General features: G+C 39.4%; 4 protein-coding genes across 7 annotated transcripts in view; 1 reads left to right on the top strand and 3 right to left on the bottom strand.

Annotated features, from left to right (window-relative positions):
- The window catches only part of ncs1a (neuronal calcium sensor 1a), a 41,211-nt gene extending 23,430 nt beyond the window's left edge, over positions 1 to 17,781 (bottom strand). Inside the window, exon 1 of one of the 2 annotated variants that reach the window (XM_034300715.2) lies at positions 17,021 to 17,781. In XM_034300715.2, the coding sequence (XP_034156606.1) occupies positions 17,021 to 17,084 (64 nt within the window). In that variant the 5' untranslated portion in view covers positions 17,085 to 17,781. The remainder of the gene's footprint in view (positions 1 to 17,020) is intronic. The other variant, XM_026922103.3, reaches the window with a different exon arrangement.
- Positions 17,782 to 29,024: 11,243 nt separating this feature from the next.
- Positions 29,025 to 67,114, bottom strand: gpr107 (G protein-coupled receptor 107). Its single transcript, XM_026922347.3, has 18 exons — positions 66,958 to 67,114; positions 66,497 to 66,619; positions 61,738 to 61,788; positions 61,438 to 61,526; positions 60,107 to 60,216; positions 58,910 to 58,941; positions 58,732 to 58,788; positions 58,013 to 58,138; positions 55,918 to 56,051; positions 55,717 to 55,792; positions 54,715 to 54,788; positions 54,500 to 54,617; positions 52,122 to 52,252; positions 51,792 to 51,835; positions 43,429 to 43,478; positions 38,688 to 38,771; positions 35,533 to 35,657; positions 29,025 to 30,628 (listed from the first exon to the last, which is right to left on the bottom strand). The coding sequence occupies exons 1-18, from the start codon at positions 67,054 to 67,056 to the stop codon at positions 30,538 to 30,540; spliced, it is 1,614 nt and encodes a 537-aa protein (XP_026778148.1). The 5' UTR covers positions 67,057 to 67,114; the 3' UTR covers positions 29,025 to 30,537.
- A 489-nt stretch (positions 67,115 to 67,603) lies between these two features.
- On the top strand, positions 67,604 to 81,551 carry ndor1 (NADPH dependent diflavin oxidoreductase 1). Its single transcript, XM_026921532.3, has 15 exons — positions 67,604 to 67,733; positions 68,837 to 68,990; positions 69,693 to 69,770; positions 70,484 to 70,581; positions 71,281 to 71,379; positions 72,855 to 72,956; positions 73,254 to 73,457; positions 73,629 to 73,756; positions 74,056 to 74,273; positions 76,420 to 76,527; positions 77,488 to 77,602; positions 78,675 to 78,821; positions 78,942 to 79,060; positions 80,697 to 80,791; positions 80,977 to 81,551. The coding sequence occupies exons 2-15, from the start codon at positions 68,856 to 68,858 to the stop codon at positions 81,119 to 81,121; spliced, it is 1,791 nt and encodes a 596-aa protein (XP_026777333.3). The 5' UTR covers positions 67,604 to 67,733; positions 68,837 to 68,855; the 3' UTR covers positions 81,122 to 81,551.
- A 1,026-nt stretch (positions 81,552 to 82,577) lies between these two features.
- On the bottom strand, positions 82,578 to 90,093 carry ntmt1 (N-terminal Xaa-Pro-Lys N-methyltransferase 1). 3 transcript variants are annotated; one of them, XM_026921570.3, is made up of 4 exons: positions 89,949 to 90,077; positions 85,893 to 86,064; positions 83,966 to 84,218; positions 82,578 to 83,869 (listed from the first exon to the last, which is right to left on the bottom strand). In XM_026921570.3, exons 1-4 carry the CDS (start codon positions 89,972 to 89,974, stop codon positions 83,613 to 83,615), a joined length of 708 nt encoding a protein of 235 aa, XP_026777371.3. In that variant the 5' UTR covers positions 89,975 to 90,077; the 3' UTR covers positions 82,578 to 83,612. The 3 variants fall into 3 exon arrangements, with proteins under 3 accessions (XP_026777371.3, XP_026777372.3, XP_026777370.3); XM_026921571.3 differs by lacking the exon at positions 89,949 to 90,077 and adding an exon at positions 86,152 to 86,752 and having other exon boundaries at positions 85,893 to 86,067; XM_026921569.3 differs by having other exon boundaries at positions 82,592 to 83,869; positions 85,893 to 86,067; positions 89,949 to 90,093.
- Between the last annotated feature and the right edge of the window lie 54,086 nt (positions 90,094 to 144,179).

Below are 144,179 nucleotides of genomic sequence, written 5' to 3'. Positions count from 1 at the left end.
TATGCTTAGGACTTTCTAAATGCGTGCCCTGAAAAAAAATTGTGCTTAGCCAACATTCTTTGCTAGGTCACTCATCCTCATTTGCCACAACAATTCTAGGCATTTTTCCCCCATTATTTCCCCCCATTATTAAGGGCATGGTTGTCTAAATTCATTCAGTTATTGTTGGGTATTTATGACAATGTGATATTTACATCAGTGACTGAGAAAGATTAATTTCATATCATGCACACTTTCCATATCCAGGTGACTCTCTTCTTACTGAGGCCCAGGATGTAGCTATAGTGCATGTCAAATCATATTAATGGAAGAAGGTGTTCGAGTATGCTTGTGCAGTCACTTCTTTAACTCAATGGGCTAACCTGTCTTAAAACAACCTGCCTCAAGCCCTTTTATGGTGCTCCTCAAAGCTCACACACAGCTGGTCAGTGTCCTTCCAGCTAGCAAACATTTGAACATAATGCTTGAGAGCCTTCAGTGGACACACAGCTAGCCTGGGCACATACTCATCTGCAAGAGTAGACAGGTTGATAGGATTGCTGATATTGTGAGGAGTCAGTATCTTTGGCAGGAATGCTGGGTTCAGCCTCAGCGTGACATATTTGATATATCTAGTCCCCAAAGCAGACACTGTGTGAAACCAGTGAAACTGCTAACACAGCAATTTGCTTATTCACACACTGGAACATAGGTTGTTTGTCAGTTCACAACTCCCACTCTTCTCTAGGCGTTTTCATTTTAGATTAACTATTTACTTATAAGTTTGCTGCCAAGTTGTTTTTTTTTCACACACTCCCCTTACTTGCTAGGATGCATCTGTCGTTACAGTTTCCCTCTTTGCAGGGAAAAACATGCACCAAAACAACTCCTTAGGGCACAATACTAGTGATACATGCCTTTGTGATTTGGCTGACAGGCATTGAGCATTCAGCCGATATCACAAAGATATGCAGCAGAAAAACACCCAGTTTTAGCACCGGTGTTGGCTAAACACCTGCTGCTGGGACTGTATGCCCAGGAGCAAACTGTCCAGATGAAGAAACACGCACAGACCCTGCTGCTGCAACGGCCCTAATACAAACACACTTTGTGAACATGCTGAGTGACAAAGCTAACCCAAAAGAAAGAGTATGTCACTACACTAATGTGAAAGCAGAGCGATCTCCTGTATCCCAGAGCAACTAAATGTTTAAATTCATCTTTCAGATCTACAGTCAGAACCAAATATTCATCGCTCTCATTACATCTGACGTGTATAGGATAGAACCGCAGCTGTACTAAGAGGACTTTATTTAAAAGGTAGGCAGACAAATCCAAAACGTGACACAAAACATAGTCAAAAACAGGTACAGGGTCAGGTGATCAGCAGGCAAAACAGGGCAGAAACCAGAATCACAAAACCAGGAAGAAGAACAGGCTCAAAAACTAGGAAAGCATGCTCAGAAACCAAAGACTCTAGCAAATAAACACAGCACGATACTTTGCAGTGAGTGTGTGAGTGTGTGAGTGTGTGTGAGCATGCCTGTGTGATTGCTCTCAGGGGTGCATGATCAGTAATCAGGTGACTGTGAAAGTGACAATGGGTGTGAGTGAAGGAAATTGTAGTCCACATTGGCCCTGTTTGTATGCCGTGGTGTACTCTGGGAAACTGAGTCCGATGCCGCTTCCGGCGTTGACATAACACTATTGTGGTAATGAGATTTTTGACAAACATTATTTAAAACATGTTTATAAAAATATGAAATATTGTTTCTATAATAGTCTATGAAATCTATAAAGTCTCTATAATAAAGCTCACTTTAATTTCAAACACAATTCAAGAAATAAATGATTTCGAAATATCTCAGTAAAATTCCAAATTCATGAGAATTAAAAAAAAAAAAAAAAAGCTGAATGCAGAGATGTGGATCAATTGTGTGTGATTGTAGTTAAAACCTGTCCGTGACAAATGCAGTATGACTGTAACAGTGTGAAGCTTAAGCCAATTTTTGGCCAGCCAACATGCAGAGAATCATGGGCACTTCGACTTACTGATTGTTGCTTAACATTACAAAATGGAAGAAGGCTGCATGGTCTGTCACGTTCACCTGGCAACATATCACCAGCCATATTAATAATTTCTCATGCTCCAGATGTGTCTGTGAGTCTGAGGCGGTGTACCCTACCACCCCATGCTAAACATTCAGCAGATTACAATGAAGTAGGGCTATTCAAAGTGGAAAGTTTTAAGGGAAAATGTGGTCGATAAAAGGCTTGGAGAACGTGTTGAATAACTTCCTGTAACTGCACGACTCTGGCAGTATTTCAGGCTGCAAGGCAAATCACAGGTTTATAATGAGCTCATTAGATTAATATTTTATCATTTCTATAGTAACAGCTAATTCACTAGGACTTGTATTGTGAACACTCCACATACTCTCAGCCTGATAATAAATGGATTTAGAAATGTCTTATTATTAAAACAAAGAACACTGTATAATTGTTGGTACTGTGAAGGTTTCTGTATGGAGATTTTTATTCAACATTTTTGGAAGGCGTCTCGAGTGTCAGGGCTTTGCATCTGTCAGAAGTGAAGCTGTTCTTTTAAGCTTTCCACTACAGGAACATCTAAGAAAGGAGGATTTTGTGTTTTGTGGTTTCTCATTAACATGAGAAAATGCTTTGTTTTGTGTTATTACCTTCAAGAAAGAGAAAGAGAAAAAAAGAGAAAAGCTGGCCAGGGTAATGGTCATGGGTTCGGGGTAACAATAAGTCTGCTTTGTGTCGGCTGCATCACACCTCTCCATTGTTGATTATTTTACTATAGCCAAATACCCTGTTGTGTTTTATTCCTTACGTGTTACACCTGTTACTACATGAAGCTAGTATGGGGTTGCTATAAGCAAAATACTCATGTCAGATAATCATAATATTTATTCAAGTACTATAGTTTTACAAATTACATGCTTTAGCTTATGCTCATTTCCATATTAAGGTCAGAACCAATTATATATTCATATTTATTGTGTGTGTGTGTGTATGTTTTAAATAATAGTATTTTTTTGTATTTCTGCTTAAAATTGCATTTTCGATCTTCGAGGCTAGCTACACCTTTTCCTAATATTGCAGTAAAACCTACAACATATACAACAGAACGATTATAAATACTCCATTATTGAATAAATTAACTGTTTATTAATCACTGGAAATATATTTGTAAATAAGGTTTTATATCATGAATAAAGTTCACTTCCATGTTACAAGGTCAGAGGTGAGCATTTAAGATTATTAACCAACCAGCGAAAGGGACAAAAGACCCCTTCATCAGCGTGTGCTCAGATATTTTTGTTTTTGTATTTGTATTGTATTGTTTTGTACATAAGTCAATATTGCACATAGAGATATACTTCATATGCACAAGTCAACATTGCACACTCACACATACAGATGTACATAGTCTATATTTCTATATATATAATCTATATTTCTACTTCTGTAACATAGTCTTCACTTTATTATGTTTGTTTGTATGTATGTGCATGTCTGTTTTTAGTTTTTATTTCTATATAGTTTCTGTTATCTTAGCATTCAATGTGGACAGCAAAGGAAGAATTTCATTGTTCAGGGAAACTTGGTTTCCTCACTGTGCACATGACAATAAACGCTTTGAATCTTGAATCTTTGAATAATGTACTAACACACATCCACTGAACCTCGATGTGCTCTACTGTGTTGTATTCGGAGTTGGTCCACTTTTAGGTTTAAGCGCTAGATAACACACTCTTTTCTAGATGAATCTGTGGTGTTTAGTTTGCTGCCTGCATGAGAACGGATATAAAGATTCTATATAATATAACATACTATCTCAGGCTGGCTCTCTCAAACAGATTCTCATTTGTGCACTCTTAAGCTGATATTCAACCTGATTTTGCTGTCACAGGCACAATCACATGTCGTGAAGGATAGTCTTTGGTTCAGGAGTTGAGATCGGTGGTCTTAGAACGTATAATGTGACATGCTCATCGGCAGCTAAAATCCACCAATAAGAGGACGGCATAGGATTACACAAAACTCATGGGACAAATAGGGTAGTGGCAATGGCGAAACGTAAACGAAACATATGGAATTTAAAAAACGAGCAGTTTGTTTACTTGCGAAAGCAGAAAGAATGTCTCTCTCAGTTACACAATGACAGGACAAGCAACGTGACATGGAAATATATAAAGGAAGAATTACAGCTTCCAGGTGTATAGCTAGCGCATTAGCACACAAACACCCTGTTCATCGAGTTTATTTCTCTTATGATAACAGAATAGATGTGCTTTTGTTGCCCAATAAACACACACTGGTGTCATGTTGAGATTAAATTGTTCGCATTTCATCAGAAAAATGTTTTTTCACTGATTTTCTTGTACACTCTCAAGCCAAATTAGGTGCTAAGGAGATAAACTGTACCTTATCACCCAGAACACATGAATCTTTTATATCCTTCATATGTATTTTACTGGGGAAAGTGAACATATTGTACCTGATATTGAAATCGCATATATAATTGGACCGTAATGACCACTACTGTACTTGTGTATGTTGGGGAAAATGTATGTGTATGTTACTTTTCTGTCAGGGCTTTAGAGCAGATATAAATATTACTTTACAGACAATGATGTATGAATCGTTAATATATCAGCTGAATGAGCTTGATATAAAGCACTGACCATAATGCCATGTCCTTTACAATTACAAACCAGATAGCACACAAACTTTGGCACGACTCAACAGTGTTGCATGAAGCGTGTTTGATAATCGTGGGAAAACAGTGGCACAATGTTGTTTTTTGATCATGCGCTCCTTCCAGCCACCTCAGAGTCTGATAAGAGATTTAAACCCGACAGCACCCCCTCTTGGTGGTGAGTTATCTAAACTCCACTCTCTCACCAAGCTTATTGAGCTGATTGAGCTGATATTCAGCCCAAGTTCCCATCATGCAACTTTTCTCCCATGATTAACTGACATAACTGACGTTCCTGGGGGTGTTGTTTAGCCAGTAACACACAACTGAATACAATCAGTCACTGAATAAATATTCCAACTTGTCTAAAGCTAAAAGAGGAATAGTAAGAACATGCATCAACATCTTTCCAATTAGCAAACGCTGTTGTTGAGACATTATTTGTGCATGTTGTGTCGATGTAGGCTAGATGTGTGTGCGCAATCTGGGAACACTGTGTATGTAACGTGGACTGGTATCGTTCGTTTGCATAAATGAACTGATGCTCCTTCCATGAAGACTAAGCGTGAGTCTGTCCTCCACAGTAAATGTGTACTGTCTGCTGTTATCTAATTGTTTTGCATTGCTACAGGAGCTAGCAATGTGTTTCCAGCTGAGTCCATGGTAACACACACACATACACGCACACACACCAAGCTTTTTGTCCAGACAGCAGCGTAGTCATTACAAAGGTCAGTGAAGTGTATCCAAGCGGACAGGAATGAGCATGGGGAGATAGGGGCAGAAGTGAAGGAGAGTTATATGTAGTGGGCTCTGAAAAGTGTAGTGGCCGAGAAGTGGAGAACAGTAGGAGAGAAAAAAGAAACAGACAGCAAAGAAGGATAACACTGATATCTTTTTGATAGGGGTGTGCAAAAGCACCTATTTTCAAAATCAGCTGCTCAGTCGGTTGTCTGAATGACTAGTCAACTAATCGAGAAAGCCTTGTGTAACTGCGCTGGCTTAGGGCCACTTCCACCCGACACCAGTCTCTTAGTGATGTGTGGACACCACACGCAGTCCTTTAATAAACAGCATGCATAGGCCTGTTCATCATTTAACCCTGATCAAATAATATGCAATGAATAATGCATTGCCGCCTCACAGCTCCAGGGTCCCCGGTTCGACACTGAGCTTGGGGTATTGTTTGTTTCACATTTTCTCCCAGTGCGAGTGTGGGGTGTCCTGGTTCTCCGGTTTCCTCCCACCTCCCAAAAACATGCCCTTAGGTGTGAATGAGAATGAATGAGTCAGTGTTCCTGGGATCCACCGCCACGCCTACCAGGATAAAGCGCTTACTCAATATGAATAAATCAGGATCCATCCTGTATGTACCTAAATACACACCTGACTGTTGTTACCTCTGATTCACTTTCCCTGCTGCCATCTTAAACTTTTCTGGTTTTCCTGGCGCTCAGGTATCTCACTCCAGGAGCATCTTCTGCAGAAGTCAAGGTCAAGTGCAAATAAATACAGCATGTATACATTTTGTATGGGGTTTGAGATGTTCTTGAGAACATCTCTGTAAATAAATTTTATTCTGCACAGTATTCTGCCTTTTTATTTATGGCGGTAGATTTCAGACATCTAAATGTAAGAATCACTATAACCTTTTATTGCCCCAAACACACTGCTGTCACAAAGGGAGACTGTGATGGATTACGCGCAATAACTGGAGCTCACAGCACATCAAGTCCTACAAGAATTGCCTTGAAAAGTTATTGTTACAAGGGCAGCAGTGGCCATGCTTCTGTGGTAGTGGTGCTTTAATGTGAATGGCTATCATTTACAGCCATAATTTCTCCACCACAAATAGCCTAGTTAACAAATGGCCAATAATTAATAGACAGTAATAGTGGCATAATTTACCGTGGCCACAGCTCATTCTCAGCTACACTGTTTTGCAATTAGTGTTGACATTCTCTCAATTTGTGTTGTGTTGTTGTTATGTCTGCCAAGCATAGCACAAAAGCTTAGCCCTTTATAGGATTGCTGGCCATGGATGCTTTCTGTGACATGTCAGTATAACGGTTGTTAAACTGTGACAGTCTGCTGTCAGTGTCCAAGTGTTGCATTGTAAGAGATTTACAAAAAAGAAACCATGCATAATTTGCTTTTCACGATATACTCAGAAATTTTGGACTTACTGACAGGTGCGGTGTTTGTAACCGGCTGGTGAAACAAAACGTGAAACAAAACCCAAGAGATGAACATAATAATATTCATAACATTATGATACAATAAAATTACTACTTATAGTAATCACACACACACACACATACACCCTGACAAATGTTTGACTTTGTTGTGCTCCAGTAAGCACCATCTCGCAATCAGCATCAGTCTAGCTGGCTCTCAGCATGATGCAGAGGGAGGACTCTGATTAGGCTTATTTTGTGCAAATAATGTCAATTGGATCGCAATGAAGAAAGGAGAAAACTGGTTTATGGCTCATAACGGAGTTGCATAAGAGAAGTCGTCCTCTGAATCACAGTAATCCTAACATATCTCAGAGCAGCAGACGCAGGCTGACACTGACTACACACTCCAAGCTGGAGCTCTGGCCAGTAAATCCAAATGGTAACGCCTCCTCCTGCATCTTCACGCTTCTAAACACAAGCCCACATAAACACAAACATAAAGCTACTTGATGTGGGTGAGAAATGCATTAGCAGGAGGAGAGCATGAATTCTGCAAAGCTCAAGATGAAATCTGTCAAAACACAGGGAAATGTAAGCTTATGTTTGATGAGAAACCCATCCAAAACATCATAAAAAAGGCAATTATTATTAATAATAAAATAAAGAATGCTTTTTACTTTCATGATAGTCATGTTTTACAGTGTGTTGCCCCAATTCATGAACGTAGAAATCCTGGTGAACTGGTTTTTATTTCACTTTTCAACCATATGGATTAAAAACAAAGTGCAAAAATATATCAGCCTCAGATTAGTGTATGTTATTATTACACAAGATTGATCATTTATTTTTCTTTAAACAGGCCACTGTTGTGGATTTTCTATGTGCGTTCCATAAATGTAGATGTAGATGTAGGCCTAAAAAAATAGCTTCCAAAAAATTTAATTTCCATATTTTTTTACCACTATCCCAAATAGTTGATCAGCGAGATATCACAGACTTCCAGGTTGCCTTACTGTTCCCATAGCAACAAATGTGATTTGCTTTTGTTTATGTTTTGCCTTGTGCCTTTGTTTTGCTTTTTGTCCGATCTCCATCCCTGTCATGTCATTCGTCTGTTCCCCATTATGTTCACTTATTTTGTATTAGCCCTGATTAGTTTGTCTATTTATACCCCAGCATGACTTTGACTTATCATGTTTTATGTCATTAAGTCCGACCTTAGTTTCTTATTGTTCCTGTGTTTCTAGTTTCTCTTTGTTTTGACTCCTGCCTGTTTGTACAGAGTGCTATTATGGATTACCCCATTATACTCTGTCAGCCTGTGTGTTGACAGCCACCACAAACTATGACCATGATTTCTGGATTTGCCCAAATAAAGCACACGCTGAGTTTTTACGCACAAATCAACTTGTACCTTACACATGTGTAGTGTCTGACATTTGCTTTTTTTCTTTTTCAGTTTCGCTCTGAGGCTAATGTACCTAATCAATATTTTGCATAGCCCAAATCTTTATTTATATATATATATATATATATATATATATATATATATATATATATATGTGTATTACTTTCTTCAAATGATATTGTTAAATTGCATACTCTCATATGTCAAATAGTTCATATATACAAATTTAAGATTAGAGTACAACCATATATCATCTGTGTTACTTCCTGTGTTACTATCTGCCACAATCCTGCCCTCAAATTTTGAAGGTGTGGCCTAATTATACCAAAATGTGCTGAGAATTTCATTTGTCCAAGATGGCTGCCCCCATATTGTTAATACTGACTTTAGCTACATTGTAAAATTTTCATCAGGTTTGTAAATTATGGTAAGTCATATTCTGTCCTGAACCACATATTTTATGTGATAATACTGCAAAACAGCTTATAGTTTGAGGTAACGTTCATGACTTCATTTGTTACTCCAAGCTATCTCCATGTGCCCTGCAACACACAAGCATGTGTTTGAGATATGTAAGAACATGAGCTAGAGAACGTGAGAGAAAGTAACCAGGTAAGATAATGGAACTCCAAGTGTACAGGCTTTAATACTAATGCCTTCCAGCTCTCTCCTTTTCCATTTGTCTTTACCTCATAAACATACAGCACACTTCCTTACACACTCCATAGTTACTTTTATACTCTACAACAAAACATTAAAATATCTAATATAGAAATCAGCATCGCAATAAGTTCTGTCAGCTTGGATTTGTGGAAATCACATGACACACATCATATCAATGTTGCCAAAAAATGATGTTTTCCCCTAACCATACTACTACTATTACTACTACTACTACTAATAATAATAATAATAATAATAAAAAGTAGTAGTAGTAGTAGTAGATTATGTAGCACCTTTCTCATACCTAAGGTCACTGTATAAACCACACAACAAACACAAAACCACACAAAATACACAATCCAAGGACAGAAGGAGAATTTTGGGATGGCTAAAAGTCCAGTACCCGCAGACCTGAGAGTGCAGGGAGCATGGGTAAGGACCCTACACTACCACATGAAGACACTACAGTATGAAAACCTTTTTTTTTTTTTGAGATTTAATCACTATGAACGCAGATTCGTGGACAAATGTTTCAGTGGATAAAAACACTGTTTTAGTGTGGATGAAAGGCAAACATGGATAAGAAATGATGCATTATTAAATGTACCTGTGTTAGTGTGGATTAGGCCAGAGAGAGAGCATGAGATAAAGATAGGGCAGGAGAGCTACACAGTGGGAGTAGATAGGGTGCAAGCCTGGGAGATAACTAAGGATGAGAACAAGGAGGAGTGAGGAAGAAGGGAGAATAATACCAAGTGACTGAAAGAGGAATCAGAATGAAAGAAAAGGTAAACAGCACAGACAGGTGTGTAGTACTGAACCGCTGGTTACATCTTTGTGAGTGCTACCTTAATACAGCACACACTGGATGCCTCCATTTTTTCCAGGGTGTCTTCGTAATAAAGTGAGTGTGTGTTGCTTACGCTAATGACTGGAGGGCCGGGAGGTCCTTGGAGCAATGGCAGTCTCAAACTAATTATAGGCCACTCTATCCAGTGGCCCATCAGCAGTAATTACATAGCCAGGGCTAAGCTAGAGGCCAAGAGAGGAAGCTACACATGTAATAATGTTCTAAATATCATCCTACACCACAAAGAGGAAGCACCTTCCCACACTGGTCCTTCCCAAGTCCACAAGATCCATTTCAAGATCTGGAACAATGGCTGTGTTCAAAATGAATTAGCATTAGCATTTGTTATACTACACAGCCGTGTGCCTATAACGATACTTGTGGATGCAATTCTCTGATGTTCTCAGAAAAACTATGTTTTATTTTTATGCAGAGGATTTTCACAGTTACAACCAAAATGTGTGAGTTTTTGGTGATAACATTTAATATTTAATATTAAATGATTAACTTTTAATATTGATAAAAAAAGATCTATATTAAATGTACATATGCATTCATTCATTCACCCATCCATCTTCAGTAACTGCCTGGGTAGAGATGAATCTGGAGCCTGTCCTGGGATCACTGGGCACAAGACAGGAACACACCCTAGCTGGGACAGCAGTCCATCACAGGCCACACACACACACACACACACACACACACACACACACACACACACCTAGGGGCAGTAAATAGGACACACCTATTTAGAGTCACCACTCTACCAATCTGCCTGTTTTGGAGGTGAGTGGAAACAAGAGGAAACCCACACAGACACTGGGAGAACATGCGAAACAGACAGTAACCCGAGCTTAGGACTGAACCAGGAACCCTGGAGTTGTGAAGCAGAAAGTCTTCAAAACAGAACTTGAGTATGTTTAAGACTTTCATGCATTTATATGAACCATGTTTATGACAAGAATGTTATAGCTTCACGTCTCCATAAGGCAGATAATGGGAAAAAATGACAGGCTAAGTTAGCTGGCTATGAAGCGAACCTCATGGAGCATGATCATATCACCACATGACACAAACAGTCCGGGTTAGTAGAAAATACAACTCACTAGAAACTTGCTCCTCCTGTGGTTATTTTATTGCTGTCCAGATGCCAGAGCTTATCACTGAGGAGACGTGTGAAAAACTTATTACGGACGTCCCTCTGATAAACTAATCCAATCCAAACAGAGCTTTACTCTGCAATCAACTGTCCACTAGGACCAACTGACAACTCAAGGATTGTCCTTCTTGATTTTTAACATGGTTTCTAATCTTTTATGCCACACAGGACAGATCCAATAACAGAATACTCTCCAACGGCAGAGAGAGAAAATGTGCCTAACTCCATCTTATTTCAATCCTACTGTTAAAATGATTCACTCTTCAAACAGACCACCTCAGCCATGAAAAATAATTACATGTGCTGGAAGCAGCCATCTCACATACTGTAGAATATTAACTATTAAAGGCAAGCAATAAAAGGATGGTGACCGAGTGCAGCCTTTGAAGTCTGTTAAAGGAGAACACACTCATGCTGAGTGAACCTTTTGGCGTGAAAGTGGTAATTTAGACTCCTGACATCTGCAGTCACCACCTCCAACATAGGCACAACCTTGAAGTTCGGCATAATAAGTGGTGAGTATTCTGAAGTCCATGCTTCCCAGGATACACAAATATCAGTGGATGGCACTCCAGATATATATTCTAAAATTATATATATATATATATATATATATATATATATATATATATATATATTATCTTAGAATATTTCAGAAATGATCATGCTGTTCAAATGATTTACACCGAAAAAAAAAAATATTCTTAACTCAATATATTTAAATTAAGGGCAGAATTTCCACTTATGTAAATTCAACAAAAAGTAAATAGATAAATAATGCCATCTTTATGTTAAATAGAAATACATAAACTTACTAACTTAATTTATTAGGTGTAACATGGACATAATCTGAATATGTATAAGGCCATAATCACTTTTTAGAGTGTACAGAACTTGACTGTTATAATCCTGCTGAACAAGGAATGTACCATAATATAATTAGCCAATAATAATCTTCAGATATGAGATTCAGCTCTGCATCCTACTTCCATTTCATTTATACGATCTGATAGGATCATGATGTGCTAATGTGCTAGAGCTAACTGAACAGACAAGGCAGACAAATCTGATAACGTAATTAACTAATGATTTAACATAATATAACAATTTCAACAATATATCATGTGTTGGCTTAGATTCTACATTTGGCATCATTTCATTTATAAAATTAGAAATAATCATGATGCTCAAATGATGTGCCAGAACTAACTGACTCCAGTAATCGGGTGTAATCATCACATGCTGACAAATTATAATAATCTCATAATAGCTGGCCCATGATTGAACTTTTAGGTGTTAATTTCAGCCCCATCCCAGATTTTGAGCTACTTAGATTTCATTTAATTGAATGATTTCATTTATGTTAAATAACACTTGCTAGAATACAGTACAGTACAAAACTAGATGCTAAAAGGTTTATTTCTATGACATCTATGACAACAGATAAGATGTGATATAAATCCAAAATGCTGACTGAAACATAATGCATACTGATCTACTGAATGTCAGATCTCAGAGGACATGTGTACCAGTCTGATGGAGCTAGGGAACAAATGTCAGATGGTAGCCAAGTAGTCTAATATGGCCTATAGTCAGGGCCGGGCTTATGCATGGGCTAAACTGGGCTGTAGGGCCCTGGGGAAAGGGGCTCACCCAATTAAAAAAATACAAAACTGAATAAATATTTAAGTTTTCCAATCAAGGATCGTAATCGTTTTAAAGAAATACTACCGCTGCCTCCTCCAGGTTCAGCCTTTGTTGAAATTGATGTGTTTACTTGTATGTCAGTCATATTTGGCTAGTAGGTTTGACATTGAAAGGGAACGCAGATGCAGCCACATGAGCTTTTGATGTTTTTCCACAAAACCTTTGGAGGTTAGAGTTTACTGAGGTGGATTTTTGGTGGAAGACTTTACTAAGATACTAATATATCCTGATGACATAACGTCTACAAGTTAAAGACCTACCTTAGTATGATATTTTAGGGATTTTGTTTGGGCTAGCTTTATCATGGCTTTTGTGCGATGGGGCATGTTGCTGTCTGATAACAGTCCATATTAGAGTGTGTGTTTTCTGTTTGGAGCAGTAGCAGATTCATGTAGTTGTAGAGGGCAGTGGTGGCTCAGTGGTTCTGACACTGGCCTTCTGATCAGAAGATTTACTTGTGCACCAGTTACGGTATATCGAGTCAGATCCTTTAAGTACACTATGTTTGTGGACACCTGACCAATCAAATCCATATGTATTTGTTGAACATCCCATTCCAGATTTAGTTTCCCTTTGCCATTATAATAACCGCCACTCTTCTGGGAAGGCTTTCCACTACATATTGGAGTATGACTATGGGGATTTGTGCTCATTCAGCTACAACAGCATTAGTGAGGTCAGGCACTGATGATGGGCGAGGAGGCCTGGGGTGTTCCAGTTCATCCCAAAGGTGTTCAGTCACTCTAGTTCATCCACTCCATCCTTGGCACACCATGACCTCATGGAGCTCGCTTTGTGCCCAGGGGCATTGTCATGCTGGAACAGGTTTGGGCCTCTTAGTTCCAGTGAAGGGAAATTGTAATGCTACAGCACACAAAGACAATCTATACAATTGTGTGCTTCCAGCTTTATGGCAACAGTTTGGGGAAAAACCACATATGGCTGTGATGGTCAGGTGTCCACATACTTTTGACTGCATAGTGTAAGATCCCATTGTTATGGTACTGTTAAACTGTGATCCTCTCAGAGCTCCATGTAAAAAGTGATTTTCTGAGGTTATGGATATATAGGTTGAAGACTTGAGTGCTTTCCTTTTACACTGTTCAGTCAAGCTGCTTACAGAATATCTGTTCATAGAGTGTCTGTCTAGTTCTGAAGGATTGCTGCTTTTTCCATATTACTTAGTACAGGGGACAATCTATAGGTCCTCATGTTTCTATCTATGCCAAGATTAAAAATGATTGTTTTATATCCTGATTTAAATCTGTAACCTACATCATGGGTCTTATATGCCAACGAACAGTGTGGCTGCAGGATTTCATATTAGAAGGCACATCTAATTCCACTTTTTAATTGTTTAATTACATCTTGGTCTTCAAACAATAATTGGTGATCTATATTCAGTGGCTTTGGAAAGTATTCAGACCCCTTCAGTTTTTAGCAAATTTTATTGTATTATAGTTTATGTAATACAATATAATAACATAGAATTTTAAATGGATGAAATGTACTTTTGGCCATTATTGTATACACAATAATCCAATTTGTTGTTTGTTTTTTTTTTTTTTTTTTTTTTTTACAAATTTATTAAGATTCCAAAACTGAAATAGCTCATTTAGATAAGTATTCAGACCCTTGGCTAAAGCACTCCAAATTGAACAAAGTGCATCCTGTTTGCATGAGATGGAACTCAAGGAACTCACCGTAGACGTCTGCGATCAAATTGTGTCGAGACATAGATCTGGGCGAGGGTATAAAACAATTTCTAAAGCTTTGAATGTTCCCACTTAGCATAGTGGGCTCCATCATTGTGATACGGAAGATGTTTAGAACCACCAGGACTCTTCTTAGAGCTGGCTGTCTGGCCAAACTGAGTAAGCAAGTTAGAATGGCCTTAATCAGGGTGGAGACCAGGAACCAGTGGTCTCTCAGTCAGAGCTTCAGAAGTCCTCCACAGAGATGGGAGAAGCTGCCGAAAAGAGAACCATCTCAGAAATACTCCATCAATCAGGCCTTTATGGTAGAGTGGCTATGCCTCTGAAAGCATGAGGAAAAAGATTCTCTGGACTGATGAGACAAAAACTGATGATACCCGACCTCACACTGGGGTGAAGGTTCACCTTTCAGCATGACAATGACCTGAAGCATACAGCAGACAGTGCTGGGGTAGCTTTGGGACAAGTCTCAGAATCTCTTCGAATGTCCTCGAGTGGCCAAAGCCCAGACTTATAGAACATCCATGGAGAGACCTGAAGGAGAGACATGTGGCCCACATCCACATGTGCAAAGCTTGGAGGGAATTACCCAATAACACTCAAAGCTGTAACTGCTGCCAAAGGTACTCCTACAAAGTACTGAATGAAGCATCTAAATACTTATCTAAATGAGAGATTTCAGTTTTTTTTTTATTATGTTTAATACATTTGCAAAAAAAATCTAAAAATTTGTTTTTGCTTTGTCATAATGGGTCATTGGGTGAAGACTTTTAGCCATAAAAGTATCTTTTTAATCAATTTTAAATTAAATCTATAATACAGTAAAGTGTGCAAACTCTGAAGGGGTCTGAATACTTTCCAAACCCATCATACATTATGACTGCTTTTACAAATCTGATCTCATGAAAAAAATAAAAAATCATCCGTTGGTGCTGTGGTGGAATTGTGTCATTTCATACAAATGAAGTTTCTATACAAATAAAACACATAAGCCTATGTAAAAGTCTGAGTATGATGTTATATTAATTGATGCCAAATCTTAAAACAACAAAGTCCATCGGTCTTGATCTTTATCTGTTACTGAGGTCTAAACCTGGTCAGTGTGTCTCTCTATGTCACCTGTTATTAACTGACACAACTACAACTGGCCAAAAAGGTTATCCCAATACATTTTCCTATATTGATCTCAATATTTATCACCATATAGATTTTCATAAAATAGTCACAGTTTTTAAAGACTATCCTCATAAATAATGCAGCCCAAAGAAACCACATGCATTACTGTTTAAAATACTGAAATATTTTATTAAATATTTATTATCAGAACATAATATACATACACCCAGTATACAGGATATAATACAACTACACTTACGACGACTTTGTTTTGCCAGAAACCTACAACGCAATGTAATAATGCTGGAACTAGTTGGCTTATTAAGTGTATTAATACAAACTAAGGGAAAGAAACGAGTATATGAAGTCCTGGGGATGAAATGCTGCACACCATTGAGCAGCAGAGTGTTATTTGTTGAAATCATTGAACTGTGGTGGCACAAATAGGTCCAGTGTCATGTGATTTCAAAATAAATGCAGTCCAAATAAAAAGGTTAACGATTAGAGAGCTGTTAATAACTGAGCTCGGTGAAACGCAGCAGAGATCCTAGTAAGAGTATTCTGTATGGAGCCTTAAATAAGGACACATTCAGGTTAACACACATCACACACGGACATCACACAACAACACACTCCCTTCTCAAAACATGTGCAGCAATGTATGCATTTTCACAGGGATAATGCTCAATCGTAGATAGTGACCTAGCTTTTCAGACTAGCGTCAATTACCTTCCTAGAGATGAGTCTGTATAGAAAATCTCCATTTCTAGTAAATCTTTTTAGAGAACCTACAGGACGATTATAATATCTTTAAAGGAGCAGTGTGTCATTGTTAGAGTCCTCTCCTGCCTGTGGAGTGAATTACATTTGCAATAAAAACACTGAAAAGTCGTCCACCTCCCTCAACCGAGCCCATCCTCTACGCTGAAACTACATACGCCTCGCGAGTTGCATTGTAAGAAAAATGGGCGTGGGGGGTCAGTCAGCTGTGTTCTGCGCTTCGGGCTCAGGGCTGAGCTGATAGTCTGATCAGAAGAAGATAACCAGAAGCCTGAAATGAAGAAACTACCCAGCCATTGTACAGCAATGGTATTTTAAAAAAAAAGATAGAAAAAGATCACTATTATTATAGCTGTTTTAAATATTACACATGGCATATTTGATAGTCTATGCTTAATATAGTATCATTAGTAGTTCAAGTTCATTTCAATGCCAATTTTAATCAGTTTAATGACATCTACATCTACATCCACATCCGGACTGCAGTTTTTCAGAGAAAATCGCAGAAATAAATATTTAAGTACTATACAGTTTAGTACTATATCTACTAGTACTAATATATCTGCTCATTCAAAAGGCTTATGGGATTTTATTTGTAATTTACAGTCCACATTGTCACAGAGCAGCACAAGGAATATTACAAACCTAAAAGTTAAACTGTTTATTTTTAGGATACTGCTCCCACATGATTGCTACCTAACACACGTGTGTGTGTGTGTGTGTGTGTTACTCACAGTAGGTTTTCCTGGTCAGCTCCTCCACCACCTCTGGCTTGAGTTTGCTGTTGGATTTGCCCATCTCTCTCTCTCTCTCTCTCTCTCTCTCTCTACGTGTCCACTCGCTCCCTATAACCGCAGCACACACTTCCCGTTTACTTCACATTTACGACAGCATTACGTTTCTCCTCTTTTCTTCCACACAGGCACAGAGGAAGGAAAAGCGATGCAAATGAGACAGAGGGAATAAATCAGTGTAGAGAGCACACTACTACTACTACTACTGCTGCTGCTGCTGCTGCTGGAGACAGAAAGAGAAGAAAAAATCTTAATCCCGTGTCTCTTCTTCCTTCTCCTCTCCTTTCACGTTTACAGGAGGAAGTGTGTGAGAGCTGGAGCCTGAGCAGGAGAAGATCCTGTGCCCGAGTGAGTTCCTCAGCTGTGTGTGGAGAAAGCGTTCACTCGCAGTGTGGCCACAAAGCGCGCGCCCGCTCACTGCCTTCCTCCTGAGCGTGCCAGTGTGTTGACGCCGTCGTCCCTGACAACCAACAGCTCCGCCCCCTTTCATATGCAAGCTAGCTAACTCTCTCTCTCTCTTTCTCTCTTTCTCTCTCTCTTTCCCTCTACGTTTGAGGAAGTCTGTTTTTTTTTTATTTCATTCTGTAGGAATACACTTCGCTTAAAGACTACCTTTCGTCGTTGCGCCTCATTTCCTTTAAATGTGCTCATAAAAAGTCTTCTGTTGGAGGCGAGAACAAAAGCTCAGAGCTAAGGATTTGATTTCCTGTGCATGACGCTTTGATATTGTTGCCCCTGACAACGGTGGCCCCGCCCCTTTTGCTTCTTTTCTTAAAATGTTTTAAAATGGAAGACAGCTTTATAGGTACAAATGCCAAATATAAATATAAATATAATGCCAAAGCATAGTAAATACCGTTTAAAAATGCAAGCCCTATTTAGTATGTACTTTATATAAAACCCTTTTTTAAAAGTTTTATTTGCTTAAATGAAATCTGTACAAAAAAGTGTCATTTCATCATTTGACGATTTGATGCTAATGATTGTTTTATATAATCATTTAAACATGTACAGATCTACTCTGTGTCCTAAACTATCCTCTGCTCCCTACGAAACTGCAAAGTGCATTATGGGTGATGTGTATTCTCTAGCTTGCACACTAACCTGGTAAAGTGCATTATGGGTGATGTGTATTCTCTAGCTTGGAGACTAACCTGGTAAAGTGCATTATGGATGATGTGTATTCTCTGCTTTGCAGACTAACCTGGTAAAGTGCATTATGGGTGATGTGTATTCTCTAGCTTGGAGACTAACCTGGTAAAGTGCATTATGGGTGATGTGTATTCTCTGCTTTGGAGACTAACCTGGTAAAGTGCATTATGGGTGATGTGTATTCTCTAGCTTGCACACTAACCTGGTAAAGTGCATTATGGGTGATGTGTATTCTCTGCTTTGCAGACTAACCTGGTAAAGTGCATTATGGGTGATGTGTATTCTCTAGCTTGGAGACTAACCTGGTAAAGTGCATTATGGGTGATGTGTATTCTCTAGCTTGGAGACTAACCTGGTAAAGTGCATTATGGGTGATGTGTATTCTCTAGCTTGGAGACTAACCTGGTAAAGTGCATTATGGGTGATGTGTATTCTCTAGCTTGGAGACTAACCTGTTAAAGTGCATTATGGGAGATGTGTATTCTCTGGTTTGGAGACTAACCTGGTAAAGTGCATTATGGGTGATGTGTATTCTCTGCTTTGGAGACTAACCTGGTAAAGTGCATTATGGGTGATGTGTATTCTGTAGTTTGGAGACTAACCTGGTAAAGTGCATTATGGGTGATGTGTATTCTCTGCTTTGGAGACTAACCTGGTAAAGTGCATTATGGGTGATGTGTATTCTCTGCTTTGGAGACTAACCTGGTAAAGTGCATTATGGGTGATGTGTATTCTCTGCTTTGGAGACTAACCTGGTAAAGTGCATTATGGGTGATGTGTATTCTCTGGTTTGGAGACTAACCTGGTAAAGTGCATTATGGGTGATGTGTATTCTCAAGCTTGGAGACTAACCTGGTAAAGTGCATTATGGGTGATGCATATTCTCTAGTTTGGAGATTAACCTGGTAAAGTGCATTATGGGTGATGTGTATTCTCTGGTTTGGAGACTAACCTGGTAAAGTGCATTATGGGTGATGTGTATTCTGTAGTTTGGAGACTAACCTGGTAAAGTGCATTATGGGTGATGTGTATTCTCTAGCTTGGAGACTAACCTGGTAAAGTGCATTATGGGTGATGTGTATTCTCTGCTTTGCAGACTAACCTGGTAAAGTGCATTATGGGTGATGTGTATTCTCTAGCTTGGAGACTAACCTGGTAAAGTGCATTATGGGAGGTGTGTATTCTCTAGCTTGGAGACTAACCTGGTAAAGTGCATTATGGGTGATGCGTATTCTCTAGCTTGGAGACTAACCTGGTAAAGTGCATTATGGGTGATGTGTATTCTCTGCTTTGGAGACTAACCTGGTAAAGTGCATTATGGGTGATGTGTATTCTCTGCTTTGCAGACTAACCTGGTAAAGTGCATTATGGGTGATGTGTATTCTCTAGCTTGGAGACTAACCTGGTAAAGTGCATTATGGGTGATGTGTATTCTCTGCTTTGGAGACTAACCTGGTAAAGTGCATTATGGGTGATGTGTATTCTCTAGCTTGGAGACTAACCTGGTAAAGTGCATTATGGGTGATGTGTATTCTGTAGTTTGGAGACTAACCTGGTAAAGTGCATTATAGGTGATGTGTATTCTCTGCTTTGGAGACTAACCTGGTAAAGTGCATTATGGGTGATGTGTATTCTCTGCTTTGGAGACTAACCTGGTAAAGTGCATTATGGGTGATGTGTATTCTCAAGCTTGGAGACTAACCTGGTAAAGTGCATTATGGGTGATGCATATTCTCTAGTTTGGAGATTAACCTGGTAAAGTGCATTATGGGTGATGTGTATTCTCTGGTTTGGAGACTAACCTGGTAAAGTGCATTATGGGTGATGTGTATTCTCTGCTTTGGAGACTAACCTGGTAAAGTGCATTATGGGTGATGTGTATTCTCTAGCTTGGAGACTAACCTGGTAAAGTGCATTATGGGTGATGTGTATTCTGTAGTTTGGAGACTAACCTGGTAAAGTGCATTATGGGTGATGTGTATTCTGTAGTTTGGAGACTAACCTGGTAAAGTGCATTATGGGTGATGTGTATTCTCTGCTTTGGAGACTAACCTGGTAAAGTGCATTATGGGTGATGTGTATTCTCAAGCTTGGAGACTAACCTGGTAAAGTGCATTATGGGTGATGCATATTCTCTAGTTTGGAGATTAACCTGGTAAAGTGCATTATGGGTGATGTGTATTCTGTAGTTTGGAGACTAACCTGGTAAAGTGCATTATGGGTGATGTGTATTCTCTAGCTTGGAGACTAACCTGGTAAAGTGCATTATGGGTGATGTGTATTCTCTGCTTTGCAGACTAACCTGGTAAAGTGCATTATGGGTGATGTGTATTCTCTAGCTTGGAGATTAACCTGGTAAAGTGCATTATGGGTGATGTGTATTCTCTAGCTTGGAGATTAACCTGGTAAAGTGCATTATGGGTGATGTGTATTCTCTAGCTTGGAGACTAACCTGGTAAAGTGCATTATGGGTGATGCGTATTCTCTAGCTTGGAGACTAACCTGGTAAAGTGCATTATGGGAGATGTGTATTCTCTAGCTTGGAGACTAACCTGGTAAAGTGCATTATGGGAGATGTGTATTCTCTGGTTTGGAGACTAACCTGGTAAAGTGCATTATGGGTGATGCGTATTCTCTAGCTTGGAGACTAACCTGGTAAAGTGCATTATGGGAGATGTGTATTCTCTGGTTTGGAGACTAACCTGTTAAAGTGCATTGTTGGATTTAACGAGTTCACTAGATAGTCTACTGTCAAAATTCCCTCGCTTGTACAGTGAATTGAGTGGTTTCAGGTTTCTGACATGTGGCTAAATGCAGACAAATCTCAGGGGAGATGCAGACAAATTTCCAGGATCTTTCCAGATATGTCCAGACAGAATATTCCAGTCATAAAGTAGTAGTTAGGATAGAGTGCCAATCGTATGCTTTCCTAAATACTGCAGAAATAAAGGGTTTTTACAATTTTTAAACATGACAAGTAAATAGGAAATTTAAATCTGTGACTGGGGCTTTAAGAGAGGAAAAGATTTGGAATAATGCCATTAAAAAAACTATACACATTAAGGTTAATTGCTGATAATCTCTTTCAGAATTTGAGAGTAGAATTTAAAGATTGATTACCAGAGCTTATAATAATGTAAAAGTCTGGAGGTCCAGAACAGTTAAAACATACAGTATGTTCCACTTTTGTAGGTTCACCACACTTTCTGTTATTAATCTTACTCAGAATTCTTTCTCAGTCTGGTTTTAACAGTCAGAATATCCATATATAGTTAAAAGTATGACTGTTACAGCCTATCCATGTGACTAATGCTCTTTATCTGTCTTTATCTGAGGCAGAAAGCGACCCCAGACTTTCAGTGTATCACACATTCCATAGAAGCCTGGATGATGTCAGAGCTTTCCCTCGCTAATGATGTCATGGCAAAACGCCTCAAGCTATGTCGGCCCATCTGACCCCTCGGTGCAGCATAATGAATTTGTGCTCTGCTAAAGATGTCAAGGAGAGACAGAGAGAGAGGGAGCGAGACAAAGAGAGAGAGAGAGATGCTCACAAAAGATGCTAAAAGTTGGCAGAAACAAGTAAACAAGTGAGCAAGAGTGCTGAGTCAGTGCTATGCTGTCCTATAAACATCACCTGCAGTGTCACTGTCCACCCTCCCTTCAGAGAACACACCATATTGACTTGGCAGACATCGCATACCCTAGATTAGAACAGCTCTTGCACAGGCCATTTTTTTAAAAGTAGGCTACATCTCCTGATATGGCCTCTTTTCCCTCTAAGGGAACAATTTCTCTTTTTTTCTTCCTCTATCCTTCTATCAGCTCCAAGTGTGCCACATGAGACTTCACACAGGTGGCAGTGCCAAGACATTTGCATGCAGTTAGAGTGGCGTTAGATTTTGCTGCCTGTAGGTAGTGTTAAAAAAAAAAGAAATAACATTATATGCTTTCACTTTTCAGCAGCTTGGGAGCAGAGAGCGTGCTGAGCTCATACGTGCCAGCACCATCTGGGCGTGAATAACGAAATATCGCCAGAACAAACAACACACCAGTGAAACAGCAATGACAGTACCATAATGGAGCTTACCTGCACAGCAGGCCTGCTCAGCGGAGACCGTTTCAATTTGCTCAAAGGCTCCAGTTTGGCTTTGACAAGACAAATGGCAAAATGTGAGCACAGACATTCTACATTCTAACATCTCTGTGAATGAATACAAACAGAACAAGCAAGCACAAACCGTAGATAAAATTTTGCAACACCATCCCACTGCTCCAAAGCTGGTTTTATTTATCCCAATAAATCTGATCAAAACTGGATGTAAAAAACGAATCAGATCAGGATGTCTGCAGTCCAAATATTACATCAAAAAAAGGGGTTATGACATGTATGCACAATCTTTTCACATTATAGTTTCTTCTTCTGATAAAATATGCGTCGCCATACATAACAGGACAAGTAAGAATTTTCTTTTTGTCATTCTCTTTTGCAGATTGCAGATCTTTTGCAGCTATAGATTGTCTCAAAGGCACTATACAGATATCAGTGCCTTTTGGCAGAGAGCAAGCAGATCTCCAAAGATGTTCCCTTTGCCCCAACACAACGGTGCAGAGTAATCCATCTCTGTCTCGGTACTCCCCAAAATTATCCTCCCTATAAAAAGAGGCCATCCCAGATGTGAAAGCAACATCGCACCCTCTCCGATCAAACTCACAGAAGGGTCAGCTTCTGACCAATCCAGGGCTTTAAAAGTTTAAGGATAGAAAGAAACATAGGCTATTATATGAAGGTCAGTACAGGTTAAGTTATCAAAAAACAGAGATGAGCTTTTCCAGGGACTAAATGAGTGTCCTTGTAAAGAGGGCAATGAAACATAATCATGACTAATATATTTCTGCAGCTGTTTCCTTGAGACAATACAGAATGAAACATTATTGCTCATCAGGGAAAAGTCTGTTGAACATTAGCGTCTCAATCTGCAGCGTTAACCTAAATCTATTACCTCCCTTACCTTAAGTTCACCTTCACAGACATTCAAACAGGGGCTTTGCTCTGTACGTCTATAAGCAAAACCATCATTAAAACCATCATTGCCTATATGAGCTACAAATATATCAGTGACCATATACTAGCAGCAAATTTAGTTCTTCCTAATTATTCATTAGTGAATTCATTAAGGAATGCATGTAATTTGACATGAATTATTGATACAGTACATGAAAGATCACACGCTAGATCATAGAATAAGAAAAGAAAAACTGTCCGGGTTCAAAAAATATTTTCACTCACATGAGAGGACTCAAAGTCACAAAAGGGCTTAACATAACCCAGTGTAAAATATCACATGTCCAAAATGGGTGGATCAAGTGAAAGCCAGCTGGAAACACAAAGCTTTGCATCTTGAAGGCTATAACATTAAAGCAGGTCATTTTTCACACTGGGAGACAGCTAATGTGGCTTATGTCTAATCTTTACTCCCCAAAAGACAGAGGAAGGTTGCATTGAGTGCCAGCAGAATCACACGGCCCCCACTGCTAATGGTAAACGACCGTGGAGATAAATGCTACGTGTCAACACAATAGACATCAAAAGAGACAAATTAAGCTAATCCTAGGTCCCTAAATAGCAAGACATGCATCTTTTACCTAAAATAGCAATGTACTGCTAACATTAACAATTACCACAAACAACGGATTAAAGCAGATATAGTAACTGGTCAAATATTACATAATAAACACAGAACATGGTATTAATGTTTAACATGAACATTTAGGACAGATCGTTCAAAATAAACTGAACAAATATATAACAGCTATAATATTCAAATAATGTTTTGAGTGCATCATTGTAATAATGTGGTGTAATATTATATGTAACGAATAAAACAAGATGCTGCATGCTGTTATAGATAAATAATCAACAGCGTGCAGCACAGTTGATTATTTTCCCGTTACGGCATGTCCCAGTGTTTTTTTCTTTATATCACAGCAATGATTACATTTTTAATTTATTAAATGATGATAAAGCATACTTTTATTAACTTCTTGTAATCACTTACATTATAGCAACTATAAACAATCAATCAAAATGTGTGAGATCCCCACATCCACTGTGTCTAGAATGGACTCCGAGGCCAACAGGTTCATTCTGAAGTGCTTGGGTCTACCCAATGACTGTATACTGAATATGGTTGCATACTGTACTGTATATCTCTGAGGCCCTCTAGTGGCTGGCTGTGGTAGAGTTTTTAACTCCGCCCATTCCCATGTTAGTGAACGGAAAACAAGCCAAATATTTTAGCTCAGTTGACCTTGAGATCTTCCTCAATATATTTCCTTACTATAAAGGCGTTTTATAGGAGTTATTTGATGATAATTAAAAGGGCGTGGTTGGCAGTGATGGGGTGGGCTGAAATGAGCCTCATGAATGCACATGCACCTTCCAACACGCACCTGAAGCTCTTAGTGAGACTATAGCCCAGCAAACTTCATTTCACATCTTTTAAACCTTGTACAAAAGATTTATAGTGTTGACAACTTTGACAGTTCTGTAGCGAAGCCATGTCTCATTCTGCTGTAAGCTGTTCTAATGGCCCCTCAGGGAGTTCTTTTTTCCCCCGGTATGTAGCTTATTTCGATGCCTGAACTAGCTCGTTAACTAGCTAGTTGGCTGCTAGATAACGTCAGCAAGCTGAAACACCTTGAAGCAAAGATGAAAAATCATCTCGCTTGCTAGATGTCATAATATTACTTTGGTTTGGATATTAAAATTGACCAAGTCAGGTCATATTGAAATTACGTGAACATCCAGTTCATTTAGACAGCTAGATTATCCAGGCGCTACTTTTCAAACGAACTCCACCAACAGAGCATAGAGCATTTCTCCATTCAAATGGGTAACTTTCTGCAGGAGTCAGAGCTAGATGAAAATCAAGGAGATCAGGAATATCCCTAACAAGAGGTTTGATTGACAAGAGGTTTGATTTACTTGCAAGCAAATGCCTTTCCTATTTACTTGTCAGAGGTCTGTTTCAAATGTGTCTAACATAGCACTGCTGAAACAATCAGGAGATTGATGGCAGGACCCAATCAGGGAGAACAGGCTTTGGATGGGTGGAAACAATAAAATGTGTTGTCCTCAGCCAGCACGAAGGAGAGGAAAGTGCTGGAGGTATCAGAATTCATCAGGGCAGATGCACAGTAGTACAAAGTTAAGACAGTCAGGCAGCATGAACAAGGGAGCTGGACAACAAAGGAAGGAATGGTCAACAGAGTTGTAAGCTGGCCTGATTGGTGGAAAATTCCACAGGCCAGGCTCAGCTTCCTCATCAGATCCACTTATGACATTCTCCCAAGTCCCAGAAACCTCTGATGATGGTAAGGATCTGAAAAAACTGCCACCACTGTGATGTCCCAAATGCAACCTGAAGCTTACAACTGGATGGAAGACTGCATTGGCACAGGTCAGTATAAGTGGTGGCGTGACCAAGCCCTATGCAGATTAGCTGAAGTCCTGGAGAAGAATAGGAGCTCACTTGTCCAAGTGGAAAGGAGTAGACCACAATCACTAACTCTGGTTTCCCTCTGAAATCACCTCAACCTCTCTCTGGCCAGACATTGTGCTGTGGTCATCAATATCAAAAGCAGTCATAATAGTCAAGCTCAATGTGCCCTGGGAGGAGGGCCTGGAGGCAGCCTTTTTAAGGAAGAGGGAGTACTCAGGGCTGGCAAGTGAGTGTAGAGAAGCAGGGAAGAGGGCAATTATTTGCCCTGTGGAGGTGGGATGTCAAGGGTTTGTAGGGACATCTATCTAATGATTCCTCTGTGGCATTGCAATGTCAGTGGAGGCATTGAGGAAGGCACTGAAAGAGCTGGCAGAGCAAGCAGAGAAGGGCAACATCTGGCTGTGGCTTGGAAGGAATGATAAGACATGGGGAAGGCAGGGATCCTAGGGCATGCTGCAGGGGGTGGCAGGGAGACATCCCTGCCACTGCCCCACCACCAGGAGGTGTTTTGTGATTAAAGGGGCGAAACACCAATAGAGGGTGACTCCCGGCTGATGTCCCTGCAGCTAGCTCAGTGGAACCATCAGAAATGCAACAGGCAGCAATGCTCAGCAGGCTACTCAGCTGTGAATCCATCTGAACATGACAAAAGAAAATGCAGATTTGTCATGTACCAGAGAAACACAAGTCCTCAGCCACACAGTGGAAAACCTACCCAAGTGGAAAGGAGCAGCTTTACCTCTAACTGTTACAAAGGCTTACAAAGTTTATTCCGTAGTCGTCAATACTTGGGCAGTTTCTCAAATGCATACAACCATACTAAATAGTATGTCACATCACTTTTGTCATTACCACTACTTAGTGTGCATTCTGCAGTTTAGGATGCAGCCTTGAATTTTACCTAAAGGTGTGTAGATCTACGTCATGTGTGAGATGTACAACTCAGCTGTGAGGTGAAAGCACGCAGTGGAGGAAGCGTTCAGCACAATGTGTTACAAAATGTAAATGATTATTTATGTGTCCAAAATATAGAAAGTTGATTCCTCTATGGCACAATTTTTATCAGATGAGAACTTGTAAAGTGTGGATGTGGTTGTGTACAAAAATTACTGTTACTGTTATAAATCTAAATAGCACTATCAACAAGATCTAGAGTCACCGCTACCTGAGATAAAGATACAACAGCCCACATATCTACACACCGAGTGTGCATGTGTGTCTGTTATAAAAAGCACTACTGACACCTACATCTGACTCTCACACGGACCACAAGAAGAAAGTTGAGTTTTGCTTCACAGGAAGCTAGAGTGCTCATGCCACACTTTTTGGCACCTCTGGATCTTCAGGCTGTTCTCAGTTGCTTGTTGACATTTTGGCAACATCACAATCTCTTAAAGGGCATCTAAGCCACAGTAATGACACAGAGCACTCGAGACGTGGCGATGATTAATAAGATAGTCCACTTCAGTGTTTGCTTGTTTTTCTCTGGCAAAATGTGAAATTTGCTGTCCTCAGTACATCCATACCAGACTGCCTCATCTATTATGACGTATAGGTGACTGCTTAGAGCTCTAGTGTGGTGAAGGGGCTAATAGATGACTGCTGCATGTTGTTTAATCGATTTTGTTCAAGTTACTGTGATGCTGCTCAAATGAGCTAATGTTTACTAGGTACTAGCTAGTTTGGTTTTCACAGTTGCTAAGGTGAAATGTAGGCTAAAGGAATGTTAGCCTGTTAGCTGGGTTGTAAAAGAATAATAAATAAATAGTAAATGGTTTTGAAAGCACTTATTCTATGGTTGTTTTTGTGTCAGGATATATTTAGCTGGTAATTATACAAGAGTGACCCATTCTGAAGATCTTGCCTAGAGCCCCAGCAGACCCTCAGGGCAGCTGCTCACCCATGCACTGCATACAGCTCTAGGAAATTGGATCATTTGCACTAATAATGTATTTCAGCAATATGCATCCTTCTTATGAGTGGTTTGGACAGAAAACAAGACAGAGAATTTTGCATTTATGAATAAAGCAAAGCATCACTGATTGATATAAAGTTCTCTCTCACTGTCATGTCATTTCAGGTCAGTAATCAACTGTCAGGACCTTCCAAAAACACATTTTAGTAATAAGATTCAGTGAATCTGTATGTGATAATGTTATAGAAAACTGCACGTCCCATATTGGAGTAATTACATGTGATGTTAACAATGCTCTCACACTTGACATTTGATTATATGGACAAACACTGAGAGAGTCGCTATTATATTCATACTGCACTGTAATGGATAATTGCTATGAGGAGAGAAGACTTTAATTTAAAGGTGAATAATCAGTGATTTGAATGTAAATGAGCTAAATCAGAATTCAGATAAATTCAGACCATACTTTTAGTGTTTCTTCCAAATCCACACAACTGTACTTCCTGAATGGTCCAAAAAGAAGTATGTTAGGCAAAAGTGTGCAGGATCATGAAACACATGATGAAGTGATAGTTGAACTTCACAGCCCAGAGAGTTAACCTGAGAGCAGGAGGCAGCAGCAGTGAATTTTTTCACAATTAAGGCTGGGAAATATGATGACATATCAAAATCATGATAAATTATATCATACTACAGCTACCACCTAGCAAGGGTGAAGGCTAACATATACTTCCTCTGAGACATGTAAAGCCAACCAGCGGCATCTTTTCGAACTGATGCGTCACATTTCAGCATAGAGGAAACACACCCAGAGGAAAGTGCTATCTGCCCTCTTCCGCATACAGGAGCTGACAGATGATTGGCTAGTGTCAATGTGATTGACAAAAGAGAAAGACTATGCAACCCCTCCCACCCAGAGACGGACAATTTTGCTTCCTTGGCCCCTGCCAAAGATGGTTTTGGCATCAAATGATTTCCTGATGATAGGGTGAGGGCTTTTCTGTTGCACCACTCAGCAGCCCCAATATTGCGATATTGTTTTGTGTGTGTTTTAAATAAATAGAAACGGACTGGAAGCAGCTACGTATGTTGTAAAGGATAAAATGTTAAACATTTTACAGAATTTATTTTTTCTACTTTTCAATGTTAAATAAATTTTGGAGACATTAGATAGAAGTATCAATAAACACAGCTTTTTCACAGGTTTTTAAATTAAACACTTCAGTTACGCTGGAAGCTTCTTAGCAAACCTATATATCATGATACATATTGTGTATATTGAAAATGTCTTCAAGAATCGTGATGTGATATTTTGGTCATATCACACACATACCTATGTCACAATATTATATCTTAGACACACTCTGAAAAGTGGTCATATATTACTTTAATCCTTCAAAGACTGAAAACCTAACCACACAGCAAAAATCCAAAATGCAAACAAAGTCCACATCAAAATGATCAAATACTGGTTTAAACCATTTCCCTGAAAATATGAGAAGAATGTACATATCAGACCTTTCAAAACACAGAAAGGCAAAATGTGTGGTTATCATAAGCAATGAGAAAAACTGACTTGTGTAACTATTGTTGTAATTGGAATGTAGCAGCTAAAAGCAAATGGTAATAAATTTAAATAAACACTGACATTTATTCAACAAAATGTCTTGTAAAGGCTGACTTTAATCATGTATCAACCCTTATTGTAATTGTGAAGAAGCCAAATTAGATATTTTCTTTTAAAACCTTCTATATAGTAAGAATTATCAGTGATATTCCATATAAACACAAGCACAGGGCATAAGGGCCTTTACTAACAAGCATAAAAACATCTCATGTGGGTGTTGGAGAGCATCCATTTGTGTCATCCTGAATCTTTCAGTGTGACATGAAAATGAATATAATGACGCTCCTCAACTACTCTGCGTTTTAGAAAATGCGCAGAGACGACTGATTGATTAGACTTTTGTCCCTGATATCTGCTCGCCATCACACAGATCGGAAAAACACCCATTAATCTTTCAATTTCAGATTAACAAATGTAGACACAATTCAACAAAAATCAAACTATTGCACAATTTAATACTGAGAATATATCACCACTTTATCTAGCCGACAGGTTTCTGAAAATAAGCCAAATATTTAAGCATTAAAATAAAACACGTTCATAACTGATACTGATGATAACTTAAGATTCATGATTTCAAACATTATTAAAATTATTGGTACTTTTAAAAGATACAGCCCAGTGTATTCATTTGCAATATCCACATATGAAACGTTTAGATTCCCCCATATAACATTATCAATGTCCAAATAAACCTGAAATAAAAACGGCCACTGAAAACATGACAAAGTCAAGGTTCATCCTTTAAGGTAGGAAATCTTGTGTCTGTACAATTGTCTCAGATCTGTACATTTATACAGGAGATACAGCCTATCTTTTACGCCACTTTCAGCCAAAAGAAAAGAAACTCAAATTCGTAAGACCTGTAAGTAAACTCGAGGCTCTGGAGTACCGAGGAATCTGCATAGTGACACGACAGTGACCTAGGATTTGCTTGGAGTGTGTTGGCTAAAGTGCCAGAAGAAAAAAAAAATGCCATCAAGAGACCATCAATAAAAAAACAATCATAAATAAATAAAAGCAAAACAACCTGCATCAACTGAAGACAAAGCACAGCACCAAGCATTTTCCATTAGAACTACTGAGAAAGGGAGGTTAGTGAGTCTTTATACTGTCTGTAGAACATTTCCAGAGATATTACACCACGTCCCAGCATGAGCGCATCCAGTGGGAATTTTCACCATGTCCTCCACAAGCGAAGGTTAAAATGCCCGCCATGAAGTCCAGACACGTCCCTGAAGAACTACATTTCCCATCATGCCATGCTCTCCCGCTCCTCTGATGGGCCATTTGACACCTTCTTCACCTTTTTCACACCTTCCCCCATGGCTGTAGATGTAGTAACCCTGAGGAGAGAACAGATTCCATGCTGAATTGACAGACTGCAAAAGAATATACGTTGATCTCTTCAGCTCAGAGATTTCTGAGAGCGTTTTTTTCCCCCACCAGTTTGAGGTGGGCGGAGATATGGGATATCGGAAGTAAGTGACACTACGTAACCTTACGAATGTGTAAGAATTAACTCAGAATTAACTCAAATGAATGATGTCAGTCTTCTTAGAAATTATAATCGATCCTTCCAAACTGCCAAAATATCAACGAATTGTCCACATTTCTGCCTCTACAGTGCTCTTCTGGTCTTCAGGTACTGGGTACTGGGTACTGAGAACATGGTCACATTACACTAATTACTCAACCATATGCCCAAAGTGTTTTATTCCTCGCAGTAAGTTGACTCCTTTTTAATTTATTAAAGAATGACATGTCATACATTTTTAACCATTTATAGTCACTTTGAATATTGTGGAATATTCATCAATCAAGTTAGTTCCTGTTATTGCGTATGTTATATTATACAGCTATAAATAGTCATTCCCTCACTAGCGTCTCTTTTTCCCATCTCTTGTGTTCACTATGACCAGCTTACAGAGAAAGCGCAAAGTCTCCTATCATGAAAATGTTGCTGTGGTGGAAAATATTACGTTACAGCTTTACCTCGGACAGTTAGAAAGCCCTCGCACTGGAGACTCCTTTACAGAAAACATCACCAAGTACATATTTTGTTATCAGTTTATATGGAACAAGTTCCTGTGCAAGACGTTACTATAGAAACGATAACATATTTGAAAAAGCGCATTAATATAAACCTGTGATTTGCTTCGCAGCTGGCACTACTGTCAGAGCTGTGCTGGTGTAGAAAATTAATCAACACCTTCTGACCAATCAGAATCGCGGATTCGACAGTGCTATAAGCACAGTTAGCAGTTTTGTGTTACTTCCAGTTATAATGATTATGCTGTTATGTGTGTTTGTACATGTTGTAGTTTTGAGCCTCAGTTCTTCATAGTTTTATTTAGCAGTTTGAACATTTTTGAGTGTAGCAGAAAGCTCAGTGCTCAGTGGTTAAATCATTTCTTTGGCCACAGTTTAGCGCCAACAGACCCGAGCTCAAGCTGCGTACTTCTCCTGGATGTGATGTGTGTGTTGTGTGATGGCGTCAGACACGAGTGGGACTGCGAGCTGCAAAACTAAGCTGCTATGAGCTCCCAAAGACTCAGCTGTCATTTGATTTTTAATTTGCTTTTTGGTGCTTCTGTGTTTCCTTTTCAACTCATTTGTAAAGTGAGCCTGAGTGTGAGGAAGGCAGTATGTACGTAAATAAAACCTGTTATTCTTAACATTTTGAGTTAGTCCAATTAGCTCAAATTGGCTACATGATATCACTAACCAGCCCGACCCTCACGACTTCCTTCCCAATTCAGCCTCCACGCAATCTCAACACGTCCCCCTGCCCCCTTTCCCAGCCGACGTGTACCCCACCCCCTTCTAAACATTTTCAAAAATGAACTAGGAGTGGAGTTATCCTAAACCGGAGAAGGTGCAGAGCTGAGCAGCTCTGTTTAAGCTGGGGGGCGGAGCTTATTTCTGGGCCATAAAAATGCAAATAGAAGGTTGAAATGAATAGATTAGCCAGATCCAGTGCAAATCACAGTTTTCATAAGTTTTTTTTTTTTTTTTTTTTTTAATTATATGATTATTTCAGGTCTATAAACACTTATAAATTATTACAAACTGAACCTTTAAAAAATATTAACAGTAGTAGGCCAGCTTCAGGTGAATTCTTTGTTTTTTAGATTCAAAGAACATGACTGTGAATCAGTATTCCTGTCTCAAAATTCTAATGTACAACCCTGAAATATTAATAATCACTCTAGATTTGTGAGGTAAATTGCTGTACTTTGATTTACGATCATTTCAGCCAAACCTCAGGAGCAGTGGTACGGACTTGGATTTGACTGGAAATTTAAGTTTGTTTAAATAATCAAGTGAGCTTTAAAAAAAAAAAAAAAAAAAGAATATTGTGTGCAGTAAACACATCATATGTAAAATATCTGGCACCTCGACTCTCAGTTTAATGGTTTGTTGGTTTATAGCTTAAAGACAAGAACAGGAGACATGATCCCAGCACCTGGGTTAGATTTAGGGGCAGATGCAAGAGGAAGCCATTCCCCTGATTAAAAAAAATGACAGCCAGCCTTTTGGGTTAATATAATTAAGTGATATTACTTCTGTCAAGACTTTAATTCCATCCATGTTAGATTTACACACCTAGTCACCACAGACGTGTCAGGAGTTCATCATGGCACTAGCAAGTTACAGTCACACACAGACAGCTGCTGAGGCAGAGATGTAAAACTGTACGCTTTAATGGAGCAGAGTGTTAAAAGGTGCAGCACGATGCTGTTTCTGCCTTGAGAAAAGGCAAAACACTAAGCCTTCCTTAAAAAAAAGAAAGAAAAAAAAGACGAAAGAAGAGATAAAAACAAACCATCACCAGCATCAACCTGCCTGGAACTGATTTCAGTTTTAATATTAATGAATTGTTTTACTATTTTTCTATTATATCAAGCACATTAGCTATGGTTCATATGGGCTTTTCCTGCACAGGTTGCTCCAGCTGTATGAGCCCATCATCCAGATGTGTAGCTAGGAGGTTGATTTCAGGTTTGAACCCCTACTGAAATTTTCCAGTTCCAAATATTTACTTGTTGATGGCTAACTTAATGCACACAGAGCACAGCTGATTACATATACCTTTTATGACCATTTTTATAGTGCAATTACTGTGCAAAATATGTTACTTCATGTCAAATAATGTTTTTGATCAGTGATTATGCTATAATAATGTTCATAAAAGCCTGAGAATACAGGAGCCTGAGGTCAACTGTAGCCTTGAGAGTCACAGCTATTCCAAATTTAACCGTCCCAAATGTCAAATAAACATGTCGCTTAGTTTTTTAATCACATTTTATTGGCTACCAGGTGCAATGGTGAGAAACAGGATTTTTGCGGTTTCTGTTTGAAAGCCAGCTAGCTGCACTGTGAGCTCAGGGAAGTGGAGGTGACAGCCTGTGAGTTACAGGACCAGAAAAAGAACCTGGTTTTATAAGATAAAATGTTGTTCCCAAAGATCATCATTATAAGCATCTCATTTCAGTCAAACTATCACACAGATTTGATAGTTTTATGGATTAATATGAATATAATTATTAATATGGTAAGATTTGTTGACAGATTGCACCTTAAATGATAAATTCATGCCATCACCGCTTGTACTACTGTCCACCTCAAATGCACAACAGAGTCATGCTTCTCAATATAATTGTACAGATCACATGGTGATTTTATTTCCTGTATCTCCCCCGAAATGAATTCCTGGCTATTCTACTGCCACCATCCTTTTGATCGATCACTGTCCACCACACAATGAAACTAAATGTCTGAAATTCTCACATCCTCTCTGCACAAAACACACAGCTGGAGTGGCATGGAGCCAGGCTGGGCCGTAATGAACAGGAGAGAGGTGGTGTATTCATCTAAGGGCCAGCTGATCCTCCACCACCAGCGGCACCTGCACCTCCTTCTCCTGGGATCAGGAGAGGCCTTAAAAATGCCAGGCCACATGGTGCCTCCTCGAGTAGCTGGGTCATGTCAGCTTCCTGGCAACAGCAAGGGAACATTCTGAAGAGAAAATGTAGGCTGATGACCTGAGGCTGCAAACCCATACTAACAGAGCCTGAATTCAGAACCAGTACTCACCAACCATACTAAAAAAAAATGATGAATTTTTTTTTTTTTTTGGAAATGCATGCTTTAATAGAATCTAATTTTGGCCCTCGCTTCCCTGTCATCCATCTTCTCTGTTCTTTTTATGACTCATTGGGCACAATTTGCACCTGCCCTCTAGTCCACTTCCCATCCATAAAAAAGGAGAAAAAAAAATAAGGCTCGCCCACTGCCCTATTCAGATTGAGGTGAAGGACTTGGGGAAGGACTCACCGTGAGGTGGTGAGAGAAAGAGTGGTGATGAAAACATGGAGAGAAAAATGGTGCCAGTGAAGAACAAGGACACATGTTGCTAAGCTATTTCTGGCTGGGACTGCGAGCGAGGGACAAAAAAAGCAGAAAGGCCTTGCTGGAGGAAAGTGAACAGGTTGCCATGGTTAAAGGAATCCCCTTCCACCCTCCTGAAACAATTCAATATAGTTATCTTATGATATGTGTGATGTTTTTAGTGATTCTGGTGTGAATTTGTTGGGTTGGTGCTGTATTTTTGTGATACCCGTGAGAAGCTAGCGGTTGTGTGTCACGCTGATGTCACACGGCGACATAAGAGGTAACAGTAAGGTTTCACTGTTAGCTCCTAAAGACAAAAGAGCAAGAGCTTCTTTTCTCACTCACCATTTTCTAGCAACATTCAACTTCATATTAATGAGAAATCCAGTGTAGAAGCAGTGGAAATAAAAAACACTGGACTCAAAGTTCCAGAATGCAATGCAACAATATGCCACACTTTCGTTGACTGGATAGCAATCTACGAGATGATGAGCATAATGGCGTTGATGGTGGTCTTAGCATGAAAGTTCAAGCTTTGGAAGCTTTGTGGGTAATTTTAGGAAACCATTAACCATGAAACTAAAAAAAGTATACTGAGAATTTCATTACAATATAAATCTTGGACGCGACTGAAGATCACATGTTAATTATAAATATTAATATGCAAGCCGTTCGGGGGATTTTTTTCTTTAAGAGAGGGAGGGAGGAGGCAGAGATGAAGAAATGAAACCCTGGCAATGCCTTTTTGATGAGAGGGGCAATGAGCAGGGCTTCGGCCTGTACAGTGCATCTGTTTACAGTATATAACATATATATATATATCTTTTTGTGTGTGTTTGTGTGAACATCTTACACATCGTCCATCTCCATGTCCTCCTCGTCCTCCACAGACAGCAGCAGGTAGGGATTGGAAGAAGCTGGACGGAACTTGTGGCCAGTCAGGACGAAGAAGGTCAGAGTGGCCAGTTCGTCCAGCAGCTGTGAAGAGCAACATAAAGGCGTGTTACATACACAACGTTAACATAACCCAAATGTTTCAGTTCCCCTCCATCCATCCATCCATCCATTCATCCACCCATCAATCCATCATCAATTCATTAATCCATCATCCATCATCCATCTATTAATCCATCCATCCATCCATCCATTCATCCACCCATCAATCCATCATCAATTCATTAATCCATCATCCATCTATTAATCCATAAATCCATCCATCCATTCAACATCCATCCATCTATTAATCCATCATCCATCCATCCATTCATCCATTAATTCATTAACCATCATCCATCTATTAATCCATCCATCCATCCATTCATTCATCATCCATCAATCCATCATCCATCTATTAATCCATTCATCCATCCATCCATCCATCCATCCATTCATCTATTAATCCATCCATCATCCATCCATTATCCATCCATTCATTAATCCATCATCCAGCGATTAATCCATCCATCCATCCATCCATTAATCTATCTATCCATCCATCCATCCATCCATCCATCCATCCATCCATCCATTCAAACTTTGAAAAGGTTCTGGATGACTACTAGCTTCATTTCCATCATTCTACAGCCCAAACAGTTTTAAACTGGGAGAGAATGCAGTGAAATATTGCTCGGTTCAACTGAAGTAGCAGGTCTTAATTTTCAGGCAAGACCATGTTTCTGGCTTCGTCTCAATACTCTAATTGATGGCTCCTCGATTCTTTGTCCTTTAGCCCATGACCTGGAAATCGATCAAAGTCCTCCATCATTAAGGATGTATCAATTATTTAAACGAGCTCATTGAAATCAAGGATGAGGAGAAAGACGGCTTCCAGAGTGAGGACACACAGGTGCTCATTGTAGAGTGTGACGTATAGCAGTGGTATAAACTCTCCACCATCACCACATTTAAAAAAAAAAAAAAAAAAAAAAAAAAAAAAAAAAAAAAAAAAAAAACATACTTTACACGTTACGCAATATGTATCACAATATTTGGGGCTGCTAACAAAGTGCGAAAACCTACGAAGGTTTTCCGTAGCAGGTGTTATGAAGGTTGATCTGGTGTTCTGGCTGTAATTCTTCATAAGGTATAGAGTTTGTCTGTACTTTTATACCAGTATGGGACACTTTCACATACTGCAATATTACAAATAATCTACAAAGAATGTGACGGGACAGAGTGGAAGACTAATGGATGAAAATCAATGATCAAAGTCCAAGTGTGTGTGAATTTCCAAAAAGCTTGCCCAGATGAGACAGCAGTTGAGGACTGAGTAGAATACTGTACAGGCTAAAGCATCATCCTTTATATGTGCAAACTTAAACGTACACATGCAATCACTTTCTAATTATCTAATTATCAATTCAGTGTGCATTCCCACTGTGATCCGTTATGCCACGGGACAAGCGATACAGCTGTGCAATCATTAATGAATGACGCTGCTGTTTTTGAGCGAGAGCGTCTCATTCAGCAAATACGTTTGGTACTAATTCCTGGATTGTATATGAATCTATGGATTGTCAGAGTGAGGAGCTAAGAAGCAAAAGGAGGGGATGAGGGGATGTGAAACAAGGAAACAATTAAAGAAATGAAATGAAAAGAAATGAGAACCCTGTAGGCCTGTAGTTGATGAATACATCTGCTTTACATTCTTAATGCCCACGTCCACTCATTTACATTTTAACATACTACTGTTATATTTATGGCATTTGGCAGATGCCCTTATCCAGAGTGACTTACAGAAAAGAAGGTTTTTTTTAATTTATTTATTTTTTTATTAATCTCATTGATACAACTGGGCAGTTGAGGGTCATGGGCCCAGCAGTGACAGCTTGGCAGTGCTGGGATTTGAACTCATGACCTTCTGATCAGTAGATCTTACCCACTGCGCTACTACTGCTTACTGCCTGTTATCTATCGCTTCTGTGATTTTTTTTTTCCAATTAAGACCTTTCTGAATTTCTCTTTTCTGCCATTTTCTTCTGGCCTATTCGAGTTGGGCAGGACTATATTTGGTAGAGGTGAGGTCATGTTTACCTGCTTACTTTTGTAAACAGAGGAATCAGATGTTGTATGGAAATGTTGTTGCAGGAAAAAAGTGCTTCTGCATATTGCAGTGTCACGCTCTGATCAGTGTAACTTTTTTATCGAGCTGGAACGGGGAAGTAGTAGTCATAAGAAATATTAATTCACTGCTTTCTATAAAAAATATGAAGAAATTACACCGAGACACCACATAGCATTCATATTTGTGTGCAAAAACGAATTACGAAGCTTTACTGTCATTCCTACACACGTTTCTAGTACTAGCACTGTTCCTGGGTTGTTTATGTAGCTAGGGAGACGTCGTCGTCAATCAGTATGGATCTGCCACTGATAAACGCTTCTCTTTTATCAGATCTTTAGACTTTTAACATTTAATCCCATGTTTCCTGCGGCTTTATAAGCACATTTACTCATGTAGTGATAAAGTCACACTGTCAGAACTAGAGGCTGGAGAAAACCCTCCAAAACGATCATAAAGCTTAAAACATAAAATGCTTAATTTTCAGGAAGCCAGCCAATTTATTATTTATGACTCATATCTGAATCTACGTAGAGCATTAAAACAAAATTAATTTGTATAATGGATGAAAAAAATAAATTCAAATGTCATATAACACAGTGTATAAATGGTGAAGCTTTGTCTGATTACCAAAAGAGCAGTTATGTAGAGGAAAAACATCTCTGCAGAAAAGTATGATGTTTTCATCTCAAATCCATGGCTAATGGAGGAAACTGATCTCTTTAGCATGCCTCCGTTCACATAAATCTAGGAGCGCAACACAGTATTTTATATATCCTTTCATGGATATGAGCATATACCTCATCCTTCCTTTAATACCGCACCTAAACACACCTACAGCTCCGTCACCCTCATCATGCCCTCTTAATGCCGAGGGGAATTTCAGGAAGTATACTGACGACTGAGTAGGATGGGTGCAAGAGGAAAGAGAAATGTCCTTCACCCACCTGATAGAGCCATTTCCACTGGAAGGGCACGATGACCTTGATGAGGATGGCGATGATGCGGGTGAAATAAATATAGCACACGATCTGTGAAGTAGAAATACAGATATTAATAATGCAGACATGGAATTCTTCACATTTCCTCACACATCAGGTAATTAATGACAGCATGAGTAAGTATGTAGGGACCTGAAATCAATGAGAGAGAGAGAGAGAGAGAGAGAGAGCAAGGAGAGCAGTAACATTAAAAGTCACATTCTGAAAATGTAATATGCTGTTAATAAGTGATTATCCATAACTGATTAGTTAGTCACAGATTCAGCAAGCATCAGTAAGTAATAAGATAAGTATATAGCAGTGAGTCCCTAAGGTCACCATCACTGCTAATAATATTCTTATAAACACAACAACAGTCTGCTTCCTGCTGGTTATTATAATTCCAGTGACAAATAGGCTCATAGAAATCATCCCATTTCATCTCATAGAAATATGCAACTTGTACTTCCATATTTATCCGAAAAATTACGCTAGTAATGGGCTACATAAACGAATGATTTATATCTAGGGTATATTTGAAATTGAAATGTGTTGGTGAAGGAAAACAGTCTTCTCTGATCAGTGCTGCAGAGTGGACCAAAAATATTAGCTAAAGATCAATAGCTTATTTAATAGATCATTAGCCTGATTAGCCAGTTATTATCCTAACGAATGATAATGCAGAAGCAGTACGATGTTCCTGTTTTACCTCTTTATATGAGCAAACCTACAAACCTACACTGTAATAACCAGCTATTAGGAGATAGTTTTTGAGTATACAAACTACACTATATTGCCAAAAGTATTGGGACACCCCTCCAGATCATTGAATTCAGGTGTTCCAATCACTTCCATGGCCACAGGTGTATAAAATCAAGCACCTAGGCATTCAGACTGCTTCAATAAACATTTGTGAAAGAATGGGTCGCTCTCAGGAGCTCAGTGAATTCAAGCATGGTACCGTGATAGGTTGCTACCTGTGCAATAAGTCCATTTGTGAAATTTCCTCACTACTAAATATTCCACGGTCAACTGTTAGTGGTATTATAACAAAGTGGAAGCAATTGGGAACAACAGCAACTCAGCCACGAAGTGGTAGGCCACGTAAAATCACAGAGCGGGGTCAGCGCATGCTGAGGCGCACAGTGAAAACTTTCTGCAAAGTCAATAGCTACAGAGCTCCAAACTTCATGTGGCCTTCAGATTAGCTCAAGAACAGTGTGTAGAGAGCTTCATGGAATGGGTTTCCATGGCCGAGCAGCTGCATCCAAGCCTTACATCACCAAGTGCAATGCAAAGCGTTGGATGCAGTGGTGTAAAGCACGCCGCCACTGGACTCTAGAGCAGTGGAGACGTGTTCTCTGGAGTGATGAATCACGCTTCTCTGTCTGGCAATCGGATGGACGAGTCTGGGTTTGGAGGTTGCCAGGAGAACGGTACTTGCCTGACTGCATTGTGCCAAGTGTAAAGTTTGGTGGAGGGGGGATTATGGTGTGGGGTTGTTTTTCAGGGGTTGGGCTTTAGTTCCAGTGAAAGGAACTCTTAATGCTTCAGCATACCAAGACATTTTGGACAATTTCATGCTCCCAACCTTGTGGGAACAGTTTGGGGATGGCCCCTTCCTGTTTCAACATGACTGCGCACCAGTGCACAAAGCAAGGTCCATAAAGACATGGGTGAGCGAGTTTGGTGTGGAGGAACTTGACTGGCCGGCACAGAGTCCTGACCTCAACCCAATAGAACACCTTTGGGATGAATTAGAGCGGAGACTGCGAGCCAGGCCTTCTCGACCAACATCAGTGCCTGACCTCACAAAACCACTTCTAGAAGAATGGTCAGAAATTCCCATAAACACACTCCTAAACCTTGTGGAAAGCTTCCCAGAAGAGTTGAAGCTGTTATAGCTGCAAAGGGTGGGCCAACTCCATATTAAACCTTACGGATTAAGAATGGGATGTCATTAAAGTTCATGTGAATGTAAAGGCAGACGTCCCAAAACTTTTGGCAATATAGTGTATCAGGTACTGATAAATCAATCTCAATTAACAGTTTATTCGACATCACTTTACTGTATACATTATCTTTTATTTAGTAACAAATACTTAATAGTTGCTCAATATATAAATAACACGTATTTATAACTTATTAAAAGCTTAATAGATTATTCATATGCAACTCTTAGTAAAGTGCTACCATGAAGTCTCCATAAGCAAACCAAAAGACGAACAGGAAAAATTCTACAAACTGAACAGCACCTAGCAATCTACCCATCAGACAGATGTTCCACTCTCTCCTTTCATTTCATCGGACTTATTTCAGCAGCAGTCATGCCCGACATATTCAGACCTCTGAAACTAATAAAAGAATCTCACAAACATCAGTGCTGGATCTCAGAACAAATGATAATACATATTCCGACACGGTAAGTCATGAATAGATGAATATAAATCACTTCTGTCATTGTACAGGTCAAGCAGAACCGACATCTAATATAAATCCTGCAATGAGAGCGAGCTCTAAAAGGATGTGATATTATGTGAAAACCCATTAAAAAGAGAGCGAGTGTCAGGGGTGTGGATAAAGAGGGAGAGAATGAGATAGCAAGAGGAAACAGCAGATAGCAATGCACGAGTGAGAATCTTTTATGGATCGCACCATTTCAATAGGTTTTACACAATGAGGAAGAAAGTGAGCGGCTCTGACTTCTGGGAGGATTCGTGTAAGGACACTTTCACATATGCGGTATTACACAAGTCTTTTTTTTTTTGTGGTGCAGTTTATTTGGACAGGCAATAAAATCCCATTGATTAATCAATTATAACATTTTAAATATATTTAAAAGAATCAGGGGAAAAAAAGAACATTTGCTGGCATTAATGGAAAGACAAATGTCTTGTGTTAATTGGGGAAAAATAATATACAGTATATACAGTTGAGGTCAAAAGTTTACATCCCCCTTTCAGAATCTGCAAAATGTTAATTATTTTACCAAAATAAGAGGGATCATACAAAATGCATGTTCATGAGTCCCTTGTTTGTCCTGAACAGTTAAACTGCCTGCTGTTCTGCAGAAAAACGCACACTGATGCTCCAGAAGGAAAAAACATGCATTAAGAGCCGGGGGGTGAAAACTTTTTGAATTTGAAGATCAGGGTAAATTTAACTTATTTTGTCTTCTGCAAACATGTAACTATCTTCTGTAGCATCTGAAGGGCAGTACTAAATGAAAAAATATGATATTTAGGCAAAAAAAGAAAAATAAGAAAAATGTACACACAAAAATAAAATCATACAGTCATTGTTGGAAAGGGATCAAATACACAAAAATGCTGGAAAACCAAAGAATTTGTGGGACCTGAAGGATTTTTCTGAAGAACAGCAGGCAGTTTAACTGTTCAGGACAAACAAGGGACTCTTGAACAACTATCAGTAAACAAAAAAACACAGCTGTGGATCATTCAGGTAACAACACAGTATTAAGAATCAAGGGGATGTAAACTTTTGAACGGGGTCATTTTTTAAATTCAACTATTATTTTCTCTTGTGGACTATATGTAAACATCTTTTATGTGAAGTATCTTATTCAGGTCAGCACTAAATAAACAATAACATGCATTTTGTATGATCCCTCTTATTTTGGTAAAATAATTATGTTGTAGTTATTATAATTTTGCAGATTCTGAAAGGGGGATGTAAACTTTTGACCTCAATTGTATATATAGATAGATAGATATTTTTAAATTAGCATTTTTGTTTAACTGAAACATGGCTGTACTGAATACTGAACACACTAAATATGTAAAAATGTGTGAAGTGTGAAATGAAGAGACCACTTGTGTGTGTAAATGGACTAACAGGTGAGAAAGTGACTGAAAACTAGGCAGTGGTGGCTTAGTGGTTGATTTGTATGTCCAAATAACACAGGTGATAGCACAGGTGAGTATCAGTGAATAATCTCACCTGGATGCTATAGGTTTATACCCAAGAACTGCTGCTGTCACCATAAAGACTGTCTTGTGCTCATCCCAGGACTTCACAATATGCTCATCCTGAACATCCTTTCAATACATTCGGTATAGTTCTTCTACCTCTACACTATGCAGTGCTTTTATGGTCTAATAACATGGCTGCTGATGCAAAATGCACTGTAATATTTAAAGGTAATGTAGTGCAATACATTTTATAGAGGAAATATTAAAAATGCATTGTTTCTTGCAGCAGCAGCAGTTCAAAAGTAGTCTGTGGAAAAATCCAAACTGGCACCACAGAGATGTTATGAAGCCTTTTTTCAGCTCACAGCTTCTCCAAAGTCCTAACAAAGGTCTTTTTGAGGAAACCAACAACTGCATGTTTAGCAGAGATTATCTTTCCATTGTCTGAAGTACAACCTTATCTATTATCTTAACTATGATTCTGGCTCACTTGTAAGTCATATTGGATTAAAAAAAAACATCTGCTGATTGTCCGAAGCCGCATTTACGGAGCAAGGGCACTCTGATGCTCTGCCTAAAGACACTGAGGGAATACTAGCTTCGAAATGGGCTACAACAAAACCGCCTTCTATTTCAAAGCAATGCAACACCGAGCAGGAAAGTGTGATCCCCTCTGGACCCCCGAGTTTTCTGCTGGTGTGAAATAAGAAAAGGTGAGAGAGGGAGAAGGGAAAAAGAAGCGGAGTGTATAGACAGTGAATAATGTCAGTACTTACCATCACATAGTAGTGCCGGAAAAGCTTCAGCTGAGCCAGATTGATGGCAGCTTTTAAAATAACAAGACAACAAAAGGAAAGCTATTATCAATTGATTTGGGCACAGACAGAAGCAAAACCTCACCGTGCTTTTAATCACAGTATTTAAAGCATGTAAGCGGATGTAATGCATTTGGTAATTAAGTATACAAAAGGGTGTTATTTAAAACAGAAAAACATAATGCAGCTGAGACAGAAACACAGTGTGACCCCTTTCTTTTATTTTGATAAAGGTTTTTTTTGCAATAAAGTTAAGTGGGACAGACACTGTGGGGCTTTGGGAATAACCTGTACCGATCCTAGTGTTTACACACACACACACACACACACCCCTCTATGATGGGAATGTGTTCTCTCAGTGGGATAGCTGGATTAGCATAGTGATGAAGTCTTAACACCAGGGGGGAACTAATAGCACACCGCCACTGAATATTTGGGTCAATATTGGCGGATGAACAGACATCGATCACTCCATTTAGGTGTTTTTTTTATATGAAGCAGTTTTTACCAACCAACTATTATTCACTTATTGCAAAATGTTTTAAAATTTCTAGTCAGTACACTGCTTCTCTTCGCATTTGTATCACAAATCAGTCACTCCATCGCAAGCCAGTGTAAATCTGACCTCTGGCCACTTTGTGTTGCTGCTAATGTGGAAATGTGGTCAAGTGTTAAACCACAGACAGGTTCAGCCACCAATAATATTGCAACAAGCTGAATAGGAAAGGGAATGGTCACTTTTGTGTGTGTGTGTGTGTGTGTGTGTAGAATATCACTTCTTTTTCCAGGAAGAATGAGCAATGCTAGCAGGTATGGCAAATAAAAACGTGAGGTTTGAATTGATAAATATCAAATCGATCAAATGCCGCTCCCCAAACAAAATCACGTTGGCGGTCATTTTTCTCAAACTGCCAAACACTTACTCCCCACATTCAAAGAAATGGTGCGTTAAAACGTGATAATGTTGGTTACTTCAAAAACATTGTAAGCTGCTGATACTTATTATACTCCTTACAATCTTCCTCTGATTTTTTTTGCCTATTTTTCTTGACTATTATTAACCTGGGACATAGTTTGGGCTTTTTATGCTTTAATGTTTGCAAACATCTTTTTTTTTTTTTTTTTTTTTAATATCGTCGTATCATGTACATATTGATCTTTGTATTCTAAAAAGCTTCTCTCATTACTAGGTAAACTAGTAGAATATATCTATCTGAAAGGCAGGTAACAGGATGATATTTATACACTTATCAGACTGCTAGATCTTCCGCTGCTGTCCATTTCCTGTCCATTCTCTCACCTGGCCAAAACAACACAACTGTAGCTTACTAGATACACCTAAAGCAACACGTTGACTAAGTAAATGTTAGCTTATTTGCATGATGGGCTGCATGACTGACGGGTGTGTGAGCGATCTAACCTTCTGCAATGCTGTAGCCTTAGAAAAGACCACAACATTATCAGTCCACCATTATTCTATAACTTTAGGAAATATCTCTGTAGATGTATGCTGGTGAGATTACTCGTAAGGCATCGGCATCACCTACAGCTCAGACCTCTGCACTCGCAGCACTGTGTTTAGTCAATACAGTGAGGACTTTACAAAGTCAGAGACTACTGAGGAAGGAATAAAACATAACAAAACGTGCTGTTGTAGAAAAATGATCGAAGAAGGGGTGGTGTGTCACAACCCGGTGCAACAAAGAGGGCCATTACCACAAGAAGCTGATTATTTTCCCATAAAACCATATTCTGAAGTGTTTTATTCCTTTTATACCACAACAATTTTTTATTTATCAAGGAATGACACGTTGTATTTTTCATCTGTTCATAGTATGCATGAGACGATAGACTAAAGCTACGATATGAGACATATATCGATATTAAATATCCCAATACTAGATAAATTTTAATACATTTATTTTGTAAAGACAAAAAAATAAAACTGCTGCAGTACCTAAACACTGTATTGTAAGAAAATTAGATCAGGATTTATAATATAAGGTGTAATATCCCCGATTATTAATGTTATTTTAATCTTTTTCAGTGTATTTCATGGCAATGTTATTAATATGGAAAGATTGTTTGACAGTAGTTTGTACCTTAAATGATCAGGTTAAATAACAAATTCATGTCATCACTGCTCCTAATGCTGTCCTGCCATCCACCTCAAATGCATGAGTAGGTCACACTTATCAATTTAACTGTACCGCTGAGAAAAACAATCCTGATATTATTATTTTACATTTCCACATCCCTCTGAAATTAATTTCTGGTTACTCCACTGCCAGCTCACCACACGCCTTGCTTCTGAATAGCTTTTAGATGCGAGTGTGACTTACATCAAGCACAGCACACAGGCGTTGATTTTAGACCATGTTTCAGGAAGCTGTGGGCCTTACATTGGATACGTGCCATAATTCGTCCTTCGGATTAATTTAACTTTCTGGACTATTAAGTAAGCATGCTTCGAGGCAGTTAGGTTTCCACTTACAAACTTCGTGCGCTGTATGCTACTACCTCTGCTGCTATGCTACCGCCTAGCGTGTAAGAAGAGGTAGAGCTCATAATGAATATTATATGGAAATTCGTCTCACCAGTATTTTGTATTGCGATATTCAAGACAATGAAATTTTGTCTCATGCCTAGTTTGTAGTTATGTTTAATGTTGTAAAATGTCTACAAAGCAGGTTAGTTCCTGTTATTACTTACACTATAGCAGCTATAAACAGTTGTTCCGTCATAAGCCTCTTTCCCCTCTTGAAATTAATAAGACAAAAAAAAAATAAAAAATGCTTGTCATGTTACTGAGAAACCGCAAAGCATGAATCCCTCTATCCTGAAGTTACAGCTTTATCTCTGACTGTCACTGACACTGGGCACTCCTTACAAAAATACCAAGTTTCTTCAATTTAATGCTTTAAATCTGTTCATGTGGAGACTCCACTATACAAGTACATGTGTAAGTTGTTACTATAGAAACTACAATATATTAGAACGGGCACATTATTATAACTCTGTGATTTGCCTTGCAGCCAGAACTACTGTCACAGACGCTGTTACAGAAGAATAATCAATACAATGAATAATCAGCATCAAGAATTCAATGGCACTGTGCTATAACGTGGCATAACCAAATCCAAGTAAATGTCATAGAAAGATCTGCCAGCGTGTGCCAGCTTTATGCTAGATGCATAAAAAACAAAACGAAGGGGAGGAGTCTGGGTTTGTGGATTGTGTACTGTTGCACCACTTTTGTCACCTATGACAAGTTTAGAAAATTTAAGGAACTGAATTGAGCCAGAGAAAGATTGAACAGTTTAGGGGGCTGAGATAAATAATAGTGCTGAAGTCACTGCAAATTGGGTCTAGAATTGTCTTCAGTGCCAGTGAAGTATAACATTTACCTACATTTATTCAGATACAACAGGGTTGTAGTGTTAAAGTCAAGTGAATAAACAGTAAACTTTGGTTTAAGGTGTCCCTGTGTGTAGTGCTTAAAGCAATTCAGATTGTGTAAAGTGCCTGATTCTCTACAGCACTGCACAGATGAGACCACACGGCCATTAAAAGGGCAGCACAAGGGTGTGTGTGTGAGAGCAGGATGAACATATGGGATGTGATGTGGCGTCCTGTTGTGCTCTAGTATCATTAAACTGATTACGACCTCCCAGTACAAAACAAGCCCTAATGGTAATAGCTGTACCTGTCAAGTGGACAAAACAAAACAAAAACACAACTGAAGACCACATGGCCAGTGTTCTCTCTCTCTCTCTCTCTCACTCTAATCATCCTTTTCTTCTAGCATTCTGTTTTTTTCCCCTACCTCTTTCAGCTCCACTAAAGTAAAGGGCAAAATTTTGCTACCTCATGGTTTTTAAATGAAAAAAGGAAAATGTACACGATATGGCCAAACATATTTGGACAAAAGAAACCCACATGTGGTTCTTCCCCAAACTGTTGCCACAAAGTTGGAAGCACACAATTGTACAAGATGTCTTCATATACTGTAGCATGACAGTGTCCCTGTATAGAAAGCAAGGTTCATGAAGACATGGTGTACCAAGGTTGAAGTGGAAGAATGCAAGTGGTCTGCACAGAGCCCTGACCTTAAGCCCATTAAACACCTTTAGGATGAAAATGAATGCTGACTGTGCACCAGGCCTCCTCACCCAACATCAGCGCCTGACCTCACTAATGCTCTTGTGGCTGAATGAGCAAATCCCCATAGCCATGCTCCAAAAACTAGTGGAAAGCCTTCCCAGAAGAGTGGAGCTTATTATAACAGCAAACAGGAACTAAATGCAGAATGGGATGTTCAACAAGAACATATGGTTGGTCAGGTGAAAACAAACTTCTGGCCACAGAGTGTACCTCGAGTGTAACTAATATATATATATATATATATATATATATATATATATATATATATATATATATATATATATATATATATATATATATATATATATATATATATATATACACACACACACACAGACACTAAATAAATGTAAAATAGGAACAGATTTTTTTGTTATGACCGTCATTTCAGTCTCCAGATCTGATCTGATCTGAAAAGAAAAAAAAAAAAGCAAAAAAAAGCAGTACATGCCATCTGGTATTGTTAGAACAGATAACAAGAAGGACAGGCTGGGCCACAGGGGGCTGAATATTACAACTAAGAGGATCCAAATACTGCTCAGACTATATAAATGAGAATTGAGGCGGTTATAAAAGGGAGGGCGTACAAGTTTAAACAACAACTCCAGTGGAAAATGGAACAAAAATATGATCTTAAACAGTATTCTCTTATTTTTCATCATTTCTGACTTTAAACAGAAGTACTGTTCCGCTGCTAAAACATTTTCCGAAAAAGGCTTTAGATGCAAGTGCTGCACCAAGCTGCAATGACATTTACGGCCTGTCTGACATCTGCAGTCTCCCCCTGGGTGAGAGCACAGTGTGGCCTTCTTATTCCTCCCAGACAACTGGCTGCCAAAAGGTAGGGTCTGAGTAGGGAAAAGCAATCACAGACGCGCCAGAACAAAAGCAACTCCTGAAGAAATGCATATGGGCAACACTGCACTGTAACCTGACTGAGAGTTTTATGAGAAGTCAAATCCCGTCTGATGTCGCGTTACAGCTAGCAAATAGATAAATTCAAGCCTGATTGAGGATTGTTGGGATTCAGTTATAAAATTCCTTACGATGCCTCTGTGCATGTCAGTGCTCTAGTGTCAAAACAGCTGCAGTAGAGCTGCGTAATAAGCTTCAATCAGGAATCAGCGAGCAGTCCGTGAGGACTGTGTCATTATCTGCAGTGTGTACTGGTGATTTTACTTGTGCTGTAACTTTATGCATGTTAAAATTATGCATAAGAGTGTTGGTATGGAGTTTTTCTATTGTCCTGTATGTTCCAACAAAACATGACAGACCTATGGCCATTCTATTTATTTAATAACTAAAAGTATTTCTGAATGCGAAAGATGCTTTTCACTTGAATCAGAGGGAACATACTGAGAATTCAGATCATACCGAAGCCATTCTACATCTGTGATTGTATAATGGCCAAAACTAAGCGGTGGACCTCAGAAACACTTACGATAAGGTCAAAGCAAGATGGTAGCCCATTAAAATCTAATAGCACATTAAACAGGACCCTGTAATAAACAGCAAGTTGGTGGAGATGTGCTAAAATGGGTGATGCGACCCCTTTTTGTGGTGACTGAGCACAGCTGAGCGGATGCTATAAATGAGCTAAGGGCTTATAATAAGCTAAACGCATGGACAAAATTATGAATAACGCCTTAAAATTGGTTAGCACCATAAACGACAACAGGATTCCTGAGACACAGGATAGCAATGCTGTTAAAGATCACACATGAGGGCAATAAAATATTGGCTTGACTGGATGTGACTCAGACAGTATTAGCTCCAGGTTAATTTCCCATGAGCAGGCTTAACACAGATATTGGTGTAGTGTGTTTATGGAGCTCAGATGACATTGTACATTGTAAATACTCCCTTTTAAACATTTACTTCAAAACCAAAAGACTAAATGAACCTTACCTCCATGGATATGCAAGCTTTCTTTAGTTTATTAATGCAATGTGGTGGAACAGACTGCAGTGTCTCTATAACTACCACAGCTATCAGTTTAACTACATTTCCCTGAAAGGAACTAGTAGCATTACGTTGAGAAACACTACCCTGATTCATCTATTAATGTACACAATATATTCCATGTATTTTAATCATTTAAACGTGTATTTCTTGGTAGTTTAAAGGTTAATGGCTGCTAATGGATCTTCTCGTCTCTGACACTGACTGAGAAAAACAGAGTACCTGCACTGGTAATTACTATTTTCTAGAAGGATATGCATGCAGTGTGCAGTGTGTGTAGGTTGATGTCAAAAATACTGCATTTGTTTGATGTTAATCACTCACTCAGGATTTTCATGAAAACCACACACACACACACACACACACACACACAATGAAATTATTCGTAATAAGCAGATGAGAGGACACGTATGCCATCGTGGCGCTTCAGTGTAGTTCAACTAGCCGTGTAGTTTGTACAAAAGTCCATTTCCTGCTGTAAAAACCAAATGTTATGAATCAGTTATAGAGGACAGTCAGCTATTAAAGTCACACATTATAGTTAGATTTAAAACAGAAATAGAAACAGACGTGATTTGTATGGGTCACTTGTATCTATTGTGTTTTTTTTTTTTTTTTTTTTTGTTAAAGTGATTTTGAGTGTAAATTTAGGTTTTCAATTATTCAAATGGAATATAAAGCTCAATAATTCCACATATTTAAATTTGCTTACAGTGACATAAACGAAAACAGTGAAGACTGGAAAAGGACATTAAAATGATAATTGGTCACCCCGAGGATCTATCATTGTTAGCAGCTCAATCCGAAGCATTGGCTTTCTCTCTAATACTGGCACAATGACTCATATTATTACAATGGAAATCTGTCAAACCACCAACGCATTCCACATGGGTAAGAAATGTGTCGCACCAAAATCTGAAAAGCTTAACATTCCATCCGAGGCACAACTAAGAGGTTTTTCAAGATCTGGCAGCCATTTCTCCCTTAATTTGTACAAAAGTTTGTATCTGAAAATCAGTTGGTAACGAGTTTTGCAATCGTTGGTAAATCATTGTGGTATAAGTGGAATAACACACTCCAGACTGCACTGCTATACACATTGATGTGGTCTATTGTGTGATATTTCTTAAGTAAGAATGAATAAGTTCTTCAGGCAATGAAAAAAAAAAAAATCACAATTCCATATAATCTGAGGAACAGGAAAAGAATTCCTCTTTGGTAAGAAAAGATTTGTATTATCAGACATGATGTGCTACTGAGCGACAGCTACAGATGAGACTGGCTCTTATTACAGTGATTAGAATGGCCATTATTCATCAAGCTTTAATAGAAATGACCAGAGAGTTGAGCAACAGTAAAGATGTCTGGACTGTTCCATGTCTAATTCATTAAATTATTGAATGACCTTGAAATAAGCATTGATCGGAGCACAAATGATTCATCAGATCTTCCTGTGCTAATTTCAAACAGAGGAATTTTAATTCCATGTCTGTCAAGCACTCGTATAGTACTGATGCTACAGAAAGTAAGGATGATGATTTAAAGCAGCAGTGTAAGGTTTGAGCCCTCTGTTGGCTGTGAACTGAACTGCATTTGCAGTTAGGTCCCTGACATGTTTATGAAAACCACATGTACTACAAAGCTTTGGTGTGATGAAGGGAGGAGCTAATTTCCAGGAGGGAAAGATATTTCAGCAATCTTACTGGACATGGTTTTCCCAATGTATAGTTATCATATAATTATCATAGAATTATTTTTCCTCCAGGTTTCCCCCCACCTCCCCAAATACACTGGCTATGCTAAACTGCTCCTGTGTGTGAATGAGTGTATGATTGTGTGTAGTGTCCTGCGATGGATTCCCGTCCCATCCAGGGTGAATATTCCCACCTAGATCCTAGTGTTTATGAGACAGGCTCAGAGTCTACCGTGACCCTGGTAAGGATAAAGCGATTACTGAAAATGAAAGAATGAATGATTGTAATAGATAAACTTTTAGACCTTACACACTCCACCTTTAAATAAAAATCACCTTTGTCAAAACCTAAGTTTTACATGCTTTCTGAACAAATGGATGTTTGGTACCAGGAGGCAATCACAAAACTGATCGACAGCAACAAACTGGTAAAATTTGCATATCCTCATTTCATGAACAGATTTTCCTGTGAGCAAAAAATGTAGTAACTGAATTCCCAGCCTACCTTTCCCATCAGTTGCTGATGCCTCTTGTAAATGCCGGATAGACCTGCCAGAAAACACACACACACACACACACACACACACACACACACACACACACACACACACAGGAGTCAAACCCAGAGCGTTCAGCTCCACAGAAACATGAATATTTAACTTTAATTCAAGCAAACTCTATTCATTCATATTTCATCAGTATTTACATCAATATTCAGATACAACCAGCAGGCCCTAAACAGATTCACGGTAGATCTAGGTGGCATAACAAAGCTCTGTGGAACATGTGGCAGCTTGTGAGCACGCTGAAGCAGGAGAGGAACAGGAGCTCCTACCAGACAACAGGGAAGAGGATAGCTCCACAGCACAGCAGGTCCACCAGGAACAGGATCTCCATCCATAATCCATACTCGCTGGAGCCTTCCTCTGTCGACTCGATGATGATGTACGCCACGTTTGCCAGGACCTGGAACCAAATTTCACCTCAGATCACTACAGGTTTGAGCTACTTTTATACATTTTACGACTTTATCTTGTATCTGAACACCACATAGTGTTCCAAATCACTGCTCCTCATTTCATGTAATTGAACAACACTAGTATAAATAACATTTTAAGCAAGGCATATGTGTACGCTTTGCACTTGCCTTTACTATCGCACCCTTGAACAAACAACAATGACACTGAGTCAGATGGAAAAGAAGAATTATTTACAGGCTACAGTGCATGAAAAGGGTGTAATCACTTCTAGTTAGAGCAGTGTGAAATAACCCCCACCAAGACGTAGCCATAACAACAATGGTCTAACAATAGCCTCTGTATGTTATTCAGGTATGACTAATCAAAAAGTATACAAAACCTCCATTTGTTAAAAGCTAATAAGCAGCCCTAAAGGGCTATACATGGCAGAGTGGGCTGATATATCAAAATAATCAATGACAGGGTAGTGTGAAGATGATTTTCTTATAGCAACATGTCCCAAAGTGTTTTATTCTTCTTTTAGCACAGCAATTTGTCACATATTAATTTTTTTTATTACTTTTTTGTCTGGCATGTCTTACTTTTTACCCTTTTGTAGGTACATTTCATGTTGTCAAACATATCCAAAACAAGTTAGCTCCTGATATCCCTTGTATTACATTACATTACAGCTACATACAGTCATTCCCTCTCCAGCCTCTCTTTTTCTCTCCTGAAGTTATTAACACACACACAAAAAAAATCAGCTTGTCAGGTTATCAAGAAACTGTAAAGCCCTCTGACCTGAAGACTTTCCTGTCAGAAAACATAAAGGAACAGCTTTATCTCTGACTGTTACAAAGTGCTGACACTCGAGATCCCATCCAAAAATATGAAAGAAATGTCTGCTCACAGAATTTTTCAACAATCACAACAATGGTTGTGGAACAACCAAAAACCAAGCCATGAAGTCTCCAGAGACCTCTGCGATCAAATTATGTCGAGACATAGATCTGGGCAAAGGTATAAAACCATTTGTACAGCTTTGTATGTTCCCAGGAGAACAGTGGCCTCCGTCACTGTGGAATGGAAGAAGTCTGGAAGCACCTGTATGGCCAAACTCAGTAACTGAGTAAGAAGGGCCTTGATTAGGCCGGTCACCAAGAACCCAATGGCCATTCTAACAGAGCCTCAGAAGTCCTCAGCAGAGATGGGAAAAGCTGCCGCAAGAATTACCATCTCAGAAATACTCCATCAATCAAGCCTTTATGGTACAGTGGTTAGATGGAAGCCACTCCTGAGTAAAAGGCATATGTTAGGCACTTAAAGGACTCTGAGAGCAAGAGGAAAAAAGACTGGTGAGACAAAAATGAAACTGAAATTAATTAAAAATGAACTCCAAATGCCATGTCTGGCAAAACCAGGTACTGTGCATCAACTTGCTAATACCATCCCTAAGGTGAAGCATGGTGGTGGCAGCATCACAGCGGCAGGGATGGGGAGACTGATCAGAATTAAGGGAAGGATGAATGTAGCCAAATACTGTTCCTTGAAGAAAACCTGATTTAGAGTGCACACAACATCAGACTGATGTGAAGGTTCACCTTTTAGCACAACAATGACCTAAAGCATACTGCCAAGACAGTGCTGGAGTTGCTACTTCAGGACAAGTCTCGGAATGTCCTTGAGAGGTCAAAGCCCAGACTTGGAACATCTGTGGAGAGACCTGAACGTGGCAGTTCACAGACACTTTCCATCCAATCAGACTGAGCTTGAGAGGATCTGCCAGGAAGAATGGGAGAAACTGCCCACATCTTGGTATGCAAAGCTTGTCACGACTTACCCAAAAAGATTCAAAGTTGTTCTTGCTGCCAAAGATGCATCTACAAAGTACTGAATAAAGTATCTGAATACTTATCTAAATGAGAGATTTCAGATTTTGACTCTTAAATGTGCACAAAAAAGTCTAAAAAAAAATGTGTTCTCACTTTGTTATTATGGATTACTTTGTGTAGATTAATCAGCCCAAAAAGTAAACCTAATCCATTTTAAATGAAATCTATAACACAATAAAGTCTGCAGAAACAGAATGGGTCTGAATACTTTCCAACCCCACTACATCAAACAAAAATATAACGGGCCTTAACATAGTCACAGGCCTAAATGCCACCAGACTGTGTCCATCTGAGTTACTCTGTGTTTTACTTTTAATGATGAAACTGAAAAAAAAAGCCTTAAAAATCTGTACGTGTACCTGTAGCGGGATGACGATCATGAAGATCTTTTTGTCCTTGTCTGAGAGGATGTGTTTGACGAAGGCCCAGCCAGTCCCTATCAAAGCTATAGTGATGAACAGCAGTGCCCCCTTCAGCCTGCAGAGAAAACAGTTTAAAAATATGCTCCATGACCAACCAGTTATTTTCACACACTGCTTCCTACAGTTCAGTTCTACAGTTCTATATCACTCACAGGTGTGTGATGTAGTAGACCACGGCCCAGCCCTCAATAGGAAAGCCTTGGTTGGAGATGTAGTAGTAATCAATCTGCAAAAGCAGAGAGCAATCCATTAACAATGTAAAAACTGAAAAATCTATAACAAAGTTTGTACTAAAAAACTAGGGTGCCTAAGACTTTTGCACAGTACTGTGTGTGTACATATATATATGCATGTATATACTGTACACACAGTATATACATGCATATATATATGTACACACAGACATACACACACAGACAGTACTGTGCAAAAGTCTTAAGCACCCTAGTTTTTTAGTACAAACTTTGTCATAGATTTTTATTTTATTACTTCTACATTATTGATTCAGTACAAAAACATTTTGGATTTCCAAACATTAGTCGTCCAGCACAAAATTAAATGTTTGTATGTCACAAAAAATGTTTGTATGTTAGTAAAGAAAGCAGCGTATTACATAAGAGACATTTTTCAGACAAAAAACAGTGAAGGCTGCTGGGTTTTGCTGCAAAAATAAGGAGCGAGTGTGACAGTCAAAGTCTGCAGAAGAACTGTGGCTGCTTCTGCAAGATGCTCAGTAACACTTACAGCTCATTTCCTTATAAAACTGCACACATTGTACCTGAGACTACTATTTTTTTTTTAAAGCAAAGGATCGTCACACTAAATATTGACTTTGTTTCATTTATTACTGTTTACTGCTCTTTATAGTATTTTTTAATGTAGAAGCATTTAGTTTCATTGCTCTACAGCATTTCTTTGCATGTGCCTAAGACATTTGCACAGTACTATCAATCCATCGATCCATCTATCTATCTATATATATCTGAGTACATATATACACTGAGTGGATTTCACAAAGACCTAATGTGTCATTCTAAAATGCTGGATTGATGGCAGAACATGCTAATAAAATCAAATTTACAGTTCCAGATCTTCCACATTTAATTATCATAATCACTGAATTCATAAATGAATAATCATAACCATATGCTCACAGCATGGAAAATGAGCGAGAGAGACTTGGTGAATGGAAGAGCTGCCATGAGCCAGTGGATTTTGTACACATCGGCTCTGTAAAGAAAAGAAAGGAAGACAGATAAACACAAAGCAAGCAACAGTGTGTTACATGTCAGTGTTGTAACAAAACGTTCGCGGTACTGGTTGTTTGTGTGTGACAGTAACTTTGGTTGCTGTACCTTCGCGTGCGGAGAACATGGACCCAGAGTATCCCGATGAGAAGGAAGAACACAGACATGCAGATGTAGAGTTTGGGGAGAGGAATCTCTCCAGCAGACAGGAAGCTGTCCGGATTCTTCTCCTCGATGTTGATCTGAAATCAGACCAATTCAACAGCTTGCTGTCAAAATTGAGACATTTGAGCGCTAGTGCACGATTCAGTTCACTTTATTGTTACTTAAAATTCACTTTCAGAACCAAAAATGATAAGGACGTTTTCCTATTTGCACTTTGGTTTGCTACATTTGGTCGAGTGTGAAGCTGCTTGGTTCAGAGAAACAATCCCTGGTTCAAGCAGTGGTCTTTTAATCAAGCATTTAATCAAGCAGCTTGAAGCCTTCCCCAATCACTGATCAGTCTCAGGCAAAAGTACAGAAACATTAATTAAATTAATAATACATTAATTGTATAATAAAGAGATGTACCTCTTATTAAGATTTTGCCCAAACAGCAGAAGTGGCCCATAAAATGGCCATAGAATACAGTTAGAAATGAAGGTCAGGATGTAAATCAGGGGTGTCGAACTCATTTGAGGTAACAGACCACAGTCCAATGTCAAGTGGGTCAAACATAAAACGAATAGTTTCAGAGGACATTACCACATCAACAACTCTTCTTAAACTTAAAATTTAAAATTTAATAACTTAAATTTTTTCAGTATCTGAGTTTATGAGTTTAAGCTTATTGCTCTATTTTTCCCGCTATTGGAATTACTAGCTCCTTTTTTTTTTTTTTTTTTTTTTTTTTTTTAAATATTTTAGTTTAATTAAAGTCCACAAGATGATTTTCATTTAGAGCATGGGTTCTAAATTCAGATCAGAACCTTTATTGGGCCAGTCCCGGCCCACCGACCTACACCTATTAGTAAAAACAAACCTGCAATGATGATGTACAAACTCAAAGACTTGGGCCTATTGTGAAAACGTCTTAAAACGACACAGTTTGTTACTGTGTACAAAGCAATATCATGGGTTTTGGTACATCATGATATCAGCTTACAATTTTGTACTTCCATAGAAGACACTAGCAAGACAAAGACATGACAAATATCACATTGTTCTGTTGGGGAAACATTTGGATAGTTATTAAGACTGATTTTTTAAGAAGATTACTGTTAACTTTATCACATATTTCAAAGGACGTTGTGTACCTGAGAACATTATCCATACTGTATGTCAGAAGATGTATGATTTCCTTATTGAGGTATACTGTAATATCAGGATATCGTTACACACAGGGCTGCATGATTCCAGAGGAGACAGATGTTTGGCTTAGAAATGAGATCATGATACTCTTTTGTTAGTCTTTGGAACGATATTCACTGTATATTTATTAAATTCTTACATTATTGTAGCAGACCATGGTAGCTCCATGTGGATGTTTGTGAATGACGTCTGCGGTTTGAATTACTAATTTAATCACATTTAGTAATATCAGGTGCCAAGTACGGAGTGTGTCCTCTCAAAGTTAAAAGGAAACCAGGGATATTAATGTATGATTAAATAAGTAGTTGTGCCAAAGATTCTGTTCTTCTGCTGAGAAAAGAGGAAAAAAAAACAAAACAGTGAAACTGGTCTTGATAAGTGCGCTCTGTGTGTAATGCATCACTGGCGAGTTCTGACTGAGGCAATGTGTGCAGCCATGATTCATCACTCCATTCATTCATTTCATACATTTATTCATCGTTTGTTTTAGTAATCTGAAACATTGTTCCTTCCTTTTTTCTTCTGTAGATTTGCTGTGTTTCAGATGCCTAGGTGAGATCATATGGTATGTCTATTGGTCAAAACATAAGGAGATATACTGGTGCGCTGTATTTATTCTACAGGCCAAGTGTGAACGCTGCAGAATCGACGCTTTTCCTAAATGGAATTGCTTTGGAAACAAAGATCTTTAATAAGAAGAATAGAGAATTTCAAGTCTCAGGCACATCCATAGTCTATAACAGTCTTACTGACATTGCAGTTATAACAGTGGGGATTCTGGGACTCAAACAAACACCAAAAAAAAAACTTAATAAATAAATTAATTTTTAAAAATTAAAATTGGGCTCACGTCGATGCTGAAAGTGAGTGTGTTCGGTAAAGACACATCCTGGTTGGCAGCAGTGGAGGAGAAGCAGTTGTGGAAGTAGAAGTTGTAGAGGCCTTGCTGCTCCTCCGTCGTTACATTGAAGTAAAACTGAAAACGCAGAAACCAATCAATAAAGTTCAGGTGCTAAAACAAATCGATTGTTCCTAACAGCAGAGGGCCTAGCTTTCTGCTGAGGCAGACGTTTTTGGTATTACCCTTTTTCCAGTGTGTGTGTGTGTGTGTGTGTGTGTGTGTGTGTGTGTGTGTGTGCAGAATTTAATCCAACAAATCCAGAGAGAAGGAGCATTTATCAGTCATTTGAAATGTTAGAGAAAGCTATAGCGAGATTTCTGACACAGCATTTTTTTTTGTTGGTTTTTTTTTTTGCACTGAACCGACAAGACTAATATATAAAAAAGGACTGGAAATGCTCACTTGAAAGAGTTTTCCTAAATTGATCCCCACATTTTCATATACTTGCTACAAATAACATTGCTAAGGTTTATAATCTCAATTTAAAACAAACCATTTTTGTAAAATAGAAGTGACAGTCCAAACAAAAAGTCCATTACTTGTTGCTCCATTAGCCTCGTCATTCCAGTGCAAAAGTAAAGGCACCAAACATGCACATCTGGGCTCTACAGTGTAGATCTGATATTTCACTGAATCCAGCACTAATGCAGCACGACTTAAGGACCCACCTGTAAGGAGTACTTATTGTCTTTGCCCTGCAGGGGATACGAGACATCAGCTTTATTCTGCAAGAAACAAAAAAAAAAAAAATCAGTCAATATTCCAGGTCAAAAGCAGCTCAAGCACTTGCCTCCGCACCATCGATAATCATGTGACCCCGAGTAGAAAGAAAATGAATATTCCTACCTCAGTCACGTCCCGCTTGGATTTAGACTCAGCTGGAAATGACACAGAAAACACAAAGCAATTTAAAATCTGGGCAAGGTGAGAACTTAAAAACAATGACTCACTGACATAATCCAGTGCTCTGGACCTTCTCCTGCACAATAAGCCACAAGTTCTCACAGCTCACATCAGCTTGACTGCATCTGCATCAGCATGTGATCGTTTGCTTAAAAACCTACATGCTGTTCAGACCTCAGGAAACTGATTAGACTAAATAAACAGAAGAAAAGGAAATCTGATTGAACTATCTCGTGCATGTTCCTGGTCAATCTGTGATAAATTATATACAATTATAACATGAATGGAATATTAATGTAAATGCAGCTTTGTTGGCCATTAGACTGACGAGTTTACTTTAACTTTAACTAGTGTTATTGTGACTTTTTTTTTTTTTACATTTGTTTTGCAATAATATTAATGTTTGGTTTTCATCTAAAATTTGATTCGATTTAGAGCTATACGCAGAGATCATACGCAGTGGATAATGAACTAATAAATATAACTTCCTCTGCTCTGATGCGTGTCGGATGATGCAGATAGAAATGTCTGTACTACTTAAAAATGCAGGAAAAAAGAACTGAAACTCATGAGCTATATATAATAATATTTTCATGTTAAACTTCGTTTTTACCACTAAATCATTAAAACTGACCAAAACCAAGATTTTCAGAAAAAAAATCATCTCTGAATATCACGCAGCAGCAAATTCATTCATTTTAATGAGTGGGGAAAAAAAAGTATGTGTTTATACGTCACATCTTGTAAACTTGTGTATCATACAGAATCCCCACTTTATACAACTTTACACAACTCCTCGAACATTTTATATACATTTTATATATTTTAACTTCTGTTTTACTTTTAGTAACTTGTTATAAGAACAAGATGAAAGTTGTGGAGTAATGTTTTGTATCTTTAGAGAGGAAGTTGCACTACAAACTAGAACTAGAGCTCATATGAATGTTGCATTGAAGAAAAAAAAAAAAACAGAAATGCAAAATAATTACTGCCTGCTTAATTTAAATAAAGCTATTCAGATAGTCTTCATTTGCATGAATAATATTTTAGTATATTTTGCTTTTTTGTCATTTTTTTTGTGTGTAAACTATAATAATCCTGACAGGATGAAGTGAACATGGTGAGAAGTTGCAGTTGTACCAGCAGACTGAGGTTTCTCTTTGGACTTCTGTTCGTCTGCTCCAGTCTCTGGCACCACAGAAACGATGTGAGGAAACATTCCCTCCTCTGCAGACGTCTTCATCCTCACACTGTAATGTGCAAAAAAGTAAAGAAGTACAATCAATAACAATAAGCAAAGATGTACACGGAACGTTCCTGAAGCTGAAAGGAACAGATTGGTCATAAATTTTACTCGTATTTTAAACATTATTGATCTGCTGTAGGTGTCAAATGATTAATTCTCTAGTTTCGCACTGGAGCTATGAAGCTAACAAATAATGGAGGCTTAAAACTTCCAGTGTAGTCATATCATCACACACACACATGCACTTTTTAAAATAAATAAATAAATAAATATATACAAATCAAAATGGAAGTACACTCTATAGCCAAAAGTTTGTGGACACCTGACCATCACACCCATATGTGCTTGTTGAACATCCCATTCCAGACTTAGTCCCCTTCACTCCACTCTTCTGGGAAGGCTTTCCACTAGATTTTGGAGCGTGGCTGTGGGGATTTGTGTTCATTCAGCCACAAGAGCATTAGTGAGGTCAGGATGATGTTGGGTGAGGAGGCCTGGGGTGCAGTCGGCATTTCAGTTCATCCTAAAGGTGTTCAGTGGGGTTGAGGTCAGGGCTCTGTGTGCAGGTTCTTCCATAGCAACCTTGTCAAACCATGTTTTTATACATCTCGCTTTGTGCACAGGGGCATTGTCATGCTGGAACACATCTGGGTCTCTTAGTTCTAGTGAAGCGAAAATGCTACAAAAACATCCAATATAATTATGTGCTTCCAACTTTGTGGTAACAGCTTGGGGAAGAACCACATATGGGTGTGATGGTCAGACGTCCACATACTTTTGGCCATGTAGTGTATATTACCATTCAAACCTCTTCTTACATACAGTTTCATCTTGACACTTTGGGTCACATGACCCCCCCCGACTCTGACACTTGCTCACAGTGCTAAGGAACAAAGTGATTGAGATGGAGCTGCTACTGTTCAAGTCCTGAAATGTCCTTTAGTCCAGTTTTATTGACAGCAGTGTGTCAGAAATTATATAGACAGATCTGTCTAAGAAACTGTCCAAATTTGGTTTTAGTAAAGTGTGATTAAGATGCTAAACTGGAGTCTATACACATTCCTGAACTGTGGCGCCTCAGCCTTGTGGCTCGCTCAGGTGAAACACTAAAGACACAAACGTCATCCATCAACATCAAACATGTCTTAACTTCTTAATCACAGAGATCATGCATTAAATCTAACCCTGTTCTACTTTATAGAGCTGATTTAGGATTTTAACGTACAGGTTGTTTCTGAAGTCCAGCAGGAGGAGAACCACCGCAAAATCACTGCTGGGCACCTTTTTCAGCACACAGTAGTCTAAGCCATCGTCCTGCACACAACACAATTAACCATCAGCCTTTCATTCATCACATACAGTCTCGTCATCCTGCCTGCATTTCACATTACACACATAACAAATCTCAGATCATCTGTGACTTAAAGGCGTGTGTACATTTCATTTCAAATCAACCAGCAGCAAGAAGATCCATGCTAATCATCAGTTACATCAGAGATGAGAGAGAGAGAAGCCTCTTCCTTACCAGATAAGTAGAGAAGCCGTTACTGCTTGTGCGATCCAAACTGAAACCGATCTGTGAAAATGGAGAACAGACAGACTGCATAAATGCCTCTGATAACATTTAAACAAGACGGCAATTAGTTCTGCTAAGCACTGTGGTCCAGTGAAGCTTCTCCACTGACGACTGCCTGTGATTAGATGAGAGACTAAAACTTTATATCCATCAAGAGCTCAACAACAAAACTATTAGGATTGATTATTTCATGAGGTCTCAGTGATGGCATGTTAAGAATGAGGTGGGACAAACAACTACACACACACACACACACACACACACAGACTTTCATGATTTCTATTTCTTTTTTTAAGTGTCTGTAATGCACTACTGTATGTATGAATATTGTACACGCGCTATGTAGGAATATTGCACACGTAGGAGTGCCGCACGCGCTCTGTGCAGGAGTGCCGCACGCGCTCTGTGCAGGAGTGCCGCACGCGCTCTGTGCAGGAGTGCCGCACGCGCTCTGTGCAGGAGTGCCACACGCCAGGAGTGCCGCTCTATGCAGGAGTATCGCTCTATGCAGGAGTATCGCTCTATGCAGGAGTATCGCATATGCTGTATGTAGGAATATTGCACATGCTGTATGCAGGAGTATTGTACACACTATGTAGGAATATTGTACACGCTCTGTGTAGGAATATTGCACACGTTCTATGTAGGAATATTGCACACGTTCTATGTATGAATATTGTACATGCTGTATGCAGGAGTATTGTACACGCTGTATGTATGAATATTGTACATGCTCTGTGTAGGAGCATTGTGCACGCTGTATGCAGGAGTATTGTACACTCTGTATGCAGGAGTATTGTACATGCTGTATGTATGAATATTGTACATGCTGTATGTATGAATATTGTACACGCTGTATGTATGAATATTGTACATGCTGTATGCAGGAGTATTGTACACGCTGTATGTATGAATATTGTACATGCTCTGTGTAGGAGCATTGTGCACGCTGTATGCAGGAGTATTGTACACTCTGTATGCAGGAGTATTGTACACTCTGTATGCAGGAGTATTGTACACTCTGTATGCAGGAGTATTGTACATGCTGTATGTATGAATATTGTACACGCTGTATGTATGAATATTGTACACGCTGTATGTATGAATATTGTACATGCTCTGTGTATGAATATTGCACATGCTCTGTGTATGAATATTGCACATGCTGTATGCAGGAGTATTGTACACGCTGTATGTATGAATATTGTACACGCTGTATGTATGAATATTGTACACGCTGTATGTATGAATATTGTACACGCTGTATGTATGAATATTGTACACGCTGTATGTATGAATATTGTACACACTGTATGTATGAATATTGTACATGCTCTGTGTATGAATATTGCACATGCTGTATGCAGGAGTATTGTACACTCTGTATGTATGAATATTGTACATGCTCTGTGTAGGAGCATTGTGCACGCTGTATGCAGGAGTATAGCACATGCTGTACGTAGAAATATTGTACACGTTGTATGCAGGAGTATTGTACACGCTGTAGGTCATCTTTTACGTTGTATGAAGGCAATGCAAATATGGGTTATTTTATTAAATCTAATTCACTGAAAGGGAATCTCACGTAAATGAACTGGGACTCATGTGCCCTGTGAGTGCACTGTGAAAAGTGAAAAAACCTGGATTATTAAAAAGTTAATACTAGGAGTGTAAATCTAACACAGCTTATTATGAATGAATCACTCAAGAAAGAGTTTACACTACAGATGATTTCCATCATACAGTAACTACAACTTTGGTCAGTGACTGACAACTGAGAAAGGAGTTCTTGTGACAAAAACAAATCAGGTTCAAAGTATTCAAAGGATTGATCACAGGTCGAGTATTTTAAACAGCGAACAATGCATCTTAAAGGAACAGTCAAATTTTGGTCAATTTGCGAAAGTTTAATCAGCTGTTTTGAATGCTCCGAAGTCAAACAAATACAGTCCCTACCTTCATTACCTCCAAAATGACTGCATTACACATGAACACATGCAGAACAGCATTGTGGGTAATGTATGAAACCATTAGCGAAAAGGTTTTTTTTTTCCCTCTCTTTTAATTATTAAGCACTTGTGAGCTGCATTTTATGTATGAAAGGTGCTGTACACTGTTATTATTATTATTATTATTATTATTATTATTAGTAGTAGTAGTAATGGGAGGAGGAGGAGGAGGAGTAAGAAAAGTGGAAATAAATCAATGAAAGAAATTTCAGAATTCCATTACAAAATAAATCTTGAATGCCAATAAATATCATATGAAATTAAAAATTCATATGCAAGTCATTCAGATTGGAGTTTTCCATTCCAGGTAAAAATGTTGATGTGGATGCTGACACGGAAGTATCGCTCTGTATCGCTCAGCCCGGAGTCTGCAATGTGTTATGCAGGTGTGTGTTATACACCATGCAGCCTGCACAGCATTATGCTTCTGTCGCGTTTATGTTGTTCGCTGTCTTATCTTACAATCATGTTTTCTCACTCAACAGCAAGAAGCAAACTAATTATATAGAGACTAGAGTAAAGACTGCTTATACACCGATCAGCCATAACATTAAAACCACCTGCTTAATATTGTGTAGTTCCCCTTGTGCCACCAAAACAGCTCTGACCCGTCGAGGCACGGACTCCATAATGCCTCAGAATGCCATGAAGGGGTGTACTTGGTCTGAAACAATGTTTAGGTAGGTGGTACGTGTCAAAGTAACATCCACATGAATGCCAGGACCCAAGGTTTCGCAGCAGAACATTGCCCAGAGCACCACACTGCCTCCACCTGTTGCCTTCTTCCCATAGTGCATCCTGCTGCCATCTCTTCTCCAGGTAAACAACGCACAAGCACCCACCCCATACGCAGCAAGCTGTGATTCAGTGTGTGTTCTGACACCTTTCTATCATAGCCAGCATGAACATTTTCAGCAGTTTGTGCTACAGTTGCTCTTCTGTGAGATTGGACCAGACGGACTAGCCTTCGCTCCCCACACACTTCAGTGAGCCTTGAGCGCCCACGAGCCTGTCATTGGTTCACCGGTTGTCCTTCCTTGGACCACTTTACTTTTGGGAGGTACTAACCACTGCACATCGGGAACACCCCACAAGACCTGCCGTTTTGGAGACGCTCTGACCCAGTCGTCTAGCCATCACAATTTGGCCCCTGTCAAAGTCACTCAGATCCTTATGCTTGCCCATTTTTCCTGCTTCCAACACATCAACTTCAAGCACTGACTGTTCACTTGCTGCCTCATATATCCCACCCCTTGACAGGTGCCATTATAACGAGATAAGCAATGTTATTCACTTCACCTGTCAGTGATTTTTATGTTATGGCTGTTCGGTGTAAATAGTGGCTAATAGTGGCAATAAACTTTTAAATTTATTATGTAATTAACTCTTCGAGAGCTAAGAATTCAGCCTTACAGTTTGTTCTTTGGGAACTCCTTTCTCTGAGGCGTGTCATTGTGTTTGAAGGCAGTGTGTGATTGCCAGGGGTGCAGGCAAAATAGGGAGGTCAAGCACTTTAATAAACAGCCACACTTGCAGGCTGATGGGTCGATATCGATTACCTTAAAATACATGATATCGGCTAAATTAATCAGTCGACCACTAACACACAGAGCTGGAACGCCTGAATACTAGTGTACGTGGTGTGGCTTTCTAACAGGCAGGTAGAGCACCCTGATTGGTTGGATTGTTGGTGGTCCAAATCTTTTGTTTGTTTTTCCTCTCTCATGAACAGCCATGGTTCTTGTCCATCCATGAAGCGCAGTGAGGTATATATATATATATTTTTTTTTTATAAAAAAAAGTTTAAAAAGTGACGTACGATACAACAGACACATGGTATTGTGTACCACTCCTAACACAACTCCTGAGTATTTGAGTCAAAATTTCCTGCTTAGTTTTAACAGTGTTTGTTACCCAGGTTTAACATGGTTTATTAATAATTCTGAAAAGCTTGATGATTAAGGGTTCAACAATTAATACAGCAGGAATGAAGAAACAATAAGTGTGTAAAGGGCATTTCCTTAAATAGACAGCAAAACCTCTGGGGAAAATGAGGCTTTCCACTTTTCCACTTCAGTTACAGCCAGACGTCTGAGTGTGACTCAGGGCTGTGATTGGACGGTGATTGCACTTCAGAGTGACGTGACTGCGACACACTGATTAAAGGTCAATCCAATGGAGAATCACATTCACTTCTGACATGAAGTCAGTGTTTAATTCTCAGAAAAGCAATACCCTGCTGATTGTTTTTCAATAATAAGACTAAGAATTAACATAACAGCAATAACAGCAATGCAGTTAAAGGTTTGCTTTTCAGGTGGGACGTTTTCTGCCTGTCACTACTGCAAAGTAATAACATGTGTATTGTATATCGTACTGCATTTCACTCAGGCATGGAATCTTATCCATAACAACCTAACTTTATTAAAATGATCATATCTGAGCTCTTATAGCTATTACCCTGAGCAGGTTTAATAGAAACAACTCAGAAACAAGCGTGTCTACAGACTGGAGCAGATATTTCACTGGAACTGCGAGACAAGAACTTCACCAAATATTAAGATAAGATAAAAAAAGGAAATGACTGATCAGAGCTTTAAGGCAGAGTCTCCTACAGAGATTCAGGGAGTTTGGATGTGATGTGTCTCACACACACACACACACACACAGATGTGTTGAAGTGGGAATCAGTCACTTACTGTGGAGCTGTCGATGTTGTTGATTGGAGCTCCGCTCACACTCAGGCTGTTCATCTTCACACTCATGTAGCCGTTCTTATAGAAGCCGAATGTGTTGAGATGAACCCTCTGACGGACATCATCCTGAGAGAAGAGAAAGTGTTTGACTAACAGTACCAGCAGTAACACCTACATAACTCATCATCCAGTTCAGCATCACTGGTCTGATCTGATCTGATCTGATCTGGTCTGATCTGACTGACCAACAAGCCATTAAGCCACAGTGCATGGAAACAGTGGCTTGACCTGCACAGTGCCTCACACACAGACCTCAGCAGCACTGCGACAGAGCCAGCATCCCACTTTATTCCCACATGAATCCACACTAAATCCCCACAGCAGTGAGGAAGTGCAGCACTGCTGAGCTTCTAACCAGAAAGCTGCACCTCACACAAACCTCCCACCTGCTGATCTGCACATACCTTAAGCTCCAGGTGATGGAGCCGAGACAGAGCCGGCGTACAAAGCAACGCAAGCATCAGGCTAACACATATAAACACATAACCTTTGTCGGTCGCCATTTTTAAAATGAAAACCCAGATGCCAACTGCGTGTAATCACTTCCGGGTCAAACAGCGCTGCATCCCGTATGCGTTTGTGTTTTTTTCCCTACCCGCATTCGCACAAACCCCACCTCCTGAGTCGGATTGGCCAGAAGTTCTTAGTCATAACAGAACCATTCTGTGCTTCAATAAACAAACAAACAAACAAACAAATAAATATAGCAAGGAAATATATTATCATTTTCTCAATAAAAGCGAGGATAAGGACTGGATTTCAGCAAGTTGATGTGACTTTTTTTCCTTTTTTTTTTTTTTTTTTTTTTTTTTACTAACTCAAAAAAAAAAAAAAAACAGTTCCTGTGCCGGTGTAAATAATTCAAACATATGTCTGATTTTTAAAGCATCTTATCTCCAGTATTATTCATAACAGGACGATTTTCTCATGTTTTATATATTTCTTAAATTTATTGTACGTATGTAAACCTTTTTTAATTTTTTAAAAATTAATAATGATAAAGAGTCCTCTGATTGGACTCTGTTAAGATGACGTCATCAGAGCATAGGAGGCGGAGTTTGTCGGAATACGGGTGGGGGAGCATGACGTGTGCCGCAGCGCCGGTGAGTGCGGGAGAGAGTCAGTAGTGCGCTGGTGTTTATGGGAAACTGCTGAACTGTAGATCTGTGTTATGGACAGGGTGAGTGTCTGACCTTACATCATTCACACAATAACACTCTCACAATGCTTTTACTATAACCTGCAGATCAGATCACGAGGAGGAGAGAACGTGCTGAGGGTCTCACACACACACACACACACACACACACACACACAGACAGTGTAATTGAAGGAAGTGGAAGTACACACACACAGTGTAACAGTGTAACTGAAGGAAGGGTGTGTGTGTGTGTGTGTGTGTGTGTGTGTGTGTCTTTTTCTCTCTTTCTCTAACAGACACACACATATACACACACACACACACACACACACAGAGTGTAACAGTGTAACTGAAGGAAGGGTGTGTGTGTGTGTGTGTGTGTGTGTGTGTATGTGTGTGAGAGAGAGAGAGAGAGAGAGTGACCCTCAGCACGTTCTTTCCTCTTGCTGATCTGAAAGAATCTGAAGTTAGGAAGAAATTCAGTGTGTATTTTGGACTGCTGTGTGTTGGAATCTGGAATAAGAGGGAAAACTCACTGACACAGCTCTGATGAGTCTGTACAGTCTGTTACAAACATCTCATAAGCCAAGTACGAGTCACTGACCCACATGTGGAAACTGTAGATGATTTAACTGATTTCATTTGAATTAAATTGTTTAAAAAGACTGCGCATTGACTGTATCTGGTGAAGTTAATAGTAGTTCTGTAAGTAAGGATGCATTGTAACTGTTATACAGAAGTCTGATTGAGAGCTTTTACTCTCACTGGGGTTAAAAAAGGGGGAAAAGTTTAAATGTCGTGAGCGAGAGAATGATGTGGATGCTGCTGCTGATAATCAACATGAGAACTCATTCCCACTGTAAACTTATCAAAAAATTCCTTAATCAAAGATTTAATATTTAAATTATTATCAATATTATAATAATTTAATATACTTTTAATAATATACTTTTAATATTAGTGTGAGAGTATCAGTAGGTTTCGGAGTCAGATTTTAAAGATTTAAATTCAGTGGTTGAGTTTGTGGTTGTGTTTAAGCTGTGTTTTAAATAAAAGTGTGTAGTAATGTGTGTTTGAGAATAATTAGGTACTTTTGTCTTCTCTCCTGAGCTTTTCTCATTAATTCTTTCCTCTGATCGCAGACTAGCGCAGTGTGACGGGATGTCGAGTCACACGCTGCTGCTTCTGTATGGGAGTCAGACGGGCACGGCCCAAGACACGGCCGAAAGAATCGGACGTCAGGCACAGAGGAGGAGGATCGCAGTCCGAGTGCAAGCTCTGGACACGTACAATGTGGTCAGTATACACATGTAAATTAATAGGACATCATAAAACACAAACATATTCAGTCTTTCAGTCAGGAATATGAATGAATGAATGAATGAATGACATTAGTTTTTCAATCAGGAATATGAATGAATGAATGAATGAATAACACATTCCATTTTTCAATCAGGAATATAATTAAATGAATAACATATTCAGTTTTTAAGCAGGAATATGAATGAATGAATGATTGACATTCAGTTTTTCCAATCAGGAATATGAATGATTGAATGAATAACACATTCCGTTTTTAATCAGGAGTATGTATGAATGAATGAATGAATGAATGAATGAATAACAGTATGGTGTGTTGAGTATCACAGTGTACAATTGGGCTCATAAGTTTACATATGCCTTGCAGAATCTGCAAAATATTAATAATTTAAAAACCATTAAGAGAGATCATAAAAATTGCATTTTGTTTTTTATTTATTTCTGCCCTGAATTAGCTATTTCATAACAGATGTTTACATGTACTCCACAAGACACAATAATAATTGTAATAACTGAATTTACACAAATGAACCACATACACTTGATTCTTAATACTGTGTGCTGTTACCGGGATGATCACTGACTGTTTTTATGTGTTTTATATCATATGAACAGTCATTAGCTCATGTCTACGTGCTAGTGTTGAAAATGTGTAACTCATGCTTGTGTGTTCATCAGGCGAATCTGATATCGGAGGCTCTTGTGGTGTTTGTTTGCTCCACCACGGGGCAAGGTGACCCTCCAGACAACATGAAGGTAGGAGAGTGTGTGGTATAAATAAGGGTTATGTTGCAGTACCGCTATAACACACCCTTAAAGGCCAAGCCAATATATTAGCTATACTGTATATTAGCTAAAGTAAAGTGTGTAAACCGCGTGGAGGCATTCCACTATCATGTCAGAGGGTTAATCAGAAGGCATCGCAATCTGTTGCAATGTACTTTGAAAATATATACAGGATCACCGAAACTGAAACCCTGAAGACTGGAAAAAGACCAGGTGATTATTTTTCTAATCTTCAACTATCCAGTTGTGGTGAGTCTGTGCTCATGATAGCCTCAGATTCCTGTTCTTGGCTGATAGGAGAGGAACCCGATGTGGTCTTCAGCTGTCGTAGCACCTCAATGTTCGATGTGTTGTGCATGCTGAGATGCTTTTCTGCTCACCACAGTTGTAAAGAGTGATTTTATGAGTTATTATATATCCTTCCTGGGAGCTTGAACCAATCTAGCCATTTTCCTCTGACCTCTCTTATCAACAAGGCTTTTGGCTTTGGAAGGTGATGTGTGACTGATATTGGGGCTGTTTAATCAAAACATTGTCACATGCCGTGGCCTGTAAAAGTGGAGGAGGGTGTGTTATGAGCAGTATTAGAACACAGGGTATAGATAACTTTCTCCAGCTCTGATATATCAAGTCTGAGGAGCTGAGAATCATAGCTGCAGGTTAAAGCTGTTTTTATCCTGCAGAACTTCTGGAGGTTTCTGTTCAGGAAGTCATTACCCTCGGGATCTCTGTGTCGCCTGGACTACGCAGTGCTCGGCCTTGGTGACTCATCGTATCCCAAGTGAGATTTACCATGAAATTCACCTCACAGCTTAAACTACAGTGCTTTGCATAAGTATTAACCCCCCCCCCCCCCCTTTTTGTCCCATATTTTGTAGTGTTACAACAACTGGAATAGACTTAATTGGGAATAAATGTCAACACTTATAATTACTGTTCACCGGTGAGCTCTATTCAATCTGACATCCTGAGCAATTTTACAAAGAATATTGAGCAAAAAATGTCAGGATCCAGATGTGCAAAACTGATGTATGTCTCTATCAGAAGACTAGAACCTGTAATTGTAGCCAAAGGTGGTTCTATGAAATGTTGACCCAGGGGGTGGTAATATTTATGCAACCAACAATTAGACATATTGTAAAATGGTAAAAATCCCAATTAAGGTAGTAACACTGCAAAATATGGAAAAGCTCAAGGGAGGTGGAGACTTATGCAAGGTAGTGTATTAATCAAGGACAGATGAATAAAAAATACTATTAAAACTCATCACTTATCTCTAGTGAGCCACTCCGCCATTTTAACTGCCTCTTCTGTTAAAAAAAAATTCTAGACAATTAATTATGTGCACCAGATGTTACAGGTTAAAACGTTTGAAAGGTCACGATTGAGCAAAACTTTAACGTGTGCTTACTTTGGAAATGTGAACATTTACATTTAACCTGTTTTCTGTGAAGCTAATCCCGATTCTGGTACACTCTAGGTTCAACTTTGTGGCTAAGAAGCTGTATAAGCGTCTGCTGCAGCTTGGTGCTAATGCGCTACTTCCTGTTGGCCTGGCGGACGATCAGCATGATCTGGGGTGAGAATCTTAAGCATTAGCAAAAATTACACCAGAATCTGTGCACAGTTGTTACGGGATTGCTCAAGTGCTGAGTCTAATGATCGTGGGGTTCAGGTAGACGGGACACAAGTACCGAGTGGACCTGGACTACATATCAGGGTGAATACGTTATAAGAATTTCCTGTAAGAATGTAATTGTAATTTTGACTAGTATTAATAAATTGGTAGTACAATATTACTATATTTCTATGACTGATATTCTATCCATATAGAAGTTAATATCCAGATGAGTTAATGTAAATAGAGCACCATGTCCAGCTGTAACTAGTGATCGAGACTTTTCTTGACTAACAGCTAGCAGTGTATTTTATGTAACATCTTTGTAATTATGAATCAAATACCAGCATTATTTCAGTTCTGACTGTGTGCTGTGTTTAAATTCACTCTAAGCTTTATATCAGATGAAATATTTTATAAAATATATATTTTTATGACGAAATCCTGTCAGGGGAATTTGTGATTTTTCTTATATTCTGAAATGAATTGCTTTGGAGGAATAAATCTGGTCAGTCTGGTTGAAAATGATAATCCAGCCATCAGTAATGGACCGTCTGTAGCTCTGCCTCTGTAGTGCTGCTCTGCTTCAGCTCTGCTTTAGCTGTAAGTGATGTGTCACTGCACACAAACACCCAGACACGTCATATTATGCAGATGAGTAAAGCAATGTTATCGCCCTCTGATGACTGCCTCTCCTTATTCCATTTTTTCCTGCATCATTACAGTCGCTGCTGCATGCAGTAATGAATAATCAATAGTTTATAACATTAAACATGCAATATGTATGCAACAATGATTATATGAGCAAATAAGAAGGGAATAGTGTCTATCCATTTTCATACTATCTTTCTGATGATGAATAACATAACTGCTGCCTACATTTGTTCATCCAGCTTATTATTATAATAATAATAATAATTATTATTACTAAGACTGATTCTGGTGGAGAGGAGTCTTACAGTTCAAATGATCTCTTACTCATTTGCGAAACTGCTCTGCTGCATTGCTATCTCTTCTGACACTGTCTGTTATTAACATAAAGCTTTGTTCGTGTGATAATGCTAACGTCGACAACCCCTCCCTCTCTCCTGCCCCGATACACACCTCACACACTGCGCACCGCCTCTGATACAAACACTTGTGACCCGCCCCATACAGTGTATTTTAAGATTGAGATTGCTGAGGTTGCTACAGACAGGTGTTATTGCGTCATTAAACATAAGAGCCTATCAGGGTCTAGTATCCACATACAGGCTGTTTACAACAGGCATTTACAATGTGCATATTTGTAGTATTTGTGTCAGTGCTTTTGTGCCTTTGTGTTGTAGTCTAAATATATTTCCTTTGCGCAAATATTTCCTATATTAAGAAATGTTTTATTCATTATAGAAAGATGGCATTCAAAACCAGTTATGGGTGAATTTTATGTTTTGCAGGCCGGATGGAGTGATTGATCCCTGGTTAAATTTGTTCTGGCAGAAGGCTCTGGCTCTTTATCCTCCTCCGGCTGACTTAAGCCCCTTTCGCGACGAAGATCCGTGAGTCTACTTCATCTTCTAATGCAAGCCTGCGTGAGAGGTGTTAAATGTATCTCTGGAAGATGACCGTTTAGTATGATGGTATTTGGCTTTGCATAGTTGTTTATTTACTTCTTTTGTAGTTTGCTGTGCTTCATATCCCTGCATGCAGAATTGAACAATAATAGGCCTAATCAATAAGCAATAGCCCCGCCCCTTCTTTCTTCTTTGTAAGCTGAGTGTTTAATGAAGAATGAAAGGAAACAGAAAGATTTGGAGACAGGAGAGAATTCAGCAGTTAGTCTGTGTTTCCTGCAGACTTCCTCCTCGTTATGTTTTCCACTTCCTGGATGATGCTACGGAGAAGCCACTTGTGAAGCCCATGCTAGCAGATGGCCAGACCCCGCCCTCTTCAGCCCGCCCCTTCCCAGCACGAATGGTGTCCAATCAGAGAGTAACAGCCTCCGGTCATTTCCAGGATGTGAGGCACATCGAGTTCGACATCGCAGGCTCAAACATCCAGTGAGTAGGAGAAGTAGTAAGGTTTTGAAACAGCCTTGTATAAAGCAAATATATATCTTTGGGTTTGTAGGAAAATTTGGCGTCAGTTTTGTCATACATTATTAACATATGAATGTTTTTTTCATGGTAAAACCCAAAAAAATTACATTTCATAAAACCTGTGTGTGACAGGTACAGAGCAGGCGATGTGGTGATGATGAGGCCGTGTAATTCCCCAGAAGACGTGGAGCAATTTTGCCAGCTACTGAGACTCAACCCTGACAGTTGCTTTGTGCTCACGCCCACAGATAACAACACAGGTGTGTGTGTGTGTGTGTGTGTGTTAACTGTGGTTTAACGTGTGGTTAGAATACTAAAACAGTGTGTAGAAGTACACATGATTTTATGTAACTTGTCTCCTTCTCATCTCTCTGAGAACTTGCACTTGCACAGGTGAGTGTGTGTTTCTGTGTGTGTGTGTATGTGAAAGCAGATGGCTCTCCAAGTTTGTCCTCAAATTGAATGCCGTGTGTGTCTCTTTTCCTTTAGACAGCAAAGCAATGTGTAAGCAGTATGTATGACAGTGTGTAGCTCAGTGTCTGTGTCTTGTCTCTCTCAGCTCCTGTCCCTGTGCGTCTCCCTCAGCCGTGCTCCATCAGGTTCCTGGTGCAGGAGTTTTTGGACATCGCCGCAGTGCCACGCCGCTCTTTCTTTGAGCTGCTCGCCACATTCACCACTAACGAACTGGAGCGAGAGAAACTGGCTGAGTTCAGCTCAGCGCAGGGTCAAAACGAGCTGCACACTTACTGCAGCAGACCACGACGTACAGCTCTGGAGGTAAAAGACTCACTCGCTGGTGTTTAATGTCCACGTCAACTCATAGACATGGTTTTAGATTTCTGAATTCTGAGTATACAGATTGGTTTTTGGCTCAAATTTTTGTTACCACAAAGACTTAAAACAATGGCTCGTGGTCCCTTTGTTATAAACGAACTCGGGGAAGGTTAGGGAAGGTTATGTAAATGTGATTATGTTACCATACTACATACATTTATGAGATTACAAAACATTCTCCATGGCTTTGGACCAATTATGTCTGATATGAACAAAGTTGGAAACTTTTCACAACAGAACCTGCTTGTTAAGACTTCCTGAACATTAGCTAACTTAGCCAGTGTCACTGATAATATAATAATAATCATACTATAGTTATGGTTTAGATTGACAGGTTTGACTTCTATTAAATAAACCACTGAGAATATGACAATACATTTGAGACTGAAATCCCACTCACGCTGATCTGTGACAAATTCAAGCTCGTTTACTAGCGGTTAACTATCCGAGGAGCTATTAGGGATGGGGAGAATGTGGGGATGTTTCCAGTTTGCGTAGAGCCTGGTAAGGTAAAGATGTCCTCTAGCATGTGATATCCTAGCTTGGTGCTGAGAAGAGAGAAGATATGGGAAATGATCAATATTAAATATATTCATATACAGTACATGTCAAATGGTTTAAAAATATCTAGTTTCACCAAAGAAGCATTTGTTTTGTTACATTTGCAATAAAACATTTTGTACACAAAATGCTGTGTACAAAAAAAAAAAAAAAAAAAAAAAGCAGTTAGCTGTACACGTCAGGTTCGCAGGTATACAGAGCTTTACTGAATGTAGCAATCAAGACAAATACGTAAACCAGAGTCAAGGTCAAGGTCAAGGTCAAGGTGCAGGCAAGGGTCAGGGATCACCAATCACAATGGACTAGGGCAGGCAAGAGCAAGTCGAAAAAAAACAGAAACCAGAAAGACAATCAATAAACTAAGGCTTGGTATCGACTGGTATAACAACAGAGAGTGTATACTTCACAAAGTGAAGGTGCAGTGAGGGGGCTTATATGAGTGTGTAGGTGATTGTCCTGGTGTGTACAGTCAGTAGTCGGGTGAATGTGAACGTGAACGTGAGAGTGTCTATGATAGCTGTGAATTGTAGTCCTCAGTGGCCATGTTTGTATGACATGCTGTACTCTGAGAGTTGTAGTTTAACACAGATTCCAGAATTAACATAACAGTACACTGCTGCTTTAAACACTTAGTTATTATAAGTTATAAATTATTATAACAATGCTGACTTCACATGACCTCACAGAATTCTAGTCTTTATAAACTCTATAAAGTACACTACATGTTAAAATGTATATAGTGCAACCAGCAGTTACAGATATAAGAAGGTATCTGTGACCTACCTGAAAGTAAGTAGTGTTTAGAAAATCTAATTTCCCCACCGACACCGTACTTTCTCCTGCTATGATGAAAGCGTCAGGTATGACTACTCGAAAAATTCAGGAGATCCCACTTCAGAAGGAATTACGACTTGAAGAAATTCCTGTGCAAACTTTAGGTCTGAAACTTGTATTTACAATCATTGTGATAGCACATTAAGCATGTACTTTTGCACAGTTCTGTATGATATGAAGGTCACATATGTCTCTCCAATGTCTCTCCAAACTCTACTTGTATTTCTTGCACCTACTATAAACCTAATAGAGAGGGTTTCGAATATTTCATGTGATTTTTTGGGTAAGCTCCTGTGATGGTGCAACCTTTTACAAAAACCCTGTGTTTTGCAAATGCAGACTCCACTTAAGCCCACAAAAGCCTATCCATACAGGTGGAACTGAGCAAAAAAAAGCTGTTCGCTCAAAATACCTTGTAATTAAGGGTTGTTAACCTTTATTCAACATGTCTGCTGTTGGAGCACATTGAAAACAAGCATAGACCTCCCAGTGAAGTAAAGACAAACTTTTAATACTGTTTGGAAACCTGCCTACAGTCCCTTAGAGGTTTATATATATATATATATATATATATATATATATATATATATATATATATATATTTTTTTTTTATTTATTAGGTTATGGCAGTGAAGGTAAAGCATGGGTGGATTGACCATCATTAATGTATTCTGATTACTGTTTTTCCCATTAGGTCCTTGCAGACTTCCCTCATACAACAGCTGAGCTGAATGTGAACTATCTGCTTGATTTATTTCCTGAAATCCAGCCACGCTCGTTCTCCATAGCATCCTCTCTCCTGGTAATGTCCTGTTTCATGATTTTTCTGCATTGTGCTGCTGCCACATGATTGGCTGATTAGATAACTGCATGAATGTGCAGATGTACAGGTGTTCCTAATAAAGTGCTCAGTGAGTATAAGTGATAACAGGAACTAACTTGATTTGTAGACATTCTATAACATGAAATGTAACTATAAACAGATAAACTGTATGATCTGCCGTTCTTTAATAAATAAAAAATTGTAATTGTCGGCAACCTGCAGTGGTATAGGAGGGTTAAAACACTTGAGGACACGCTGCAATTGGAAACTGTTGTTTATGTATTACTTATTTAAATGAACTTAACATGATCAATTCAATTCAATTCAGTTTTATATAGCGCTTTTGACAGTGGGCATTGCCACAAGCTTTACAGAAATCTGTAATAATGAGCAAGCAAGAGGCAACAGTGGCAAGGAAAAACTCCCTGAGATGACATGAGGAAGAAGGCTTGAGACATACCAGACTGGAAAGGGAAATACGGGATACAGGATACAGGATCGATCAGTGTGTGTGTGTGTGTGCAGATTTGAAGGCCACTCCCAGACAGCATGTGGCAAAAGAAACAGTACAGAACAAGGATGCAGAGTGTCATTAATATAAGTAGCACTCTAATAAAGCACCCTGCCCCTGCTCTTCTCTATAACCCAACTGAAGTACCCAGGTCTCAGCTGAATGTTTGCGTGCTTGAATAGTTCTACATGAGATAATTGAAGCTGTTCAGGTTCAAATGTGGGAGCTGTTCTGCTTTTAACAGTAACCTTTTCCTGAAATTGAAGCAATTAGAATAAATAAAGATTGATACAGAGCTGTAAGTGATTGATTGCTCTGTAGGTACAATGTAAGGATATAGCTAATCCTGTCTGTTTGCAGTAAATTGTTTGTGAAGTGAAGAAAAGTTGTGTGTATTTAAACTTATAAACTCTTTCTAAACTCTGCAGGCACATCCTGATCGAATCCAGATCTTGGTAGCAGTGGTGAAGTATAAAACCAGACTTCACAAGCCACGTAAAGGCCTTTGCTCCTCCTGGCTGGCATCTCTGGCCTCCTCTCATGGTAGGAATATACACTTGGCCTTCACTGTGTTAGGGAGTCACACATAACTAGCAAGGTTTTAGACATCTTTAGGCAGACTGACTGCATTTACTGCTGTGTTTTGTTGTTAAAACAAATTAAATAAAAATATTTTCATTTTGTTTTGGCCAAATATAGTTTTGGTTGGTGTCAAATTATTATTATTAAATTAAAGGAGAAATATTACAAGCATGCACTACCAACAGCTCAAGTCATACAATCATAGACGTCACGTTTCAATATGCTGACAGGATCATTGTTATTCAATTTTATTTTTCCCCTCGAAAGCAAAAAGGAAGAGACCATACATCTGTAACTTTTATTTCAACCTTTTTTTAGTTCTGATAATAAATGACATGTTAGATGAGCAGAAAGTCCAATGAATAATACTGCAAGTATTCACTAATCTTCAGCCTTCAGGAGAGTTTATACGTGATTATAATATTTTCAACAGGTCAAATTTGAATAAAATATTCATCCTCTGTTAGTGTACTTATTTATTGTAATAAAAAAAAGATATTACATCTTTACTCCATCACCTGGATGATGTCGCTGCTTTGCAACAAACTGGATCTGTGTCCACAGCCAACTACACAATAGAAAATATTAGTAGACAAATCACTAAGACATTTACTAGACTGGTACATGGTTAGATAGATATGCTTCGATGTCTAAGAAATCCTCATATGAAATTTAATTCTGTTAAATTTTCAAGAATTGTTAAAGATCTTTTGTCACACCACGTATTTTATTCAAATATCAACGTGGTGATTAAACACTATAGACCTGGCATTATTGTGATAGTGGCCCCTCTATATTTTATGGTACCATGTTATGCATCTATACATGTAGCTGTTGCATACAGTAAATAATAGCTTTTATCAACCTGCATTAGTGATAAATGATGGAATCTAGTTGTAGATTTTCTTAGTTTTTTATAGCTAAAACATATCTTGGTAATTGGATCAGACTTTTGGACTGTACCATGTTACAGATCACAGACCCTGCTGAATTCTGTCCTCAGGCATTAAGTCTTGTTTGTTACTGTATTTAGGTGAAGCTTGTGTGCCCTTATGGGTGAAGAAGGGTGGCCTGAAGTTCCCTCAGGACCATAACAGCCCTGTGATAATGGTAGGACCTGGAACAGGAGTTGCTCCATTCCGAGCTGCCATACAGGAGAGAATAGCTGAGGGGAAAACAGGTTAGTGCAGTGTCCTCTCTCATTTCCAAACATGTCCTGCTGATCAACTGCATTTGGGTTCAGAGGAAATATCCAAACTATGATCGTACGTACTTTTGTCTTTGCTCTCTTCTGTCTCAGCTAACGTCCTGTTCTTCGGCTGCCGCTCTGAGTCCAAAGACTTCTACTGTCGCGAAGAATGGGAGCAGAAAATCCAGGCAGGTCACATGACCCTGTTCACGGCCTTCTCCAGAGACCAGGTGAGCAGGGCCAGACAACATCTCCTGATAGAGTCTGATATCAGTATGAACAGGATACTGATTTAATTTCATCTACGGGTCCCAAGAACTAAATATACAGCTAGAGCATAATTTGGATCATTAAAGAAGATCAAACTTCTGATTTAGTGTTAAAGAAGTGTTTAAAATCTACTAATCATCAAATTACACATAAGTGATGAAACGCGTAAGTGATTGAGGAGGCAATCTATGAGTGTTTGCCATTAGTTCTTTTTTTAAATATATTTTCTGATGCTTGACAATAACAAGCACGCACACACACACACACACACACACACACACACACTGTCACTGACATGAAGCAGCACCTTATATTTAATTTGATGAGCTTGTGCTCATGTCTATAATCCAGCCATAGTGTTTGGAGATCTGAGCTGAACATCAGGGTGAATGACCTGAATATTTCCACATGAGATAATTAAAGCCTGTCATTGTTCAAATCTGAAGGTTGGTCTACTTTTAATAGTACTATTTTAAGTAAAACAGTCAGCAGTCAACTGCAGAATTATTGGCACCCTTTGAGAGGACACAATTGCAAAGTTATTGGTTTCAAAAGGTGCAAAACTTTGAAAGAGTTGAAAATTTGTCAGGAATTGGTCACACAGGTATATTTACTCACTGCCTCTGATTCTTTGGTGCAGTTTTGCAGCTTGTGGTCCAGGGGCTTTCTTGAACATTGATGGCATCATGAATTTTGTACCAGGTACCAGGATATTTCAGCCCAAAACCTAGTTGCATCTGTAAGGAGGTTAAGACCTGGCTGTAGATGGATCTTGACCACAAACAAACATTTAAATCAACACAAACACAGAACACAAAATCAGTGTTTTGCGATCACTATCTCAGTCTCTGGATTTGAATCCCAGTGAAAACACATGGTTTGAATTGAAGAGGGTTTCCACATGTACAAACCTAAGAATATAAACAGCTGGAATATTCTGTATATTAGAGTGCACACGATTCCTCTGTAAGTATCTCTAACCTTGTTAGACTTTACAGTTAGACTCGGTGCTGTTATTCTCAAATTCACAAAATATTTGGAGGGGTGTTGATCATTTCGAACCCAGTGTTCTGCAGAAAAATTGCACTACTACTACTACTACTACAATTTGCATTTAACAATATCTACTATACAGCATCCCCATAAGCTCAAAATACCATATATCATCCATATACACAGATACACTCACCAGCCACTTTAATAGGAACACCTATACTCCTGTTCTTTCATGCAGTTATCCAATCAGCCAATCATGTGGCAGCAGAGTGGTGTGTGAAATCATGAAGATACAGGTCAAGAGCTTCAGTTAATTCACATCAAACTTCAGAATGGGCAAAAAATGTGATCTCTGTGACGTGACCATGACATGGCTGTTGCAGTTGTTCCTATTAAATTGGCTGTGAGGGTATATCATTCAATGCACGTTATTTATTTTTGCTCATTTTCATGAAGGGTGCCAATAATTCTAGCGATGACAGTAGGTAGGTTGACATGTAGTACACAGGACATGAATTGCCTCTGCAAAGGAGGTACAGTATCAAAATAATAATAATAATAATAATAATAATAATCATTTTTGTCTGTGTTTTTGTGCAGGAGGATAAAGTGTACGTTCAGCACAGAGTAAAGGAACAAGCCAAACTGCTGTGGGACCTGATTGTGAACAAGAACGCTTTCTTCTACATAGCAGGGTAAGTAGTAACTGGTTTTAACATGACGGGAACCTGTGGATGTTATACCATGTATTAATATTAATACAGCATCAAACGTGCAGCTTTAATTAAATAAAAGCATCAATACTTTTTGGCTCACATGTACATTAACAGCCTGGTGTGTTAAGTGAATTGGTGAATGTAGGAGCTCTTTCTGTGCACAGAAACGCCAAGCAGATGCCCACAGCAGTGTGTGACGCACTGAAGGAGGTTTTTCAGCAGGAGGGAGGTGTGACAGAGAGCCAAGCTCAGGAAATGCTGGATTCCATGGAGAAAACCGGCCGCTTCCAGAGTGAAACCTGGTCCTGATCAGCGCACGTGTCCGTACATCTTCTATTCAGGGCCAACATGTACAACACTACAAACCATGAAAAAGAGTCAGGCTTGTCAGTGTTTTATTGCAGGTGCAGTTTACCTCCTAGGCAGCAGAGGTCTTCAGCTATTCAATTCCTGTAACGAATATACTCGTTCTTCTATTAGAATATTTAATGAAAAGTGAAACAATTTCACAATGCCTCCTTGAAATGACCCTAAATAGCAATTTTTTTTTTGTGTGTGAGTGTGTAAAACCTTCAATTCTACCATCTACACAATTCTTTGGACTCTAATATGTATTTTTTTTAGTATTGCTGATCCAGAAGTAGACAATGAAAGGACCAAGTTATGCAAAATAAGTTGCACTATTCTGATGTAACTACACTGATGTATGTTATGAATAAACCCAAGACTGAAATGAAAATTGTGTCTGGTCTTGTTTCCTCTTTCAGCATAAATTTGTAAATACAGACTATCACTGCTATTTAGGGGGCCAAGCACCAAAGGTACATAGGCACCCTATTGTTATTCTATGTTTCTTCTTCTTCTTCTTCTTCTTCTTCTGGCTAGGGTGTCTATGGCAGCCCATAGAACCGTCTGGTAAAAAGCTGTGAAATTTGGCACACTGATTGGGGAACATTCTGACCAAATGTTCATTCTAACCATCACCAAATTTGGCAGACTTTATCTTCAGAGGAAGCCTCACAAAAATTATCAAAAGAATTTTGAATACTCCAAATGGTTTGCCTGTAATGGGCCAACAAATCTGATGTTGAAGCTGCCAAACAGGAAGTGAGGCTGTATCTCAGCAACAACTTTGCGCACTGACACAAAACTTGGTAGGCATCTTCAGGACCATGCCCTGAGGCTATTCAACAAATTTTGTGATAGCACCACCTACTGGTCAAAAGTTACAACAACATGCCAAAAATGCTTACATCTAACTGCCATTTTCGCTACTCCTCCTCTAATTTTTGTCCAATCTTCACCAAATTTGGCTCACATCATCTTGACCACTGTCTAAACAATGCTGCATCAATGCCACCCTTATGCCCATCTAGACCTTTCCTCCAACAGTCAGAGAATTCCACCAAAATGTCTGTGGTCAAAACATAAACACAATGAGTGAAACTACAAATCACTCTTGAATCCCTTTTTGCCCAAAGTCATGGCTCTCCTTTCCTGTGATTGCTTAGGCAACAATTGTAGCGTGTCTGTGAATGTGTGGCTCACCGAGTCTGGGTGCTTGGCCCCCGAAAATGCTGCTTGCAGCTTTAATTTACAATTTAGTTTTTATTTAAAATGACATTATGTTGCATGTTGCATAATGTTGCAATGATGTTTGAAGCAAGTATAAAGGCATTTGGGATGTGTCTATAGGTACTGTATACAGTCTAGTATAAAAAGGATTTTAGGTGAGATAGAGAAGTAAAACATGGGACGTCATACAAAATCTTGGATGGAAAACATCTACCATAATAGAGAAAATTTTGTCATTTTATTATTATTTTTTTTTTTACTATTCTACATAGCACACCATGTGCCATGGCCATGCAACACAACATTTGAGATCTTTATTACACTTTTCTGGCCACACGATTCAGAATCATTAAAATGCTGCAGTCTGATTTACTGAGTTTACACACTATCATGTAGCAGTTTTCAATGGGCAAACAAACCTGAACACAGCGACACTGAGCTTTCCCAAATTCAGTCTAAAAGTTCTTAAAGAGTTTTGTTTGGGCAGTCGGTTATGAGTAAATGAGATAATCTGCTGTTTGGCTACAAGAAAAGGTCTGTGGCTGGTCATCAGCCACGCCAGTCAAACTGCCTCTTTCTTAGTCATGATAATTAACGGTGTAGTGAATGTTCAAAGTCTGGCCAGCAAGAATTTTTTTTTTAACCATACTACTTTTGCGGGGCTTAGGAGCATAAAATACACAGTACAACAATATTTTATATAAAGCTATTTATATATTTAAGTCCACAGTCACCCATAACAAACAATACATGCACACATGAATATGTCTCTTAATAACTTAAGCACAAACTAGACACATTAATCTCACACAAACAGTTTGGGTCAAAATTCAGGTTGGCTCAAATATCAAATCTTATTCCCCTGAAAGCACAAACATGTTTTGTTTACACATATTCTGTCCTCCAAAAACATCCGGTGATTAACTACAGACGAGAGGACATTTAGATATCTTAAAAGTGTAAAATGGCTAACTATTATACTATCATATGAAATCTGTGCTCCCTGATAGCGATAGTCCAGGGGTCTGGGTGCAAATCAGACCTTGAAAACTGCCTTCCTTAAAACCGCAGACCCTTAATACAGGCAAATAGTGATCTTTTTGCAATGTTCCAACCTGGTGCCTCATTAACAATGGCAGGAAAAAACAACCGTGTGTGGAGTTAATATGATTTATACAGTTTCTTGCTCATAAAACGTTGCCTTATGTACGTATGTAGGCATCTCCTATCTAAGAGCTAGTATGTGGACCTGGTAGATCTCCTCAGGGAAGTTCTGCTGCTGTTCCTCACAGATGATGCTGAGTCCAGCTCTGGCCACTATGCGGCGCAATAAGGGCAGGTCTCTGCACACACTGCTGTCCACCTCATCAGGCACGACGCCCTCGTATGCCACGTTATCCTTTATCACGATCAAGCCATCAGGACGCAGGGCACTGCGGCATCGCCTGAGGAACTCCACTAGATGATCATCAGTCAGGTGACCTGGACAGATAAGAGATCATTACATCAATCATACTCATTACACCAACACGAGGAACCACGCGTTTTAAGTTTTACTACAACTGGACTCTGGCATACCAATGACCCACTGGATCCAGATGACGTCGTAATGATCCGGCTGAGGCTGGAAATCCTGCAGACCGCAGCAGAAGTAGTTCTCCACTCTCTTGCCCTCCTCACCCAGGTAAGAGCGTGCTTTGTCCAGGAACTCTTGCGTCACGTCTACCAAGTCCACGGTACGGAAGAGTGGCAAGAGAAGACGCTTGGTGATGCGGCCGATTCCTGCGCCACAGTCCAGGGCACAGCCTGGTCTCGTCTTACCTTTGCCCTCCTGGGGACAGGAAGCACATAGTGAGAAAGATGAAAGGGCAGCAACAGTTAAACTGGGCAGACTGACTAATCATAAATTCAACTGGACAAGTGAAAGCTCCAGTGAGCTTGCCTAGTCTCATGTTTTTGTTGCCCTGAATTGTAATTACCTGGGTTAAAAGGCTAGTACTGAGGCTAGTTGCTTAGTTCATTTCAATAATATAGTCTATGGATGTAGATAGGGATATACACAACAATTACTTTATAGAGTCCTAAATGTAGAAATGTCTCTGATGTACCATATCATGTTTAACCCCTTGACAAAATGGCAGCCATTTTGTTCTCACAGTGCACATAGTACTTTATTCAGGTCTAGCATCTTCATTTTTGCTTGACACGCTGTTTTTAAATGCAAATGTATGTTTTACTAGCAACTAGAGTTGCATAAGGTATCGAATAGGTATTTGATACCTATTCATGACTACAACGTGAGGGTGAGATTCTACAATGTTCAACACTTTTGATGCTACATTTAATTAGCCTATACATTTTAATTGTGCAGGCTAATTTGACTCAGATGGGCGAGGTACATGCAAGCTAGCATTCCCAATTAATCACACTTCACAGTGATTAATTAATTGGGTGGTCTGTTTCAGTGTTAGAGAGCTCTTTTCTGAGTTCAGTGTGAGACCAAGCAGTGAATCAGGGAGGTGGAAGCCCCCAGTGGCCTGCTCTTTGGGGGTGGTGCATAGAAGCTAGTCATCCAAATAAGGCAGTATCCTGATACCTCTGGCCATTAGTGGAGACAGAGCCACTTGCATACATCTCAGAAACACTTGTGGCACTAAAGGGAGGCTGAAAGACAAAACTTTAAACTGGAATGCCTTTCCTTGGAAGGCGAATCTCAAAAAGTACACATCCTGGGGCGATGGAAATAGACGTCATGCTGATATAGTGACGTGAACCAGTCCTGTGGTTGCATGAATTACGTCTGAATTAAAACTTTAACATATGGAAGGGGAGTGCTTTGAAGAACAAGTTCATCCCTCTCATATCTGGAATCAGACAGAAACTACCATCTTTGAGTAGATGTACTCTTTGTTCTGAACAGTGGGGTCTACCTTTATATTCACTTTATGTAACACTCACTGTCCTGGGCTCACACAAAGCCAACAGTAGGTGTAGGAATGAGGGACAGGGGTGGAGTGACCTACAGATACAGTGTGGCCAGTCTGTATGGCTGTGCTGGTTTCATGCTTCATGCTGTATGGACCTGTTGCCATTTTCTCCTAGTGCCAGTTGCAACAAAATCACAATGCTACATTTCAAGATTTTATCGAAAACTTCTTTAGAGCTCTCAATAAAATCTTGAAAGACAGCATTTTGATTCTGGCGCAATTGGCACTGTGAGAAAAACGTTCCCTATTAATTGTGCAAACTACTTGATATTTACTCACCAAGAACGATCTAAACAAATCTCCCAAGCAACAGTGTCACAAAAACGTATACCGCAATGTTTTTAAGTCGAACATTCGCCCTAAGTTAGCAAAAAAAAATATAATAGGAACTATTTGGTTGTATTGCAAATTTGTAAATATACCACAAACTGCGAAATTACAGTGCAATTAAATTCAGCTTATTTCCCTCACACGCTCTCTGTTAAGTACAAACATGCATAGAAACAGTGGGCTCTCACCCCAAGGAATTTCTGCAGGAACTTTTTGGAACCGTTGATGTCGATGCTGGAAATGCTACCATAACCTCCAAGCATTCCGTCCACAGTGGGCGGGATGTCCTTCCAGTACTGCTCCGCCTTCAAGTAAAAGGAGGTCTCATTTTCAATCAGGTGGTCCTCCATCCTCTCTGCACTTCTAATAAATACAAAAGATCATTAGCCTTTCCTGCTGATCTGAGATGCGTAAGTCAGTATTTCATTTTATTAAAATGTATCATACTATAATAGAGTTTCTGTGATATTCAAGGCCACCAGTCCAGGAAATCTTCAGAAACGTATTTCAGTACTTTCTAGGCTACTCCTTTAACTGACTGCTGTTGACAAAATGGTTGAGATGTGTAGTGTGTATTTATGTCCTACACTCAACACCTAACGTCACAGTATGGCTGAATTCCAAATGACCCTGTGTTAGACACACAGTTCACTCACTATATAGGGTGCAGAAGCCACTATTTCACTGCCTATGTAGTGTTATTTAGGTAGGGAGTGTGAAGCCATTTGGAATTCAAGAATGTAAGTTTACACCTTGTTGAAGGAGTCACTAGAGAGCACTCATCACCAGCAGGGAGTGTAACACACACACACACACACACACACCCCGACTCTCCAAATCTGGCCTTACTTGCCCTGGCTTCAGCTGTCATCCCTTCTCTTATGACCAGAGGTCAAAGGGAGACATGACAACAGACAGGAACCTGAACCAGTAAATGCTTCAGTATGATTAACGAAAAGACTAAGCTAAAAAGACCCGAAATATAAGTGACAGCTAATTAGACAGTTTTAACCAGGATCATTTTGATGCATCATTAACCAAATTTAACCACCAGCTAATTCTGCCATAAATGAGTGAGAAATCTAAGTCAGCTAACTGTTTAGCTAACTACAGTTCCCTCTGAATGTATTGAAACGGCAAGGCCAATTCTTTTGTTTTTTGCTGTATACTGAAGATATTTGGGTTTGAGATCAATAGACGAATACGAGATGATAGATCAGAATTAGATTAAATCAGAATTTCAGCTTTCGTTTCCTGATATTTACATCTAGTTGTGTTAAACAACTTACAACATGGCACCTTTTCTTTGAACCCACCCATCAAAAAGTTGGAGCAAAAATACTGGAACATGTGACTGACAGGTGTCTCTTGTTGCCCAGGTGTGCCCTATTAGAGTGATTGTTTACACAATTAATAGTTCTGAATGTCTACTCTTGGTTCGAGCCCTGGGTTTCACCTGTGAAGACTGCATTTGTTGTTATAAAAGATAAACCAACATGAAGACCAGAGAGCTGTCTATGGGAGAAAAGCAAGCCATTTTGAAGCTGAGAAAAGAGGGACAATCTATCAGAGCCATTGCACAAGCATTGGGCATAGCCAATACAACAATTTGGAATGCTATGAAAAAGAAAGAAACCAGTGGTGTACCAACAACCAGACATCATACAGGTCGGCCAAGGAAAACAACAGCAGCTGATGACAGATACATTGTGAGAGCTGTGAAGAAAACCCAAAAACAATAGACAGTGACATCACCAACAACCTCCACAAGCCAGGGGTGAAGATATCATAATTCACTGTTCAGAGAAGACTTCGAGAGCAGAAATATAGAGGCCATAACACAAGATGCAAACCACTCATCAGCAGTAAGAGTCAGAAAGTCTGATTGGAATTCACAAAGAAATATAGAGCCACAAAAGTTCTGGTACCAAGATTAACCTCTGGAGAAAGAAAGGATTTGCTCATGATCCAAACCATACAAGCTCATCAGTCAAGGTAGTGTCATGGCTTGAATGGCTGCTTCTGGAACAGGCTCGCTAATCTTTATTGATGATGTAACTCATGATGGTAGCAGGAGAATGAGTTCAGAAGTCTGCAGAACATTCTGTCTGCTAATTTACAGAGAAATGCATCCAATCTAATTGGTAGGAACTTATGCAGTAAGTCAATGACCCTAAACACACCTCTAACACAAAAAAGGACTTCATCAGGGGAAAAAGTGTAAGGTTTTAGACTGGCCAAGTCTTATACCCTAACCCTGAGACTGAAGGGAGAAACCCCCAAAACACCTGAAGCTGTGCTACAAGCCTGGAAAAGCATCACAAAAGAAGAATGCAACAGTTTGGTGATGTCAGTGGGTCTCCGACACTGGTTGATGCAGTTATTTCAATCAAGGTTTTGCAACCAAATATTACGTGTTTTTACAACTGTCTTTTCCAATACTTTTGCTCACCTAAACGGTGGGTGGTCTGCCAACAAAAGTGCGATGTTCTAAGTTGTTTAACACATCTAAAAGTACATATCAGGAGATGAAAGCTGAAATTCTGATCTAGTGACTCATATTCATCTTTTAATCTCAAACCCAAATGTCTTCAGCGTATAGTAAAACAAAAGAATTGGCCTTGCTGTTCCAATACTTTCAGAGGGGGCTGTATATTATTCTGTAAGACATAAAGTCTGTTTGAGACTGAATAATAACAAATTTAGCACAAATACCTCTAAATATAAATCCCGGGCATGATCATTTGGCAGCACAATTCACACTCCCACTCTGACCTGAAATCTAATTTCTTTATGCAGATATGATTAATAGATCCCTCTTCCGATTTTCTCTCTATTTTAATTTAGTCATGGCTAATTCCCACCCACCAGCCATCTCCCCATCATACAACAATTAGGAGAGAAGGCTAACACGTGCATCATCTGTTCATGCTGCATACACACTCAGAGGAAAGCGCTATCCGCCCCCTTCCACATACATAAACTCACAAATGCCCACGACTGGCTAGTGTCACTGTGATTGACAAAGGAGAGAGAGTATGCCACCCAGAGAGCACGGAAAACTTCGCTCTCTTGGACTCCCAGCCACGGATGGCTGTGGCATCCTCAAGATTCGAACTCACGATCTCGGGGCGATAGGGCAAACGTTGGTTAGTGTCCCTCTTGTCAACACAGCAAATGAAATGTGTAGCTGTGAGGTTACGTACTTTCCGGTATAATTTTTGTATTTTGTGTTGTAATGTGTCCTTCCTCCTACGGTCTGTTTTAATCCCATACCAAGCACACTGTTTTTTTTTTTTTTAAATAAAGACAAAAGACTAGTGTTAAGTCTTGCTGCTATAATTTTACAAATACTGACATATAATATTGACTTGTTACATATATGTGTGTACTTTGAACTGAAAGCAGAGATTTTTAAACATAACCACCTTAACATCTATTAAAGGAATCCAATTTTCAAAATCAGGTCCTGTATGTTTATATATTTAAGGGAACCAGTGGCTGGTTAGGTATCTACAAAGCACAAATAAATAAATGAATGAATAAATGAATGAATGAAATAAAAATAATAATAATTTAAAAATTATTAATGTAATATGCATTAAACGTTCAAATGCGTAACTGTTTTCAGAGTTCATACTTTTGTAGAAAAAAAAAAAAATCCAGACAATTTCCAAGAGCAGACTGCTTTAGATATTTTTTCAGACATTGTATGTTTGATTTTAATGTTTTTGCATTAACTGTACGGCAGAAAGGTCAAACCTAAAAATGGAACTGTATTAGGGATGTTAGTGCAGAGAATAAGGAGAGCTTTATACCCTTAGTGTCTGCATCTTACTTTAAAAGAATATTCATGTTTTAAATTTCCAGATTTTCAGCAATGCACAGGAATCCTGCTCTTATTTATTATTATTATTATTATTATTATTATTGAAAAACCTGACTAAACATTCAGTTAAAATATTCAGCTGTGAAAAAGACTGACTTCTCAGTGCATTATTTACACATTAGTCTCTAACTGCTGGCAGCTCTGTGTAGAGTGATCAGTGTGTTATGTTACTGGTTAGGTGCAGCACATGTAGGACCTGCTTAATGTTATTAATACCGAGTCACAGCCACGTGTTGCTATAACAACGACTAGTTAGCGCTAAAGCTAACAAGTCAAGCTAACCTAGCTAACATGCTCGTGTTATTTTATTTCTTCATATTCCTAAAACACAATCCCCGAACTAACCCAGGCTTACCTTTTCCCTTGGCCTCCTGCGCTCATAAATTATCGCACCCTAAATTAGGACATGACCCAACTCAGCTGCCACTTCACCACTACAACTAGTTACCACTTTTCCCCAGCTGCACTCAACGAATCACGCCTTCTGCTCTATGATTGGCTAATACGTCCACGTTTCCGGCTCCAGGATTGGCTAAATAAATCACACTCACTGTAATGGCCAATCAGAGATCAGTTTGTACGAGCTGGCGGCTGTTCTGGGAGAATGGATTTCCAGGAATACGGGTGGGTAAAAAATAAAGCGTCCTCCACACCTGTGCCGGTCGCTTTTATATGCGTCATTTCCTTATTTGGTTTCCGGAATGGTACTTGTTTTAAAGGTCTCCCTCTTGTGGTGAGTTGGAGACTCATCAGTATTCTTCAAACTTCCAGGCTGTTAAAGCTGTTTGTGGTCACCGCCATTTTCTCTATTGATCAGTTCAATCTTTTTCGTGTCTGTGGGAACAAACTCATGTCTAATCGCTGTGTGTGTGTGAAGTCGACTTTAAAGTTGGTTATCATTATTTCGCACGCGAGACCCTGAAGTTTTTTTTTTTTTTTTTTTTTTTTTCGGTGATTGCTGGGAACAATGGTGATCGGTGATTGGTTGAGAGGAACGATGGTGATCATTGACTGGTCGAGAGGAAAATTGGTGATCAATGATTGGTCGAGAGGATCAGTGGTGATCAGTGGTTGGTCGAGAGGAAAAATGGTGATCAGTAATTGGTCAAGAGGAACAATGGTGATTGGTTCGAGAAGAAGAATGGTGATCACTGATTAGTTGAGAGCTGCAATGGTGATCACTGATTGGTTGTTGGGAACAATGCTGATCAGTGATTGGCCGAAAAGAACAATGGTGATTAGTGATTGGCCGAAAAGAACAATGGTGATCAGTGATTGGTCGAGAGAAACAATGGTGATAAGTGATTGGTCGAGAGAAACAATGGTGATCGGTGATTGGTTGAGAGCTGCAATGGTGATCAGTGATTGGTCGTTGGGAACAATGCTGATCAGTGATTAGCCAAAAAGAACAATGGTGATCAGTGATTGGTCGAGAGGAACAATGGTGATCATTGATTGGTCAAGAGGAACAATGGTGGACATTGATTGGTCGGTGGAAATAATCATGATCAGTGATTGGCCAAAAGAACAATGGCGATCAGTGATTGGTCGTGAGGAACAATGGTGGACATTGATTGGTCGAGAGGAACAATGGTGGACATTGATTGGTTGAGAGGAACAATGGTGATCATTAATTGGTCGAGAGCTACAACATTGATCATTGGTCGGTGGGAATAATCGTGATCAGTGATTGGTCGTGAGGAACAATGGTGATCAGTGATTGGTCGAGAGGAACAATGGTGGACACTGATTGGTCAAGAGCTACAATGTTGATCATTGATTGGTCGGTGGGAATAATCGTGGTCAGTGATTGGTCGAGAGGAACAGTGGTGATCAGTGATTGGTTGTTGGGAACATCAGCTCACGTTAATCTCAGTCAGGTTTTTCACACTGGTGGTGAGTGGACTGAATCTGCTCTCTAAACTCGTATAACCAGTAGCTGTGGGAAAGCCATATCGAGTGTAGGACAGTCACTAACATCTGCTCAAAAATCACTAGATTTATCACTAGGAACTAAAGCCATTAAAGAGATCTAGAACAAAAGGCCAAATCTAGGGACAAAAAAAGTGAGCAATTCTTGGCACACTGCCAAGACCTGTTACAATGCCAGTCAAGGATGTTGACTCCTCTGACTGACAAACAGGATTAATCTGAGCAGTTTGCTGATGCTGGGATTTGATCTCATGACCTGACCAGTATCACTGAGGCACCACTGTTATTATAGCAGATTACTTCACCTGCATTATCATCTGAGCCCGGTCAGGGTCACTGTAAATCCACAGTCTATCCCGGGAACACTGGGCATGAGCCATGGACGTGAGCCATGACAGGGCACCTGTCACACACACACTCATACCCAGAGGCAGTTTATCACAGCCAATCCACCTACTGACCCGTTTTTGGGCGGTGAGAGGAAACTGTAGAACCCGGAGGAAACCCACAGAAACCCAGAGATGCATGCACAACTCCACACAGACAATAACTCAAGCTCAGGATCAAACCAGGGACCCAGAAGCTGTGAGGCAGCAATGGTTCTCCCTGTGCCACAATGCCATGCATTAAAATACCTCAAATATATAATCATCATTCACTCTAACGTTCCTCTGTTGGCTGCTATGTCTTTCTTTTCCTGTCTAATCTATTCCTTTCCCCCTCCCTCCTTCTTTGTCCCTCATCTGTTTTGATTTTCATGGTGCATGTTACTACGGGGATATTTTGTGCCAGAATTAATTACTAAAATTTAAATAATGTAGATAAAATATTATTAACATAGTAAATCAAATTTGATGTCAGTTACATTTCCATTTTCTATTCTCTGTTTCATTTTAACAATTTATCCTCTCCTAATCAATTTTAATTCAAACGTGTTGCTTTTGTTTGTGGCATTTTGGTAAAGCCTAAATGAAATATTAGAAAAGGAAATGGCAAATTGTAATAGCAACCACATGACAAAAATTAAAGTTCACATGGCAAATTAAAATAAATACAAAAATTAAATAAATAAAATCAATAACAGAATGGAAAATTTTAAATAAACGGGGAAAATGGTAATTGAAATAAATACTGGGAAACTAAAATAAGAAAAGAAAAGGGGAAATTAATAACAGTGATTTTAAAATTTTCTTTTCTCTTTTTCCCACAAAACACTATTCTCCATATTCCTCATCTCAAGCTTCTGTCTAATATTTATTGCTTCCCTTCCAACCCCTGTTGTATATTTTTACACGTCCCTCCCCCTCTCTTCGATCTCTCTTGCCCTCCATCCCTCCCTCCTTCCCTCTGTCCTCATCCTCCTCTCCGTCTCTGTTTTTAGCGAGCTGGCAGAGGTTCACTGTTGATGAGTCAGTGTGCAGCTTGTCTACACTGGACAGCCTGAAGTCAGTCGATATTTAATCTGATCCTCTCTCTCTTTCTCTCACTCTCTCTCTCTCTCTCTCTGACGCTCTTTCCCTCCTCTCATTAGAATTACAAAGCAGCAACGGAAATGGAGTGGAAATCAAGCCTTTTCGAATAGTCCTGAGTCAGCAGAGTCAGTGCAACCTCCACCTCTTCTTCACCTCCTCTGTTTTCTGTCATGCTGCCTCTCTCTCTACCCTCCTTCGTCCTTGCTTATTCTACAATTTCACATTTGCTTACAAGAGATGAATGTCAGCAGCAACACCAATTTGCACACGTGATCACACACACATATCCATCCCCACCACCCCACCTCCCACTTTCACATACATACATATTAGAAATATCGTTAAAATTAGATTACAAAGACCCTGTATCTGTATTTGTAATGTTTGAAAGAAAGATACTTTTTAGCACAATTTGATGTTATTGAAAATGTCCACCTTGATATTCGAATATATATATATATATATATATATATATATATATATATATATATATATATATATATATATATATATATATATATATATATGTAGAGAGAGAGAGAGAGAGAGAGAGAGAGATAGATAGATAGATAGATAGATAGATAGATAGATAGAGATCAGAGCAAGGTCATGGAGATTGTTGAAGGGTGTATGGAGGGTAAAAATCCTTTCATCATCATTTAACACACACTCATCAACAGAAATTAGTAGGCATGAATTCAACAAGCACTGCATGATCTACCTATAAGTTTGTGTAAACGGCAAGTGTTTGACAGAGCAGTGCATACACATGCACATGCACACGCACACACACACACACACACACACACACTCTCACACATACATATTGACATTAAGATATAATTTTAATAACTTTTTGTACTTGGTTGTTGGCTGGGAAGCTGGATCCTGAATTTCCCTTTTTAATTCATTAGTATTTTAAATTGATTACATGATTATTATTTCTGATCAGTGCTTACAGTTAATATATTATCTGAATGTAAGGTCTGAGATGTAGCTTAATGTATAATGCTTAATTCGTGTATAAACATGTTCCATTACTGAGAAACACAAAGAGAATAAGAAGGGTGAAGGATCATCTGTCACTCTGTGACATACTGTACATATATACAGTGGATATAAATAGAAACATTTTAGAAAAACAAAGAGGAAAAAAATACAATAGCCTGGTTGCAAGAGTGTGCACACCCTTTCATAATGGGGCATGTGACTGGGCTCAAAATGAACCAATCACATTCAAAGTCATGTTCAAAAGTAATTATCATATACCTGTCATAAATGAAGTGATTCTGAGTAACCCCAAATAAAGATCTGCTGTTTCTATAGGATTTTCTTGACATCGTCTTGGTCTGACTGCTGACTGCTGAAGCCATGGTCTGCAAAGAGCTTACAAAGCATGTACGGGATCTCATTTTCAAAAGGTATTCATGAGGTTACAAGGGTAAAAGGGTTACAAAAGAATTTCCAAAATATTAGATGTACCATGGGACAACATGAAGGCCATTATCAATAAGTGGAGAAAATGGGGCACCACAGTGACATTACCAAGAAGAGAACATCCCTCCAATATTGATGAAAAGACAAGAAGAAATCTTATCAAGGAGGCTGTCAAGAGATCAAGGCAATATTAATGGAGCTGGAGCAATATCTGGCAAGTACTGGTCACTCCCTGCATGTGACAATCTCCTGTGTCAGGGCTATGGGGTAGGGTGGTTAGACAGAAGCCCTTTTTCACAAAAAAAAAAAAAAAAACAAGTCCACCTAATTCTTGCCAAAACATGTCGCAAAATGTGTTATGGTCTGATGAGCCCTAGGTAGAATATTTGGGGGCATAGTTCTAAAACATATGTTTGGTGCAACAACAATGGAACTTATCAACCAAAAAAAACCCACCATACCCACAATGAAGCATGGTGGTGGCAGCATCATGCTGTAGAGCGACTTCTCTTCAGCTGGGACTGGGGCTCTAGTCAAGATAGAGGGAATCATGGATAGCTCCAAATACCATACTATTTTGGCACAAAACCTGAAGGCCTCTGAACAACAGCTGAAAATGTCACCTTCCTGCACAATAATGACCCAAAGTGCAAATCCAAGTCAATAAAGGAATGACTCCAGAAGAAGAAGATCAGTGTTTTGGAATGGCCCAATCAGAGTCCAGATCTAAATCCTATAGAAAACCTATAGAAAGATTGATAGATATGGAGCATTTTTGCAAGAAAGCGTGGAATAAAATTACCAAATCAAGATGTACTAAGTCAATAGACTCTTACCCCAAAAGACATCTCACACTAAAGGTGGAAAAAGATCTGACATGATTTATCTTGGTTTCATATTTTACATCCCAAAAACCTGACATTTTAACAGGTTGTGCAGACTTTTTATATCCAGGGTACATATGTCTTTAAAATCTGCATTAGCTTATCATGTTTGTCTTATTGGTCCTGTTCACACTGGGCCAGCTGAGATGGCCAGCTGAGATAGCTGTTCACTGGCAGGTGAAGACTGGAAAAAGATCAGGTGAGTCTGTGCCCACTGTAGCCTGTTCTTAGCTGTCAGGAACCTGATGTGTTCTTCTTGTGTTGTAATCCAGCTGCCTCAAGGTTCAACTTGTTTTTTTAGGGGGCCAAGCACCAAAGGTGCGTAGGCACACTATTGTTATTCTACCTTGTCTTATTATTATTCTTCTGCTTCTTCTTCTTCTTCTGGCTAGGGTATCTATAGCAGCCCATAGAACTGTCTGGTAAAAAGTTGTGAAATTTGGCCCTCTGATTTGGGAGGGTCTATGGAACATTTTGACCAAATTTGGGCCGAGTGCTGCCAAAGCCCTATCGCCACCATCAGGTCAAATTTAGACCTAATTTGGTATGTTTATGGTCATAACTTTTGAACAGCCAGGCATGTCCTATGACATCAATTTCTGCCTAATTAGATTTTCTGCCATCTTGGATTTTGTCGAAAACTGTTTTTTTACTCCTCCTACAAATTTTGTCCAATCATCACCAAATTTGGCACATGTCATCATTAGAGTAAGCCTATCAAAAGAGTTTTGAATACTTCAAATGGTTTGCCTTTAATGTGCCAAAAATCTGACAGTGAAGCTGACAAACAGGAAGTGATGCTGTATCTCAGCAACGACTTTGCACACTGGCACAAATCTTGGTAGGCATCTTCAGAACCATGCCCTGAGGCTCTACAACAAATTTCGTGATAGTGCCACTTCCTGATCAAAGGAACTCTGATATTCAAAACCTTTCTCCCATAAAGGACTGGCAAATGCATGAAACTACAAATCACTCTTGAATCCCTTTGCCTGTATTTATGTCTCTGCTTTCCTGTGATTGCTTATGCAACAATTGTAGTGTGACTGTGAATGTGTGGCTCACCGGGTCTGGGTGCTTGGCAGCTTTAACTGCTCATGTTTTTTGTTTTTCACACTATTCTGTGTAAAATCCTAGGAAATCAGCAGTTTCTGAAATACTCAAAGCAGCTAATCAACAGTCCTTCACAAACACGGCTCTAATGACCATGACTGCAGTACACTGAAACTATAATACACCACCAGATATTAAATATACTGTATACATTTTTATTAAATAAATACATTTTGTTTCCCCAGAACATGTCCAACAGGCATCTCAGGTGAAGCTCCGGAGTTTCAAGCTCATGTCTGGAGATTTATTTGTTGCATGCTCTCTGACTATTTGTGTGCTCAGCTGTTTTATAATAACATTTCCTTTAACATTGCCATCTAAGTGCTGAATACGCTGCCAAACTCAAAATTGCCCCTTCCAGTCCCAATGCACTATGCTAAAGTATGCTAAACATCCAAACCATTATTGCAAAGTGAGTTGTAATATTAAAAAATGAATAAAAATTAATATAGTATTTCTTAATTAAGTATTTAAAACATTTTCTTAGTATAGAATAGAATAGTATAGAATAGTTCCTTCACCAAGGAATATATTATTAATATATATATATAATATATTATTATATATAGAATGAGTCGAGCGATTGACTGCAGTGGCACCTCCAGGCAGTTTTAAGTGGGGTGGCCAGAGGAAACCTTGAGTGTCATAGCTGTGTTGTTGCAGTAAAGAACATCTGCTCAAAAGTCATTTTATTCACATGAGGCAAAGTAACTCTTGCTTAGCCTACTTTAACAATTTTCTAATTATTCTCCCTTTCCTTGTTCATTTTTTCTATCTACATTGAACCTATTCTTTATTTAAAAAAAAAAAAACTTGTTGGAGAAGTCTATATAAATTTGACCAGCCATTTTCGATGTCATTTAGTTTTAATTATCCAGGAATGCTTACAAGCCCATGGGTATCTTCTGGGGTGATGTTTTGCCAGGCTTGTACTGTAGCCATTTTCAGTCCCCGCTTGTTTTTGCCTTCAGTCTTGTCTTAAATAAGCAAAATGCAGCTCAAGGGATTTCATATTGACTCAGCCAGTTGAAGAAATTCTGCTTTTTTTTTTTGGCCCAGAAAACTCCACAGTTGCTTTAGCAGTATGTTTTGGGTGAAGCATCATCCCATGAGTTTTGAGGCATCTCAGTTGTCAGTGTGGTTCTTTACAGTTCAGAATTTATCCTCCTTCTCACATCATCGTTGTAGCCAAGTTTCTTAGTTCATGGAAGCTCTATGCCCATGCCACACTGCTAGTTTGCTTTGGACCATAAGTAGTTCTTTTTGTGTTCACTCTGGGACAGAGCATTAATCTTTATCCTGCACTAAAACAGTTGTAAGTGATGTTAGCAGATGTCAGCCTCAGCCAGACTTATCCACCCTCTACTGTCTTTGTTTAACCCTTTATCCTAGGGCTGTCCCTCCAAGCACATGCACACTTACAGTACAATTGTAAGAAAACATGTAAAAAGAGCAACAGCTCATCTTAATGCCTTTCTAAGTAAGAAAAATTAACATGCAATATTGTCATAATCATATAACAAACTTGGACAATGTGCTGTAGATTATCCTCCCAGTTATGTTACATAGCTTGATTATATTTTCAGGTAATAACATGAAAGCAGAGGTGATAAGCTAGCATTCATATTTTAGGATGGTTTGGTCAAGGTCAGCCATCTATTCAATTCAATTCAATTTTATTTGTATAGTGCTTTTAACAGTAGACATTGTTGAAAAGGCAAAGCAACTTAACAGATTTAGATTTAGATCTCTAATGAGCTAACCAGACACAACCGTGTTGAGGAAAAACTTCCTGAGACGACATGAATAAAGAAACCTTGGAATGAACCAGACTCAAAAAGGAAGCCATCCTCTTCTGTATAACATCAGATAGTGAGATTATAAATCATTTGTGTACCAAGTTGAACAATACTAAGTGTGCTGAAAGGATGATCAGTGTGAGTGTCATAGTTTTTATGATTACAGCAGCAGTTCTTAGATACAAGTCTACAGTATCCGGGTGAGATTATCCACTGAAGCCAGGGTAAAACTGTTCTTGGGAAGTGCAAATCTTTAGTGTGTCCATGTGGGACAATCTCTACTGTCACTTTAATAATATCATCAATAATATCAATAATAGCTGAAATCCTTGGCCTATCTTCTGGCTCATCATGCGAGCAAGTCACGTTCTGTTCATTTATGTGTTCTGCGATACACAAGGCAGAGAGAACCACCTATGTGCAAAGAAGTTTCTTAATTGCTTACTACAACTGGATCATGTTGATTTTTTTTTAACTGCTGGTTACAGTGCATAGAAAACATCACAGAGCATCTATTTTAGCATTCAGAATGTAAAGACAGTTTAACTGAAGTGTTCTTACAGCAGTTTTAAGTATGAGTTAAACTGCTCATAAGGTAAGCCTACTAATTGGATTTGTGAAACAAATAGGTTTGCTTATCTCTTCTCAATTTAAATAGGTACTAAAGAGCTAACCTCTAGCTCTTAAATAAGCACTTAAAAAAAACCTGACTTTTACTAATTCCTCTCTAACACGATTTGCTTAAATGCAATTGAGTGATAGAAATAAATCAGTTAAAATGAGCCATAATGATCATAAAGACAACAGTTAAAAGCTCTCAATTAGAAACAGCAAGATAAAGCATCTAGAAACAGAGACTTAAAGACAGACAGTTATGCAGCCAGCCACAGGATGGCACTGTTGTTCTGCAGAGTTCCTTCACAACACATGGCCCTTGCGCAAGAATGTTTTTCTTTCTCAGGCTGCATCTGCCTCAATCCAGACTGTGTTTCATCACAATGTTTAAGACACCCTCGCCGACTTGCCTTCAACATTTCCCCTTAGGAAAATTCCTGCTACCATCTAAAGGGCGGTTCATTACTTTTTCAGCTCTAGGAAAGTTTGCTAGATGATCCCTTAGAGTCTTAAGGGATCAAGCTAACATCAGCATAGTGTTTAGGAGTAGAACTTCCCCTGAAGGCATTGTGGTGTGACGCAATTATCATTTTTAAAGAGCTTTTGAAAAGGCAAAATGTCTTAAATGTCAAAAAGTCTGAACAGGATCAATAAAATAAGCCAACTTAATATTTTACAATATAAATTTGATTTGCTATTTACTGACATTATCCTGCCTTCGACTAAAGCTCATAACTCGATCTCCGACTAGCAAAAACCAAAGAAAATGCGCCCTCAACTCAAGAGTTCCTATTTGGAAAGTTGGGTAGGTCTCCTCAACGCCTAGTTCAGTATATGATGTCATGTCATCATGGCTGCTCACACCATCAACAGTAAATAAAATATCACTTCACTACTTTCAAAGATTTTATAGTAGTATTTTCTGTAGATCAATCAATCAGTATAGATCCATTATTTGGTTAAATCTAAAACATTGGCCATACAGTTTGCTGTTTTGAGAAAGTAAATATCATAAATTCATGATCACTAATGCTAGCTGGCTAGCTTGTTGCTAACAAAAAAGTGTGTGACTTTCATGGTGGAGATTGTTTTTTACCCCCTACTTTGTAGCTTGAATGTGCTGAGCTTGAGAATGACGTAATTCCTAGATCAGACTTTCCATTTCTGAGTTAATTCAAATGCAGCATCATTTCATTCGCATTAGCAAGACACTAGAAAGCTTACAACAAATGTTTAAATTTATGGAAGCTTGAGTGTACTCTGAAGGTCAAATGTGTTCATACTGAAAGATCTGCTTCCCATTAAACACTCTTTCCAGCTGGACTGCAAGTGGCCTCCCATGCGTTGTTGGTGATGCACTCTTCTGAATCATAAGAGAAGGCAATGAGGGCGTGTTGGAAATGAGGAAGAAAACAACCTGAGCTACATCTCCTGCCTGAATTGCTCCCACTCAATATACACCAATTTCTCACATTCGTATATAGGCTACTATATAAATCAGGCAGGAAGTGTAGACTGGTTTGTGACAGGACTCTCTGTCAGGAGGCCATGTATGATCACTGCCCGTTTTACATCAGCATAAAGTCTCGACATGATGCCACTCAGCGGCCAGAGGTCATAAGTGACCCTAATTCAGCCTTATGCAAGTACTGCAATATGCCTGACCTGCTCATTAAAATGTTTTCATGTTTAAAATAAGCCTATTTGCACCACTGTTGACATCCCCTTAAACATTTTAATGGATGTACCATAGTCACAGTTTCTTACACACTGCTGTAACATGAAGTGTAAGGCTGTTGTCTACATACAGGTGATGATGTATAGTCACCTACTGCCTGTATTTAAAGTATTTAGTGAAATGTGCATGTGTGTGTGTGAGTGTGTGTGTGTGTGTGTGTGCGTGGGCGTGTGTGTGAGAGAGAGAGATCAGGAGAGAGCTCTGACATAATCAAGGTCAAACCAACCATATGGCTGGAAAATCTATGTCAAAAAGCAAACACGTGTGCTTCATCATTTCTTTTTTTTATTCTCCTAAATAACTGCTATCCTTCACAGGCTTCCCAGCACTCAATTTTATTTGGAATGAGGCTAGATTTCAAGTTTTGTCTCATGTTTTCACAACCAAATCACGAAAAGACTCCAATAAAAACAAATTAATTTTCAAGATAAAGTCTGGGTTTTTTCAGCATACCGACTGCATCAGGCTGTATGTTATCGTTTCAGTGATGATGAAATTGAGTCTGGTGGGAAGTGTAACCACATTTAACTTGTTCAGCTTGTGGAACTATGCCTATTATCCGTAACTCATGTAAGCCAGCATGCTACTAAAATGAAATAAACAATAACGTAGTTATTAATTCAGAAAATGAAGCATTTATTTTAAGGAAACATTTTGATGATGTTAATGCAGTTAACCATTTAAAAAACTCATTGGTGATATTGTGATATAACAATTCAATCACACACTCAAATATCAGTAAATAAGAGGACAATAAGGAAGGAATTAGACACGACTGTTAGGTGTGCTGTTATAGGAGATTAATCAGTGATGGGGTGGTGTGATGGAGACCAAAAATTGGTTATTTTCCAATAACAGCACATGCCGAAGTGTTTTATTCCTCTTATACCACTGCAATTTGCCAGTGCTAAGAATTTTTCATTTATTAATACATGGGCATTAATTAATAAATGGCCTTGTTGTCTATTACATTTTACATAGTTATAACAGCTATAAACATTCACAACCTCATCAGCCTCTACTTTAATCTCTCTTGAAGTTAATAAGGCAAGAACTTTCAGCTTATCATGTTACTGAGAAACTGGAAAGTGCAAAGCCCTCTATCCTGAAGACTTTGTCAGTTACATTTATCGCTTTACCTCTGACGGTTACAAAGTGCTGACACTAGAGACTCCTTCCATTTATGTTACATAAACGTCTCCTCACCGAAACTGGTATTTCACCATATCAATGATTACACATGATTTTTTTAAAAACCTGTTTATTATTAGATTTAGAGTATGTGGAGCACCTGCTATGCTCTTACAGAAAATTAATCCAGACCTTCTGACCAATCAGATTCCAGAATTCAGGAGCACTATGGTTTAATATGCAAATACATACTGTGTGTTAATATCACAGTTTTATTCCATCAGACGGAATATGATGAATTTGAATTGTGTGTTTCCAAAATCCTTTACTTGTTCGGAATTTCAAACAGAGGTGTGACCCTGCTTGAGAAAAGACTTTATAAGTGTTTTAGGAAATGTAAACATGTTCCTAATATTTCTATGAAAACATTTTACTATATAAAATAGTAAAAAAAAAAAAAGTAATAGATGTTCATAACAAGGTGCATATATCTAATGGCATCTTCTCCAGTTTTGGACCAAAGTATTTATTTCTACAACTAAAATGTCAGAAGTTTAAGATTGATTGCATAAATAAACAGCACAATCAAGACCAACAGATTGGAGAATTGTGAGGGTTAAAAGGCACTCTGTGGTTCATGCCCATTTAATAAGATCATTCTGTGATCATTACTGGCTGATGCTTTGGGACGGACTTTTAGCCAGCTTTAAACTCACACACTCTGATATAAAGAGATGCCGACAGCTTTGAAGTGTGTGTTTCTGGAGCACGATGACTGCAGGGTCGTTTGAAGTTTGGCGTTACAATTGAATTACATCATGCTCAGCAGTGAAAAAGCACCTGCAGTTTGAAAGGAGAGATGTTAAATAAATGAAATAAAATACAGAATTTGGAGATACCACCCCTCTCCCTATCAAAAAAAGATGCAGTAAGATTTAATGTTTAAAGACTAATAGTTAAAGGATGTGTGTTTGTGCATGTGTATATTTCATCAGTGCACAATTCTGTATTCCAGTTCACAGTGGAATAAATGTGTGCATTTTATGGAAAACTCTCGTGAAAGTTATAAAGGTGTGGTTATTTTTATCACCTTAAAATCATGTTTAAGAGATTGTCCACTGGTGCAATTACTGGTTTATTATTCAGTTATTCATCTTAAATCATATTATTTATGACTATGAATTATTCAGTGACTAAACTGAAACAAATAGGAAATATACAATGATCAGCCATAACATTAAAACCACCTGCCTAATATTGTGTAGGTCCCACTTGTGCCACCAAAACAGCTCTGATCTGTAGAGGCATGGACTCCACAAGACCTCTGAAGGTGTGCTGTGGTATCTGGCACCAAGACGTTAGCAGCAGATCCTTTAAATCCTGTAAGTTGTGAGGTGGGGCCTCCATGGATTGGACTTGTTTGTCCAGCACATCCCACAGATGCTCAGTCAGATTGAGATCTGGGGAATTTGGAGGCCAAGTCAATACTTTGAACTCTTTGTCATGTTCCTCAAACCATTCCTGAACAATTTTTGCAGTGTGGCAGGGCGCATTATCTTGAGGCCACTGTCATTAGGGAATATCGATGCAGTGAAGGGGTGAACTTGGTCTGCAACAATGTTTAGGTAGGTGGTACATGTCAAAGTAACAACCACATGAATGCCAGGACCCAAAGTTTCCCAGCAGAACATTGCTCAGAGCATTACACTTCCTCCACCAGCTTGCCTTCTTCCCATAGTGCATCCTGCTGCCATCTTGTCCCCAGGTAAGCAACGCACACACCCGGCCATCCACATGAAGTAAAAGAAAGCGTGATTCATCAGACTAGGCCACTTTCTTCCACTGCTCCATGCTCCAGTTCTGATGCTTACATGCCCATTGTAGACACTTTTGGCAGTTAACAGGGGACAGCATGGGAGCTCAGACCGGTCTGCGGCTACACAGCCCCATATGCAGCAAGCTGCGATGCACTGTGTATTCTGACACCTTTCTATCATAGCCAGCATGAACTTTTCAGCAGTTTGTGCTACAGTAGCTCTTCTGTGAGATTGGACCAGACAGGCTAGCCTTCGCTCCCCATGCGCATCAGTGAGCCTTGAGCGCCCATGACCCTGTCGCCGGTTCAAAAGTTGTCCTTCCTTGGACCACTTTTGGTAGGTAGTGAACACTGCACACCGGGAACACCCCACAAGACCTGCCATTTTGGAGATGCTCTGACCCAGTCATCTAGCCATCACAATTTGGCCCTTGTCAAAGTTGTTCTGACACTTACGCTTACCCATTTTTGCTGCCTAATATATCCCATCCCTTGACAGGTGCCAGTGTAACGAGATAAGCAATGTTATTCACTTCACTTGTCAGGGGTTTCAATGTTATGGCTGTTTGAAATCTCTGATTTCCAATACTGATATCAACACCAAACTGCAGCACATTTGTGGACACTGGCAGCATGAAGCGAGAAAGTGTATTACAGGAAGTAGATTTTTCTTTATTGTTTTTTTTTTTATTCTAATTAATTGTCTCTAGTTTGGGCAGCTGAACGTACTGGATGGAGCTCAGTTATGTATCAGTGGATTTGAACTCATAATCTAGCATCATTTTTTGATTTGTGATGTCACTCATCATCCAATTAATTTACAGATCACTCTAAAGTCTTTGTGCAGATTGAGAAGTAAAGCACGACAAATGCTTCTTCTGATGGTACGAAAGCAGCAGATTCGTTGGTTGTGAGCTGGACTTTTATGGCCATAAAATGTAAGGAAACGTAAGATAAAAATTGTCCATGCTGATCACAAACAAATCTGTAAAACACCTCTAATTTATTTCTCATTGCGCATCAGATACACAAGTTTCTGAACCAAGAGCATTTTTGCGGTTCAGTCAGCTGTTATTCTCAGCTATATCCAGAAGCAGTTGCTCGGTAGTTTGTGGCTAACACTCCACCGTCGATTATGATTAATATGTAGCTGTATTCATTTCTATCCATCTTCACGAATGTGAAAAAAGAATCATATTCAACCTCACAATGCACAAAATGAAGCTTTTGTGCTGCACAGAGCTTCAGACGACTCTCCAGGCTCTTAATCAGAGGCAGCGAAGCAGCATTGCACCGCGTGGCTCTGAATTACCAATGACTGAATTAGCACCAGGTCTGAGTGCTGTAGAGAAATTAGCTGTGTCTTTAAAGGGCTCGGGTCTAATGTGTTTTTGTTCCTACTGACAGCAGGAGTGTGTATGTGTGTGTGTTTTGAAGCATTGCGTGTGTATTTATGGAACGAAATAGGACAGTGTTATACAATCCCACAAGCTCTCAGCCCATGCTAGGCTTGACTAACCCATTTCTTTCTTTCTGTCTCTTTCCCTCTTTTCCCTGCTCCTGTCTCTTCCATTCTCTCACTTTTTCTGATGATCTTTCTCTCTTTCTTTTCTTTCTTTCCCTTGTGTTCTTCCTGGTGCTTCCTGAGACCCTCTATCTCTTTCTCTCATTCCCTCTTTCGTCTCTCACAGTACTGTCTGAGGTTGAAATCAGCTCGGGTTGGGCAGATTGGAGCAGACAGCAGAGAGAGAGAGAGAGAGAGAGAGAGAGAGAGGGAAAGAGAGAGTGAGAGAGAGAGAGAGAGAGAGAAAGCATGCTCAGTGCTGCCTAGCCACATCAGTGCTGACCTAGAAATGGAGAGAGAGAGAAATAAGGAGAGAGCACAAAGAAAAGGAGAAGGTTACTGGGAGGACAACACTGTGGTGTCCGTAGATAAATGTGTCCATGTGTGTGTGTGTGTGTTTGCGTGTGTGTGTGCATGTGTGAGGTTAGTGTATCACACAACACTGCACCTCATCTTCATACTCACTCTCGTACAAAGCTGCAGGGGTCCATGGGGAGTTCACTTCACTCATTTCATCTCATTTTTGTGTGTGTGTGTGTGTGTGTGTGTGTGTAGCCAGGCTCAGGCGTGGTTTATCAGACTTGATAGACTGGCCATTAAAGTTGCCATCACAAGATGCAAATGGTGCAAGTGAGCTGGAAATCTTATTTGCTTGCTAGCTGTTGCACCTGATGCAGCTCTGATGTAGATCTGACTCTCATTATACATTTACAGAAACCCGTTCATGTGCACAGATCTGGAATCGGTCCCGAGTGCTGAATGAACACAACCAGTATTAAATTGGTCTGTCCAAACCTTTACATCACAGTGGACATTTACTGCAAGGAAAGACATCAGTTTGGTATAAGAATAAATTTTCCAGGAAATTACAAAAAAAAAAGAAAAAAAAGAAAGAAATAAAATAAAATCTGTCTGGTTAGAGAAATATTATTAATATAATATATACAGTATATACTGTCTCATTCATGTTTGTCTCAGTAAATATAGCCAAGCACTGCTTTCTTTTATTGACGTTACAAGCTCCCAACCATGTTTACTTGCCACTAACTGTTTCCAATAAAACTTTTGATTAAAAAAAAAAGTAAAACTTGATGTTTCAGTCCAGTGATTTACTCCAAAATGCACATTCTGTCATGATATTCAAAGGTTTGGCTTCCCATTGGAAACTGGTGAATCTAAGTATGGAAATGTGGAAAGCTTTCAAGAATACTTCAGCATGCAACCTTCGAGATTCTGAAGCTGATCGCCAGAAAAGTGTACAAAGACATCAGATTTGTGTTAGAGACTTATATATGTGGTATTTTCAGTTTGTAAGGTTTAAATGTCTTTGGAGACATGAATAATTATATAATTTCATTCATTCCTTGCTTGGGCCATAAAGTATCTGGAAAATGTCTTTGTTTCAGGTTTCGGTTTACATTTTTAAAACTTGTAAGTAGACTTTCCCCAGTGAAACAGAGCTGCTCTTCCCTGCCCTTTTTACAAATTACACTGCGTAGGACTTAACAGAGGGGGCGGGGTCAGTTGGGAAAACTTAATGTTTACCATAATGTTTCTACTGTCTTAAAAGTGACACTTCAGAGACCCCTACTGGTGTAGTCTGGTTAACCGTTTGTACTGTTGCAGATCTGACTAAGCCTAGAAAATATTTATCTGCAAGTCCATTCATATCCTAAGTCACTACAGAGCAATGTTTAATGATGAACTATTATAATCTATTATATTGCTTATTCCCACTAGCATGGCAAGGCACTCTCAGTGTTAGCACAGTGGTTATATTCTCATAAAAACACTAACATATGGACATGCTACAGTTAGACTAATGCAGAAATGATCATTTTGACTATGTTAACTTTATGAAACTTATTGTATAATTCTTATGTTTTGCCTCAGCAGTTCACTTTTTTTGTTTGTAAGTGACTCATATCTATTCAAAATGTAAAAATGTAAAAAGGTAGATTTCCTGTAACCTGGAACAGGAATCTTTCTGTCTAACTGTTTGTTTGTCTGTAATTATTATTATTATTTTTTATCTGTAAAGAATTGAAAATAAATTTTTGTTGAACATGTACTGTCTCCCAAAACAAACTATACCACAATTGCCTTATAAGTTCAAAATCATACCGTAATTCACTAGTCTCATGATTCAAATAATGATTCATCAGACCAACATGGTATGCCTGGCCTTGCTCTCATTGTGAGTGAAGGATGGCATGATTCTTCTCAGTTAGTGCCAGCCAATGTGGACATCTGTTGGGTCTGTTAGGTCGTAAACAAACCAGAGAGAGTTCATGATGTCCTCCAGACATGCAGCCTGCAAATGATGGAAATATCTGCCTGCTTGGATGGGAATGTTTATGGCAAACATGGGAAATGAGGTTTAAAATATAGGTAAGCATTCTGCATCATGTTCTGCACTGGAGGCTAGTGTAGCTAACCAGTAAGGGAAGCTTACAGCTACCAGTTTAGCATCATGCATGTCACATCATCACACATCATTTGGCTCTGTAATGGCATTCGTAAATAAACAGCTTTATAAAATACAGAATAATGCAGAATTTATACAGAATAAATATACAGAATCATCTGAATCACTTATACAATTTGTACTAAATGAGCCTCATGTTTGCGTGGTTTGCATGACCCCAGAATATGTTCTGATGAAGAAAGAGATTCAACATGAAGATATTATCTCTACAACATACAGTACTTTTTTCCATTTTTACTACATAACTACATAATGTCATGGTAAGCCACTGCACACACAACGTCACATGACCACGAGCACCTGAATCACATTGTTGTCTAATTGTCACAGATATTTAACTGTGCGTTCAAGTCCTCCTGGGAAGTTCGTATTTATGAGTTGGGAAGTCGTAATCACAACATCACCCGTTCAAGTCACGTCGGTCAAAGCAAGATGGCGGTGTACCTTCTCTTAATTAACTACAAAAAATACAGTAAAGTTTTTTTAATTCTACTTCTCGAAAATGAAGAACAAAGAATGCACATCAGATGTGTTTTGATGTTTTTACGTTTTTAATCAATTCATGAAATTTATGAAACTTTACCGTTACATATTATATGGTAATTGTACAATGCTATGTATTTTGTGCAGGCGATTAGCTTGTTTTACTGTAAATTAAAAAAAAGCCTGACAAAGACATGTCACTGCTAAATACCCGTAAGTACTGTGGTTTATATTTTGCTTTTATTCACTCTTTCTCTCTTCCTCTTCCTCTAAAAAAGGAGGGATAAAAAAACTGTCAACTATAGATGATGCATCCACTGATTCCACCATGTTTTCTTACTGACATGCCCCCAACTCAAAAACTCAGAGCAAAAAAAAGCAAATGCAGAGTTTCCCACTCGTATTTATGACGTTGTGGTGCGTTCAACTTTCATGTGCGTTCAACTTGTAAATACGATCTTTCCGACATGCCTTGAATGCACCATAAGTCACGTATTAGAGAGCATTCCTTGTTGGTTTTTAGTCATTGTCACCATTCTCTCGTATCAGGTTCATGTTGTTGTGTAGCCTCATTGTTTCTTGTTCATGGTTTCTAGTCATTGTGTTTCATTTTGTTTTATGTAAATAAATGTTTACCTGCACTTGCATCCGCCTCCTCTACCATTCCTGACACATAAGCTAGTCTGAGACAACAAAGCTGTTTGAGGTGACTATGCAATAATTTCTATATGCAATCTGCAAGATGCTAAAGCTTCCCTTGCTTGTTCGCTACATTTGCTTCATAGCAACAGTACAAAAAATAAAGACTTTGAACACCAAACACATCTTGACTGATTGATCACATTTTGTATTGTATAAAATAATTTTTGGTCAAACTAGACCTTTAAAGCCAGCAGTTTGGTTGGGTGCTGTGTGGCTGTTGGGTCATCAAAAATGTATTAGCCATTTTTGTATTAATATTTCACACAGGCCAACTCTTCATCGCCAGCAGAGCACCTACCATGCAATAACCGCAGAGAGAAGGGTGGTGGAGGGGGAGGCCACTGTAAAAAAGATACACAGTGACATTAATAATAAATGAATACAAGTAATGCTATTTTTTAGGTGCCATGACTCTTGCCCTTACCTACTTTTAAACAACATCAGGTCAAATAAATCCCTTTGACTACAAATAACACCAGTGTCCTCTATCTAAGCGACTAATGATATGTAAATGACAGATTCTGACCTTAGCATTATAAAATTCTACCTGGATTAAGAATGAATGGGAGAAAGAACTTTGGAATACTAAGGTCACAAGATGGTTTTAACTTCACTGAGTGATTTGCCACATGACACAATTAATTTAGCCTGAAACTGAAAGTGACATGTCGCAGATCCACATACTGCTTCGTTCGGCCAGTTTGGGCTGCTAGAAGCTTGATGAAATGGGAGAGTTAGAGATCTTCTGCGAGAGAGAAATGTCAATTTAACACCATCTCTAGAGCTCTTATGACTGGCTCTACTGCTCTCTTAAGGCCATTTGTATGGTAAATAGCGCTGAAGGCAGAGTTTAGCATGTGTGTTTTCAGAACAGAGTGCCTGTGTGTATGTATGGGTGTGTGAGAGTCGTGGCACATTCTGCATTTCTGAGACATACACTGACAGTGCTTTGGATTTCAATACATAAGTGCCAGGTCTCTGACACACCCATACATACAAACATACTGTGTCTGAAAAACACATAGATAGATAGATAGATAGATAGATAGATAGATAGATAGACAGATAGATCATTTTTTTCACCTGAGGGCACCATCTGGTGGTAGAATGGTGAAACTGCATTTCCTTGCACTTGTAGGAATACTCCAATGTTGTTTAGCGTAATCTCTACCTTTATGTTCCAACTATTGTCATCTCTAACTAACTAAGTTTCTGGAAATATGTATTAATCACATACATTAGGTTTTGCAGATTAGAAAAAGCTAAAATGAAAGCCAAAGAATTGTAGTATTACACTTGCTGTTGTGTTATATAGTAAATTAGACTCCTAAAATCAAGGCTAGTGTGAAAGAACTAGCTAACTGCGGTGATTAGATTTATGTAGTTATTAATATTAGCTATGGTGAAGATGAGTCTGTTTGAGTACACTGAACTCACTGTCATGTTCATGGAACCAGTTTGTGATGACTTTAAGACATGGTGCATTATCATGCTGGAAGTAGCCATTATAAGATGGATAAACTGGTGTTCAGCAACAATACACAGATATCCCTTGGCATTCGAAGGATGCTTGATTGGAATTAAGGGGCCAAATGTGTGCCAAGAAAACATTCCCTGCACCATTATACTACCACCAGAAGCCACTACCAGCCTGAACTGTTGCCACAAGGCAGGTTGGGTTCATGGATTCATGCTGTTGATGCCAAATTCTGACCCTACCATCTGCATATTGTGGCAGAAATTGAGACAAGGCAACATTTTCAATCTTCATCTGTCCAGTTTGGGTGAACCTGTGCCCACTGTAGCCTCAGATTCCTGTTCCTGGCTGACAGGAGCAGAACCTGATGTGGTCTTTGGCTGTTGTAGCATGTTGTGCATTCTGAGATGCTTTTCTACTCACTGCAGTTGTACAGAGTGTTTATTTGAGTTACTGTAGCCTTTCTGTCAGATCGAACCACTCTGGCCATTCTCGTCTGTCCTTTCTAATCCACAAGACATTTCTAGCTGCAGATCTCCTGCTCACTGGGTGTTTTTTGTTTTTCACACCATTCTGTGTAAATTCCTTAAACTGTTGTGCGTGAAAATACCTGGAGATCAGCAGTTTCAGGCAAACCTAAACCAGCAACCATGCCATGGTCAACAGATCACATTTTTCTCCATTCTGATGTTTTATGTGAACATTAAAAGCAGCCCTTGGCTTGTATCTGCATGATTTGATGCATTATGCTGCTACCACCTGATTGGCTAATTTGATAATTGCCTGAATGAGCAACTGTGTTCCTATTAAAGTAGCCAGGGAGTGTATGCATGCATATATGTACACTATGTATGTACAAACAGAAAGAGAGAGAGCGCAATGCAGAGAGAAGGAAAGAGAGATGTATGTATGTATGCATGCAAACAATATATATATGTATTTATATATGTAAAGAATATTTGGTTGACTCAGTAACAGTTTTTGCTGTTATGGTCCATGTGACATTTTTTGCATTGGGCAAACACCCAATACAACAACCGTTAAGAAATTTGTCTAAATAAATAAATAAATAACCCTTCACCACAGTGTGTTATTAAAAAGAATACAGGAAGCAAAGGTAATTTTGTCAGCTAGAGTGCAGGTCACAGAAATATTCCAAAAATAGAAATTAATTCATGCCTGCTTTTAATTTTATTTATCTTGTCTGAAGTGGCATTTTAGATGCAGTACAAACATGTAGTATAAAAATGCCTGGTGCATCTTACTTTGGAGCAACTTATTGTCCAGGAACTATGATAATATAGATTATTGAAAGATACAATAAAACATGAACCTTGGATCACGATACATCTAAGTCGATTCAATAGATGAGTGGTGAGGTATCACTGCTAAACTCTAGACATTCATACACATAATTCTGAAAAGGTGTCACTGCCAAAGGGTACACACACACGCACACACACGCACACACACACCAGAGTGTACACTGTAAACTCATCTGTAATATCATTACTAAAAAAGCAATCCATTATTACAGCAGGCTGTATGTGACTATTCGTATTATGTTCACCTCCACAGGGCCTAAAGCAGCACCAGGTCACACAGGCATCTCATTTAAGAGCTTCTGTGTGTGTGTGTGTGTGTGTGTGTGCGTGAGAGGCCGATCGATCCAGCCATTGCTAGCACCAGGCCCTGAGAGACAAGAAGCAGAGAGAAAGGGAGGGGAATTGAGTGAGAGAGAAAAACAGAAAGAGAGAAAGAGAGAGAGCAATGCAGAGAGAAGGAGAGAGAGAGCCACACAGCTATTCAAGCTAACTCGTTATGTCCAGGGCTTATTGGAAAGCAGTCCAACTAAGGCCCGGTACTGAAATTAGTTATTGATCTAGCCCTCCCATCCCCAGCCTCCCTCCCTCCCTCCCTCCTCCACACGTTAGGCTTCAGGACCGCAAAACCCCCTTCTGCTGATTCTTACTCTTTCATTTGTTCCTTCTTTCTCTAATCCGTTCTTCAACACTCCCTCTATATATTTATACCATCCATTCACCATGTATCACCCTGGTCCTTTGTTTCTAGAACTGGCTTCTCTGTGGTTTGATCATTTCACTATATTTCCTTTCTTCATCTCTCTCTCTCTCTCTCGCACACACACACGCACACACATATCCTACCTGCCATTTTCTGCGTAGTTCCGTTTTCTCTTCCACAGACCTCCATCTCCATCTGCCTTCTCCTCTCGCATCTCTGTAGAGTCCTTTACTTTTCCCTTAGTCTTTTCTCATGTTACATACGTTCATGTAAATGCATGAATTATTGCCAAATTATTGCCAAAATCTGATTATTTTCAGTTAACAGACTATTTTGCAGGTAAATGCACTTTCGTTTTTCATCTTTTCCTTTTTTTGCTGGCTGCATCTATGCTGCCACCACGCACAAACACCAGCTATGATTAAAAGAACAGAGAGACAGAGAGAGAAAGAAAAGAGAAACACACACAAATCAAATCTGATACAGAAGCAAAAGCCAGGCGAACACTCAAGCTTTAAATACAAAGCATTTGCACTCAACACAGGTATGACAGTACATAATAATCTTTACAACCTTAACATTCCTTACAATATAAACAATCAAACAAACAAACAAGCAAATAAATAAATAAATAAATAAATAATCACAACGAATTAAGCTCAGTAATTAATGCGCTGGCCTAGATCTGTACATTTCTGAACTCAAAAACATGATGTTTAAATGGTTTATCTCTCTAGTGTAAACAAAGCACTAAAATCACATTTTTAAAAAAAATGTCTTTAAACCAGAGACGTTCTCAGAAAGACTGCATAAAAGTGAATTAACAAGCTACATGGAAATGCATATGAGTTCAGTTTGTGATATCATAATATTAGTTCCACAGCTTTGGACCAATCCTGTTTGAGATTAGAGAATGACATCATACTCAGAGTATTTTTGCCACAGGACCTGCGGGCTAAGCTAGCTAAATAGCTATTTTAGCTAATCTTAGTGAAAAGCAAAATGATTGCTATGGTCATGGTATACTTTGACATGTCTGGTCTCTGTTTAATAGAAAGAGCTGATAGAAATCAGGAGTGTTTTCAAATAGCATATTCATGCATGTATATAGATCCTCGCATTTTTAATGAGTGCAAGAGTAAAAGGTGTCGAAAGCCATTTAAGTAGCTTGTTAAGTGGGGAAAAGTATTAACAATATTATTTAAATATTGTAAAAGTTCCATGTAGACTCAAAAATATTAACCTACATGGAATATTTACATGGATGAGTACATGAATACATGTTTAGGAGTAATTTAAGACTTTGTTAACCAGCTTGGCATCATCTAGTTCAAAGGTTTCCATCCTGATTATACTGATTGCCACATCAGCACAAGTAATTATGATTCTATAAACACTGGACAACTTCCAGAGATGGTGAGAATCACCTGGATACCATTGTGTGTGTGCACACATGCCGAGACCTTACAACATAGTCACAAAGTGACCATATAATGTAATATAATGTAGTATAAGGTAGCCATTGTTTCCCTGGAACCTTCTCACTCACAGCTTGGCATCATCTAGTTCAAAGGTTTCCATCCTAATTATACTGATTGCCACATCAGCACAAGTAATTATGAACACTGGACAACTTCCAGAGATGGTGAGAATCACCTGGATACCATTGTGTGTGTGCACACACATGCCAAGACCTTACAATATAGTCACAAAGTGACCATATAATGTAATATAATGTAGTATAAGGTAGCCATTGTTTCCCTGGAACCTTCTCACTCAGTTCCTACCAGACCAGCAATGGTTCTGAATGACAGGGAAACCTTTAACTGTGTTCTAGTCACCCCTTCTAATCACCAGATTAGAAGTGTTTGGAAATAAGCAGTGCACTCACATCACTTGGAGATGTGATGTTAACCCTGAAGATGGAGAAGACACATAGTGAAGCAGCATGCCTTTAACTGATGCTTATAAGGAGAAGATGCACCTTGCAGTGTCTTTTCGGTTCACTATCCACTTGGGAAACATAGACATAGCAGTTTTGCACTCCTCAGCTGAGAAACAGGAAGACCAAGGAAGACCAGGCTTTATCGAAGGGCAAGGATTACTCTGGTTATTAGTCGACGGATATGGGCGTTTGCGACTAGCAAGTTGTTTAGGCTGTGGTACTTGGGTCAGAGTCAACTCTGAATCAGGGTCTAAATCTAAATTTCCACACAGTTGGCATGGGGATGTCTGAACTGAAGATGGATGCTGAGAGAGTACACATGTAGTTGGTACTTGTCTTTGGAACTTCCAACATTGGGTGCAGGAGCACAAGTCTTTCAGCATGGCTTGTTAGTCACTTCTTGCTGAAGCTGTATACTAGCTGAACAAGCTAACTTAGCAACTAAACTGAGAGCAGTGTGTGTTAAGGTGGGAAACCACTCAACCACACTGGCAGTGTGTAACCAAAGGCCACTAGTCTGGCTGAAGGTGGGAGTATAGAGGGGGAAAATGCAGAGGGTGAATGGTCCAGCACGGCGAATAAAAGGGATAACAAAAATAAACTGACACCAGTCTCAGCCAACAGTGTGCTGTACAGCAAGGGAAACCCACTCAACCACATTAGCCACAGGCCACTAGTCAGTAGAGTGTGGAATGTGGAAAACTCTGAGCAGAACGCAAAGGGTCTATTTGAAATTGTGAAACAAAGGGAAGGAACTCCCCTGTGAGTTCTGTTAGCAATCTGACTAACATAGTAGGATAGCTTTGAGCATCGTATTCACTGCTCTAGCGGCATTAGCCACAGGCCTGCTTGTCAGGTATACTGCAGGAAGTCTGACGCTGAGGTATGGCCGCTACTCAGCAGGGAAAATGGCAAAATGTGTAAGGAGACCGCACTCCAGCTGTACTGTTGTGCGGTACTGATCCATTTAATGTAGCAGGCGCAACAGCAATCATTGGGTGATATAGCAAGAGAAGCCCACTTAATCGCATTAGCCATGTTTAGCTGTAGAAGACTATGAAGATTGTGGGATTGAACCACAGAGGTCATTAATTTCCCTATGAGTTTGATTGCTAGCTAGTAACTTCCAAATGTAAAGGATCTTACAAACCAACATAAGCAGATATTTGCTTTATGCAGCTAATGGCTCATCTCAGCATGATATATATGCCTTTTTCTGATCCTCAGCATTCTTCATTGTACATATAGAAAATAAACACTAATCTAAAGTGTTCTCCTGCTTAATAAGGTCGTTTTCACACTTGAGTTTTTTCCAGACTCTGGGCCATTTACTCCGAGAGTTTGGGATGGTTGGTGGCATGGGAAAGCTGGTTTTGTGACTAGAAATGGTCCAGAGAACTGATCCCTGTAGAAAATGGTTATCTAGGGCTCACTTCCCTGGTGCAGCCATCGTGATCGTGTGTGGAAGCTATCCGCTATCTCTCTTAACGTGATTGGTTAAACTTGTCACATTACTTCCTGTTTCACATTTCATGATGGCGTGGAAAGGGTTATTATAGTCACTGAAGGAGATGAAATGCCTTATAGATATATATGGAGCAAAGATGGCATTCAAACCCAAATGGCCAAAACACATAAATTCTCAGAATTGTTTTTTATATATGCGACAGCTTTGTTCGAAATTTTTATTACTCTTCACTGAGAAAGATGGGAAGCATTTATGTATCACTATTATGTATTAGTATAGGCCTAACCTAATAAAACCACACTTTCATAGGACTGAAGGAAGGTTACTGAAAATAGCTCACCTTGCCCTGAGCGCTTGGGCTGAGAACATGCCGGCCTGTGCTTATAATCTTCTTATACAAGATCAGCTCCTTGCTCCTTGCAAACTTGCATGCACAAAAGTAATGTATGGAATTGTGCAATCGAGCCACGGTTCAGAAAATGTTCTTCTATGTGAAAGCAAACCTGTGATTATGTTCCCCTACCCCAAACAAGCCCAGAATTGGTTCTGGGTGCAGACTCAAGTATCTGGGCCAAGTGTGAAAACACCCTAAGTGCTGTAGAGATCCAGCCTTTCTACTTACAGGTTGAAACAAGCATACCTCTTCCCAGTCACCTCAGTCATTTTGATTAGAGAGATTTCACTCCTGTTCCCACAATGCCTGAATTACAGTAAAAGATGGTAATGGCTTCCTGTAAGATTACAGAGCACAACATTTAAAACATTGCTGAAAAATTGCTGTTCGATGACGCAGTTCCCATGAGCATTTTTCTTTTTCAAAAGAGATGAATAACTTAAAGGAGACACATACAGTGAATAGCATAATATTGAGTGTGAATCTTTTCAGTTTGATTTAAAAGATGATTTGATTTAATTCAGTACACTACGTAGTGACACTTTTAAAAAGTAAACTTTAATGAATTAAAGTTATTTCTATTAAGTTATTCTACGCACCTGTGGTTACCTTGGGAATGCCGCCTGAGCCTTGTTGCATTGGTGGGAAAATATGTAATGTATGTTTATGTTTAACCTTTTATTTTGTTAATGAATCATAATTTATTTAATCATTTGAAAATTTTCAATTCATTTTAATTTTAAGCATTTAAAATTAATCCTTGACCAATATGACTGATTCACTACTGTTGCATTTCTTTCACAGCTACATGGGGAGGAATGCTAACCGATGCATCGAGAAAATAAATATATTGTTACATCACTACAAAAGATTGTACTTTCATAAATTTAGGTTGCTGGCTCTTTTTAACTTTTTAAGAACAGCTGGATTCCTATTAGCTCTGTAAGGAAGTAAAGTAGTATAGTGTGTCTCTGTAAAGGCATTTCAGTGCTGTGACTCTGCTCTCTCTGTGTTTACTGTTTTCTCTCTGTTCATCTCTTGTGACTTACATTCCATGTGGTCATGTGAATAGAAGCATGCGGAACTTAGCGTCACTGTCACAGCATATATTTCGCAAGAATGTTCACAAAAACCGCAGGCTCTGACCGTGAGGCCCAGACTGCATGAAACCCAAATTCAAGACTTATTTTAAAACTAAAAAAACTCCAAAAAAGTTCATTTCGTCTGCTTGTTGACTCATTTGAGTCTGTCCATGCTAAAATGGACTCTCTTATTGTATAATAGCTGTAACATGAACATAAAATAAGGAGACATACTATTCCAAATCCAAGGCATTTGAATATCTTTGAGTGAATGAAAGAGGCTGTCAGTAAAGGCCTCTTACCAATGCACAAAGTACCACAAAGTACTGGTGGAACCCAAAAGAAACCTAATATTGGGCTTTTTATATCAGTCACCAGTATGGCTGGTTTTTGGTACCTATTCAAGATTGGTACCAACAGGAACTAATGGCATTCAAGGGTGTGGTTATTTTGTGCCATACAACCACGGATGGCACAGTGGTGCAGTGGATAGCGTTGCCACCTCAACCCCAGGGTCCCTGTTCAATCCTGAGCTTGGGGTACTGCATGTGTAACTCGGGCAGTCCTGAGTTCGGGGTACTGCATGTGTAACTCGGGCAGTCCTGAGTTCGGGGTACTGCATGTGATGTGTAACTCGGGTAGTCCTGAGCTCGGGGTACTGCATGTGATGTGTAACTCGGGTAGTCCTGAGCTTGGGGTACTGCATGTGTAACTCAGACAGTCCTGAGCTCGGGGTACTGCATGTGTAACTCGGACAGTCCTGAGCTCGGCAGTCCCAAGTTCTCAGGCTTCCTCCCATCTCCTAAAAAACATTCTAGTAGGTAGATGGCTACACTAAATTGCTCCTAGGTGTGAATGTGTGTGTGCGTGTTGTCCTGTGATGCACTGGCGTCCCATTCAGGGTGTATTCCTGCCTTGGGCCCAGTGTCCCTGGGATAGGCTCTGGATCTACTACGACCCTAACCAGGATAAAATGGTGAATGATGATGAATGAATGAATGAATGAATGAACTAATTGATCACCCCTATAGATATGTAACAATGTAAATCCTGGAGAAAACCCTGTTAAAACTGTTCAGCAGCTAGGAACATGAGACTTCTGCTGTATCACCTTTATGCTGCCTGATCTCTACTGCACATGGATTCATAATTCATGTTCCTGCAGGGCTAAAAAATGCATGGATGCTTCATGTGTTTTGACTTTTGTTTCAAACCAGTCCTCTGACGAGCTTTAAATAACGGCGAGACTGTTCCGGAGCTGAGAAGGAACATTGCAGAAACAAAGGCCACATTCTCCAGGCAGACGGGAAGTAGCAGCCCCAGAGCCCCTCCTTCTCCCTCTCTGCACCCCCCATCCCTCTTTCCCAACCGCCCGCCTGTTTGTGTTCTACTCACATGAGCTGGGAACACGGGTGAGACAGAGAGAGAGTGAAGGAGAGAGAAGGAACGGGGGATGGGAGAGGTGGAGTTAAAGGAACAAAGGAGGAATTTAAATAGCACCCCCCTCTCCCCCACCCATCTCGCAAACCCAATTGCTCATGAGCCCCCCTTTCATGTGTCTGACATGGTGGGGGTTGCTCACCCGACTAGTGTCGAGTCTTTAGATAAGATTCAGCATTCACTCTATGTGTGTGTGTGTGTGTGTGTATGATGTTTGGGGTTGAAGTGAGATCTAGAAGCTGGAAGAATGGGGAGTGTTTACACTATCACAGAAGCAAAAGGGGATCCCCTGCTTGCTCTCCCACCCAGAAAAAAGGCCCTAAACTGCTTCTCAGAGTGTACACCTCAGCACCTGGCACTGAGCTTGAGCCTTGTCTGTGTTGCTATGTTATATGGACTATGTTACTCCAGCTCTGAAGTCCATGTAGAAGTCAATGTAGGTCCATATTACCAAAGAGAAGAGGCTTCAAGACACTAAGGTCTATTGGAGATACGCATTCTAGTTGGTTCTATAGGAGCCAGGCTCTTACAAAAACAATGTCAATCACATAGAAAACACAAGCATGTGTTTATAGACCAAAGATGCCCTCCATTCATTAATAAGAAGTCATTTTTTATGCCACTGGAACAATGAGCACTATTACTTTGGAAGGAAAGACCTCGTACTGAAGCATTTATGCAGAACTGTCTGTAGTATTCCTTAACCAAAGATTATGTGTGATGCAAAATCATTGAACCATTGTCTTGAAAGTAAATTACATAAGGCATAATTATAAAGGACGTAAAACTTTTAGCTTATAGTAAACAGCCACCAGAGGATCAAGTGATAACGGCAGGAATCATATATGTCCTGGCCACTCCTGGACTATTGTTTAGTGATCACGTGCCGCCTATGTCTTCATTCAGCCGACCAAACAGTCTGAGTGTGTGTGTGTCAGCAAGGCAGCTACTTCCGAAACTATGCACCATCAGCCTTCATTTAGCCCATCGCCCAGTGACCTGCAGGAAGTGCGTCGTAGACAAGGAAGTACTTCCAGGAAATGGACCAAGTGGACAAAAATGTAGGAAGGGTGGACGTGATACAGACTTTCCCAAGACACAACTTCCAGTCTATCTCAGGCTTCCTCAGCTGCAAAAGTTAAAAACACTCACTTCTGCTGTATCACACTTTCTTTATATTTAAGATTACGATGCTAAATACTGAAGAAATCTGAAATCACTGGAGAAACATAAATCATGAAATCATGCTTGTTGGTTTAAGAATCTGATACATATTAGAACTGAGGTTCTTACCTACTGAAGCTAAATCGAGTGCACATTCGAGTGCTAAATCGAGTGCACATTTTGTCATGGCAGTTGCACCAACTTTCCTGTGGCAGTGCCATGCTTGTAAAGCAAGACTCATGTTGTGTAATATTGACCCTCAGCCACCAGGTGGCAATGTTAGTAAGGGCTCTTGTCTGTTTCAGACCCAGCCTAAGCATAGGGAACTCGACTTAACTCGACTTCTCTAGCCCAGAGAGTGCCAGAGAGAAGTGTGTGTGGCCCATCAAAAGTACATGAGCTGAGTTCAATAAATGCAAAAGCAGGTTGGAGGTAGGGGAAGAATGTTGAGAAGGGAAGAGAGTCATCCTTGTCTCAGGATTGGGAGCATTTTATCACCAAATGGATCATAACACACTAAGTGAGTCCTTTTGGAGTTTAGAAACTGAGCATAAAACACTTTGTGGCATTCAATCAAAAACATATAAATTAAGTAAATATGAAAGACCTAATCCCTTCAATGTCTCAGTCATTGTGAAATGTTTTATAGGCTTCTTCAGAATTAAGCCATCCAACATGAAAAGCATTTCCTTTATAGCAGAACTAGCCATCACATTTATACATCTGCTGAAATCTCCTTCTTTCAGCCCAGCATAGCGTAGACGTCTCTGAAGGACAGGCGCTTCAAGGTGCCCTTGATTAACAAAGAGACAACCATGGCAAGATGCTCCTCATGATGATATGCTTTTAGCAGAGTTAGCATTAATGGAGTTAACATGTTTACTAGCGAGGGCATGAGTTGTTATACAATCCTCATGGCATTTCTCAAAAAGAACTAACTATGGGGCAATATCAGGAACTGGCTTTCCTTATGTTAACTAGGCTAGACCAAGCCAAGCTTCAGTCTTTTAAGGTGTGACACAATAGCGTATTAGGATGAAAAAACCGAAGGTTCTTCATGGTATGTATGAGCGAGCTCACTGTGGAGTCTATTTCATCAGGGCGACCACTGTCACTTGAATTATACAGTTAATGTTACTTCTAATTTTCTTTCACGCTAAAGTCTAATTCACCTCTGTGTCTCTCCGTTCCCCTTCCTGATGGTGAGGGTGGCTGTAACATTTCCTTCTCTATCTCACCTCTGCTCACTCTCTCTCTCTCTCTCTCTCTCTCTCTCTCTTTCTGTTTGGAGATTAAATGGGCATCCTGCCAGTTTTTCATATTTGCTGGCAGCAAAGGGGCCAGCTAACTTCCTGGAGGGGAGGGGCTTACTGAAAGGTTACATTTGCACAATGTGCCTATGGAAAAACACAGCGTCGGGAAGAACAGGGTTGCCAGATGCACAACTTTCTGGCAAAATTGGGCTACTTTTGAACGGCTGCCACAGGGTTGATTTTTTTTTTGTGTTCGTGGGTTTGGGGTTGAGTATCGTGCATGTATTAGGTTAATTGTATCTATAATAAAACATATAAATATGCATAATAACTGACCCTTAAATCAGCACAAAATTGGAAATGGCAAATTGACCCCTTAACTGCGATTGCACTTCCTTTGTTGGGATATGGGCTATATTTTCTTGAATCTAGCCCTGGTAAATGCACATCAAAAGTCAGATCATTATCTTTGCAAGTTTTTAAGTCCATTTTCTCTAACTCATCACTACTAGGCCAGCCATCATGAGTATCCTGTCTTGTGTTTAACTAAGTTTATAGGATGCAGCTGCTCACTGACACCCCGTGTTTCCTGTTCCTCAGCTGGATAAGTTCTGTACCACCTGCGTCTATCTGACGAGAATCTGATGGACATGTCCCTAGTAGCATGCACTAGTGGCCATGCAAGGTGGTCTCTCATATGAAGTGAAGTGACTTGTGGCCAAGTATGTTGACCCATACTCGGAATTTGTGCTCTGCATTTAACCCATCCAAGTGCACACACACACAGTAGTGAACACACACACACACACCCCGTGAACACACACCCGGAGCATCTTCTATGTGCATCTTCTAATCTTAATCACAATATTAGCTATGTATGTTACTGCATATGTGTATTATGTATAATATGTTGTGCTCTGGTTGACTTATTCTCAGAGCTATTCTTTACTTATGACTATACATGTAATAATATAAGCCCTTGTTAGGTCCTTTGTGAAATAACTATGAAAACCGACTTTTTAATACTGCTTTGTTTAAAATCTAGGCTACTTTATGATACATTGTCCAATACATTGGACAATGATAGTCACAATGTTTGGAAGTATATTTTGAATTTTGCTATTTGGTTGGTGTTTAGGATGGTTTTGTCCATTAGGCTGCTTTTGTCCTGCAGATTTGGCAACCCAACAAGAGAGTCAGAGTGAGAGCGAGAGCAACAGAGAGAGAACAGGAAGGGAGGAGGGATGGGGGAACAGATAGGGTGAGAGAAAGGGAGGGGGATATTTGAGGCTTGCGAGAAAGAGAGAGAGAGAGGCAGCTCAGGCTAAACCAAACGACTCCGCCGTTCTGCTGTGCTCGGGTAATGGAAAAAGCCCTCCAGGGGAATATTCAGCATGCAAGAGTATCGAGTTGCTCTCCATCATTACAATGCTGCCTGACCCCCCCTCCCTTTCTATCCTCTCCCATCTCTTTCCCTCTACCTCCTTTCCTCCTTTCCTCTCCTCCTGCAACGGCCAAAGCCTCCCCCCACCCCCAGCCCCCCACGCTTAGTTTTTCCCCACCGTTTCGTGTCTATGAGAAATGAAAAGGCTTTCTGGGAGGCAAGCTATGGGCCACGGGAGGGTGTTTGTATCAGGCCTGTTTGAAATGAGCACATAGGTGTGTGTGCGTGTGTGTGTGTATATACTGAGCTGTAAGGGCTGCCTGGCAAGTTTTTGAGAACGTGAGTTTTGAAGACATGCTGGTAAAACAAACACCTGACTCGTTGAATAGGTTACGTCAGAGCATAGACAGACAGACAGAGACAGAGAGAAAGAGAAAGAAATAGGGAGAGAGCATATGTCTTTGATTGAGAAGACATCAGGGAAAAGATTTGGCAGTCACACGCAGCAAGGCCTACAAATGTTGGGTGTAGAAGTTCACCTACACCTTCATCTGACTACTATTTGCATCTTTGTCATGTAATGTAATGTAATGTTAAATATCATGTTTAACAATCTGAAAATGCTGTGTTGTGTCTTTGTTTTTACAATGAAACAATGGTATTTTATTCCTCCAATATTCTGTAGCTTTGCACTGCTTTGGCAGCAAACTGACACCTGTTTCTTGTATTGTTAAAAATGGGAGTCAGTGGAACGCTGGGTTCTAGTTTATTTTTGCCCACACCTGGTGTTTTTACACCAAATATTTTACTCAGAGTTTGTGTGTTGTATGACATCACACATTATATGATACAGTATGCTTAACCAATGAGCAGAGAACAGTGCTGTTAGCCCTGCCCCAGTGTACCACTACTTCCTATTGGTACTAATCTTGAACAAGCATCAGAAACCATACAATGAGACCTCATCAAAAAGGAAGTCATCATAGGAAGTATTCCGGGCCAGTGAGGTGCAGGATATTTCAGTTTTGACCTGCCCCCTAGTGGACAATCCTCCAGATGTACAAAATGTAGGTGCCATGTCCACACATGTTTGTAGTCATACGTCAAGTATCACCCTGGACTAACATGAAAAGCTAGTCACCCTTTTTTCAAATTACTAATACATATTCCAAATGTTAATGCAACATCACTGGATAGCTGAAGAAAGCACAGCCCTATATCGTATACATGAGCAAACGGATACCCAGAACTGACTAGTGCTGCTCTGATCCACAGGGGAAGTTCTCATGGAATCCTGGCCAAAGACAATACTTACAATAGGGCAAAACATTTGACAGTTGTGCGAGCCCCAAAGTCTACAGTTTTTTATTAAAAGGTCTTGTATTACAATGAAATGGACAATACTGTATATTCATAGTAGCAAAGATATACTTAAATATAAAATCAAAAGTGAAAACACATAGTTTATATAATATTCACTGATGATAGTCTGTGCTAATCCGGTCTGTGATGTTTGTGCTATTGCAAAGGAAAAATTACTTAAGAATATATATTTTGAGGACTATAGTTGTTGCCGATGATCAGTACTAGCTGCCGTGGAACACAGAGCAGTCCCTTGTTAAGCCATTCCCATGTTACAGATTATCTCCCAACATGCCTGCCAACTTTATCAAGACCTGAGGTTGTCTTTCCTTAGTTTTCTGCTGAATTTGTGTCTTTACAATCCAGCCATCACCAACATCTCTTTTACTGACATGGTCTGAGTTTCTCCACCATCTTTTTCCTGGTTAAATATAAACACATGCCAACCAATTTAATAATGCCATCATAAAAACGTTCACAAAACACATTTGGTTGGTGCTGTATTGAATAAGCTAAGCATATTCAATGACTTGCTGCAACCACCACCTAGAAAACATAATAGTTTCTGTTTGGCCATATGAAAGCAGAAGCCTTTATTTTAACATTAATTCCTGTCTGGGTACAATCCTGTCTTTACTCAGCATTCTCAGCAATGAAATGAGACTCTATATAGAATTCGTTGATAAACTGCTTATACCAGGTATGTATGTCTCATGGATTTTTTTATAGGTAGAAAAGCAATGAACAGCCATTGCTCAACTCTACATCTTAGTATTTTTATTTTTTAGCATGTTTTTCCTTTTTGTAATAATAAAAAGACAGAAGAGGCAACCCAAAGGAAAGGAGAAATTATTATCTGCCACATCCTTTTCATGTCTGTTTGAGTCTTACCACTTCAGCCACCCACCAAGAGAACACCATAGTTTAGCACAGCTCTACACACATAATCAAATACACTCTCTCTCTCTCTCTCTCTCTCTCTCTCTCTCTCTCTCTCTCTGTCTTTTCTTGTGAGACTTTGGGTTTATTTGATTCTTGCCCTCCCTTATATACACAACCTGTGAAGACCCAGTGCAGCGAGGAACCATAAAGTGGTCAATAAAGTGCAAGACAAAGTTTGGAAAAGCCAAAGCAAGTCACAGTCAGTGTAATTCAGAAGCACTGATAAGAATAACCAATTCAATAAAAAACATTGAGGAAAAAAAAAGAAGAGAAGCAGTACTGATCCCCAATCCACAACTAGCGTACCCTATAACAAGGCCCTAACAGGCTACTCTGAAGTCCAAACTGCCCCAAACATGTCTAAGCATACCACCATCCATCAGGCATGTGACAGGTTTTATTCCAGTGGAGGGACACAGGCTGTGTGCAACCTCATTTTAATCTCATTGCACTTCCTCTCTCCCTCCCTCTCTCCCTCCCTCCATCCCTCTCTCCCTCCCTCCTTCCACTCAATGTACGTGTCTGTTTCCCATACCAGACAGTGTCTAGACCGATGCAATTATAGACACGGCTTGAGCGTCTTACTGCTGCCCGACGATTGAGGGCTCCAGCCTCAGTGCCGTTCTGGCAGAACACAGTAGGGGAGGGAGTGGGGGTGTGGGAGCAAAGAGGGGTCACCGCAAGGCGTTATCATCACCCAAGCCTCGTTTCTCTTACCTACATTTTTCTCTTATCTATGAACCTATAATAACAAGATCAACTTTTGCTGTTATGTCTTAGACTCTACCGCTCCAATTTTTGGTAAGTGGGACCAAACTGGTAAACCATAAAAGCTAAGCAGAGGTCTAGGAGGCCTGAGCAGAACAGTCTCTGTCCTACAGCAGAACAATTCAGCTTTGTATGGTTGAAACAGAAAGGAAAATGACTGGAAAGCTCTTGCTTTTTTCAGGTCTTGTCTTGAACAGTGGAAAGCAGGAATGGAAAATACACATTACGGTTTGTCAAGCAAAATGAGAGACTGATGCTCAAAGCACCTCTGAAAATATCCTTAGAAAAACAGACAAATACATCAGAAAGAGATGCAGATGGGCATTTTTTTTCTTTTCAGGGCAATAAACAGCAGATGTTTGTGCGTTGCCCGTTGTAAACTAGCTGTCAAACAAGTTTTAGAGGTCTTTTATACACATTAGTTAAGTGATGATGTCTGTAGATGATAATGCCACATTGATAATGTACATTAATTTACTAAGTATGCCAACTATCACCTGGATACCTTGTTGGGCATGTGCACACAAATGGGCCATGGAGGATGCAAGACCTTCCAACAAAGTCACAAAATGACTGCATGACATAGTATTTACCAAAAGTACCATTGTCAAACGGGCCTCTTTCTTCCTTGCCAGCGTTCCACTAGGTTGGGTCTCATTCCAAATGGCAAGGACCCTGGTGCTATACCAGTGTTCACAGAACCATAGTTGCACACATAACGAGCATTCCATTTCACACCTCCAAACTACCAGGGGCTGTGACTATTATCTGGATAACATATGCCACAATGTCATGAGGAACCACCACAGAAGGTGTTTGGAAATGACTGCCACACTCATGCCACTGGGATTTGGCAGCACCTGGAGGATGTGCACTGTGACACCCAGGCAGCAGCAGTGCAGACTTTCTGAAGTGGTACACCTATAAGTACTGCCCACGAGGAAAGTGGCAAGACACACTAGGGTCTGCGCATCATGTCTGTTTCTAGGCCATGATGATGACATCCATCACCCAGTGGGCCAGTCTCTGAGTTTCCTCCCTCACATCTTTCGTCCATGAGAAACAGTTGATCTGATGATAAAATAAATGCCATCCACTCCCCATAGTACTATAGGGTTTGTGCTGAGTGTTCCGTGCTGAACATGGAACACTCTGCAGGTTCACCCTCATGGAACCCTATGAGGTCAATTGAATGGTTAATAAAATGGCTGACATGACCTTGGGCAGAAATCCTTGGTTTAACCACAACGTCATTCCGGAATCATCTGGCCACCATTGCATGCAAGGTGAGGTTATTGCCAAGTCTTGTTGTTCCCTCACTTATTTTCTAAGGTGATTGCTAGGAAAAAGGCAGTGTTTTGTGAAACCCATTTTGCCATTCTGAGCAGGACTAGATGCAGGTAACCTGACTGAGGGTGCCAGATCTCTCAACCCATTTGGTACAATAGATTCATTTTTGGAACTACCTGCCAAGGTGTTCCAACCACAAGTGAGAGCAGCACTGGAACCCAAGGTTTCTCTGGCTACAAACAGGACTGTAGCCTAATTACTGAATTCCTTGGGTGTGGGCAGAATAAGCAGTAGGGGTGGAAGTGTGTTCAGACAGTGAGGCTTCCTGTCGCAGTGGACTGTCCGGCTCCATCAGGGAGAATCATATTTGATGATGAGATGAGTTGTCATCAGTGAAGAGGTCTATCTCTTCATCTTTATCTTGCACTCCCCTTCTGGGTGCAAACACATTGTTGCCTGAATGGACCAGCATGTGGCACTGTCTTAGAACCATTAAAAAGAATTATAGCAGGGAAAAAACACTCAAACATGTTAGCAGTATGTAGCCACAGTGCCCCTAATCTTTGGTTTTTGAACAGAAGCGGGTGTGGAATCTGGGGACCGCAACAAAATGGAAAAATGGACTGGCAGAGAAAATGAGGGGATAACACTTAACTTCAACCCCAGTTGAATGGAGTTGTGTTAACAACTAGCATGGTAGTTAGCATGGTTAGGCTAGCTATGAGCACTGCCTCAACATGTTACTTGGGCTTAGTTGGGTAGATGGTAGGGTGTGGAGAGATAAGGAGTGTGTGCAGTGGAAGACTCACTCAATGCCCAGTGCTGTGTGTTAGTACACTCAACAGCAAGCAACAAGTGGCACAATGAAGGAGAACCACTTGCACTTTTTTTTAAAAGTGTTAGGAACAAGAATGATAAGAGACCAAGAAAAAAAAACACATCAACATATTAGTCTGAGGTAAGGCCAATTCACACCATTTTTCTCAGCAGTATCAAGCAAGTCTCACAAAGAGATACTCTTCTATTCTCTCTAGCATTGGAATCCACACTAGCTTAAACTTTAGCTATTATATTTGACCTATAACCTACATTGTGTCTTCACTGGGAACCTGTTAGAAGAAAAAAATAGAGGAACCCAAAGTCCGTGATCCCATAGGCTAGTTAAAATGGCCTTCATAATGACATTGACATCTTGTATACAGTGTCAATTCCAGAGTCTAGATCTAGATGCAGGGACCAAGTGGGGCACCTAATTAGGCATTGGGGCCATTGATGAATATGAAAATTTGACATTCACATTAGTAATATAACACCTTGCTTAAATTTCATAACATGCTAACTAACTGCTTCCAACTGTCTATCATGATCCGCACATGATTCCATTCTGTTTAAATTTGTATCATCAACCACAAATGCATTTGTAATATAATGCAATACAAGTTTAGACTGGAAAACGAATTAAATTCAGTATAGTCTAGTTTTAACATCCACAATGATGGCTATTCTTTGGTTGCACTTAACACAATATTGTTCTTATTGTGTAGTAATAGTGCACTCAAAACACGAAGATCTGGCACGAGTGACTCAGAATGGACAGAATTCCTAAGGAACTGACTGTATGTGTGTATGGGCCCAACTTGGTGTGTAGGCTATACATAATAGATTATTAGGCTATACATAATAGATTATGTTGGTTACAAAAAAGTGTAAATCAGGTCCCTGTGAGCTTCCTGTCATTGTCTAATAATTAAATTAAATCTGCACTATGTTGTCCATGTATGTACACAAATTCTGCCAAGCTGAATTCCTAGTACATGCAAGTGGACCTGGCCAATAAAGTGTTTGTGACTCGGATTATGATGATTCTGCTAAAAAGCAACTTAATAAAATGTTACTACCTAATTTAAATTGGATGTAGAATGAATATACTGGACAAACAGACATTTATAAACAATACACTCTAGCTTTAGCATTTAGCATCAGGAGCGCTATAGACAAAGATTGCTCTTGTTCTATTACCAATGTTCCTTAACTTATCCTTCCTTCCAGCATCAGATCCCTCCATTAAACCACTGCAGTCCACATACAAATTCCCAGCATCCACACACCCAGCCCTGACATTATATATCCCCTGTTTCCATTCCTCTTTTCTCATTTCCTCTCAATCTCATTTCCTCTCCCTACACTCGCTTTTGCCGCCTCCCTCTTTCCACTCTCCCTCGTTTACTTTTTATGAAGCTGTGGTCAGCTTTCTCTCTCTCTCACTCCCCCCCATCTATCTCTGCCTGACGCTTGCTCTCATACACGTCTATCTATTTTCTCTCAGTCTATTTCTCACCTGTACCCTTTTTAGCCTCTCTCTCTCTCTCTCTCTCTCTCTGCCACTATCTCTCTCCCTCCTGTTTCTTTCTTTTTAGTGTGTCTCTCCCCCTCCCTGCTTCAACCTCTTCCACTCTAAAACCCCTGCGGTGGTGTACTCCCACCCACTCTCTCTGACACTGACACACAGAGACGGCTGTGTGTGCGTGCATGTGTGTGTGTAGACAGCATTGCTCTCCCATCACCACAGACAGGGTGACTTCAGCGGGAAAGAATTCTCTCTCTCTCTCTCTCTCTCACACACACACACACACATACACACACACTCTTTTCCCAGAGCCTCCGCTCTCTGCTCAGCACAGCGCACACACAGAAATGGATACACAGAAACATTCATGTGAGCACGTGCACACAGTCCCATACACACACACACACACACACACACTGAAATAGATCCATGTTCTTTCACACACTTTGAGTATTGTTATATTCATCAACAATGCTAATAAGTATTACACAAGCAGTACACTAGTATAACAGTAGTATTACAGGATTATAACAATAGTATTACAGGATTATAACCCTAGTGTTACACAACTATAACACTGTACACAAGTATAACACCGATATTAAACTAGTATAACACTAGTAATAAATTAGTGAAAAACAAATGCAAATCTTGATTTTGTAAAATTCAAAACTTTAACTGAAGCTATCTTTTCTTATTTGAAGAGATTTCAGCTTTAAAATTTTTTTTTTTTTATTAAGGTCCGAGTTGTTGACAGTCCCCAGGAAGGTCCTCTTTATAAAGCATCTTACGATACTTTAAGACTAAACTAACATAAGTACACTTCATATACCATTTTCGTAAACACAAACTACATTTAATTCTGGGGTTAAAGTGGCTTTGCTGTGTTTTTGTCCACTAGAGGGGGAAGCGGTGCTATAGTGAACAACTAGCTCTGAACGTAAAGATCTTGCTTGCGCAAATCAGGTCTGAAACAAACCTTGAACACTATTCTATGCTAAGCAACGATGGAGTGTGGCTTATGAACATTACAGCAAATGAGATATTGGTTTTCAGGACTTGGTCTTTCAGCTCAATCTACCTGCACATGCTGAAGTCTAAATTTTGCTCTACACCCTATGACACATGAACTGTTTGAATTTCCATTCATTAGCCAAGCTACTCAAGTAGCTAGACAGTTAGCCACGTTAGCCAAGTAGCTAGACAGACTTGAATTATAATGAAATTCAGCTAGAAATTATTATTATTAGTAGTAGTAGTAGTAGTATTAGTAGTATTGGTATTATTAATTTTTTAATAATAATATTAGTATTTTCCTTACAATGTCTTTCGTATGTTCAGCAAAGTCAGCCTTATTTATTGCCAAGATCATTTCTTAATTTCAAGAATTGAGCAATTTCTTAAATTTCCTCAGATGCAACACCAATGTGAAGAATATGGACAATGTTTACCTCCTCTGAAAGAAATATAATTTTCTCTATACTTTTTCAAATATCAAGGCTGTTTTTGAACCTTTGGGGGCCCTAAGCGACTTCCTACTTGGATCCATGTAGCCAGCTAAGGCAACTACTACCTAAAGTCTCTGTTAGGTAGCTAACCTTAGCTAGCTTAGGTTGGCAAGCTTGCATTCCACTAGTACCAAAGTATAAACAATCCTGTCCAGCCCTAAAACATTTAATGTAATTGAACATTAGCAGCATCAAGTTAATTTTGTTTTCAAACACCATTTTGTCATTTATTGTCATTGAAAGGCACTCGATATAAACAACTTGATAAGGACTGTGAGCAACTGTGCGTCTACAAGCAACACCCCCCCCCCCCCCCCCCCCCTACAAACAGTAGTCAGTAGGTCAGTCTCACCAGGGGCTTGCACACTTTTATTATGCATTTAAATTTTACAGAACATTATCAAATGACCAACATGAGAATCTAATTTAATTGTTTAGTAATGACTCTATGCCAATAATTCAGTGGCACTCTTGGGCCTCCATCTAAAATTGGTCTTGACATACCACTGGACACCAGGAGATGTGGTTAGTGAAGACTTCAAGACTGTCAGGTTCAAACACCCGAACCTTTCCCTGCCCCTTTGCCATTTTTGGCCAATTACTGAAATGAGTGGGTGTCAGTTTTGGAATGCGGGTTTCAGACAGCGTTAAATTTCCTCTGTACATGAATAGTGCAGGCTGGCGATGACAGTGGGAATCACCCTGACATTTTGCTGAAATGTTTGGAAAGCATTTTCAACAAAAATATAAATCTGTAAAAGGTATGGAAGTATACAGCTTAAATACTATTCCAGTTTCTGAACTTGACATATAATCAGGAGCAGTTATATCTGTGTTCATAGTTTCATATGTTTTTTTTCTGAATTGAGCACAATTTGTTTATAGAATGAAGTGATTGTGACTATAGGTGTGTTCGATTGAAATTCTTTCAAGTGGGTAAAGTCCTGAGAACACAGATGTTCTGGTAAATTACAAAGAAAAGATTTGGTATAGCTAAAACTACAATGTAATAAAACTGTAACAGCTAACGTCCACCTTATTCTAAAGTCAGCGTGGTATCACAGGAAGTGAACTCTTGAGCTATTCATTTAATTATTATTATTATTATTATTATTATTATTATTATTATTATTATTATTATTTGAGTAAGCCAGAGTCAACAGTGGCAAAGAAAAATTCCCTGAGATGACAGCAGCAGAAACCTTGTAGAAACCCATCCTCTTCTGTATGACACCAGATAGTTGGATACATCATTACTCTTCTACAACTGTAAACTATAAAGTCAAGCAGTACTAAATGTGTTGAAAGAATTTTCAGTATGAGCATATTTTGAATTAGTGTCCTGTGATAAACACAGGACTGTCTTTATGATTGCACAAGCACTTCTTAGGTGCATGTCTACAGTACTCAGGTGAGATTATCCACTGAAGTCAGGGTGAAACCTGGACATAAATTGTTTTTGGGAAGTGCAAATCTTTAGGGTATCCATCCGGGACATCCACAAGTGCAGCAGCTCCAAGCAGAATTAGAGCATAAGTGTAAATCAGCCAGATCTGGAGGGCAAGAGGATCCACAGCAGTAGAAGTGTGTCAGTACCTGGCAGTGGTGTCACATCAGGCAGTAGGTGTAGACATATAGCTTGAGAGAGAGAGAGAGAGAGAGAGAGAAAGAGAAAACCAGTTATTAGGTTTTAGGAGTGCAAGCAGGGACTCATGCAGGTCCAGCTATGACAGCATAATTTGAAGTGAGAACTAGAAGGTAACACATGAATGAGAAGAACCCTGAGTGATTGTGTGTGTGTGTGGGGGGGGGATTTTTTCAACTTTATGCAAATTAGGTATGATGAGGAAAAGTGACAATTCCAACCAATGGGCTACTTGCACAAACACTTCTGCATTATAACCAAAATGGTACTTCTACTTCTGCACGTCCACTATAAAGACAATGCCATTATAGCGCTTCCAAAATGACAGTAATATTCATCATATATGTAAGAACACTTGCAAAGCTCCTTTTACTAAGCTGGAGAAAGGCATCAGACTGTATGCTTCATCATATATAAGTAACTATGAAGGTAAAAAAATACCTGTTAGTAGAAAGAAACACCCAAGCTAATGTTAGCCCAACCCTATGACTTTACTGTAAGACTGAAAATACAAACATTAGACATTGCTGTCTCACTGTACTGCTAAATGTAAACAATGCTACCGGAGACAGGAGATTAATGCTATTTCAAAAATGAAATATGTCATAGGCCTGAGTGCAAGTAGCCTGTTTGCTCGAATATTTCCTTGGACCAAACATATGGTGCATATGATCCAGAATTTTTCATTTCCCCTCTCACAATTTTAGTTCCTACCTGCAACTATTAAATGTGTATAGAGACATTTACGAGAAAAAATAAAGCCTGAAAGGAAGTAGCAACTAGTCTCTGGAGAGTTTGTAGCTAGTACAGTTAGCTTGCGCTTCTAATAGCTAATACAACGTCTGGCACATAACACGTAAATCAATGTGATCAATGTAAATAAACGTGATCTGTGCATTATTTAATTTCTGTTTAACTAGATTGAAGAATATACAGATATTCAGCAAGGTTGTGCCTCTGGTGAGTGCATGTAGCTAGTACAGTTAGCTTCACTTTATATCTTACACTTTATTAAAATATTACAAGCCATTTTAAACACATTTAAAAGACAAATAAATCCTTTACTGTAGTAAATTGTGCATGGTAGTCTATACATTCTGGCTACTATGCTTTCTCGTTGCAATTAAAAATGCTGGATGGACAGTACACGCCCACAAAAGACAACAGTAACGCTAACTGCACTCACAGAAGAGACAAACTACAAGTGATGTGAGAGACTTGTTGCTCCCTAGTGTGAACACAGGGAAAGAGTAGAGCTATTTAACAAATACCTGACTAAACAAATAGGGTTTCAACCAAGACAAAGATTGAGACTGTGTCCTGAACATTAATTTGTAGTAAAAAGCTCTGCCCCCTGATTATAGTCTTCATTATTTTATATATATTGATAAAGAAACTGCACCTTTGGATTGAAGCAGGTGTGGCAGATAATTATAGACCACAATTTCGCTCAGGGATTGTGGTGCGAGACCATTCATTGCTTTATAAGTCATTAGTAGTATTTTATAATCAATGTGAAATTTTTCAGGGAGCCAGTGCAGTGTGGATAACATAGGAATGATGTGATCAAACTTTCTGGTTCTAGGTACGAAGGACTACTTACGTACTCTTTTTTATCTTAGATGAATAAAAAGGCTATTAGAAAATTCAAAAGGCCTGAATACCACAAGAGTGGACTGATTTTTAGATAGTAAAATGACCTACTAGAAAGCACCATGTCTTCCCACGCCCCTTGGCTGTTTCCATCTCCTCTGACAGTTTTCCTGTGTGCAGTCACAGTAACCTTAAATTGACCTGCACTCTTAATCCTGTCCTTCTGGTCCAGCAGCAATTAAAGACATGAGCCCAAAGGTCAATGGAGTTGCCAGTTTTTAATGAGATCAATGATCGGCCCAGTGTTAATACAAAATGAGAATGGTCTTCACATGATGCTTTATGAAAAGCTAAATATTTTGGGTATTTAGTACAAATTTACATATTAAGGCCAGAAGACAGGCACAAAATTGAATAACTGGGCTGTTCAATAATTTCTAGTTCCATGAAGTAAATGAATGAGGGAACAACAAAAGACATCCCTGAATAAATATGTGCTTTCCACCAAGAACAAGCTTAAATACTTCAGTGACTGATCTTAAAAACAAGCCAGTCATTTTGCCTTCTATCAAATTTACCTGATAAAGAAATGGCAACAGTGAGATTCAACTGGATTCAACTTATTCTGGATACAATTAGAAATATAAGCCAAAGAAGGAGATAAAAGTTCAGTACTCCTTGTAACATCTCTTGACTTTAACTGACCAAAATTGAAAATGCTATGGCTCATTTTTGCAGAACTTGATAGACATACTACAGTAGAACATAAATCTGAACCTGAATTAAATAATATCCATATTTTTTGTGCAATTGTAGCATATGATCTTAATTAATAAAGTTAGCTGACTTTCTTCAGCTGTTCTAACAAGTGAGAACAATTTAGTTGGATTTTATACAAATAAAGCTGTAGGTAACTAACTCAACCCTAACTACTAACTCAACTCCTAGTCCTAACCGTAACCATTTGTATGTAGTTTAGGTGAACCTTGTTGGCATTTCACCAACTGCAGCAACTACTGGTCTGATCGAACTGAAAGTTTGCATAGTGCATTTTTGTGTTATTTTGTAAGAATATTTCAACAAGACAACTAGGCCAACAATGTTTTGGAATTCAAAAAAAAGTTTTATTAGGTCTGTTAGATTTTTAGCAATTCTTTGCAGGCTTAGCACCGCCCATCACTGTGAAACTTGCATGCCTAGTATTTGTATATGCACTTTCTAAAATCCTGTATAATTTGATGTGGATGTGCCTCATGCGGTTGATTCAGAAATGCTCTACATTAGTCTAACAGGAGTTTCCAGTCTGGATTCTGTTCTGATGTCAAAAGCAAAAGTTACTTTTAAACCAGTACTGGGTGTTTTAATTTGAAATACTAAATTAGCCTTCAGCAGTCGTGACATTGTTCAAATAGATTTGAAATTCCACACTGATTTGAAGATGGTAATGACGCTGATGGTAATGTAAATACATGTTTTGTCAGAAATTGTATTGTTCTTCAGGTATTTTGATTAATTTATAAAATTAAAATTTTATAAAATTAAAATTAAAATGGCATACTGTTTGACTAAGACCCTTCATGGATTGAGACCTTGTTGTGGTGAAGGGACTTGTGAACTTTGGCAACCAACAGGGGTAAGGCTATCAGTAGGGCCACCCTTGGTGAACAGAGGGGAGATCAGACAAAGTAATCCCAAAGGCCCCCAAGAAAGGTACAAATAAACTAAGTGGACCCTGCATGTATTAGCATTACCAGGTCCCCTCCCTGGAGCCAGGCCTGGGGGTAGTATGTGCAGGTGAGTGCCTGGTGTCATGGCCACCATTGTAATTTGGTCAGGCTCAGCTGAAAATGTGGAGTCAGGCAGCCTTAGACTTGACCATTACAGTGGAAATTGGCTTTGGGAATGTAGAATGTCACTTCCACACACAGTATGGAAAACATCTCAATCAGCTTGACTCGGGAGTCCCCACAGGACATAAGCCTCAGTTGAATGAAATTTCCGCTCTCATGAAGGAAATAGGAATGATTGAGATACTTGGAGGAGCATGATTGAGAGGAATGGTCTCCCAGATCTGAACTTTAGTAGCAAAATTTTATTAAACTTCTTTGCAAGCCATTGTCAAAAACAAATACTTTACTTGAATACAAGGTTGCTCATAAGTGGTACAAGTGGTGCAAGTCAGACTTGAGGACATACATATGTTTTGGACACTCAGGTAAAAAGAGGGGTAAAGTTGTCAACTGATCACCACTTGTTGGTGAGTTAGATTTGTTACAGAGGGCACTGGCCAGATTTACCTGGTAAACATAGGACAGCCTACCAGTTTGCTTGGGAGCACTTGGCAGAGAAAGACAAATTCAACTACCACTTTTGAAAGGATTTCTCTCTTGTAGCGAGCAATTTTGGGTAGCATGTAGCCTGAATGGACCATGTTCAACACTCCAATGGTAGAGGGAACAGAAAGAATCAGTGGTTGTATGTCTGTTGGTGCCTGTCATTGTGGTAGCCCAGCGACATGCTGGTGGACACCTATGTTGAGGGAAATCTTTGAAAATTTGAAGGAGGCCTTCATAGAAAACCTCACAGAGGGCTTTCCTCCTCTGCTGGGCATATGCATGGGTGTGTTGACCTCTTCTAGGGATAATGTAGAGTGGTGGAAGGAGCACTTTGAGGAACTCCTTAACCCAGTGGACATATCCTCCTTTCAGGATACTGTGCTGGACATCTTGGAGTCCATCTCTGTGGCTGAGGTTATAATGGTGGTTAGGAATATTCATAGTGCTCCCAAGTAGTGGAACAGAAAATTGTTTAACCTAACATCGTGAGTTCAAATCCTGACAATGCCACAGCTATCTGTGGCCAGTAGCTAAAGGAGCAAAATTGTCTGTGCTCTCAATCACAATGGCACTAGTCAATCATGGGTGTCTGTGAGATCATGTATGCTGAAGAGGGCAGTTAGTGATTTCCTCTGAGTGTGTCATGCAGCATGAGCAGCAGTTTGAAAAGATGTGGTTGGCTGGTTTCACATGTCTCAGAGGAGCATGCATTAGCCTTCATCCTCCCTTCATCCTTCTATAATGTGATAGGGAGAGCTGGCTAGTGGGTGGGAATTGGGAGCCACTATAAAGAAACATTCATAGTGGCAAGGCTGCAGGGGTGGATGAGATTCTACCATAGACAGTTGGACCAGAGGGGACCAGAGGGTTTGTTACAATCCTCAGCCTCCTGGGAAACATCAGTGCCAGGTTCCTGTATAAGAGGATCTTTCCAATAGTTGAACCTAAGAGTCAGGAGGAACAATGTAGGTTCCACCTAGTCCATGGAACGGTGTACCAGCTGTTCCCTCTTGCCCAGCTTTGTGAAGGCTCATGAGAGTATGTTAATTCAGTCTACATGTATTATGTGGATTTGGAGTAGGCCTGTTAGTGTGTGTCTCACACTGTGTGTCTCTACTCCTGTTTGTGGAATTCATGGACACATCAACATGCAGCCAAGGTTGCAGAGGTGTCAAGTGGGGGAACTAAATGTAACATTCCTATTATTTGCAGATGATTTTGTTCTCTTTGCACCAAAGAGAAGTGGACCTCTGACACTCACTTGAATGTTTCACACCTCCTAGTTCAAGGCCATGTTCTTCTCACAGAAGAATGGGGTGCTCCCTTTAGGTGAGGGGAGAGACCTTTAAGTACCTTGGGATTTTATTCGTGAGTACTGCGAAAAGAGAGCCTGAGATTGACAAATGGATTGGGTGGCAGTGGCAGCAGTTTTACAATCACTGTACCAGTCTGAATGGTGAAGCAGGAGCTAAGCAGAAGCTCCCTGTTTACCAGTCAGTCTATGTCCCTATCCTTACCTATGGTCATCAGCAGTGGGTAGCAAAAGAATGGATGGATTACATTCTGTGATAGGGGGAGAAATTCAGCAATCTGGAAGAGCATTGGGGGAGAGCCACCACAATGTTGGGGATGAGTAAATGAATAAATGGATGGATGGATGGATGGATGGCTGGATGAATCAATCAATCAATCAATCATGTTCTACTAAGGTCATAATTTCAAACAGTATAAACTTTGGTATGCATATTTTTTGGAGAAATAATCATCCTGCCAGAATTGTTTTTAAGAAAAACACCAGTTTAAGTTCCCATAATTTTTCTTTTACTTTGTTATACCCAGCTGTCTTGTGAACCAGTGCTTGGACCCCATATAATCGCTGTTTGCAGCTTCTGTATATTTAGCATTATGTCTATGGATAGCTTTGTTCTGTCAGCGCCAGACATGGCCCTTTAAATTGTTATATCCTATGTTTGTAGAGATGTTTGATGTCTATGCCTGTTATACCTGGTGATGCTTCACATGACCTTTATGGTGTCTTAAACACATTTAAGTAGTGTGGCTTCTCAACTGACCTCATGTTCAAGCTAATATGACACCTAGTACCTGCTTTTGTGTGTTCGTGTGTACATGCCAGAGTTCATAGTAACCTTGTTCCTTATGTTTTACAAACATGATGGCAGTAGCATGACCTTAACCCCAGGGCTGAACTGGATTTGTCTCAGTTGAATGCTTGCTCTCATTAGACAGAACTGAAGCATCAGAGACAATAGGGGTGCCTACAACAGCTAACTGACCCTCAGTGCGTTTGTAACTGTATCAGTCTTTATAAATTCTCATGACATCTTCTGTGCTTCAGAATTTACACACGTGGATTACGACAACCATCTATTTTTACAGAATCGTTGTCCCCTTCCTCTCAGTGTGTTCTAGTTTGATATCCTACTTGCATCGTCAATAATTCATGCATGCAAGGCAATAACAGTATAATCACAGATATTCCAGCCACATTTACATCTATTTATTGCAAATGAAAAAGTGAGGCAACAAAAGGGGACCAGATAAGCACACGGAGAGAAGCCAGTCTGGATTTGACAAATAGAAAGCAAACACAGGCTGGCTGTAAAAGCTTTCTCCTTCTTTTCAGTGTTTTCAGCATGGACCTCTCAATCTACTTGTCTTATGCTTCACTCGCAGTCTCCATTACCCTCTCTGACTGCTTGCTAGCAAAATCCTTCTCTGGATGCAATCTTCTTCGGTTTACTCTCTCTCTCTCTCTCTGTCTCTGTCTCTCTCTCTCTCTCTCTCTCTCTCTCTCTCTCTCCCTCTGAAGCTCGGTCAGAGTCCAACATTTGGAATCACTTCTGGTCCAGGGCGTTTCACACTGAAACACTCTGTGCTTTTCCATCCTCGGCACAGGCTGTTCTCATTCTCTCTCCCTCCCTCTCCCTCATGCACCCTCCTTCTTCCATACTCATATCCACACAAACATGCACACGGCTGTGTTTTTAGAGCTGCTGTCTCTGACAGCTATGCTTGATTCCCATAGATTTCAGTTTTGAGCAAGAAAAAAAAGGGAGTTATGGAGATACCTATCTATAGTTATAGCTAGAAATCTAAAAGTCTGTCTTTATCGTGTGACGTTCTTTCTGTCTATCTATCTATCTATCTATCTATCTATCTGTCCAGTCTTCCATCCATCTGTGTTATACTGAGATTTTAGTTATATGAGTTTACCCTTCATATGTATCTGAGGCCCCAATACACTGTGGGTGATAAGTGGGGTGGGGGGGTGGGAGGACAGATGCTCGGTGTCTGGAATGCCTTCAGCAGCCTGAAACAATTTCAGCATGGGGGGAACAGCAGAGCTGGGCGCCTCTATAAAGGCACAAGCACGTCCCAGCCGGGATACGCCGTGCATTTAGTTTCAGATTTTGCCTGTTTAATACCCACAGTTGTAACGCGTTGCACATGCTAACACACATGCTAACACACATGCAGAGTAGAAATCCATAATAAAACGCAAAGAGTTGCTGAACTAATTAGTATGTTACTGTAATACAAAACAGGCTGCAAAAACTGGGCTGTAAAACTAAAACCAAGTTTCATGAAAAGGGCTTAATCCAACTGCATGACTGAAAGGGTGTGAATCACAAACAGGAATGAGACAAAACTGGTTCCGATTGGAATCAGTGGCATTATTACTAAGGGCAGCTCTATAATGTGAGCTCGAGCAATGATTGAAATTACACTGTTGGTCTTTATATCTTGGTTGGTAAGTGTGGCGCGAGATAGCTGGCCTAAAACATGCCTGACTCCTCCGCCCGATTCGCCTGTGTGGCTGGTGCCTTTGAAATAACAACCCTTTTCTGCGCTCCACTCAATCACCCACACACACACACACACAAACTGAATCTCTCCTTCCCCCTTCTCGCCTTCTTTCTCCCTACCTCCCTCCCTTGCTCGCTCACTCTCTTCCCTCACACCCTCCCTCCCTTCCCCTCCCGCTCGACTTCTATAATTCAAATCCTGTCAGGCCTGTTCCAGACTGCTGGCGCCAGCCTCTCTCTCCAGGAAAAAAAAGAGAGAAGAAAAAAAAGCAAAAGGAAGAAAAAAAAGCTCTTTGAGGGACAAAGCCGACGGAGCCACACTCACACACACACACACACACACACACGCACACACGCACACAGGGCCAGGAAACAGAATGAAGTTTTTTAAAGAGGCAGCTGTGGGTGGACTTTTCAGGGCCCAATATTTTCCCTGTTTTTCCTTTCTGCTTTTCACCCATTTTTTCCCTTTTGTTTTACTCCCCCTGTTTCTCTCTCTCTGTGTCTTTGATCATTCCACTGCCGTAACTGGTCAATGCCATAAAATCCTCCCAGTCATATTTTCTTGGATAGTTTTATTAGCCGTTTAAAATGACTTACAGTGTTGACCGATGTTAGACAAATGTTTCAGATTTGGGCAAATGTTACATTTGTCCTGATAATGTTAATCAGTCAGACAGAGAGAAGGAAGGAGAGACAAGGGCAGATTTCAAAACTCTGTCACTGGAAGCACAAACTCACATCAACATTTAAACTTGGTTAAAAATAGCCTGAAGACTGAACCTATCTATTTTAGGTCTGAATGAGCAGGCCAGTCATGTGACACATGCACACAGGCAGAGATGTCAGGCAGCTTTTGCGAGTCCATATTAAACTCCTCACATGCCATCATTCATCCTCATGCTCCCTCTGGCTTGTAAACACATACAAACATTCACGTGCATGCTCCTTCACAAACAAAAAGAAACAGACATCAACTCCAGAATTATTGGCACCCCTCATGAAAGTGAGCGAAAATAATATACAAAATGTACAAGACCTCCAGTGAGTGGTATTTTGAGCTTAAACATAAGGGATGCCTCAGAGTTTTATATATTTTTTATACATAAAAAGCTCTTGTTGTGCATGTGTTTCTACAAAACCCTGGCTTCAGAATTATCAGCACACCCTTAATCAATATTGGGTTATGTTTCTTCTATAACAGCACTGAGTCTCTTCCCGTATGGTCCATCAAAGTTGGAAACACTTGTAGGTGGCCAAAAATTTCAGTTTCGGTCTTATCTGTTGACAATACACAATTCCAATTTGTAGTTTCAATTGATGAAATTTAGATGCTGCATTTTGTGTGTTTCTGTCAGGAAGGGTTTTTTGCATCTAATTCCATCCATCCATCCATTTTCTGTACCACTTATCCTACACAGGGTTGTGGGGGGGGCCTGGAGCCTATCCCAGGGGGACTCTGGGCACAAGGCGGGGAACACCCTGGACAGAGTGCCAGGCCATCGCAGGGCACAACTGCATACTCCCATTCACACACTATGCACAATTTAGAGATGCCAATCAACCTACAACGCATGTCTTTGGACTGGGGAGGAAACCCGTGAAGCATGGGGAGAGCATGCAAACTCCACACACACAACCATGGAGGTGCGAGGCAAATGTGCTAACCACTCAGCCACCGAGCCCCCTGCATCTAATTTTTTACTTTGACGCTCTGAAATTCTGAAACTGATGGACTGTGTCAATGTGTGTAAAGACCTTTGGAACTTTTTTAAATAATTTTTTTATTTTTTTAATATTACATATTGAGCTTAATGTCATTGTAAATGCTTTATGTATTTCTATATCCATTACCTGACTGTAAGCACTCTGACTTTACTTAGACACTTTATATATGTTGTTTTTTTTCTTTTAATTTGCCACATGGCCATACCTAACCATACATAGACATAGTTTATGAAATCACACACACACACACGTATATATATATACGCGTGTGTGTGTGTGTGTGCGTGCATACATATATATATATATATATATATATATATATATATATATATATATATATATATATATATATATATATATGTATATACACATAAGTAAAAGACCAGATAGAAGAAACAACAGGTTGCAAGAAGACCCACACAGAAGCAAGAGATGAAGTGCAAGATACTGGAAACATTTATCTTTCTATCTCTCTCTCTTTCACACACACACACACACACACACACACTTTTATCTCTTTGCTTTCCCTATTGCTTTCTTATGCTGACCCCACAACCCCCATAAGTTAGGGGCTCTGTCCCTTGTACTCTATCTTCTGCTACTTTGGCCTGCCGGAGTGTGAGTCTGCCATGTACATTGCCTGCAATTGTAATTGGAACCTAATGGAACACTTTTGGGGGCTGAGCAGAACCTTTTGGCTGCATCACCCCTGAACCACTCACAAAATGGACCCATGCTTCATTGCAAAAGAGAGGCAGGGTCACATGCACTCACACATACCTTGAGCTTCTGACTGAGTATCTTGGCAGCCATTGTGCAAATAAGCACCTATATACCCTTCTGATATACCCTTCTTACACACAAGCACACATACACACCTGCTTATATTTTTATTCATGATTTATCATCTCATCCAAACCCTCTATCATACACACAGACACATGTAGCTGCACTGTTTTTTTTTTATATCACCTTTCTGTGTAAACATGTTGAAATGGAGATACTTCTACACTTATGAGGGAGGACATAAGATGTTGATACTCCACAGCTGTGAAACAAATGTAAGCTTACATAAGCTAGTTTCTGAGTATTTCTGAGATAAAAGTTGCAAAGAAATTTGATTTGAACCCATTTTTGATAAAAAATACAATGAAACAAAAATAATATTGTAGTCATTATAACAAACTAGAAACTACAGTGAAATACAGAGAAAGTACAGTGATCAGAAAAATTAAATACTTTTGTACTTTCTGCATTTGTACTGTAATAAACGTGGCTTATGCTGGTACAGCTTTTGAGAAAGTTGAAGTAATCAAACAGCACCAAGAAACCAGACTGTAAGGGAGGTTTCCACTGGGGCTAGTGCAGTATTCCTGTTTGCTCCTTTTCTTGCCAAGCAAGTTCTACTGAGGTGGGTAGTCTATAAAAGGTTCCCACTATGTCAAGAATTGAGAAAGTGGATACAAGACGCTAAATATAGAGATCTATCCATTGTTTCTTGCTAATTTTAATATTGTAATCTTAATGTTCTAAATCTTTGGTGATGGTAATTCCAGTGTTTGATTTATTACTTCTCTTGCAAGAAGTGGTGGACTGGGCCCTTAGAGAGTTAAAGTTAGAGAGTGTTTATTGTCATTCTAGCAATATACAAGTATACAGTATAATGAAATAGTGTTCTCCAAGGCCTTGGTGCGACATATGACCTATTGTATTGCTGTATAGGCTACAGCATGTATATTGTTTGGGACCAGAGCATCTTTGACAAGCACTTACAGAACCTTGTCCTAACTGCAGCCTAATGTAAATGCTGCAGACTATTCATTATCCTTCTTCTGATGCTGCCTGGTCTCAGCATGGTGGTAAGATGAACAGCAAACATGGCTGCAGAGCCCTATAGGAAGGAAAATGTAAGCTATCCATTGCTGCATTGTTGCAGCAGGAAGAGAGATGGGCAGAAGGCTCCACCGTTCAGCCCCCTGGAACAGGAAGTGTGAGCACATTAACAACACTGGAACAAAGATGACTTGGCAGCAGGCATGAGATGAATGCACAACTGTTAGCAGAAATGCAACAGCGCATTGAAGTGCACAATTCAGTGGAGCTTAGTACAGCAGCCTCACATACAGAGACAGACCCTGATGTACTCTGAGTAGCTGCTTCCCATCCTCTAAACTTCAATAATGAATCCACATTGACAGATTCCTCATAGCCCACCCCAGAGCATTCTGATGATGCAGGTGTGCAGAAGGAATTCTGACCCTTCCCACCTGCTGCTGCAGATGTTTGACCAATCCCACCTGCTCCTGCAGTTATTTTTGTTTGTACCTGCCCGTGATATTTATTCCAAAAATAAAAATAAATTTGTAATGTAAGCCACCGTGATCCTGACCAGAATTAAGCAATTACTGAAGATGAATGAATGAAAACAGTAAGT

The sequence above is a fragment of the Pangasianodon hypophthalmus genome, chromosome 27 (genome assembly GCF_027358585.1).
Source record: "Pangasianodon hypophthalmus isolate fPanHyp1 chromosome 27, fPanHyp1.pri, whole genome shotgun sequence".
In the NCBI taxonomy this organism is placed as follows: Eukaryota; Metazoa; Chordata; class Actinopteri; order Siluriformes; family Pangasiidae; genus Pangasianodon; species Pangasianodon hypophthalmus.
This window is presented reverse-complemented; position numbering and strand designations above follow the sequence as displayed.

Bases quoted from the DNA above. Each gene is read 5' to 3' on its own strand.
- gpr107 (XM_026922347.3), bottom strand. From the start codon at position 67,056: ATGGCGACCGACAAAGGTTATGTGTTTATATGTGTTAGCCTGATGCTT. The intron at 56,052-58,012 runs GTGAGCCCAATT...GTCTGATTTCAG, and splicing joins CACTCACTTTCAGCATCGAC to ATCAACATCGAGGAGAAGAA. The intron at 30,629-35,532 runs GTAAGATGTTCA...TTCTCTCCTCAG, and splicing joins GACATGGAGATGGACGATGT to GGTTACTACATCTACAGCCA.
- ndor1 (XM_026921532.3), top strand. From the start codon at position 68,856: ATGTCGAGTCACACGCTGCTGCTTCTGTATGGGAGTCAGACGGGCACG. The intron at 70,582-71,280 runs GTGAGATTTACC...GGTACACTCTAG, and splicing joins GGTGACTCATCGTATCCCAA to GTTCAACTTTGTGGCTAAGA. The intron at 72,957-73,253 runs GTGAGTCTACTT...TGTTTCCTGCAG, and splicing joins CCCTTTCGCGACGAAGATCC to ACTTCCTCCTCGTTATGTTT.
- ntmt1 (XM_026921569.3), bottom strand. From the start codon at position 89,974: ATGAGCGCAGGAGGCCAAGGGAAAAG. The intron at 84,219-85,892 runs GTGAGAGCCCAC...TCCTGTCCCCAG, and splicing joins TCCTGCAGAAATTCCTTGGG to GAGGGCAAAGGTAAGACGAG. The intron at 83,870-83,965 runs GTATGCCAGAGT...TTATCTGTCCAG, and splicing joins CTGGATCCAGTGGGTCATTG to GTCACCTGACTGATGATCAT.